Source organism: Pelecanus crispus, chromosome 6 (assembly GCF_030463565.1).
Source record: "Pelecanus crispus isolate bPelCri1 chromosome 6, bPelCri1.pri, whole genome shotgun sequence".
Classification (NCBI taxonomy): domain Eukaryota; kingdom Metazoa; phylum Chordata; class Aves; order Pelecaniformes; family Pelecanidae; genus Pelecanus; species Pelecanus crispus.
Window position 1 is genome coordinate 61,783,629 of NC_134648.1, and position 138,026 is coordinate 61,921,654.

The 138,026-nt window shown below is 46.2% G+C and overlaps 1 protein-coding gene across 1 annotated transcript; it reads left to right on the forward strand.

Moving 5' to 3' along the window:
• The first annotated feature begins 10,362 nt into the window (after positions 1–10,362).
• RCOR1 (REST corepressor 1) lies at positions 10,363–93,259 on the forward strand. Its single transcript, XM_075712220.1, has 12 exons — positions 10,363–10,549; positions 10,680–10,739; positions 53,825–53,908; positions 73,095–73,147; positions 77,230–77,391; positions 80,079–80,197; positions 83,877–83,955; positions 87,416–87,610; positions 88,608–88,685; positions 89,403–89,460; positions 90,002–90,231; positions 92,867–93,259. Exons 1-12 carry the CDS (start codon positions 10,363–10,365, stop codon positions 92,906–92,908), a joined length of 1,347 nt encoding a protein of 448 aa, XP_075568335.1. The 3' UTR covers positions 92,909–93,259.
• Positions 93,260–138,026: the final 44,767 nt, after the last annotated feature.

Consider the following 138,026-nt stretch of genomic DNA (forward strand, 5'->3'; position numbering starts at 1 on the left):
ATTCACGGTGGAGCCTCCTCCGGCCCCTTCAAGCCTCTTGGGGTGGGAGTTTGCAAGCAAGCAAGCAGCTGCGCATCACTTTGAGCAGCCTTATGCTGTGCTGGCACTGGAGTGATCCTCCCCATCTCCAGCCTGCGTATTTCCAGCGCTGGTTCTCAGTAGGCAGCTTTTCTGTCCCTCGATAGCTCAGCTCTGTGCTCTCCCATGTTGTCCTCGGCTCGGTTCCCCTAGGCACAAGCGGCCAGCCCTCGATGGGAGAGCGCCGAGCGTCAGACCCTCCGTAGGGCTGAAAAAAATGGCTGGCACACTGGAAGAAAGAGACTCTGAGACGTTTGACACTGTAATACACAATAAACAGGACAGTAATTTTTCATAGCTATGCTGCATATCAGGATAGGGAAAGTAATCCAACTTTTATAAACAAGCCTTTATTCTGCAAAACCCAGACACTCTCTCATGCACAAGAAAATGCTCTGAATTATGAATGCCTGTCATTTTACAATAACTATTCCTTGCTTTTTTTTTTTTTGAAAATGCAAACAATGAAAAACATTTTTTTTTACAGTGAGAAAAATCCCCATTTTCAGTTGGTGGAAAGTATTTGACTACATCAATGATTAATAGGTTTAATGTAATAGCTGCAACTGAAATTTAAAAAGCAAACAAGCCAAACAGAGCCAAATGGATTTGTTATAATGATTTCATTAGGGATTTTTAAAAGTTTGCTTTATACTTGCAGTTTGTTGTCAGAAAGAATTGGCTGAATTCAGTCAAAATGGTTTGTTCTTTGTCTGGCCGTGGTCACCATAGCTACCATTTCAATCTGTTAACATATGTGGTATTATTTTGTTCCTTTCTCTTAAACTCTATTCACAGATGCTGTCAAGATTTTCCTTTGTACATATCGGATCGGTTCGTGCCAGGTTTGGCTCCATGTCCTTTCAGACGAGAGCCTCTGATGAGGACAAGGTGGTTAGGCACTCGGTGCAGCAATGGAGCCAGGAGGAGAAGCTGGGGTGGGGATGGCTCCTATTCCACTACGGCATGGGATCTGTGAGAAATACCTTGGGAAGACACTGTCAGAGGTGTATCTATTTTCTAGAGAGGTAGGTATTCCCAGGGTGTGCTGTGCCAGATCCTCAGCTGCTGTAAATCAGTACAAGTGCATTCATTTTAGCGGAGCTGTCGTGCCTGATGATGGTCGGGTCCTGTCATGTTGCTCATTACACAGGTTTTGGGTAAGGAGCCAAGAGATGAAGGGAGGCACAGCTACAACGTTTTAAGTAAATAAGTAATAAGATTGTATAGCCTCTGTTCTCTTGCTTTTTCCGGTCTTAGGAAAGGTTCAGGTTGCCACTTCATGTGGAGGTGTATCCACTCTGGATAATGTAGGTGACTGGAATATTTAGTGGAGATCAGATTACCCACATTTCACATTTTAATTGGCGCTGAATGGGGAAAGAGTCAGTTTTCTCTATTGCTGAATGTGAAGATGATTGAGATGGCTTCATTTTCTTTCCAGCTGTGAAGCAGGCAGATAAATGTACTGATGTGAGCATGTATGCAGTACAGCTTATAGTGGGGAAGCCGTAAAAGAAATCAGATAATCTGGAAAATATACAGTTTTGTTTCACAACAAAGCTCTCACGGTAAAAAGTAAAGTTAAGGCGAGTCTCTCTTTTTTTTTTTTTTTTTTAAAAAAAAATCATATAAAAGCCTTTGTTTAAGGGTCTGTGGGTCTGATTTTCAGAGCTGCTGAGCACCCTGCTCTCTGGTTTCTTTTAACTGGAGATGTAGGTGTTCAGCATTTCTGGCAGCCGGGGCCCCTCCACTAATGCCTGCAGAGAGTAGCTGGAGAAAGTGTGAGAAACATTATTGTAATGAGCGGCTAATTCTGCCTCTCCTTCCTGCCTCTCAGTGCAGATGAAAGAGTGCCTGGGAGTCATGTTATGTGCACGGAGAAAGGGAATTCTGATTTACTGGCTCTGGCTCCCCAGGGGCAGGGATGCTCTCCTAGCACAACTCACAGTAACTCACATCTGCATTTCCAGTATAAGGCCCATTTTTAAGGACTCCTAGTTCGGCTATAAAAATTCACTTAGCATGCATGAATAGAAACCAAATTGACAAGATAGACCATAACTGCTCTGAAAGGGCCATTAGTTCCTGTCGTATGAAAAATGCACGTTTTAAAAAAGCAAGTATTGTTCACATTTGCACAACAGGCTGTAACTGTTCCTTCTAAGTCATTATAGCCTGTACGGAAGTAATCATTTTCAAAGTCTCTATTGATACCACAGGCACAGAAACAGCAGGAGGCCGATGCCTGTGCTTGGTATTAATCCAGAGCCTTCCAGTGCCTCTGAGCAGGTTCGGATCAGTGTAAATTCTAGATTTACACCGATGTAACTGAGAAGAGGAAGACCACGGTATAAAGATTTTGTCTGATGAGTGAAGAGTTTGGTGCAAGGTTTCTGCTGTCCTCAGGTGAATCCCAGTGGTGCAGTGGCTGTGAGAGGGTACCAACAAGTTGTCCATTGAGAAACACCATCCATCCCCTGTGCTCAGTGCTGGTGGAGAGGGGAGGGGAAATGCATTTGTATTTGGTGCTTTTGGTGTTTAACAAGGGAAAAGCCCAGGGCAGATAGGAATGTAGCTCTTTTTTTAATCATGCTTTGAAGAGATACTAGGTCATGGCATTTTATGAAATTGTTTCTTTTAGTTGGCGATTAATCCCTCACTTGATGCCAAATTGAGGTTTTGTTGATTTTTTCCTTTTCCGGGTTTTCATGTGTTGCAGGTTTTCTTTAGACAAATAGCAGTGGGGAACTAACTTTGCTTGCTCTCTCCTCCCCCCTGAGATCTCTAGCATTTGAGATTTCCAGGTTATATTTGGAATAAATGGAAGAGAGAGTGTAAAATCAAAGGTTGGCACTAGAGTCCTGACGAGCTGTGCTACGCCTTAGGGGTGTGTTCACGGAAGCACCGGGCCTGAGCCTTCTTGTACTGGTTTGACAACAAAGGGAATTTCCAGGGATTTCAGCAGAGTGATCCCATGTACCTCAGAAGGATGTGAATAAGACAATTTTCTCCACTTCCACATGTGTGTACGGACATACCAACCTATACATTTTTACTCTCTTACAAAAGTTTGCTTAAACCTACGACTGCACGTTTTGAGGACAATTTCAGATGAATTTCTAACAGTTCCCTTTCTCATGGGAATGCCAGGGGTCAGAGGCCTTGTAGGATACCCCTGCCTGCATTTCCCTAAGATCATCCTATGTCATGGGAAGAGATTGGGCTGAATGGTGGAGTAGAGGGGGCTGGGTTGGCAGAAAGTCAAAGCGGGGATTTTGCGGTAGGATTTCAGGAGCAAGCAGCTGCCTCTCAGCTGGACCTCCCTTCCCCATTGCTGGGATGACCACCGTAGCAGCAAGGCGAGTGAAGAGGACCCCCAGGGAGTCGGGAGACCGCCTGCCTGGCTGAGGGACTTTGCTGCAGGGTTTCCCTTGGAGCCCTGGACACCGGCGTGCCTCCGTGGGAGGGTGCAGGCAGGGGGCTGCCTGCCAGGTTGCAAAGGTGGGACACCTCTCTCCGGGCTGCCTTTTCTGCTCCCACCGGTGGATCCCGGTGACACGGGCCCCTGGAAAGCTGCCACCGTGGAGGGGCTCACATGGAGGAGTTGTCCCGCTGGATCTGGCCGGTGCTGCTTTCAGTCCATTAGCCTTGCCGCTAGCAGCGTTCTTCAAAGGTAATGCCGCAGCACTGCGTGAGTAGAGCTGCTCCTGGGGAAAGCTTCTTCCCTCACTCGAAAGAAAAAGAGATTGATTTAAACGCTGAAGTGCACGGGAGTGTATTCCTTGCAAAGCTCTAAAAATTAATATCTACTGTTAAACCCCTGGATCTCTTGATGTACAGCATCCAATGTTTGTCCCATTAGGCCTTGTGACAAAAAGCTCGCCAAAGGGATTGTGTGCATTTCTGTTTGAAATCTCCTGTGAGAAAAATTAAGTTATTGGACTCCCAGTCACCCTGAGAACGATGACAGCAGTCCCCTGCAACTCCGTCTCCCCTCACAGATTTTAGCATTGTGCGCTGGCTGCCCTGCCGCCACGATGGAGATGATGGAGTGAAGTGATATGAAAGAAGTTTATGAGAAGAGAGTGGTATCTTCCCAGGTAAGCGCTGCGCTAGCTGCAATCATCCCTACGATGAAGTGGCTCCCGAAAAGGAAATCTTTTTTCCCCATTTATTTTTTTAAGGAGTGATGAATCTCTTTGCGCCTTGTGTTTCTCTTCCGATACGGAGATTTTCTACTTCAACACAGAACTGAGAGGAGCAAACTGATCAGCTATCTGAGGCTTTCTACTCTGGTTTTGCTATGTGCCTCTTCCTAATCCTCAGGAAAGGAAAGGTGCCTGTCGCACCTCATAGGGGGCTTGGTTTCTGTGAGAAGGCACCAGCTACGGAGGGGTTAATAACACCAGAGCCTAGCTCCTGTCTCACCGCCTCTCACTGCTGTCCCTTCCCACTTTCTCCTCCTGAGCTCTTCTTCAGGGCTGCCCAGGGGTGCGGGGTGGGGGCAGAGAGGGGTGTGCAGATGGGTGGCTTCTGTTGCCCTCAGCTTCACAAGCTGCGAAACAGCTCCTAGCGCGGATGCTGAAGCAAACCCGCTGGGGTCTGCGTTCACGCTTCGCTGGCGTAGACGGGGCGTTCTCTGCAACTCTGCCCGCGCCGAGGCGTCGTGAGTTTGTCCCACTGCTCTCCCTGGCACCGCCAGCCTCTGCCTGTGCAGGATTTCAGTCCCATCCTCTCCTCCTCCCAAGGCCAGCTCTTGGTGCCTCCCCTCGGGGCCAGCCAGGAGCCCCTGCGCCAGCCCAAGATGGGGTTTCCACTGCTGCTGCAGCTCCCCCGGCTCCGCCAGCCGTGCTCGCCCCGCAGCCGCCAGCAGCCCTTCTCCTGCCTCCCCCCGCTGATCCAAGCCCAGCTGCCTCTCTGCACCCTCGTACTCCCACCACGGCCCTCCCCACACTTTTTCCACTGGCCTCCCACTCGCTACAGGATATGAGCCATTCTCTCCAGTGGGAAATAAAAGTTTGGATTAAAATTTGCCATATTATTCCTTCTCTAAAAGCAGCTTTCAGGCTGAAAACTCCAAGGACAAATTTGCAAAGGAATGCAGGAGATTTAGGGACAGATTTTTAAGGTCTTTTAGTTACATTAAAATGAAATTAGATGCCCCTTGGGATTTTTTCAGCAGAAGGAGGTGTTTTTGAAATTTGCATATGATGTCTGTTTACGTCTTTAGGCACTGAAATGCTTCCAGAGATTTGGGGTTTGAACACCTAAGCCCCCTTGAAACCAAAGAGAGCCAGGCATCAACTCCCGTACATTCCTTCCAAATTCCAGCCAAAATTGTTGTCGAACTTGGAGCACGAAGTTCTAATGTAAGAGATTATAAACCCGATTTCCGCTCTGCTTTTGCAGGCAGCTTAGCACCAGGGAAAAAAAACCAACCCATAGTGTTGACTGTATAAACATCTTGTTCAAAGGGTAACATTTTCCTGATTAATAGCCTTTCAGTATGAAAAACAATCAGTCTAGAGCGTGATTAATTGTCCCTTCTACTACTAGGAACCAAGTATATGTGTGTGTATATACATGCATACATATATACACACACACTGGTGTAAACACACAGGCACATTCTCACTGGGGTAAGCATTTTTAGTGTGTCTGTTTTCAAGGAAAATACAATATGCAGGAGGTGAGAGCTGCTTTTTACAGCTCGGGCAAACAGGAAGGGCTTTAGCTCCTGTAACCCTTTGTGGCAAGAACTGGCAGCCCCAGGGGTGCACGGCGAGCGCTGCTGTCCAGGTGAAAGGCATGACACACTCACCTGGGCAGGGAGGAGACCAAGAAGGAGGCAAAAGACGCTTTGCTTTTCGTCCAGGGAATGAAGGCTGCTCAGTTGTTGGGCATCCCAGCTGTGTTTCTACTTCATTTGTGTTTTACTTACAGGACTGACAGGGTTAATGACAATAAAAAGTTTTCATTTAAAAGTTGGCAGGCAGAGGTGCTTTTCCCTTGACACAGATAACCAAATTTCAAGAAATTATTTAAAAAGACAGTCCTGCCTGGTCCAACCTGTTAGGCTACAGCAAACACACAACAGTGACATGGCCTTTGTAAGGAAAAGACTCCCCCCCGCCTTTTGCTCTGATATCTAAACAGCTGAACAGGTTAACCATTACGTTACACTAATGCCCAGAAGTTGCAGTCAAGCTCAGGGGCTAAGAAAAACATCCTTGCTTTATGTGACTCAGTCTGCTACGGGTCGTGTACGAAACTCCTGATCCTACACACAGCTCGATGAGCCTCGGCAGGACATGCGGGTGCATGCAGTCACGTGTAGGATTGCAGCCTAATGTGTCCAAATGAAATATTGATCCAGGTAAACAAGACCCCGTACCCACCAGAGTCGCTCTTAGTGCTCACGGGGTTTCGTCCTCATCTGTCCCACCTTGCAGAACTTAAAAATAACAAAGTTTTAACATTGGGTTTCTCCAGAGCAAGTGGCGTGAGCCGGAGGAGTAGAATTTGTTGCTCTTTTGGCATTTGCAGTAGTCAGAGGCTGCAAAAAGTGCATTCACTGTTGCTGCTGAAAAATAAAATTCTGTATTTTGTGTACAGTCTCTGTGTACACACTCGCCTACACTCTGTGAAGAGTTTTCTTTATGGCCAGAAAAGAATTTTTCAAAAGTTTCCTTCAAGAACACCACCAAAATCTGTAGCGCTGTGTTGGGACGCTCTCAAAACTTCAGGCTTTTCAGCCTAAGCAGAAAGAAACCCAGGGCCACTGTTACGGAAGCAAAAACAAACATGAAGAATTTTCTCAATGGTTAGGAACAAAGAGCTCCATCAGCATCAGAGATGTTATGTTGAGGGCTCATGAGTTTCTGCAGAAAGGTTTGAAAAGAAAAGCAGCCCTGGCAGGGGTGAAGGGGGTGGTGTCGGCCTGGGACAAGAGCTGTGGCAGGTGCAAACTGGCTGCGATGGTGACAGCCCCGAGACTTCCTGCTCTGGGGACACCCACACGTGCAGAGTGCACAGGCACGCACCCCTCGGCACCCAAGGGAGAAGGCACCCATCCGCTCCCCTTCCTGGGCATCTCCTCATCTTCTGCCGGGGATAAGGAGCGGCCCGGTGGGTGGGCGGGAGCGGCAGAGCGTGCCCGGCCGTCCCAGGCGACGGCTTTGGCACGGGTGGACCTGTCGCGGTGCTGCCAAGCAGCGGTGGGCACGGATGGCATCTGTCACCGCGCTGGCAAGCAGCGGTGGGGCCGCAGGGGATGCGCGGCTCCTCCAGCCCGCTCCTGCGGGACGGTGCTGAGCAGCCCCGCTCCCGGGGGGGCCACGGCTTTAGGGAAGGCAAACAGTTGTGAAGTGCCGGCAGTAAATGTCGTTTCAACAGCTTCAAAGAGTGCGATTGGGTTATAGGTCAGATGGGCGACTTCGATTTTAATCCTGGGGCCTAAGCGGGTAACAGCTATGAAGAGAGGAGGAGGGAGAGAGGAAGTGAAGGAAGACCAAAATTAGGCCCCGATTTGCAAAGCTGTACACACGTGTCTTGGTGTAAGCACGTCTGTGGTCTCAGGTTCAAGTTCAAGTTGAATACTCAGGTGTGCTTCAGCCTAATTCTTAGGTGAGGTGTCCCATCACCCCCCCCCCCCCCCCCGGCTGGGACCTGCAAAGCAGACAGAAAAACCTTTCAAATTTCACTCAAGCTCATTTTTAAATGAAAAATCAGGTGTTCCCTTCCTGCCCTTGCGTTTCTGGAGTAGAAACACCGGAGTACAGAGAAGGATAATGAACACTCTGCCATGTTTGCATTCCTGTCTATCATGAAAATGCATTCTGCGCTAACGAACTAATACACTTCGCGCTGGGAAATACTTGTGGCTGTCAGCGCTGGGGTTTAAGAGCATCGCTAATTATTCCCCTATTTTAGAACTGAGATTTTTAAAGAGTGTGGGATCAAGAGTCACCATCATAAAATTTAGTTTTGTGAGCCAGTAAAAGTTAGTTTTATGTAGTGTAAATAAACTTATTTTTTGTGCTGTAAATAAATAACCGTGGTGAAGAAATATTGACAGGTACATGCATGTGTACGTGAAGGAAACTGATTATGCATCTGTCTGTATAGACACACAACACATATACTGAGCGTAGAGGGGAAAGTAAATATTGAAGAGGTCACTAGGCTGAAAGAAACTAACGTGCATTTCAAAAAGGTATTTCCTTCCCTAATTTTAATAGAGCAAGTAGTGCATGAAAATTAAGGAGGACCCTTTCCCAACTACCTGGAAGTTAAATAATTGTGATAATCTGAAGCACAGTATAGAAAAGGAACGGTAAGCGCAGGACCAGAAACCGTGGCTCTCCCTCAGCAGCTCTTTCCCCCTCCCCCTGTGCAAATTCTCTTGGATTAAAATGGCAGAGGGAGGAGGGGAGTGGCTGGGGACAGTTTGTCTGATACGAGATAACCGCTGCTAGTCAAATTGCACTTTTAATTGCACGGGCCAATAAAAAAAAAACTTGCTACAGAAGTTAATTTGAATGAAAATAGAAGACACACCCCACAAGCTGCTTTCCACGATTCTGTATTGTTTACCCTCACCCTGCCGCACAGTTCGAGTCCCAAATAAAAGCCAGCACTTCGTATACTTTTGTCGCCCATTTTTGTCAGGACGGGCCTGGACCCCGTCGTCCCCCCCCCCCCCCCCCAGCAATTCCTCCCCTGAAGCATACAGGGGTCGCGACAGGAGCCTCGTGCGACGGGGGGAAGCAAAAGCGGTCTCGCTTCCCCTTTTGTTTCCACCCCTCGCCCCGGCTCCCTCCCAGTTTTTGGGAGCGCTGCCGCCGGCGGCTGGCGGCGGGGCAGCGCGCACGGCCCGGGGGCTCGGGGCAGGCACGACCGCGCCGGCTGATGCCGTCCCCGACGCCCGCAGCCTGCTCCGACGACGGCGGCCATGCGGGGAGGGCGGCCGCGCCGCGCCAGGCCTCCGCAGGCCGAAGGGGCTCCGCCGCGGCCCGAGCCCCGCCGAGGTGGCGGGGGGAGCCGGGCGCCTCGCCGGCAAGGCGTGAGCCGTCGAAATTTGGGGCGCGGGGCCGCCGGCTCAGGCCGGGCCCAAGGGGCGGACCTGGGCTTGGCCGAAGAGCCCCTCCAGGGGAGCGGGGGGGCTCGGGAGTTACTCGGGAGGACCTCGGGGCGACCGCGGCCGCAGCCTGGGGCAAGGGCTTCGGCGGCCCCTGCGACCCCCGGGGGGAGGCCGGCAGCAGCCGGCTGACGGGGCCCGATCCTGCTCTGGGGTGCGGCCCGGGGGCCCCGTCCGTCCGGTGCCGGTTTCCCGGCTGGCCGCTCTCATCCCCTCAGGGCTCCGCTGCCGGGAAGGGGGAACCTCCCCCGCCCCCGGCGCTGTCCCGTAGCCTCAGCGCCGCTCCCGGCCGCCCCCCCGGCTCTGCCCAGGGCACTGCCGGCCGCCGGGCTCCCCGAGCCCTCGGCGGCTCCTTCCCCCCGCGGAGCGGCCGCCCCTGCCGGCGGGGCCGTCCCGACCGGGTGGGGCCCAGAACCCCGGCGCCAGCCGCCGCCGCCCGCCTCAGCGTCCCCCGGCCCCCGGGTAACGGGGGCTTTGTATGGAATCCCATTCAAACCACGCCGTAACCTTCCGCCGCGGGGGGGGAGGCAAAGTAGTCCCTCGCCACCCTCCTCCCGGGGGTGAGCTCACAGAGGGGCGGCGAACCCCGCTGCCGCCCCCTCCGCGGGCCGGGCCGGGCCGGGGAGCGCCGCTCCGGCGGGGGCGTGCGAACCCGCCTCTCTCCCCCTCCGCTCCGGCGCAGCCCTCGGAGGAGAGGTATCGCTGGGCGGAGAGATCGCGGAGCCCTCACACGTATGGCCCGGCGATACGCCTCCACCTAACCCAGCAAACGGAAGCGCCGGGCCGCCACGATGGACAGGAAACGCCGTCCAATGGGCAGGCGGGCTGGCCTCCCAAAATGTAGGTTTAGCCAATGGAAAGGGGCGGGAGCGGGGGAAGGCGGGGCCGGTGGCAGGCAGCAGCGCAGGTTGAACGGAGTCCCAGCGCAGGGCTGGGATGAGCCTCAAAGTTCGGGGCGATCGTGGTGGGGGATGTAGCAGCGCCGCCGCCGCCGCGCACCGGCCCGCCCCGGCTCCCGCCCGCCCTCGGCGCCTCCCCCAGCCCCCCCCCCCCGCAGTTTTTAAACTCTGATTCCCCCCCCCTTTCCCTTCTACACACTCCCTCCCCCCCCCCCCCTCCCCTCTTCTACCTTCCTCCCCTAAATGCCAGCCATGATCGAGAAGGGCCCGGAGGTCTCGGGGAAACGGCGGGGCAGGAACCACAACGCCGCCGGCGCCAATAATAACAACAACGGCGGTAGCAAAAGTTTATCCGCCGCCCCCAACGGCAACAGCAGCGGCAACTCCTGGGAGGAGGGTAGCTCGGGGTCCTCCAGCGATGAGGAGCACGGTGAGAAGCGATAGGGGTGGGGGGGGGGGGGTGGTGTGTGGTAATTTTTTTTTGGGGGGGGGGGGGGGGGGGGGGGTGTAGGGGCCGGGCGGGCCCACGCGGGTAACGCTTCTCCCTCTGCCTCCCTCAGCTGGCGGCGGAATGAGGGTCGGGCCGCAGTACCAGGCGGTGGTCCCCGATTTCGACCCCGGTAAGTCTTTATTATTTTTTTTGGGGGGGGGGGGGGGGTGACTGCCCCCCCCATCCATTGCTTTGGACCCCGGCGATGAGCGGAGCCCGGGGGGGGGGGGTACCCCCCCCCCCCGGGCTCCGCTCATCGCCGGGGTCCAAAAATAATCCCCTCTCATTCCAGTCCCAAACACCCAGAGTAAGAACAAGGACCCCCCCTTCTCCCCCCCCAGCACACACGGTTGATAAAAGAAGTCTCGATGCTTTCCAGAGGGCGCTTTGCAGGCAGGGAAGGAACAGGGAAGCTGGCAGGGCTAGAGGAGGCAGGAGATGGCAGTTGGGTGGTTTTCCCCCCCCCCCCTTTTTTTTATCGCCCCCCCCCCCCTTTTTTTTTTTTTAGTACCCCCTCCCGGACTTGTGTGCCCCTGGGCTCGGTGGTAGGGGTGGAAATAGAAGGCATCAAGTTGTAAATATAATTTTTTTCGAAGGTATTTAGGAGCGACTTGGGTCTGTATTTTAATTTTCTCTCCTCCTAAGAAGCAGCTCGCCTCCCCCCTCCAAAAAAAAAAAAAAAAAAAAAAAAAAATGTTTCACATTCCAGCTATTCTGCTGCGGTTCTTTGTAAGCTAATTTAAAGTGGTATGGAAGCAAATTTTGAGCAAACAAAGGAATTGGGGCTGTGCTGAAAGGCAGGTGCTGGAAGCACGTTAGTACTGGTGTATCTCCGTGTATAGAAAGACAGGCTGTTGACCTGCTTAGTTTGAAATCTAAGCAAAATTTTTTTTTTTTTTGTATTGTTCTTTTGTAAGTGGAGGTTGAGGCTAGCGAAAACCCTCCTCCCATCTGGAGATCCTAGCGTTTGGAGTTGTCCCTTTGCCCAGCCCAAACTTAATTGAATCCTCCGCACCTCTTGCCTTAAAACAAAAAGAATGGTGTGGGAAGCCACGGTGTCTCCTTATCAAATAATTCTGAGAGTTACTATTGTGTGGATTCAGGAAAAAGGTTTCTCGTGGATCATCCTCAGACTGTGCACTAATATGTTGGATGCCTTTTTTGTTATTAAAGATACATGTTTGTTCTTAACTGTTAAGGTCTCGGTAGGGGGAGGGGGTGAAGTGGATTTTTTTCTTAAGTTCGGTATTACTTGTATTTACTTACAGAACCATTTTTCCCTACTCCTTCCCCCCTTCATTTTCTTGACAAAATAAGATACAAGGTCTTGGCACATGGGAACTCCATTTCTTGGTTGACCAGGAGGAGGAAGGTGGGGGGGGGCGGGTGGAGGGGGGGAAGAGGAGGAGAAAAAGTGGGGGGGAGGGAGGGGGAGCTGTTAGTTAGGCAGCAGTTGACACTGTTTTTCAATCTGTAGGTCAAACACAACGTTTCTGTAACACACAACGTGCATCACCCTGGCTATTAGCCAGGTATCGCAACAATACTTGGGCTTTTCGGGCACCCCCGTGAATTACACTCTTTTGTGCAATTCATTTCTCTAACATAATAGATGGAGGGGAAAAAAATACTGTGTGCCCCTTCCTCACTATTATGTGCTCAATTATACATTGTTCTGGTTTTAACTTATAGACGTACAGTGACCTATACAAAGGTTACTGCTTTCTGTGCTGTGTGGAGTGGAAGGGAGGGGGAAGTGTGTGATATCGAGAAACAAATTTTTTTCTGAGTAATATATACCCTAACACAGCATCAGCAGGCACTCTTGTCTGAGTACACAGTGTAATATAGCTCTTAGTAGATTCAGCCGAAGTAAGTGATCAGGCTTCTGATGACCTGAATGGGCATCGGATCCTTCCTTACTGGTCTCTCTCTTTTCTTCCCACCCCCCCACCCCCCCCCCCCCCCCCCTTAAAAGTATACTTTTTGGTTAACAAGTTTGAGGTGAACTTTTGTCTGCTTGTGTATTGAAGAGTTGGTTTCCTGGCCTGTGGAATTACCCAGGAATAATTTTGCAGTGCAATGTTGTTCCCTGAATTTTGTGATCTATTCTCAGTCCTAAAGGCTAAATAGCCATGTTGTGTTTATTTGTTATGCCTCTTTTGTTTCTGTGTTTAAGAAAGAACACCCTAAATAAGCCTAACACACTGCACTAAGACCTTTTAACTGAAACTGTTGAATTGTCCTGTCTCGCTGGTAATTTCAAAGTTAAATCAATGGGATAGTGTTATCAGAGCACACAGATGCTGTGTCTGTTTCTCACTAGAAATTTTAGGGACTGTTTGACGAAAGGATCCTAAAGCTTGGGGGTTGCTTGGTGTCGTGTTGCGGAGGCTTTCACCTTCAGATTAGCTGGCTGGTAAAATGCAGAGGGCTCATGCTGCTCTAGCTGTGTCTGAGGGGAAAATGGCACAGACTAGGCCTTGTGTGTATTATTTTTTTTAACTTAATGTTCAGTTATACCTCGGGTTTGGCTGAGGTATATCTGTAACTGCTGATTCTTACATCAGCACTCTTACGTGGGTGTTCCTCTGTCCCCATGCATAGGGGCAGAGAAAGCGTTTAATTTTGTTTCACTTCTCAGCCACATGCGAGCTGTAGCAAAGAGCAATAAAATCAGGAAAGCTTTTCTGAAATCCTTATCTGTGAGACTATGGGAGAAAAGAGAGGTAGAGCAAGGCAGTGGTGGGATGTTGGTCTGGGTTTCATGAATTAAATAGCCAGAGAAGAGCAAAAAAATACCAAATGGTATGGCCTGAAAGTGAAGAGAGTGTCTCCTCCATGATTGCCTAGGTCTGGGGAGGGAAGGGACCTCAGCACCTTTCAGTTAGCATGGAGGAGGATAGAGGGTGCTTGTCTCGCCCTTGTTTAAGCAGAGTATGAGGGAAATGGTTAAGGGTTGTGCTTCTTTGTTTTTGCTTAAGCCTTGGAACCAGAAAATAACAAGTTCTCATTCTGGATTACAGTGTCTTGGTGCAAGTTTTTAATTCTCCTTGTGGCTAAAACTTGCTGTGGCAGAGGCCAAGGAAGGGCCTGATGTGATTCTTTGACTGTGAAAGTGCTCGTGGCTGGAATCCTCTGTGGGGGGTGGTCCTTACTCGCAGCTCCTTTAGTAAATCCTCTCTGTGGTGGCAAGGCCTATTCCATGTGCTGGCAGAGCCTGTAGGTTCTTTGCCAAAATTGATGTTGCTATCTTTCCTACCTATCCCAATCTCCCTTTACTTTGGGAAAGTAAGTTCTCACTGCTTCTTTTATTCTCTCAGAAACTTACATCTGACATTACTGGTATAGTACTTACACCTCTATTGTTATTTGTATAATAAGAATAGTTGTACAGTGATGGCAAGGCTTTTGGAGAGGCAACGTGTTTATTAAACAAGCCAATTCAACTAGGGAGAAGAACATGCAAAACTTCTTGGGCTGAAAATCCCATGCCAGAGCTCACTAGAATCAGTAAAACTTGCACCTCAGCTGTGTTTCACTGTTTGGCCATGATTTCATAGATGTGATGTGAAAAATTGCTATTGTCTCTCCTATTTCTTCTCTTATTAGAGCTCAGAGTCAAATATTCGCCAGTCAAAAATTCTGTGCGTTAAACAAAGACTGGTATCAGTAGGTTGGCATTTTTTGCGAGTTCTCGGTCTGAGACATTGAAGGTTTTGAAGAGGGAAAACTATTATGGTTCTTTTAATCCATACAAATGAAACCCACATGTCCTGTTAATGGAAAAGCTCAGTGGAAGGAAACATTGCATATCCTAAAGCTAAATGAAAATCTTTCGTATGGGGAAGCACTGGTATTGTACTTGACCATTTTACTTGGTACTTACTAATTTATGCTATTGGAACATTGAAAATAGGAAGAAAACATTAGTAAGCACTTTAACACAACCAGTGAATTTAAGTAAAGATTAAAGCTTCCATAATTTTGAGGAGTGTTAAATAACTCCCTGAAGAGAATGGTCTCTCCTGAATTTTGACACATTGAAGGCAGATGAGCTTTTCTTTCTCCTTCATAGCACTACAACTTCAGATTCCCTCATTCGTTGTGATGGCAGTAAAAATACAAGCCACATCTTGTGCTTTTGGACATCAGTTGTGTTGGTCATCTTTGGAAAGCAGCTTCCACTGGAAGCTTTCCAGTGGAAACAGATGAGCAAGAGCTGGTTTGACTCAGTGTCTTGTAGAGGTCCAAAGTTGGGATGTGTTTCAGTTGGGAGACTTCAATCCCTTGTTTGCCATGCTGCTCTCTTCCCAATTTTTTGTGGTACTGTAACAGTTAAAGTAAAAATGGTGGAAGGAAATACTCTGTAGTGCTCTCACCTCTAGGTGCAGAAAAGCTTACTGGAAGGTGCTTATTGCCAGAAAGTCACTAATCCTTGAGGAGCTCCTTCTCTGGTCCGCACGGTTAGCTGTGCGCTGCGTACTCCTGCACAAACACTTGATATTCCCTGGCCTTCTTTCATGGCAGAGACTGTGTTGTTTCAGTGTTACCAAAAATGAAGGGGGGAGAAACCAACAACCCTTTTCAATGTAGTCAGAAACTCTGTCAGTGTAGTTGTGTCTAAGAAGGGTAAAAAAAAAAAAAAAAAAAAGTCTGCTGTCTCAGATCTGGAATGCCTGATAGGGAAGTGGTGGCATGGCCGTGTCCTAGGGGAGGAAGCTGGTGCATCCATCCATCCATCCAACTCTGGCTGTTAAAATGCGCCCACCCTCTGTCTATTTAGGATCAAAGGTGAAAGTGTAATAATGGGACAGCCCCTGGGTGGCTGATTCCCCTAGAATAGCTGTATTTCTCTGGTGGTTGTAAAGGCCAGATTTCATTAGGTTGTGTCTTCTGCAACTTCACGGGGTTCTCAGCAGAAGCACCTATTGGCCTACACAATAGGGACTGTAACCCTTTAACAAGAGGTTGTTAAAAGCCCCCTTATGACTTGCACTTGGCAAGTCCAACTCCCAGCCAGCTTGTTCAGTTTCTTTGTTTGCAAATAGTCCTGCTCCTAACAGTTCTAATAGTTTGCAAATAGTCTGAGCACCCAATGACTGTAAGAGAAAATGGTGTTTAGATGAACGGACTCATCAGAAAGGGAGTGGGGAAAAAAGTGTGCTCTTCAGGTGACACTTTGGGATCTCCATCTAAGCAAGTGGAAAAGTCACAACCAAGCTCCTGAAACTGGAAATACTGGTATCCTGGAAAGCTATCTCATCTCTTGAAATGACTTTGCATTAAACGAAACAGGCGGGAACTCCCTTAGTGCAACAGTCTCTTTGAAAAGAAGGGAGAGTTATGAGGATGTTTGATCTAATCAGAAACACCAAACCATAATGTACTAATGCCCAATGTGTTTGGGCTGACAGAGGCTGCCTTGTATCTTGATAAACTAGGCGCGCCTTGGTCCCTTCACTCTTGTCTGAGGAAACGTGCATTGTCCCCAATAAGAGTGTGTTTTCCTAATTAGGTGGTGGAAAATTTAAGTACTGTGGGTTTTCTCTTAAACTTTCTGGTGGGGGAAGAAGAGGTTTTCCCCCTAGTTGTAGTCTGCTCAGCCCCTTACTCCCTCATGGGCTGGATTTGTGTTGCCCTCCTCCTTCCACCAGTCACAGCCTCTCTGTATGTGCTGTACTGCAGAGCAGATGAGAAGTTCCTCAACAGATGCTCCACCAAAAAGCTGTTGCCGAAACCTTGTTTCTGCGGATGTCTCAACCCATAGGCATTTAGGTACAAGTGAAGGGGGTTCTCAAGATCAGGCTGGTCCCAAGCAGCCATGGGGAAGGGGGAGATGAATCCTGCTGCCTCCTTACTGTGCTGGCAGCTCTGCTGATGTGTGGGTGAGTCTCAGTCTTGTCTTGTGCCGTCACTGGTACGTACTGCTGGTCCAGTCACCGTGGCAGGAGAGGGTGCAGTCCCACTACACCTGAATTAGGGGAATGAAGCTGACTTGTAGATGCTGATACTTCGGCCTATCCTCTGTTTTTTAAATCCATCTTGGAGGAAAAGGAGACTAGTGGTCAAGTTGGAGACTTTTATTATCCATATCTCCGGCACCTCAGCAGGACCACAGCTGTTGATTTGGCACCATACCTTTCTTACCTCTGGGCTGCTCACCCGAGGGAGACCATTTTTAAGCCTGCGTGGCTCAGTGGTTAGCTTTCACCCAGTCTGTTCGCTCGCCCTGCGAAGGGGTGCAGAGCCTGCTGGTGGTGAGCAGAGATCCCGCTCCCCCTTATTCCAAGGCATGGCTTTGGAGCTTTCTCGTTGTTCAAATAATACCGAGAACATCCTTCTCAAACCTGAATGCTGTAGTAAACAAACAAGTCTCCGTGCAGCCAAAGCCTGTGGCTTCCTTCCCTGCCTGGCACTTGCAGTGTTTGTATGTGGAGGTAATAGCTGTCTCATGTACTGACAAATGTATTAATGGCTGGACTGGAATTAATACTAGGTAGAGTGAATGCTTTGTTCTTCATAGCTGGTTCCTGCTGCTTAATGAGTTGCTCTTAAAACTCTTGTTTTCAGCCCTGGTTAGGTCTGTGACTTGGCCAAGTGAAGGCTTAGAGCTCCCTGTGATTAGTCATTATAATTAGCTCGGAAATCTTTGCCTCTGATCAAGGTGCACTGTATAATGCGGCTTATAGTGGGCTCTAGCCCTGTCACATACCTTCAGAGTAGTATAAATGACAGTGTTCTGTTGGACATCCGTATGTATTTTTTTAACTGTGTTGTAACTTCAATATAATTTTTTTTTTTTTTTTTAATACGTGCCAGGCAGGTAAATCTGAAGTAACTGGCTCCTCAGAAACTTGTGGTTGATGCTAGTCCCTACTTCCCTCAGGTATAACAATTTCTGGTCGTGGCCAAGGCTTGCCTTACCCATTCCAAGTGTAAGGTAAGATTGAGACATGGTTACTAGTGGCTGATTGAGTCTAGAGACCAAATGAAAAAGAAAACTTTGGGGTAGTTAGAAAGCGCGTGCTCCCTTCCTAGGAAGTCTGTACCTCTTTCTGCACTGGGTAACCTTGTCTTTTGAGGCTTTGACTTGATGGTATAACAAGATGAGCATTCCCGTATTCTTAAGTGTTAAAACTTGAAAGAACAGTTTGAAATTCAGTTCTTGAAAACACAAAGTTGATTTGTAAACTAAACTTGGTCTTAAAAAATACTTTTGTAAGGAATGTTAAATTAGGGGTGTCTTTCTTTAAACTTTACAAGCTTTTAATTTATAGTTCCATATGAAAGTTTTGACTTCTTTGTGCTTTTCGAAACTGCAAGAGGATGTGCTCAGCCTTAGTGAAGGCAGTGAAAGTTTCTCCAGCATATTCTAGAATTGGGCTGCTTTTGTGCTCCTCTCACTGTTTGTTTTGAAATGCAACAGATTGTGATGTGACTGCCTTTAAGTATTGTAGGTCAAACTCAATAAATTTGCTTCACTTCTCATGTAAGGTTTTGAGACTGAATAAGTGAGTTTAACTTACCTTTCCAAGTATGTTCAAAAATTGAGCTGTATGCAGCAGCTTGCTCTTTGAACTTCATAAAGGAAGTATTGGTAAATGTTGCCTCTCTGGGGGGGAGGAGGCTGCAGCAGTGTGATAAAATTGCAAAAATCCCCTCTCGGGAGGAAATTCTAGTCTATGCTTCCCCCTTTAGCCCCGTCCTCCTATTGTGCAGGTACCTCTAGGGGACATCAGCAGGGTCTCTTATGTACTCCACGTGTGTGTAACTAGTTAGATCTCTAGAAAAATATTCCCCTGCCCTGTTAGGAACAGGAGGATAAAGCTGTAAGTTACTGTCCTTAAAGTTATTTCATCTTTTTTGCCACCTCCCTTATCTCTGTGCTCTTCACCTGGATGGATTTCACAAATAATAATCTGAGAGCACCTACGGCTTGTTTTTGTAGTGTAGTTGTCTAATTAGAGGAGTCTAACCATGTGGCTGTCTATTGCAGCTTTTCAGTTCTGCTGTCTGTAGGTACCTATGATAACCTGTAATGATAGCATGCGCACGTACTTCTAGATGACTAGATGTCTTATCAGGTTGGGGTTTAGTTCGTATAGAGACTTTGATTTGAAAGTTGGGTATTGAAAATAATTATTAGTGTACGTGACCTTGAATTGGTGTCCTTCTAGACTTTATAACCGTAGCATGAAAGCACAATGTAACAAATGTGTAATCATAGTTGTGGCTTTTGGGTTCAGAAATCCCTAAGAAATACGTATAAACAAGGCTTGCACGCAGGAGCACGATGCCAGCCCTCCCCTCTTAAGTGTTCCCTGGTGAGAGTCACTGGAGAGGGCATAGAGAGGTGCTAGTTCTGCAGGGGGACTGGGGGTGGATAAGGGCTAAGAAACACCTCTCCTGAGTAGGAGACGGCCTCCCCTCTTGAGGAACTGAAGCAGCAGGACTGGGAAAGTCTGGTTTACATAACAGCATGGCTTTTGAAGCAACTCTTTACTTGCAGCTTGCATTGGAATACGGAGTTTTTTCTCTTCCCTCTGACTTCCCACCTTCTTTGGGGGTCTAGACTCATCCCTCTGTTCTCATCAATAACATCGTTTTGAGTCTTGGCCACATGTGAATGGGGATGGGGGAGGATTTTTCACCTACTCCTCTCTTTACGTTGACAGCTAGCTGCCCCACGTAGCAGGCGCCGTTGGCTGGAGTTGTATGTAGTTCTGCGTTTAGGTTGCTAACAGCTGTGTGAGAAGCTAAAAGTGCCGCATCTGTAATCCAAGCTTTTTTTGTGCTGAACAGTGCAAATGATCTGTAGATACCAGCGTGCATGTCTATTCACCCGGCTGACATCTCTCCATCCCTAGGAGGAGGCTTCTCTGGGTGCTTTTGTGGGGGGGGTAAAGGGCTGTAAAGGCAGGCAGGCATACCAGGTGTAGTGTTCATACTTTCTCGGTATTGTTTTCTGTCTGGGAATCTTAAAGATGTCCCTCCTGGGACCCTTGTGCTGATTTGTGCAGCTGCCACCGCACTGTTCATGACAGTAGCCATGGGAACACAAGTAGGATGATACAAGTTTAAAACTCCAACTTGTTGCTAGGCAGACCCAGCTCAATCTGTGGATTAAGTAGTTTTAACAACAACAAAAAAACCCCCATTCTGATGTCCTGCCTCTTTTGTGGGGGAAGACAGCTCGGCTCACCCCAAATTCTGGGTCTTTGTCTTTAGGCTGGCAGAATGAAACCAGCCCCCAAAGGGTCCCCTGACACCAGCCAACCTTGGGGGAAACCCCTCTTGTACATCTGAATAATAAGTGCGTGGTGGCTGGGTGAGCGGGAGTTTCAGCAGGTAGGTTTTGACGCAACCTTTTCTTAAAGCGCTGTGAAGTAAAGCGATGTGCCATCTAATGCAAAACCATTGCGCTGCTCGTATAGTCTGAAAGTTGTAGCCTGCGTTAAAATAGATACTGCTGAAAGTGACATACGCTCTAAACAAAGGTCACTGGCTTAAAATATCACAAGATCACTTCTAAACTCTGGCTGTAAAAACTTAAAATTATGACTAAGGCAAGGTAAACACCTTCAAAACTTACAATGCTTTTGCACAGTTAGCATAGATGTTGGTGTGTGCCAGATGAGCTGGCGTAGACCTTTTAACTTGGCCAATCTCTTGCTGATCGCTTCCTTCATCCCAAGCTTGCGTTTTGGCACTTCTTGTTCAAGAAACAAGGGCAGCCCGTTCCCTCATGCTATTTTTGTCATCGATGCCTGACAAAGGATGTATGGCAAGTTGTAGGGGCCTGAAGGGAACTGGAGACCCAAACCCTAAGGGAAAGATGGGCCTCATGTGCTTCTGGAGGGCTGAGCTCCAGCATGCCTTTGTCTCTGCAGCTGTTGGCTTCCTGTATCACAGCAGTAATTGGTTATGCTCTGGCCGCTGGTTTAGAGGGATCTTTTTTATTTTATAAACATTTGCTGTGCAGTAACTGTCATTCCTGTTGGAATAAGGCCATTTATAGAGATGCTCCCAATTACCACCTGCTCTTTTTCTTTCTTAGCAAAGTACACTCTTACCTAATTTAACCTCCCACAGCAACTGCTTTGAAGTAGTTTTCTCTCCGCACCTTGGCTCACTGCTATCCCTTTCCCCTCTGACCACCCTAACAAACTGCAGTTGTCCTTGCTTGTCCTTCCAGAAATTACCTACTTCTGGGGGGAAAAACCTGCTTGCTTGCTTTGCCCCAAATGTTTTTGTACTCAACTCTTAGAAGAAAACATTGCTTTCCTTTAATACGCCTCAGCCCCCTTTTTTTTTTTTTTTTCGTTTCCTAAGTTGCTATTTGTGGTTCTCCCACTTTCATTATAATTTGTGTACAGCTTCTAGATCCTATCTGTCCACCCTCTTACTAACCCAGCCCTGCTCGGATTTCTCTGCCCTTGTCTATGCTCCTGAGCCCTCTTTTACCATGCTTTCTCCCTGCAGGAGAGACCTTCTCTGTGCCTGAGCTACATTGTAGTTGTTCTCTCAAGTTCTCTCTCAGGCTTGAAGAAAGTGGTCATGATTTTTACTTTGTTACAATATTGCTCTAAAAGAGGGGAAAACGTAGCAGAACTCTGCCCCTTAACAACCTATTTTAAAACTTGCACGCCTCTCTGGATACGGCATCTGCCTGCTTTTCAAGCATTTAAATAGCAGTGATATTTTCGCCTTTTCAGGCTCCTTTCTCAAGGCTTTTTTGCATCACTGAAGAATTTGTGCCTCAACTTCTCCTGTGGAAGCCTCAAGGTGCTGCTTGCTCTTGTTGGAGCAAATGCTTCCCCCCACTTCAGCCTGGTAGAGCATCCATTTCTTTGGATGGATGTAGTCTCTCTTATCCTGAACTGTTGCTGCTGTGAGCAAACAGGTGTGTGAGAAAGCTGATCTCTCCTGCAGCCAGGGCCGAGCGCTTGGCAGGAGCCTCCAGTCGGTCCCTGCCTGCTGGGCACTGAGGCTGGGTTGCCGTGAGTAGCTCTGAAGCCTATCCGATGAGTTTGGAGAGGGGAGGAGGTCTCCCCTCCTGTGAATGAAGCAAACCTCGGGGTTGCTGGCTGACTCAAATCTGCAAGCAGCAAGTTGTGATGCAGTGAGGGTGGGCAAGTGCTCTGAAGAGCTTTTCCTCTTCTCGTTTTGCTGTAGACTCAGCCTCAGGCTCATCATTGGGTGTGCTGAGCTGGGTAGTGCTGAGGGGAGCTGGGAGGGTACAGCTGGATCTCATCTGAAGTTCTCATCGCCTCTCTTCTCCTGTTAGGCTTTGTACAAGTATTGAATAACTTGGGGGAGAGGCTTGCTGGTGGGAACTTGGTGGCAGAGGGAAGATTTTTCAGAGCTGTCCTCTGGCTTTCAGCCCAAGATCTGAGTTGCTTGGCAAATTGTTTCCTCCTGCATGTACTGGCTCTGAGAAGTGGGTCTGCTCTCTGGGAAACTGCTGCATTGTGTGCTCTAGCTCCTTCTGTATTTTGGGTGGGTTTTTAGTCCTTTTGATTTGGTTCTGAACATGGGTGTCCCCCCCCAGATTCACTTGGGAGTGTGGGTGCATGGGATCAGTTTCTTTTGTTTCTTTTCTTGGGCAATTTCAGGTGAAACAGCAAGCTGTCCTCCATGTGCAGGTCAGATGCTGTCCTTGTGGTGCAAACAGGGCAGGCACAAATCCAGCCATCCCACCAACAGTCTGAAAATTGGCAAGGGTCTAGGGATATATTTGTGGATTTGGGTGAAAAATGACTTCTACTGGAGCAGAAGCAAAGGTGGTGGAGCTGGGAGGTGTTGCAGTTTGCTCTGGTGCGGCTAGTGACTGAAGAACATCTGTGTGCTGGTCCAGGAGCAGAGATGAGCAGCACTCATTTTGCCTAACATGCCAAGACTGGCTGCTACTGGTTTGAAAGGATGGATGTATATGGACAGGATCTTTCTAAATGTTTAAGGTATTCAAAGCGTGTGTGAGAGTGGTTACATTAGGCAAATTGATGTCTTCTATTGTACCTGTCTTGCTGAAGTTATTTTGGAGGATGGGGGAGAAATAAAGACAGAACTTCTTAAACCCCTAATAAGAATATTTTTAGAGGTCATAAAAACAAATGAGGTGTCAGGGTAATTAGGCTTGGAAGCAGTCCTCATGGCTCTGAAGCTTGCTGGGAAGGGGACTGTTTTCATGTCCTCTTACCTGAGCCCGTGTGAAGTGGCTCTGGGAGCCAACACTGGTCTCCTCTTGAAACCAACCATCTCCAGCTCAGTTTGGTGGAATGCTGCCCTGTCTGGTTATCACTCACTCCACAGCCACTCCAAGCAGTGCCTCCTGAAGCAGCAGTGTGTCCTTTTGTTTCAGCTCAAGAGAAGGAAACTACTGGGTGCAGTAGTGCTGCTTGCAAAATGATTTCAGTGTTTGCTGGGGGAATGGGTAGGAGGAGATGGGGTCTCTGAAAGAGATGGGTAGGAGAAACCTTTCCAGTGACTATATAGTGCCTGTGTAAATAAAGTCAGTGGATTTAATTCATGCTGCTAGAGCTGGGCCAAAGCTTGGAGCAGGTGCACACCCAGAGCTTGCTTAAGTTGGATAGATGCCTGCTGAAATGTTTATCAAACATGAGAATAAAAGGAAAAGGGTTGTATTTAACCTTTTTTTTGATGATGCATTTTAAAAATAACTTACACTTCTAAAGTGAGCAGCAGTTAACAACCAGGGTTTGAAAAATTGACTTGGCGCTTGCAAGCCACAGTGGGAAACACCTGTGCTGCAATACGCCCTGCAGCACGAAGGGATAAAATGGTTGGGTGCTGCTCGCTTACTGTGGTGTTCGTTGGCTGTTGCAGCAGGGTTCTCCTTGTGTGCTAGGGTTGCCTTTGCACTCTTATTGCTACTTGCTTCTTGCTCTTTCATCCACAGACATAATTTGGCTTGATATCTGTATTTCACTGCTGTTCAAGTGATTCTGAGCCTCTGGAGTAGGAAAGAATGAATCTAGTTAGTCTCAGCTTTACCCCTGTAAAACCATGGCACACGGTTGAGGCACTGAAGCTGTCTTCAGACTAAGGAAGACACTACTGCACTAATGTGCTAATTTTATACTCTCACTTGGCAGGTTGCCTTTGTAATCAAAGGGCTGGAAATTTTTCAGTTTGAACAAAATGTTCTAAGTAGCTGCTCTCTAGGTGGAAATGGATTTGATATGGGTTACTGCCTTCAAAAGAAATCCATCTTTCCATATCTTTCTGGGCATAATCATTCTAACTAAAATTCTCTTTCCTGACTAAGCGAAGCTATAGTCAAGACCTTGTTAAGGCTTACCTGTGAAGTTTCCTTAGCAATAGTGTATCTCATCAATCTCTATGCATCTGATAGGAAGGGAGAGGGGGGATGTTTTCAAAAAGTACCTGGAAGCTTTAGGAATGACAGGTGTAATGAATTTCAAGAGAATGCTTCTATTATGTGTCATTTTCTCTCTGTTTGGTTAATAAGTATTGGCTTGGTAGACAGCATGGTCAAAATACAGAAGCTTGTTTTAAGCAAGTTTGGAAGAGAATGTCCTGCTGAGTTGTACAGTACCTGGCACATGGGGATTATGTGGGAGGGAGTAAGTATCTGCTTCTCATCCATAGTGTAAAATTAATTAGAAACATCTTTTGGTGCCCTTGGGTTTTCTGCCCTTTGTTTCAGGGCATCAGTGAGCACTGATTAGAGAACATACATATCCTGACTTTACTTTTTCCAATGAAAATGTCCATGGAAGCAGAACAATCACAGAGCAGTCATATATTTTTAAAGTGGTTTGAAATGAAATGTTAACTCAAAGGCCATGTTATGTTACTAGAAAGCTTAAAACAAATGGCAGAATTGCTTCCAGGCTGTATGAAACTTGTGTTTTTTTGTTGCATTTGATTTTTTTTTTTAAAGTAGCTTCCAGTGTTCTTGAATGTATACAGAATTTTAAATGCACTATTTTTTAATGAGCCTATAATTTCAACTTCTGTAATACTATAATGAAAGCTGGCTGCTAAACTTTGTTGCTTTGAGTTTAAGATAAAACAAAACTCTGTGTGCCGTATGTTAAAAGGACAAGCCGACTTGACAACAAGAATGTGTTTTATCTTCTGCATTTTGGCAAGACTCTGTCGTCTTGGAGGGCAACTTTAAGGAGAGAGAAATCAGTGAAGATGCAAGAATGATGTGAGAAGGACTTGCAAGGTCAGCAGAGCTGGCAGCTAACTGTCTTCGATGGGGGGGAGGAATAGGAAGAGAACCAACCAAGAAGGGCTGAAAAGTGGCGGTGTGGAAAATATTAATTAAAAAAAAAATTCTCATGCTGTTAAGTATCCTCTTCTAAAGATATTTGGCTATTGTTTCTGTTGTTTTATCATTTGATAGGTTAAACTTATAGTTGCCAGTTCAGGTGAGTACAGATCTAGCCTTCCTACGCTTTGGAGAATATGGTCTTGAATTGAATTCCTGAGATCAGGTGACAGCCACGCTGGTGGGGTGGTGGTGGAAGGGGGAAGCTACATTCATGACAGTATCTTACAGCAGCCTTTGGCTAGTATCTGAAGGGCTGACACATCCACATTGAGCTGAGCTACTGCTTCTGCCTACAGCAGCTGTTCTTGTTTGTGTTGGGCTTATGTACATGGCTGGGTACTGCTCTGGCAACCTGGGCAAATGGTGATGAGAGAGCCAGAGCAGGCCTGTCCTTCCTTTCTCTCCTCCCAGGGAAGGAGAGCTGTGGCTTTCTCTGTTCATGTGCCCTCTGCCAGCCCCGCAGCTGCTCAGGCCATTCAGCAGAAACTCTTCTTTGCTGTGACTTTTGTTCTGCCTTACCCAAAAGCAGTTTGCTCAGAAGTTGAGGACCTACATAGTGAGGATGCAAGCTGTGTTTGGCACCTGCTGTTGCTGCTCTGTCATTTGTGATTTCCTGTGACCATCAGCAAAGTGTGATGTCCCCACAGCGTACTGTTTACTTGGCCCCGCTGTGCTGGGCTTGGTGAAGCTTGGTCACCATGGAGCTAATGACTTGCTTGCCATAACCTGTGATAAAGGTGCAGGGGGGATTGCAAGGGAGCGTTTCAGCCACCCTGTCAGTATATTTTACTCTCCTGTTGCTTGTCCTGCCTGTCCTTTGAAGCGAGGCAGCATCCCTTTGTACTGCCATCAGGGCACAGGGACCTCGTGTGTGATTACCTTTTGCTGGACTGTAGCAGGCTGCTGGAAACGTGAGTGAGCCAAATGAACTGCTGGCTCTGGGGAGTGTGCCCGAGCCAGATGCAGGAAGAGCCAAACGCTATAAGTCACTGCAGGCTGGCTCCTGGCACAATATTCAGCTGACTACAATTGCAAGACGTGCTTTGTGGGGTCTAGAGTCTGAATTCACCTCAGAGTGGATCTTCTCAAGTCTTGTTACTTCTGTTCAGGCTTGAGTTTTACAGTACAGGTCTTGTTCCTCCATCCCTGTGTTTTACTCCATATAAGTTTTTGGCTAAATATTTGTTTGGGTTAAGGGGCCCTTGTGGCTTTCTCTCTTTCTACCTCTAACCTCCCTTCTTTCCAGACTCCTTGTTTCATCCCTGAGCTGCACAAAGCACCATATCTCTTTCAGAGGTGGAAATACTGTTACTATCTGCATTCCTAGACCTCTCTGAGGCTGCGACAGGCCTTGCCTAACTCAGATCTACTGTGTCATGCCAATTCCTGTTCCTGTGCTCAACCTCCCCCCCTCTGAAAAACAGGCAATATTGCAGTCACTTGTGCACTGTTCCTGTGCCGTGCATTCAGAACAGGACCCCCCTCTGCTGTTGAGGTGTCCTTGCTGCAGCAGGTGGTTACTCTGGCGTTGAATTTGGCCAGGCATGCCCAGGACCCTGTTCAGTAAGAGCAGGCACTTCGTGCAAGTGCTGCTGTTAGACAGGCGTGAGATCCCCGTCGTACTTGGATCACAGTACAGTTGCACCCTGTTGTTTCACAGCTGTGTCTGTGTCACACAACTGTAGGGTGACAAAGATCTTCTTGTCAAAGCAGATGTTTAAGTGGCTATTTAACTTGCATTGTAGTGAACTATGTCCATGAAACTAAGTTGAGTGAGTAGGAGTGTGGGCTAGCATTGAAGGAGGTGGTGGGAATAAATAAGTAGTCTTTGGTTGTGGCCAAGCACAGCTAGAGCATAATGAAGTGAGCGAGGGAATGAAGTAATGATCGTGGACAGACCCTGGAATGAATTGGATGGGGGAGGCTGTCAGCACACCAAAAACAGCCCTTCTGTGTAGATGTCTGACTAATTGACAGCAATGGGGGAAAGAGCACGTACGATGCTGGGATTTGACACAAACCTCTGAAGGGCGCTCTGGGGCATATCTGACTGCTGGAGGTGGCTTGTGAAGCTGGCTGATAGGTTCTTTCCACACTTTAGATGTGTAGTAACAAGAGAAGGTGGGCAGTGTCAGGGGAGGAAAAATAACTTGTTCCCCTCCTTCAGTCATTTGGACTGTAAGGGTACAAGTTTGTGCTGGGACTGGGGGAAAATGAATGCTATCGTCTGCAGTGTTCATGGCTCTTGGTACTTACTTCCCTCCGTATAGAGGCATGTGGGGCATTTGTGTGCCACAGGGAAACTAGCCACTGTTCCTGTGTTACTCCACATGAGTAATTAGCACCTCTGCTCTGCATGTCTGTCCTCCATAGTTAAGCCTTCATCAAGTTCCTGTGTTTCTTATTCTGTTAGCCCCCAGCTGGGTCACCTCTCTTTGCACAATGGAGGCTGGACTTGAATGAATGAGAAACCAGTTGGGAGGTGTGCCAGGTTGGTATGCAGATAATGCGGTGATATTTCTTCCCTTTCCTCCCCCTTTTTGCCCAGTGGCTTAAACCCATGTTCTGAAAAAGCATCCTCCGGTTGATTTTTTCAAATAGGGAAACAGGCAAGACTTCTTCTAATAAGGAAAGGTAAGCTTGGTTTAGGTTACTTTGCCCTGCAGCGAAGAACACTGACATCTGAGGGTAAGAGGTAGTGGAGGGGAGAAGACTCTAAAAAGAGCTTGGTTTCGTTAAGCAAAGTCACCTAAAATCTTGACATGTGCGAATCATTTCCCCTTGGCATAGACTGTGACAGGTGTTTCACCATAGGAAACTCATTGCTTGACTTCCAGTGTGACCTTGGGCAGAAAGCTGAACCTTATAGCTTTCTCTGTTTTACGTTAAATCTACCTGTGTTCAGTATGGGGATGAGAGTGGAGTGGACAAGCATGTGTGTATCTAGAGACATTAGAGAAGAAACCAGCAGCCTGAGCAGAGCTAGTGCTTTGCGGCAGGGCTGGAATCTCCCCTGTCTGATTTGGTGACAACTAAGATGGGGAGAGGAGGTGTCAGTGTTTGTGGTCTGTCTTATTAACAGAGTTGATGCATCTGAAGTCTGGTCTGACCACAGCAGACAAATTCATGTTCTGAAGGTAAAACAGGAAGAAATTTTCCTTTGTAATCTGTCTTCCAAAAGTCAAAAGTGTTTTTGGCTGCAGGGTAACTAAGGTGCATTAACTATTCCACTGTGAATTCCTTGTGGAGACAGTGTGCTTGCTCTAGCTTTACTGCAAAGTAAAGCAGGTGCAGCCAGCGCTCAGCTTGCCTGTCCATCTCAGGGAGGAGTCTGCATTTGTGCACTGCAGGGGGAGGGAGAGATGTCTCTAGCAGGGAAGGCAGAAGCTAAATTTACACATTTCCCTTTCAGGCTGCTTGGAAGGAAGAGAAATATATAGCAAATAAATGTGTGTTGGGGTTAGACTCTGTTGTGCCAGACCTGTGCTGTGCCTTATGAGCAGTGTTGACGTGTTTCAAAGTTTAATTCCTTCCTTCTGCCTATAATGGAGTGATGAGGGACTGGAAGGTTTTCTAGACTGTCCAGTGCTGCTCATGTAAGGGCATATTTCTCTGGGTTACCTTAACTTCTACTTCATAATGCTGCCTCTATTGCTTGCTCATGCAAGAAAAGCCAGGGACTGCTTGGAGTTGGGGAGTTGTCTGCTCTGACCGCTTTGGCATTGTCCCTGTTTCTGGAATGTCACTTCTGTGGGTGAAGCCTGGCATGGTGGAACAGCCACAGCCCTGGAGCAGCGGGATTTCACTGGCTTAGGAGAAACCCCCTTGGCCCTTAAACAAAGGGTTTGGAGGGTGTTTCTTGGCAGTTTCTCTTCCATGCTTTTTCTGTGACTATTTCACCGGAGGGTTTCTGAGAATCTGGAGGCCTGTCCCCTGAAAACCTGGGAGGGGAATACAAGATATTGGAGAAGGTAGGGAAACTCTTGAGGCAGTGTGTTCTGGCATGCTGGATTCAAGCAAGTGCCTGAAGCCCAGAATTTCCCACACTCAAAACCTCACCTTCTGCAAAAGCTGGAGAAGTGAATGCCAAGTGATGCTAATAGAAGTATGTTCAGTTATCCCGGACTCCTCTAGCTGCCTGCCTAAATAAACATCCTCTGCATCAGCCGCACCGTTGTCTCATGCCTCTGAGCTAAGCTTATTTTCCCCACAATGGTGTAAAACAGGAAATTAATTCCAAATCTTTATTAAATGACAACTCTAGCACTATCCCCTGCTAAGCGATGAGAGGACAGCTAGCTGGTCTACGGAGACACCACAGCATTTGTCACTCGGTCACGTGCAGGATAGCCAGGGGGTGCTGAGTGCCTGCTGCATGCCTCGGAAGTTCTTGGTAGTGGAGCTCAGGTTTGTTCCAGCCTGCTCTGTGCAAGGTGCGTCTGTACAATGTGCGAGTGCTGGTTGTTTGGAAATCTTAACAGAACTCGTGTTCGGTCAGCTCTTGGAAGGGAGAGATTAAAAGCAGGTCCTAAATGTGTCTGCTGTGGTCTGTGAAAACCACGGTCTATTGGATGGTGAAATTATCTTCCTAGCCTCAGTTATAACAGAGCCTTAGGGCATCCTGAGGGGAATAGGCTCGATGTGGATGGAGACATAATTTAAGGAGGCCCCTCTCAGGGTTCAAGGCCTCCTGGTGACCTGTTTTACTGTGAAGAGATGCTATGACATGGACAAGCAGAAGCTGGTCCAGGGCTATGACCACATATGCCTTGCTGTAGTTTGACATGTGTGTTACGACAGATGAGTGCGCAGGTGAGCAGAGAAGAGGGTAAGAGGTCAGAGTAGCTAGCAGAGCTTCTCCTGGATCTAGCAGCCAAACAGCCATTGTCCTAATCAGCACTTTGTGGCAGTGGCTTGCGGAGAGAAGAATGAAACAAACACTGGCTCAGCAACCTGCTTGCTAGTGTGCACCCAGGTGTATTGAAAATGTATTTCTTTAAGGTGTATTACCAGCTATGCAGAGCATTTCGTGTCTCAGACTAATTGGTCTGTAGCTGTACCTTGGTTATCGCAAGACTTCTTGCAGGATAGGTCTATCCTGCTAATATAAATCGTCCATCCATCTAGTGACAAAATCCCATCTAATTACTCCTGGAAACTTGCTTTTGAATTGTCAGAGTGTGAACTCTGGTGGGCTAAGCAGTAAGTCTGAAGTGCATGGTGCTGGCTTGGTCCCTGCTCAGTGCAGTATGTGCAAGGGAGCCCAGATGGAGCTCCCGGGCTCAGGAGCAGTTGCTGGAAGCCTGGCTGCCTGCTGCTTGTGTCTTCTCAGCTCTGTGAAGTTTTATGCTTTTAAGCGAATGATCTTTCTCAGTAATTGGTCCAGGGGCTTGGAAGAAAGAGGGGTGCAGCACCATGTTCTGCTGCAGAGCTGCTTGCAAGGGACCGGAGAGTGATGTTGCTGGTATTTTGAGAGGCAGTCCTTGAGGCCCCTCGTTCTTGAGTACACTGTGACTGGCTCTGATCGAGGGCTTGCAGGGTGCCTCTGTCACTAGTTTGCAAAGCACTTTTCTTGTGGCTTTATCAATCACAGCTTTAAAAATAAACTTGGAATTACTGGCTGTGTGCAGGCTTGCGATGGCAGGATATGCTGTTAGTTCATCTTTAAGATAGAGGTGTGGGTCAGCTGCTGGCAGGCAGAAATCCCTAATGCAGGTGCTGTGTGGCCAGCAAACCCCACCCTTCTACCAGAACTTGCTGGGAGGTGGTTCCCTGTAGTTGTACGTACAAAGCACAGCTCTACCAATATAGCAGGATGCACACTGGGAACGCTCCGGGGATGGTTTCGTACTTAACTGCTATGGAGTGAATCCGTGAACTTCAGAGCATAAACGCCATGAACCAGAGCCCAGCTAGGTCAGTGGAACAAGTCCCTTTGGGTAGGCTGGGCCTCGTATTGCCATTTCTCTTCTCTTTCCTAGTTTATGATGTGAAAGATTTGTGGTTTGTTTTTTTTTTTTTTTCCCCTCTCCCTTTTATTTATGTAGCTAGTGTTAATCCACAGTATTGCCTTATCCTATCACCTGTGATTCTCCAAAATTGTAAATTGGCAAGAGACTTGATTAAAGCTTAGCAATATATTAAAATCTTTTTTACTATTCTAGGAACAAGAAGTTTTCTAGAACCTAAATGTCTTGTCCTCATTTGTTTAGCTTTTTGTTTCAATAGCTGTCTCCAGTGATGTTTTTTAGGCAGTTCACCTGGTGTGGAGGTAAGACTTGCTGTTCTGAGCTTTTCAGAATCACTTCTGCCTGCCTGCCTCCTAAAGGCTCTGTACTTGGTACCCGCTGTTGCAGCACCTGGTTAGAATAAACTGATGTGGCACATGAGGAAGGATGGACTGGGGAAGTAGGGGAGAAGACTTGTATCTGAAACTGCAAAGGCATAGATAGCCTCCTTTCTTATAGCTAGTAGCTTGCTTTTATTCCTAGTTCACTCATTTATTCCTTCATTTTCCTGTGCATTAGTCTTTGAAATACTGCTAGAAAAGGATAGATGCAGTTTCCTCTGTTCTGAAGTCTAACAGAGATAGATCATTAGCTTCTCTGTAACTAACTTATCCTCCTTAACTACTGCTTTTTGTTCCTGGGTTTTCCAGAAGATCTTGCTGACTTGCATCAAAACAGGAAGTCTGCAGTGCTGTAAATAACTGGGTGGTTCAGTCTGATTCTTTTTCATCCAATGTTTTACCAGCGAGAATTAAAATTCCCTTTTATTGGCATCAGTCATCCTGAGCTAGGGCTAGACTTTCTCTCGGCACATAACCTATCAAGTTTCATTATGGAGAAACGTGGGATTTGAGGAAGATTGGGGTTGGTCCTGCCTTGCCCTTCTGTTTGGCAATAAACCCTACAAAGGTACTGTATGTGAAGACACTGCAGAATGTCAGAGCATCCTTGGACTCAGCCTGAAGATTGCTGTCTGTCTTAACCTGACTGTAGGAGAAGAAGGCTTAGTTCAGCAGGCTCTGAGGAGGAGCACACCAGATAGACACAGAGGATTTCAGTTTCCCGGTGAAGTTCTGCTGCAGAATTGACTCAATCATACCAGTATAACCACAGAGCAGCCTCCTTCCACTGCAAGAGTGGATGTAGTGTGGTGCGACTACTTTTTCACTGATAATAACTGCTCAGTTTAACTGGCTTTCGTCTTCCATATCTGTACAAAGATCTGGGTTATGTCATGACTGTCCCTGCTTGGGGTAGCAGCTTATAGGTAGGACTGTACTCTGCAGTGAGATTCCTGGATATAAGGACTTCAGGAACTCCTTTTGATAGCTCAGGTATATAGGTATTATCCTCCTGCTATGTTCTTTTAGTAGTTTGTTTTAGGTAAAGCTTAAGCTGTGTAGCACAACTCTGGCTACAGATCTGCAGAGACATAGGGTTCTGACTTTGTCTATACTAAAAAGCTTTTTCTGTATGAGCTGAGCTAGGGTGTGAACTTAATCTGCTGTAGTTAAGGCTGTATAACCCTTATGGAGGAGCTCCAGTCAGTTGTAAATAGCTGCTTTCCCCTTCATTTCTTCTTCTTCCCAATGGGGTCTCCTATTTAGGAAGGAGTTTTGTGAAACCTTAAATGATATTTGGGAAGCTGCAGACTTTCCTACGTAGGCCAAGGCATCTCATATCCTACTAGCCACCATTCTATGGCTGTGAGCCCAAGGACACCTTCCTTTTGTCCTGCTGGAGGGAATGGTTTCTGCTCTTGCTTTGCCCCCTCAGGCCAGGAACCATTTTCTGGAGATCTCTGATATCTAGGTCCCTGGAAATGCCTGTGTCTCAAGCAAAAGGGACAAAGCTGCCAAGAGACTTGCCCAGCTAACTGGCCTGACACTGGTGTCTGCTCCCATTAGCACTAGAACCGGATGTGCAAGTGATATTGGTGTCTACACTAGAAAAGTTACGAAATAATTGAGGGTGTGACTGCAAAGCACAGTAGCTCTCCTGCAGAACTCCACTTCTTGCCCCCCCCCCCCCCCCCCCCCGCCCCCTCCTCAGAAGGGGCATTTTTGTAGTTCAGTCTGCTGTGGAAGTTGTTCTTCAGCAAGCATGGTGATCTGCCTGTGTTGATAAGCTATTAATACTGGGAGATTCACTCTTTGGATGTGATGGATGGAAGCCTCCTATGGCCACCGTTACGTCCAGGAGATAATTCGAATTGACTTGCTGTGGTGTTCTCACTTTGAAGTGCACTGTGGTAAAAATTCCCCCAAGGTCTGTCTTTGCCTGGCTTGTGCGTGTTCTGCACGGTGCCTGGAATGCTGTCCTGATAATGGCCTTTAGACTTTCTAGCCCTCTGCATGTATGTCTGCCAAGTGCTGAGTATTGCTGCAAGTTGAAGGCAGGAGGAAATTGAGGCACTGAGGTAAAATGACTTGCTTCTGCTCCAGGGAACAAAACATGGTTTCCCACATAGCATCCCTGTTCCACGTTCAGTCACTTTCTCTGGCAGTCAGAAATAAATCCATTTTCATACGGCTTTTTCTTCAGAACTGCAGTGCATAAGCATTCTAGCAGACGATCTAACCTTTTGTTGTAACAGTACTTGAGAAGAGAAAGCATGGGGCTTCTGACTGCAAAGCAACTTAGCAGGATAAGGTCTTCATGAATCAGTAATGAAATGCAGGGAGTCCCATTCGAAGGAACAAATATTTTAGGTCTATGAGAAGAAAATAATTCCCTTGGTTTTTTTGTTTGTTTTAAAAAATGAATGAAGTGGTTTTATGGGTGTCTTGTGAACTCTGTGTTCAAAGTCAGAAGGTCAGACTAACACAGATCCTTATAACCAGAAGTACATGATACATGGGACTGGTTCATGGATGACAGCATTGTGTTTCATGAAGGCCAGGTAGTTCTCTAGGGCAAGATTCAGTACATGAAAAAACACTTAATCTCTATGGAAAGGTCATGGATGCGATGTACTATATGCGAGGACTCGATAGGGAAAAAGACTAAGTCATTAGCTCTCGGAATCCACTTTCCCCTCCCCAAGTACAGCATGGGAAAATCAGAAGGGATGTTCTTGAGGTATATTTAGGATTAAAAGTGAAAAGCTTTAAATGGACATGACTGCTGCATGTAAGTTATTCAGAATGTTTTCTGTCATGAATGAATTAAAATGTTTGCTTCTTTTAAAAAAAACCAAAAAACACACAACCAGTATATACGAACTTAATTAGTGATAACATGGGATCAGATTTACTTTTTGTCCTTGCTATTTCCATGTCACAATGAAGGACACTTTTATGTAGACTGGGATTTGTACTTGTTTCTTTACATTTGCATTATGACAGTAGGTCTTTATTTATGTACCATTTCAGAGCCCCCAGGATATATAACCTTCTGTTTGAGTTAAAAATACTGATACTTTCTATTTCTGACACTTTTCCTCCCTCCTTTGTCTCATTTCTGAGATACACTTGTAGTGTGCTACGACATTCTAGTCTCACTTCTGAATGGTAATAAATGTACCTTGTGTTAGAAAAGCTTTATTTGGAAGCATACCTGATGGAAATTTATGTGCTAACTCAATTAGGCATGACGTGTTTCTCATTCCTAGATGAGCAAATGAAGTTTGAAGTTTCTATAGCTGACTTCTCCGAAAACATCTGGGAAAGGCCAGGTAGAAACAAAAGAGAACTAGTTTTCACTCCCTGTGTTTCAAAACTTCAGGAAACTTTACATCTCTGGGTGGTGGTGCATGAGGTGAACAAGACTGATCATCTTTACATTAGGATGTAATGAGACAGGACAGTGTCTAACCTGTGAGAACATGGAGCATGGCACGGACCTTTCCCTCTGTCCTCTGCATGTGTGCCTTGTTCTACCAGGATTTAGGTGGCTGGGGAAGTTCCCTTTTTAATTCACAAGTGTTATTTTTAGTGGCAGTGCTGAGAATGATGCTATTGTAGATGGTCTTGAAGTCACTGGAACAAAGAAATGGGAGGAACAAGGGAAACTCATGTTTTTTGAACAACAGCAGAAGCAGTAGGTTTGTGTGATGGTTTCAAGTGAGTTTTCTACAGAAGAGCCAAGGGAGCCAGGGAGGAGATTGTTAATATAGCTAAATGGCAAACCCAGGGATGATAATTGATGCTTCTCTTTAAAAAAAAAAAAATTTTTTTTTTTCCCCTTGTGGCATGGTTTCTGGTGGCCAAAATTGATGGTTCTGTAGGAACAGCAGAGGAAGGGCTTCTTGAAAGCAGAAAAATCCACTTTCCTAGCAGTGTTGGTAGCATGTCCTTGGCCTATACATTTGAATTGAAACCTCTGTTCAGGAAGGTTGCCAGCATCACAGGGTAAAGTTGGAGATGACCAATCCTAAACTTGACGAGGGAACAACAACTGACCATGTAGTGACTATGCATACAGCTTGTGGGGGGATCTGCTCTGCAGTATCCTTCTGTCAGGAGATGGCTGTAAGAGACAAATGCTTACATTTTGTTTCTGCATACCATAGCCTGGTGCATTCCCTGTCCCTTTTGTCTCTTCCCTGCTCCTACAGGGGAAATTCTTGCAGGTGGTGTGGTAGAGCAAAGGCATGGGTGCCCTTGCCCTACATGAAGCATTACTGGAGGGCACAAGCTGAGCCTGCTGGCATGTGACCTTCAGTTTTAGGAATTGAGAATTGAGAAGCTCATTGTGAAAGCTTTAGCTTTCCAGCAGCATCACCGCGGCCATGTGGGGCTTGGAAGAAAAAGGTGTAGTTATTCTGTTCCTGTAGACCACTGGGTGGGATCTTCAGAAAGGCTTTGTTCTCGGTTAGGATGTGGGGGAGGGAGGTTGCATCACTAACCAGCATCAGATGGAAAGAAGTTTTCCAGCCTTAATGACTGCACAAAAAGAACTATCCAAGGGCAGTAAGCCAGAGATGTGGAAACTGTGGTGCTCTGGTGTCATCTTTCCTAGAAATTGCTGCAGAGTTCTCTACTGGAGATAGCACAGATCCTGCATAGAGGGAATGCTGGTTTCTTGGTGTACTGCTATAGTCAAGGGTGCAAGGATTCTCAGACAGATAGAGCCCAGTCATCTTATTAGTAATTGCTTAATTATTACTCCTTTTTCTTGTGCAGGAATAACTTAAAACCTGCTCTCCCAGCATCTGTGCTGGTCTCGTGTGACTCTTCTACGTACTGACTGGGCAGTTGCACAAGGAGGTGCTGAGGTTGTGGGGGGACATGCCAGGGCTCTGGGACTCTTTGTTGGATTGATAATGTGTTTTGATGAACCTGTTCATACTTGTGGCTGAATGTTGTGTTCTGTCAGAGGCGGGAAATGGAGGTTTTTGGAAGGGACTCTACAAGTTTAGACCGAACTCAGCAGCAACAGGCATCTAAACTCTCCTGCATATAAATTGGTGCTTCTGGTTCAGGACAGCACCAGATGTAATGGCATCGTCTTGTTCTGCAAGCCTGGAACAGCTGGCAGTGGATCTGGAACACTGCTATGAGAAAGCGGTCTTTTAAGGAGTTTTGTAAGCAGCTTTCTTCCTTGCTCTGTGGAGGCACAGAAACAAGTAAGGCTGTGCAGTCAGCAGCTTGGCAGTCTGAAGTACTGTGCAAAATGTGGCTACAGGTCTAAGACTGATGTTGTTAGGACCGTGTTGCTGGAGGCCATATGAGTTGATCTAGCATGTGGTTTACCAGCCTGGACACAATGCTGGTACCTGTGATAATCTTGACCTTGAGGAAATGAACATCCCAAACTTCTTGGGGCTTGTCAGGGATGTTTCTGTCTCCTTGCCTTGTGCCAAGGTCTTGCAAGCATTGCTGGTGTTCAGGCCTTGCTGGAGCAGAAGAGCTGGTGTTTGTAGCTTATGCTGGATATACCAGAAAAAATACCTGGGTGCGAAGATCTAGCATCCAGCTGTTGAGAAAGCCTGGGCCATATTCCTGCTGAATGACAGTTTTTAAAGATGGGGTTTGCCTGGGTCTTCAGGGAGTCCCACTTCCCTGCTGCTTCTGTGTCTTGTGCAGCGGCACATATTGTGACTGCTCCTGCAGGAAGCCCCCACAGCTGTTGCAGGATAGTGGAGAGCTGTCTGCGGAGGTGTGGGAGGGTGAGCCTGTCAGTGCTGCAGCTGGATGCCCTCACGCAGGTCTCTGCAAGTGGAGATGTAGGAAGTGTTGACAAGAGTGAGCTTGGAGTCTTGCTTGCATTTGGGCCCAGTACAGACAGCCGGCACCTTCTGTGGGCATCGCTCAGGCGGGATCTTAGAACAAGTAGAATAAGATGTTCTTGTTACTCTACACAGTAAATGCATGCTGAAGAAATCTGCCACAGCAAAAGAGCTTCAGTCGTCTTGTTCAGTGAAGCTGGTTTACTCTTGAGTTTGTGTTGCTTTATCTTTTTTTTTTAACTGGAGCTTGGTATCTTTCACAGGCTCTGGACTCTTCCTCCTTTGCTGTTGTACATTCAGGCTAGGTATTAATGAACAGAATTATACCAAGAATCAACTGCCAGCATCATGACTGTCTGCCTACAGTTTTCTCATTAGAAAGTTGGACCAATTGGAGTATGTCTTAAAGGGAGCTGAGACTCTCAGCAGTGTCCCTGGCCACGCTAACAAGTATTGGTTTAATGTGTGCAAAGCTTTTGCTGAGGGGCTGTGTGCATGCAAGGAGGGGGAGGTGAGGCTGAGGGATTTTCTGGGGTAGGAGGAGGAGCAGAAGAGGCAAGTCTGTGGAGTTGACTTACCCTGAATTATTTTGACACTTGTTCTTTCCCTTCAACATAGATCTAACTGGACTCGTAGCAATTTGTATTTGAGTGGTGGCACAGAACAGAAGACTCAAGACTTTCAAATGCGCAGGGTGAAATCGGTGTTGTGGCACTACCTACAGCTCCTAGTTGCGGATCAGAGCTCAGTTGCACTAAGAATGGTGGTTGTTAGTCCCTGTTTCCCCCTGTCTTGTAGTCTGTCCTTTGAGGTAGTGAACTTTTATTGAAATAGCAGCCTATGAAAATCCAGATGTCAGGGAAAATGGTCGTCTTTCAGTAAATGCAGTGACTTGTGCTGGGAAAGTTATGGAGAAAGTGCAGACCACGATAGAAATGAAGAGGACATGCAGCTTTTCTGCTGAGGAAGATGCTAGTGTCTCAAAATGATTGGCAGAGCCCCTTGCTACAGGTAAATAGTGTGGATTCCCTGGCCTGCTGTGCCTTGTAGTTTTCTTTGACAGTCTGCTTTCCTCTCTGGTGCCAGTGTGTCTCAGCATTTCTCTGCTCCAGCCCACGTAGGCACCTGTAAGGCTGTTGTGTTCTCCAAGATGCTCTGCACAGACTTTTTCCTTTGAAGGCCCAGCAGCCTTAGCATGGTTTAGCTTCTCAATCTCTAATTGCTTGGCTCTTCTGAATACTGTCCCTCCCCTGAGGCTCTCTGTCCTCTTTATGTCCCTGTGTGTTTTGTTTCCTTTGCTGCCTTGTTCTTGTTGCTGCTCTTCCCCTGTCCCCCCCCCCCCTTCTTTTTTTTTTTTTTCCTCCTGTACAGATGTGTGTAAGCTCCCTTAAGCACTTTTCTACAAGCTGGGGAGCTGAGGTTTGGATTTGAAGTGACCTGGTGGCAGAATAAGAGGCTGCATTGGATCACTGGTACTCAGAAGGTGATAATGTGGAAACGGTGCTCCAGCGTGGCCAGGGTGGTAGCACTGGATGTAGGAGGACAGGGACGGTTACTTAATGCCTCCTTATGTGGCTGGGGTGCAATATGGTGCCCTGCGGAGAGCCGCTGTTGCTTTTAAGGAGTTATCCAGTGATTGCTGGGTAAGGAAAATGAGCTTGGCAGCCACATTTTGAATTTGTGCAGTGCAGTGCGGGGCAGCAGAATTGATGTGTGAGGAGGCACAGCTGTATTGCTATCAAACAGCTGCTGGGGGCTGGCCACTGCGTTTTTTTCCATTATGTAATTTGTGGGAAGGGAAGAAGAGACCTCTGGGCTCTTAACACAGGCAGGGATGCTCTGGCTGCTTTCACTATGATGATGGGTTTTGCAAGGAAGGGAGAGAGGGGATATTTTGCCCTGAGCACGAATTATGTCTAAAAGGATTTTTTTTTTTTTCTTCTTTTTAAATTGGAGAAAACGGAAGAATTTTCAGCCTCAATAAAGAGGCATTTAAGTGCTGAATAGGATCTCGGTCCTCAGATTGGAAAGACTAATGGCCCTGAACACAGTAAAATTAAGTTAATTTTGTAGCTGTGTATCTGTGTGTGAGAGAAGGACCGTGCCGCAGCATGTGCGGTACGAGGGACGTGCTACAGGGCAGGTAAGTGCTGTGCAAAACGCCTTCCTCTGCCTTGCCGGGAAGTGTCTCCTCCTTCCCCTCCCGGGGCAGCGCCAAGCCGGGTTCCTCCCTCAGCTCTCTACCAAACCACACTCTTCTTCCAGCAGCGTCTTGGCTCCTCGTTTATCTACGCTGCCAGGCTGGCATTCGGCTGGCTTCTCCTTATCTGCTTAGCCTCACTGTCCCCTTTGTGCTCGCTTCCTTTTGGCGATGGCTGGAGAATAAGGCTTGGTCTCCCGTTCCCCCATCTCCTGGCTGCCGAGGCTTTCCCAGCCCTCTCCCCTCCATCTCCTGCTGCCTCTCGGCTCTTTGTGTGAGCTCTGCTCCTGACGCTCGCCACGTGGTGGTTGTGTTTTAGAGAGCTTGTAAGGCCTTGCGCCTGCAAACTTCTCTCCTCTTTGCTAAAGAAGGTGGGGAAAGGGATTGTGCTTTAAGTGTGGATAGGTTGTAACTGGTTTGCTTTTCCCTGAAGCATCTAAGCAGAGCAGAAAGCCCTGTGCTTTTCTGCGGGGTGCCCTAAGCACTACGGGCCTCTTCTCTGTGTTCACCTTTGTGCTTGTGTCCTGATTGATTTCTTTGTAAATATGCTGTGGTATGCAAGTGCCAACACTGCAGAAGGAGCGTTCATAATCCCAAAGCGGAGGCAGCTCAGGAAAATCCAACGTCTTTGCAGGGCTGCGCCCCTGTTCTGTTCCTCTGGGCTGCAAGTGTACTTGCGGCTGCTTATTGCTGAGAGCCTCTCTCCAGGGTTTGGTTCGCTGTTACTTGGCACCTTTTAGGATCAGTTATGTTCAGCATAAAGTGGGAATACAGGCAGACCGGCAGTGCAGAATGAGTGCAAGGTGGTGCTTGGTGCGTGGCAATGATGAGTTAGGTGTTTAGCCTCTCTTGTAGTTATACTGCTTTCTTGCTCTGAAATTATTAATGTAGATACAAGACAAACTAGTTCTGAGACTCTTTGAAGGCAGGAGAAGGAACCAGATAAGTTGTTTTGGATAGTCTTTTACTAAAAGTTGAATGTTAAAAAGAAAATTTTAAGATTTGCCATGATTGTTAGCTACATTTTAAATATAGTCCTTGCTGTGCCTCCGAGTTTGGCAAAAATGGGAAAAAACAAACTGACTTGTGAAATCTGTTGGAAAAATGTGATCCAGGAGCTGCCTGCATTTCAAGGGCATGTTAAATCTGACTTTGTGTCTTTGGGTGTGAATATTATCCTTACAGCACCCTGTTGAGCCAGGCCCCATGCAGACAGAAGGAGAGGGACTATCTGTGCTGTGGGGAGCTTGTGAGCTAATGAATACAACAGGCAGCTCCAAGGAGAGCTGGAAGCAGACTGAGTTTTCAAGATCTGATTTGAAATATTACAAATGTGTTATTTGTGGGCTCCTATTTGACTTCAGCATTTCTGAGAGTGGGATGATGAGGAAGGATGACCCACAGTTGGGACACAGGGCCCGGGAAACCTGGCTCAACTCCTGCGAGCCTGGCACTCGGCGCTTTGCGTGTGTGTGTGTGTGTGTGTTGATAAAAGCTCTCATCTGCTGATAGGGGTGCTGTGAGGATAAGGACCTGGAAGACTGTCATGGATGGGGGTGAGAGGAGGATATGCAACTGTCACAGACATTTAAAAGTCGGATTTGTGTGGGTTAAACTGGGCATGCTCGCAGCCTGTTGATTGCAGTTGCACACCACATCGGTGCATGACTCAGTGCTGGGTGGGATTTGCTGTATAAGCTTCTCATACGCTTGTGTTGGCCTGAGGACAGGTGTCTGCTTCTGGAGATGGCTGCATCAGGAGAGGAAGCTGTGCCCCCTTTTCAGGTTGCTATCTCTGCTGCTCTGTCAGCCAGGCCACTCGCATAACCTCTACAAAACCAGCTTCAGGTAGAAGTGGCTGGGTGATTTTAGGTGACTTTGGCACAGAGGCGAGGCCTCTCCTGGGCGTGCTGGCAGGGCCTGATTCTGCTGCTCTTGGGGGAGGGCACTACCTCCAGCAGGGAGGTGCAGTGGTGGTACCTTCCTGGATGTCCAGCCCCTCCACAGCACCCAGCTGGGTTTGGAAGATGTGTGTCTGCCACTGTATGTGACAGGCTTGTCTGCTTATGGCCTTGAGAAGCATGGGTGTTTGACCCCGGTTTTAAAGAAGAATAAGAATAATAATGTGGGAAATCTTTACTGTCTTTGAGAGCTGAGCGTGCTTAGCTGTTACTGATTGATTCATTCTACTGTGTAAAATGATTTGGTATTGCAACAGGAGAGTAACATGGAGTTTCTCTCTCATTTGACCTTTTGAATGGACTGTTGTCTGGATGGAGACACCAGTGTGTCCTATCTGCATGCCCTTCACAGTACTGTCTTGCCAAGCAGTAACACGTTCACCTAGCATTCTTAGTTCGTAAGCCATCCAGCATAGCTGCTTGTGAACCTCCCCCCACCCCTCTCCCCCGAACTCCTGCGATGCAGGGTGAGGAGGAGGAGGAGAAGTGCCCACATCCCATACTCTTTGGAGACCAGGTTCTAGTTAGTCAGATCTGTTCCTGACTCTCTCTTGGCAAGGGTTTTTGAAGCGTGGTGGAAAAAATAAACCAGTTGCTTTATGTTAACCAAGAATCTACATTTTATATCACTGGCGCTTTATAGGCACTCGTTACTTCCACTAATCAGTATAAGCTATCTCAAAAGGATGCTGTCATGTGAACTTTGGAGGGGTGGGAAGGGAAGAGGTGTTGCTAAAAATATCAAAAAGTAATCTCTCTGCTTTGCAAACATGTGAGACTGAGGGTTTGGGTTTTTTTTTTTTTTCCCTTTTCTTCTTGCATCGGGCAATAGAAACAGGCCAGCTGGTCCTTAGTGTGTGGGAAAGATGAGTAAAATGCTGCTTGTTTGGGTTGTCAGTGCTTGTGCGGGCCTATGAAGGCCAAATTTGAAGCTTTGCAAGGGAAACCAGGTCTGCTCTATGAGTAAGGAGGTTCAGTGCTTTCTAAAGCCAGGGTGGCGGGAGTGTCTTCTGAGCAGAGGCAAAAGGCCTGGTCCCTCTCCCCTGTTTTCTGTTCCTCTCCTCATTCTCCAAAGGGTGCTGGGGAATGGGAAAGGGTGGCTGGAGCTGGGGAGTGGGGAGTACTTGGGTCGGTGGTCTGAACAGCATTGCCATTTAACTGGAAAGGGAATGGGGGGAGCCGCAAGGTCTGAGAAAACCTTCTGTGGGCTTCTTGCTCCTTATGTCATGTCTCCTGGGGGAAGAAGCCTTGGGAAGCCAGAGGCGTCCCGGTTGGAGAGGAGCCACCATGCACTTCTCACTCTCTGAATAAATTGACACTTGTGTATTCTCCATTGTCAAATTACATATCTTGTTATTTTTGTTGCTTGCTTTTTATTTTTACTACTAACAGCTGGATTGTCCTTTTGTCAGTGAGTAAAGACAGTATGTGAATGGGAAGAGGGGGTGGCAGGGGGAGCGTGGATATCTGCTGAATGGGGGAAATGGGCAACCTGTTCAGTCTTGTGACAGCACGGCTGTAAAAATGACAGGTGACACTTGTTGTTATGTGCCAAGTAATATTTGGGGAGGGGGGTAGGGTAGGGTGGAACAACCCTTAACTGTATGTGTATGGTAGTGGTCTCTAAATTAGCTGTTGCTGTTCCAGATAAAGATCTTGGGAGTCATAGTGGTTTTTTAATCAACTCAATGGTAATAGTGAAAAGGCAAGTGTATTGTTAAAAGCTGTTATGAAAGCATCTGAGAACAAAACAGAACCTCATTATGGCGTGTTTTATAAATCCTGTGGTGTACCCTCTTCTTGAACACTGCGTACAGTTCTGGTTGTGCCCAGTTTCCATCCCTCCCCCATGCATACATGCTTCTCAGAGCTGTAAGATAACTAGATAAAGTACAGGAATTGTTCTTGCTTCCCATCTCTGTACGAGGGAGAAGCAGAAAAGCCCAGACTGTCTAGCTTGGAAAACAGACGGCCAAGACGAGCATGGTAGAGGGTCTGTAAAACAGCAAGAGACATGGAGGAGGTGAACAGGGCACAGTTATTCTCTGCTTCTCATAAAGCAGGAAATGGGGCCACCAAATGAAATGACAGGGTAGCAGCTTCAGAGCCGAGAAGGGAGTGTGTGCATGGGCTTTCTTTGTTCTCCTTCAGACAACAAACATACAATTAAATTGTAGCACTCTGCTACAGGATGTTGTAGATGCCGAAATTACAAATGGGTTCAAAAAGGATTAGATGATTTGATGGACTTTCCCCCCCCCCCCCCCCCCCTCCCCCCGAAGGGCCATTAAATCCAATGATGCAGATACAGTGCCAGGCTCAGGAAGTCTCGCTGCTGGTCCTGGTCTCATTATTCCTGAGTGCTGCCTGTGAATAATGGGCAGGACTGGGCCCAAACAGCTGCTCTTGCTGGGGGTGAGGGAGCACAACAGAGGACCCCATTCAGTGGGTAGGAAGAGCTGAGGGCTGGCTTAGTAAAGAAATGGGAGACCATGTGAACGTGGAGCTGTGCATGTAGGAGTTGCTGATTGTCAAGGAACAGGGGAGGGAGCAGAATCAAGATCTGTGATGGAAAGAGAGGAAGATGTGCTTGCCTTATCTTTGCTTCCTCATCAGTAGACTGTTTGGCTTCAAATAGATTTGGCAGTGCCTAGGTATTTGTCGGCAGCACGAGACCTGGCACTTGAGGGAGCTGTGCTATGTTATTATTGTTCCTTTTCTGTATATTAAATTCTATATGTGGATCTTACTTGCATACATGTAGGCGTGCCTGTGTGACTTCTTGGTCACCTAAATGAAAGTGGAAGGGAAATAGCGTGGAGGGAAGGAAGGAAGGAAATCTCTTCTTGTTGGGGCAATGTTCAGGCAGATTGAACAGAAACCAACAGTAGTTGGCTCATTGTAGCTTGGCTCAGCTTGTAGCTTGGCTCTCAGAACTAATTGTGTCTATGCAGTTACCTATTTTTAACAAACTTTAAAATGGTTCACTGCGTGGCTCTGTGGAGGTCCTGTATTGATGGTTTTTTTTGTAGGGTTGTGAGCGTGCAGGGGTTCCCAGGGTTGGTGGCAGGACGTGAGGCCCAGCGTGGCAGCCACTGGTTGTGGGGTGGTAGCCATAGGGTGTGTGGGGCCCACGAGGCCCCACGTGTGGTGCTTGCTTTTGTCGCTGACTGGCAGGGGCATGGGTCCAGTCCCATCCCAGTCCTCCCAGTGGAGCTTTGGAGCTGCTGCGGCTCTGAACTGCAGCCTGAGGAGGCTGGGGATGCTGTGTTGAGGCGGGAAAAGTGCGCTTGGGAGGGCAGGTGGGCCTTGTAGGTCCAACCCGACGCGTGTGCTGCAGGCTTTTGATTTGTTCTGGTTGCCTGCTTTTTTGGTTGCACATTCAGGATCGCTGTAGTACAGTTACTAGACATCCTCCCTTTTTTTTTTTAAAAAAAGGGGGGGGGGGGTGGCACAAATTTTTACATTCTTAAAAAGGCTTTTAAGAGATCTATGGTAAAATCTTAATCAAATGTGCATTTTCTCCTCTTAATTTTATGCATAACTCTCTCTTTAAACGAACTCCAACCCTTTCACATTTCAGTACAAAACCCCGTCCATGTCTAGACAAAAGCCCGTTGTGATTAGCAGAGGTGTGCTTCTCAATATTGAGTGTGTGTGGGGGTATATTCATGCTTCTGATGTTATGTTAATGTATTTCCTGCTCCTGTATGGGTTGCAGGGCTTGTGTATACAGAACTCGTTGCAGAGCTCCGGTTGGAATTGCATAGAAAAATTGTAGAAAAAATAATTTTACACACTTAGAGTGTATCTTGGAAGGCTGTTTGCTTGTATAGTTATTCAGACCTCATCTATGGCTGCACATTGGTGCCACCTGCTTGCAGGAAAGAATGAGTGGACTCCTATTATTCAGGGGGAAAAAAAAAAACCAAACAAGGCGAGGCCTCAACATCTGTTCTGGCTTCATTGTTCGGTCTGGCCTGGACTGTGGGCAAAATGTAGGCCACAGCTTTTTCTTTACTACTAGCTCTTAAACTGGAAAGGCATCTTAGATCAGATATGTTCTTAAAAAGTTTAAAATAAAATCAAAACATACAAAGGTGTGAAGTTCAGACTTAGTATGGGTTGAACTTGATTAAAGAAAAGGAAACTGTATTGCTATCCATGCTTTTTCTCATTTTCTCTTCCAGTTCTTCCAATGGTAATACTTTTTATCACTGTAAAGTGACCTTTGTAATCATTGCTGCATGATTAATCTTTAACTGGGTGATTTTTAAAGCAATATTTTTCACACTGTTGTAATGTGTGATACCATGGGTTTTTGTAGCACAGCACCTACAGTTATTCTGAGGCAATAAGGCTCTTCAGCCTGCGTTTCCAGTGCTGCTGCTCTGTATAGAAACCCAAATAGTCACCTTTGTTTCCCTAGGCAGATACAAAAATGCCCTCAGAACTTTATTTGCATGTAGATTATAGTGCCAGCCGGGTGTAGTCATGTATAGGAAGAGCTAACCGCTGCTTAATTTATAAGTTTTTAATTAAAAAACGTTCCTCAACTTGCAGGATTCCAGTCTAAAATGTTCTGCTGCATTTCATGCTGCTATAGTGTGTACAAAGATGGTATTTCTGTGAGGTATGAGCTGCGATATCTAGGCAGTCCTCAGAAAACACGAGTGAAAGGGGATCACAAGCATTATCTGCTGACTCGGGAAGAAGTCACATGCAGAAGGAAGTGGAGATGGGCAGCAAAGTTCTTCAAACGTCTTTGAGTTGCTGCTGAGACACCAGTGCCAGCAGCGGGGAAGGAAGGCGGAAAAAGCTTTTCTTCTGACTCTGTTTTGTTTGAATTCTCTTGTGCGACATAGGCATTTTGTTGTTGCATCGCAGTTGTGCATTTACAATTACATTGTGAGCCTGAGTAATATCAATGAACCAGTGAGAGTGAGTTTTTTAAACTGTGGGAGCCAGTTCCTCCCTTGTCTTATTTTGTTTAACAGTCATCATGGGTACTGTGAACAGGGGATTTTACCCTATGCAATAAATACAAGGTCTGCATTGATAAAGAAAATGCAGGGTTGGGAATGGAAGCACTTGTTTAATCCTCACTTCATTAGAAGTGAATACATTTAGACATGGTCCAAAACTGCTTTAAGCAGCACTCAACAGCTAAGTTATTATATGTCAGCTCCAGCTCTTCCCCAAACAATAAAAACATCTATTCACCTTTGGGTATTATACAATGCATGTTTTATATATAATGCTGAGGGTTACATATTAAAAGGAAGAGGTGTTTCTTAGTCTTTCTTTTTAAACCTGCAATATGTGATTTTAAAAATGAGTTACTACCAGTTATGGGGGCATCAATAAGTGCTGTTAGTAATGCAGTAGCCTTTGTAGGCAGGAATCTCACCACCCTGTGCCTTGGAGATTTGTTGTTCTGTAAACTTTAATGAAATACATTGTTTAGATCTGGAAATTTTTTCTTACCTGTTGCCTTGCAAAAGATCAGTACCTGAAGAATTCCCGTACTTCTATGGCAAGTGCGTTTTAAACTTTGATTTGCTCAGGTTTGCCTTCCAGAGAAGGTACAGAAGTGTGTATCTGTATCAAGCACCTGACAGTGGATGTGCTGAGTTACTCTTTGCTGTTTCTAAATAATGGAGGAACTGACTAGCAGCAGATTCCCCCTCTTCGTGGTGTGTGTTGCAGTGCTCTCACATAGTCATGTGTTAGTGTGTTTTGCTTTGAAACTCAGACGGCTTCAATAGCTCTGAAATGCCTTGTGCAAACAGCAACAGCAAAAACTAACATCAGAGACTATTGAAAGGGTTATGGAGAAGGATGAATGCTGGAGGCCTCCTGGCAGAGCTTCACCCCGACTTGGGCAGGATGGAGCTGGGAGCAAAGTGAGTCTTGGCATCTGTGGGAGATGAGGATCATTTCTCAGAGGGGTCAGCACAGGTGCCAAAAGCAAAGCACTCTTGAATGGCTCACAGCTGCAGCTGGAACATGCAGCATCCTTGGGGAGAGCTGCAAGACAGAGCAGCTCCCTCAAGTGCAGGAACTCAAGTGGGAGCTGGCACCGCTGCCTTGCACAGAAGCAAAATAATAGGCGACAGAGTGATTGGTGGCTCTTTGAGAGGCCTCGGCTCCCACTGAGTTTATTCTGGCATGTTTCTTCTCTAACTTGGAGAAGAAAAATAAAATGGGATGCGTCAGGCTGGAGTCGTGCAGCGCTGGGCTCCTGCTCACTGGCAGGCTCCATTGCCTTCCTGCCTGCTCTTCGTGTATGCTGTCATTCCACCAGCGGTCCTTAAGACAGCCTAAACTGGTATTGTGGTTGAGGGAGGTGTCCTGCCTTTCCCTGCTTCCTTATTCCCTTTGTCTCTTAGAATATGTGGTGGAAAACTAGGAATTGGTATGAGTTAAAGCTAACTGCTTTTTTGTTGTTTTTTTTTTTTTTTTTTAAGCTCAGGTAGACTCCCTGCTTTGGTTTGTCGAGTAGGTCAACGTTGGTGTTGGTGGAAGGGGAAACTGCCTCCCTCCCTCTCTCTTGCAGTGGTGCTGCTGAACCATCGCAGTGGGGTGAAGCTCTGTGGGGTGAAGGCAGAGAGGGCCCTGTCCACGTGGGCCTGCTGCTCCCTGTGCACCCACTTGGCTGTTTGTCTCATCTTGCAGCCAGCTGATTTGATTTAATAACTGGGGAAAATGCTGTTTGCATTCTATTTTGCCAGCTTACTTTTAGCAAATGTGCTTGACTTGGAGCGATAAATGCCAGAGTCAACACAGGATGGGGGGAGAGGCAGGGAGCATGTGTCAGGAGAGCAGAGCAATGCTGGCTGAGCGGGACCTCCTCTCCCTTCAGAGGTGGTGAGGTGTTGGGTGGATTAAAGCTGTGAAGTGCAAGCTTCACCCTTTGGCCTTTTGACACAGCTCTTCAGAGGCTGTTAGTTCATCTCACCAAAAGTAGATTCAGGTGGGATGAAGGGAGTGGTATTACTGCCAGGCACAGCATTCCTTCTGTACTGATGCCAGCTGCTCCAAGGCTAACCTGAAATTGGGGAGGGGACAAAAGGATGGGGAAGGTACTCTGACATGTTGCATGGACTTCATGTGTGCAGTACAGTGGCCTTTGGTAGTTTCTGTTTGGAGACGTGCCCATTTCCCTTTCCCTGTCAGGTGCCCTGACTTCACAGCACGCTGGTAGAGGGGGGCAGGGAAGCACACTTGTTGCGTTCAGCCCCGCTCCGTTGTCCGTTTGCAGCAACTCTGCCGAGCATGGTGGCTGAGGAGCCTGCAGGGCACGTGCGCGTGTCTTGGCACTCTCGCAGCATTCTGGAGAGAGCCTGAACAAAGATCTGTGGTTTCATGTCAACACAAATGTATTTATGATGACAAACTCTGCAGCACGTTCAACACTGAGCTTATTCATACAGTCCTGATTCCAGCACTGGTACGACTTTGGTTTGCCTAAGATATGAAGTTACAGTATCTGCAGATCCCTTCAGATGTGAGATACTTGTGTATTTCTTGGTGTAGGGAGGGGGTCCAGACCCAGGGTTTAAGGTAATAGACACATCAGAGGACTCACAGGAGTATTTAGGGCTTCATGTCCTTTAAGAAGTTCCTTGCAAGGAACTTGCAAGTTCCACCTTTCTCCTCTGTTTCTGCAGAGTGTCCCAGCGGGGTTGACCCTCTGCTCTCTGACTTGGAGTAAATGCAGTAGAGGAGTGTGGCTGTGGGAGGAAGGGAGTGTGTTTTAAAAGTTTTGGTTTATTTTTTTCGTTGTTTTGGGGTTTTTTTGTATTGACAAAAAAAAAAATCTTTGATCTCATTTTACTTGCTGTTCTTCTCCTGCATGAGCTGGGATCACTCAGGTATGGGATCTAAGGTGGATTTACCCCTGAGGCTTTAAACTTTGTGGCTGGTAGTGGGAGAGCAGGACTGACGTCTTTCTATATGCAAGTGAAAATTGGACGGACAGATGCTTGGGAGTGAGGCTGTCCCATGTGGTAACCTTCACAGCAGGGGAAAGACAGGCTTTAAAGACTCAGTCAAGATTTTTTTTTTTTTTTTTTTTTTAAATCAGCCTAATGCCTCTTGGAATCTGAACTGACTACTGCTGCTGGTTGAAACCTCTCTCTTGTGGGTCAGTCTTGCAACAGCTTTCCAAAAGTTGGGGAAGAGCCGTAGCTGCTGCGGGTCTGGGTTTTGCATCCTTGCAATGCGCTGCTCTTGTGTGTGCCAGGCTGGTACCTTAGCATGGGTAGCCCAGGGCCCTGGGGGATGGAAAGCCTCAGCCCCAGTGATGGGAACTCCAATGGCGGTGTTGTCTCTCTGCTGTGCAAATCAATATATTCCTACACACAGTGTGGTCAGCTGCATGTTGGTGTTGAGATGTGTCCTCATAGCTCCAGGGAAAAAAAAAAAACCCTCTTTTTAGAATACTGTTGATATATGGGTATTCTGCCCTGCCTCATCTCCTCTCTTGTACAGTTGAACTGTTTGGGCTTATGCAGTGAACCACATCTGTAAATGGGAGCAACTTTAAAAACAACACTTTCTTCACAAAGTGAGTTTTAACCTGGATTGGTTCCCTCCTGTGTTTCAGCGTATGGTCCATGGAGTAGGGGTATGTTGTGGGGACAAGGGAAGAGAGAGGGATGGGAGGTGCTGTGGATAAAGCAGCATGATCCTGTGCCTAGTTTGGGCTGTACATCTCTGCTTGGGTAAAGGCAATGGGAGCTTGCATCCCCTGTGAATTCTGGCAGAGGAACAAAATTTAGGGGGTGCTGCTTGTAGTAGAAGGTCTTCCCCTTGGGGATGGAGGAAGCATCCATGACTCCTCCCAGACTTGGGACAAATGGGAAAGTCAGCAGTGGGAAAGTGATGAGAGTGTTTGCTCCCACAACAGCTGTGATAGGGAGCTAATGGCTATGGCATAGACTTTACAAATACCTGGTGGGTAGCCTAGATGAAAGTGCAGGATTAAGAGAAATGTCAGATGATCTTGTCTGCCAATATACAGCTTCTCTAAACACAGGTTGTTGCACTGGTTTAACTGCAGTTGCTTAAACAAGCAAACCCCATTGATCCCAAATTGATCTGTTCCCCTAAAAAAGGGTAACCCTTGCCCTCCTTACGTGCCTATTTTTATATGAAATATGTAATGGATTAAATTGAATTAGCTTTTTAGCTTTGTCACTGAAGTGTAGAGGTTTGAATTCACCCTGGTGTCCTTTGTCCAGAAGCAGGGGACAGGGGAAGGAATTTCCCCGTGTTGGTGAGCCTTGCAGCTGTGCTTGGAAAGATACAGGAAAGGGATGTGATAACTGCTCTGCTCTAAGCCCCGTCTTCTCCTCTCATGGCCGTTGCTCTGAAATAACCATTTCAACATGCTTCCAAATTCTGAGCAAGCTCTTAAGCTTTTCCTTGCTATGTTGTGTAGCAAGAGTACTTGTGCTGCATGTATTTATGATGGGGTCAACACTGGACTCGGAAGAATGCCTGTCATGTCTGCCTTGTGTGTGGGGGACGGTAAATGTGGGGGCTGTGGGCTTGAGAAGGGGTGACAGGGAAGATGTGGTGCTGGAAGGTGAAGGAGCCGGGTGGCAGGCTAAGTCACCTCTGGTACTAGGGAGGGAGTCTCAGCCTCTGTGGATGTTTGAGGAACACACACAGCCCCCACCCCCCCTTCTATGTGTGTTGGCCTTTAGGTGCTTCTGTCCTTTGCAGAGAAGTGTGAGTTTTAACTTAACCCTACTGCGTGCCTTGCACTGGCCTCTACCCCTGTTGAGGAACGAGGGCTGAGAGTGGAGAGCTGTGGGCTTGGGTGGAGAGGCACGAGGGGACAGATGTTGCGGGAGGTGCTGCTTCACACCCATTTACAAGTGCAGTGTAACTTGGCTGGCTGTTGCTATGGAGAGGCTGGAGAGAGACAGTGGGGAAGAAGCTGGGCTGGGCTGCGGGAACTGGGCAGTAGGGGGTCCTGAGGATTGCAAGAAGCCCGGCGTCTGCAGAGGGTTCTTGTTCTGGGTGTGAGGCCCTGGGAGTGGGATGTGAGGGTGGAAGGAGGTAGCTTCTAACCCAAGGCACTCCCTTTGCAAAGGGAGGTCCTGGGTGCCTGCAGGGGAGCTGTGATGGAAGATGAGGAACACATTTCACCAACCCTGCTTGGGTGCCATGAGGTCCTGCAGTACCTCCTGCACTGGGTGTCACCTCCCAGGGCTGGCTGCAGTTCACAGCCAGGAAGGCTGTGGGCGCTCCCTCTGCAATGCCCCAAAGCCTAATTTGGGGTTTTAACTGTGGGAGGTGGAACTTCATCCACCGTGCTGTGGGTGAGCTGAGCTAGTGGACCTAGCGAGCTCTGCTCCTGAAAGGGACAGCTGGGCTGGGACGTGCGCCTGATGTGTCAGGGAGGAGTTCAGCCTGATGTTCAGCCTGCTAAACTAGGAGAAAACTTGCCCTTTTCCTGGGTTAGGTGGGTTTTGCCAGTTCAGTGAGGGAGACTGTGGTAAAGCCAGGCTGACAATTTGCCTACTGTTAAGCCTTGCTGGCAGAATTTGGGCATCGGGCTCCTGAACTGTGGTGCGTTACTGGGGGTGCGTTGGGATTTGGGTGGAAAGTGTTTAACTTCCTGGAGACCTGACTGATGATTTCTGTCTTTGGGTATTTTTATGGGATGAGAATGTGCTTTTCAGTGGAATGCAAAGTGATGAGAGACACTTTTTTTTCTTTCCACGTTTTGAAACCTGTGCTAGACTTAAGTAGGACAGACCGTCCTGGATAAGGAGAGTGAGGAGCAAAATTTGATAAAGGGGAAGGTTTAAGGTTGCCTCTTTCTTTGCATTCCAGACCTAGACTTGAAATGAGGGAGAAAGTAAAATTTAATCCCCAACTTTTTTTTTTTTGTGTGTGAAATTGTAATTTTAAATTCAGTATTGTAACTTTAAATTCAGACACCCTTTGTCTTCTGTGTATAGACCCGGTCTCCACCCCCCATCTCTTGCCACCAGTGGCTTTTGTCTCTTCTCACTCCTGTTTTTCTGCCTTGTGCAAAAAGTAACAAACATGCATAGTGCACAAAATATCCTGTATGTGCAGTTGGTAACCTAATTAAAAAAAAAACAAACAGTGTGAAAGATAATCATGGTGTTTGTCATGAAAAAATCTGTTAGTTCAATGTAAAAGTTGCTGGCAATTGGTTATTTTTAATACATGCTATTTATGCTTTAAATTTAATGTTAAAATATTTTTGTCATCTAAACCCTGACTGTTCTTAGCTGAGCAGATTTCAGGTTAAAAACAGTAGTCAAACCATGAGTGTTCATAGCATTGTAATTACTAAACTTTCTGATGTGTTCAGATGAGCAGGAGCTAGATGCTGGCAGGCCTCTTTCTGCTGCAGCAGAGACATGTGAGCAGATAATGTTCTGATTTCATACCCCGTGCCATGAGACAGCATCCTGGCATTGTATCTTTCGTGTTACTAGATCTTTTCTGACCTGGTTGTTTAATACATCGTGAAGTAGTGGTTATATGTCTAATTGCACAGCACAGAGAAAATAGCATTGTGTTGAAATATTACATAAAACTTGAGCGTTATGTGATGTTTTGCAGTGGAAGTAGTACCGTAGGCACTCGTTCCTAACAAGACCTGCAAGTTTCTCTCGGCCAGGGTGGGTAGTTGAGCTGGCTGTATGTCTGCTGACTCAACGGAGCAAGTTTCTTTCTGTTCGTGTCCTCCCCCTCTTTCGATTGCTTGTGACCAAACGGCAGCAGATTCACAAGAACTCACTGTTGAAATGTACCTTCGCTTGAGGTTGCTCTTTCCAAACTACGTGCAGCTGTGGTTCTTCACTTGAGACTTTCAGAGCTCTCCTGCCAGCCAGGTGTTAAGTTGGTTAAAAACGGAGTTGCTTTCTGAGCGTGGGTGTGTGTACGCAGCGTGGGTGCGAATGCACAAGAATTTCTCTGGAGTGGCTGAGCAGAGGACCTGATTCTGACCTGGGGGACCCAGTGTCATCTTGATGGGCATTCCTGTCTGTATAGGGGGTGGAGGCATAGAAGGGCTGCTGAGGCAAGGGAGAAAGAAGGTGCTCAGAAGTGAACTCCGGGAGGTTCATGCATGTGCCTAACCCTGAAGTGTTAATCTAGCTGCACAGTATGGTCTCATGATGTCAAGGGCTTGGAGCCTGCTGCCTGAGCTTAGCTCCTCCCTTTTTCATTTAATGATGGCTGGAAGAAAAATAATCAAGTATGCTGGAAGAGAAACATTAATTAACTTTTAATTTAGATCTAACGTATGCTTCTTAGTGTACTGCATGGAAGAGTGAGTGTGCGGTACTGTCATGTTATATAGGGGGTGATGCATTGAAGAAACAAGGAAAAGCCTCAGGTCTGAATGGGAAGATGGGGTTTTAACTCTGCGGATGGGTTTTGTATCCTGATTAAAAGCTGCAGATGTGTGATAAGTCACTTTTGTATCTGTTTTGCATCTGAAATGACTTTCTCTGTAACTTGGTTTGTATCTGTTTTCTCTTAAGCCAAACTCGCAAGGCGAAGTCAGGAGAGAGAGAATCTTGGCATGCTGGTCTGGTCACCTAACCAGAATCTGTCTGAAGCAAAATGTAAGTCTTTTCAAATACTTTTATTCCCCCTGTCCCTTACATGTATCACTTCAAGAATGCAAAGTTGCCACTTTCAGTAGAGAGGTTATGTCTGTGACTTTTCCATTATGATTTTAAATTAATTTGAAAAAAGAAAAGCCTACAAAGCAAACCCCCAGAAGAGCTTCGTTCCCCACTGGGCAGCTGCTCAGAGCATCAAATCCACGGAGGCAGGGAAAGCAGGAGAAATGTGACACACTTTCTTCCTCGGTATGAATTCTTTGAGATACTTATCCACAGGCCTACATGATCTCCTTTTTTGCTGCTGGTGCTGTAGAAGATGACAGAAATAACTGGGGAGAGCAAAATGAAAGGTATTGGGGGGGAGTGAAATGTGGTAATTAGTACTACCTTTTTCCCAAAAAGACACAAATAAAATCCACATCTGGAGCCCATGGAGGTTTAAATGCCAGAACAATTGCAGTGCCTTGGAATTCCACGTGAGGGCAATTACCAGTGCTCTCTGTGTGTCTGGGAACCAGTCTCAGTGCTGCTGCCAGATGGCAGAATTAGTGTTTGAAAGGTTTGTCTAGCTACAGTTCTCCTCATGAATAAGTAGGACTCCTTGATTAAAGGGCTGCTGTTTGAATGCAGTAACTAAACCTAAGTGCTTTTGCAGGAGGGAGCTGAAAGGAGCTATTTTTGACTTTGTGCTCGTACCTTTTTTTCTCCTTTCTGATTCTGGGACCAAGAATAAGAATCTTGCATTCCTGTTCCTCTGCAGTTGTTTGTGGTGGCACTATTGAGTTGATACCTAGTTTTCACCTAGACCCAAGGGCTAAGGTGCATCACAACACGCTTGTGAGTTGTGGCATTTGCATGTAGTGGCATTTGCAAACTCAGGCAGCAGAGATTGTGCACAAACTGGCTCTGTCATGAAAGGGCTGGGCTCTGTCCTGGGGCATTTGTTCCACTGAGTAAGTTGTCCCTTAAATTACAGAAGGATGATGGTACTGTGATCTACAGATAAAAAGGGCTTTGCAAGGATCATGTCTGCCTTCTCTCCTACCAGTGGTGTCTTGTCTGCTCCCTGCTGGCTATTGGATGCTGACCTAAATAAGACTGATGAGGAGAGGGATATATTTGACAGTTATCTACAGCTAGAAACCTCTAAAAAGGTCTAAGAGCAAGAAACTGTTGCCTCCACCAAAAGGAATGACTGTTCATGGGTAGTCTGTGACACAGAGGATTCCTGTAGCTGCCTCTCAAGACTGAGAGTCTTTTAAATCTCAGCTCAGCTTTGGAACATTTAACTCCTGCCTGATAGGAAACAGGTTTCTTGTAGAGGGAAGAGAGAATGGAGGAGGAAAAGGAGTGAGGAGTGAAGATATGTGGAACTGAGTAAAATAATCTGCGACTGAATATTCTGTGGCAATTGGCACAAAAACATGCAAGGATATTGTAGAGCATTAAAAGGGTATAATATCTGCTAAGAAAATGTCACAAAACTAAGAGGTAATTAAAAACATATGATAAATAAAAGCTAGGTGGCGGTTGACTTGCTGGTACAATAAAAAAAGTTGGGGAAAACAGTATGAATATAAGAAAAGGGCAAGAAGAAACTTCTCAGAACCCTCAAAATTTTAGTAAGAATGTAGGCTCATCAGTGATTTCACCTTCCAAAAAAAATACAGGAAAAATAAATATAAATATTTCATATGGTGTTTGGGGGAGAGAAGTATGATGCTCTTGCACCATACATGGCACACATAGTATCTCCCAGGTGCCTAATTGATATAGAGGGATGGAGTGTGATGAATTGTGAGATTCAGCATATAGTAGTTGTAAAAAAACCAAAGGAGCATTGGGAGAGGTGGCTGAGGGGACCTTGGGGTGGCAGGAAAACATCAGCAGATGGGGAGAGGGCAGCTCTGCAGGGAATGAGAGAACAGGGTAAGAGTGGGCTGGTTGGTCATTGCTTTGTCTTGTGTCAATTTGAGCTGACCCTACTGAAGGGTATCAGTTATTCCTGTCTCTACCTGGCATGACTTAAAAATGAACTGTGAAAAACAAATCCTGCTGAAGGTAGCTGCTGAAGGTAGTTCTTTTTAAGACTAGAAATGGATTGATCAGTAGAAATAACTTTATAGCTCTAATGTATTCAGCCAGCTGTTACGCATTGATTTACTACTGCATGACAGTCTGATTCAATCTCCCTTCATTTCAAAAGATGGGAACCTCCTCCAAAGCACCAGTGCTCCGCAGTGGCTGTAGAGCACTTACTAAATGTATTACAAGCGGAGTTCTCTAATCTGTTTTATGGCTTATGAAGAAAGAACACCAGGGGACAGGAAGTCTCTTCAGCTACTCTGGAGTTCACTGACAAGTCTTGGCATTGTTGATAGTGAATCCTAATTAAATGGGGTCCGTGGGGATGTGTAAGAGGACTGATGATGATCAACATTTCTATATCAGTGATGTGGGAATTGATACAGAATTGCTGTGGAGAGAAATTGAGGATGAGCCATAGACTGACAGGATGGTAAATAAAATGAATGCTACTGAAAGTCTTGTAGAGTGCTTTGGGTCTTTTCCTAACTTGAACTGATGCCAACACAACGGGCTCTTAATGACCCAACTGCAGGGTTATGAATCTCAGTACTGAAAGCTCTGGCCTTATCTTCTGCATCAAGGCTGATGTTTGGAAAGAAGTGTCTTGGAAAGCAATATTGGGGACACAGTGGCAGGTAATTTGACAAAGCTTCCCGGTGTCCTGCTTGACCCAATGGATGATGTGGGTGTAAAGAGAGTGAGGTAGTCACTGGAACGATTTGCTGTCTCTGCACCCAGTAGCATTCAGGAAAATGAATCTCAGAATAGTGGCTTTAGTGTTGAAAAACTGAGAAAAGATGGAGATGGGAGCTACTGAAATGTTTTGGAAACTGAAGATGAAGCAAACTCCATCTGTTTCGCTTAGTGAAAAGAGACTGAAAGGGGACTATTGTCAATTATTTTCTCAAAGCGAAATTTTGACATAGTAAGACATGCATAATACAAATAGGTGGCTATAAAATAAGTCCACATGGACTGGAATGAAATGCTTGCGTGTTTGTGGGGGGTTTCTGATCGACTATTGGAAGTTATCCAGGGAAGCGATGGATTCTCTATTTCTTGATGCCTTTTTTTAAACCATGGATTTCTGTGACGTGTGTGTTATCCTTGGTGGGAGGAATCATTGGCAGTGTGAAATAGCAAGTGGAAGGAGCTGTGGTCTCCAGGAGGTTGGTGTAGCCCCTATGAATAGTAGCTAGCACATCCATTCTTAATATTGCTGTTCAGGTTGAAGTGTGGGTGAACAAAACCTTCCAGTCAGCAGCATGTTGGTACCCATGTGTAATTACTTTCATTTGTACTCCAAAGCCTTTAATCCATCCTGTGCCTGTTCTTGTGGTGAACTCTTTAAAAGTCATAGGACTTTTCTCTGTTCCTGGAGCTGGGGCTCAACATGAAGACGGAAGTTAGTGCAGCACATGTTAGCTGTCAGCTTGGAGTGACCTGGTAGCTCTTGTGAGCAGGACAGTTCTGTGCAATCAGTGAAACTCTTGGAAGCCACGTCCCTTAAAAGTGAATTTGTCCTACAAAACACTGTAAGCAAATCTATGACAATGCTCAGAGCAACACAGGCTGGTGGGTTTGGCCAAACTGGGAGCGTCCTCTGTGAGCTGCTGAAATGAATCCTGGAAAGACCAGTGTGTCAGCCAAGACCTGGTGGGACATCTGCATACCTGATGCTCCGTGCTCATACAATTAGTTAAAGCTCGTTTGGGTCCCATGCACCCTATATGCTGGAGCAATGTTTTAAATTTTGTTGGAGAAACCTTTTGCCTGGATGCCATGAAATGATGGATGTAGTAGAGAAGATTAAAACAAACAAAAGTATGTGTTGGCACATTGATCATTTTTTTTATCCTATGCCTTGTTAACCATTAATCCTGGGTACAAACCACTTACTGCCTTGCCCACATTAATACCAAAGTGGAATGCTGCCAGCATGGTCCATATCTACTGCCAGACTTCTGCCTTTGAGGGGTCACTTGCATAGCAGTTGCCACCATTAGCAAGTAATTCACAAAGTTAGCCCAAAGCTAGAAGTTTGTCCTGTCTCTTTTTGAAGAAGAAAGAAAGAATTGTCATTATGCAGTAACTGAACATTTGGACTTAAAATAACTGTGCTCCCCTTCCAGCTCTGCTCCAATACCCTGTGTGCCGTGGCTGGTGTCGCACCTCTTACAAAGAGCTTGCTCTCAAATGAGACTCCCAAGAGTCTCATTTCTGAGTCCTTTCTGAGGACTTGGTGCTGCAGAGGGCAACTGTTCTGGCTGTGCTGGGACGCTGTCATGGAGGGCGGGGAAGGAGACGGGGAGAGAGGAGGAGTGAGGTCTTGAGCAAGGTGACACTGAGGAGCAGGGACAGCTAGGTGGAAGACAGGCATCTGCTCTCCTTGAGTGGCACATGGGGAATGGGGAAGGATGGGGGAAATAGTGAAAAATGCATTGTAATGATGTTGTGGAAATCCTGCACAGGATAGAGCTGGGCCAGCGTGAAGCTATTAATAAAACAGCAGTGTCTCTGTGCCAAGTACGCCAATGGGTGGAACCATAAAAATGACATTGGGTTGGTTTAGAAATGAGCAAGTGCTGGCATGCTGCAGCTGCCCAGGAGCGAGGGATGGAAACCAGGCGGGAGGATAGGATGTGATGATTGCTGTTATGTGTCTGCAGTTCAAAGGTGAACTACAAGAGGAGAAAGATGTATTGTTTTGCAAGTGATAAGCTCTGTTTTGAAAGTAATTTTTCTGCTATCTTCCTGACAGAATACGTGTGCCACTAGATGGGAGTTTTGGTTTCTCACTGATGTCTTGGTGGGTGTCTCCAGTGGATTTATGGAGTGTCACTGAAGAGGCAGGCAGTGTCCCTAATACCCGTGGGACAGTGGGTTGGGGATGGCAGCTGGGTCCCCTGGTCTTGCAGTGCTGGTTCTGTTTGATGTGATGGTTGATCGGCATGCCTACTTGGGACACTCGCCAGTCCCCTCCGTTACCCTGTGGCCTCTCTTCCTGCGAGGCTGCAGCTGCCTCCCTGCTTTACGTTATGCCTGCCTTGGTGCACTTGGGGAGAATTTAGACAGCCTCCCTGCCCCTGGGGAGGGGAGGTAGAAGTGCCCAGGGGACTTGGGGACAGGGGAATACCAGAGTTGGGTGAAGCAGGGAGTGCTCCAAAATCATTGTGATACGATGTGCTTGGCCAAACCCTGTGGCTGGGGGCAAAGGGAGGGGTCCCTAAATGTGCTGCAAAACCTGGAAGGCAGCAATGTGCCAGCTGAGGCTCTGATGGAGGAAGAAGTGCTGGTTGCTATGGTTACCAAGGATATTAACCCTGTGGTCTCTGGATGGGCAAGGTTTAGTTAACTGTGCCACAGGCTGGATAACGGTTTGGGAGCGTGGAGCCGCAGTGCTCCACCCTAAGAAGCTATGAGGTGGCATTCAGGATCTCCAAAGCCTATGTCCCAACCAAGTCTGTGTGTGTGTCCTGGTCATTCGTGTGTCAGCAGCTTTCTTTGGGTGAGAGTGAGTTTTGGTAGCTGTCCTCTGTTGTGAAGGTGAGGTGAATCCCAAAATTTCTGAGGGCAGGCTGCAGATTTAAGTGGTCAGAGTCTGTCTCCAGTGGTGGTTCAAGGGGTAATCTTTGCATAGAACAGACTGTGATTATTCTTCAGTTTCTCTTTTAAAGGGGATGTTAAACAAGCTTGGAAATCACCTTTGTCTGAATTTTCTAACCTAAAATGACTGCCAGAGTAGAGGACAGGAAAATGTTTGTCTTCTCAGGTTGCTGAGTGTGTCTGATCAAGGTTGCTGAGTATGTCTGATCATGCTTTGTGTGGCAAGTCTTCATTTTCAGAGTGTAGCTGAGCCATAGCTGTTTTAAGGTGGTCTTCTGCTTGGACATATCCTTTCCCCCTTGGCTCACGTATTTTGGCCTGTGAATTCTGGGGACATATGACTCCATCAACTATTGTCATCAGTTATCATTTGCCTTGGGGTGTAGGGTGCCCTAGCAATAAATAACTGTGAGTGGAAAACCACAAATGGGACAGAGTAGACTGGGGAAAGTGTTGATCTTAAAATCTCCCTTTTAAAAAATGAAACCCCTATTTAACAGGATGCATTTAAAATGGAAGGGATTAATACTTCAGAGGTACCCAAGAGCCACCCCCTCCCTGGCACACAGGCACACCTGCCCTGGGCAGTAGCAGTGAGGGAGAAGATGTAGTTGGGTGTGTATGCAGCATCAGCAAAGCTGCTTTTCAAGTCCCTCCTCTCCATCACACTGTGAACAGTATCCTTGAAACAGTTGGAATTGTAGTGTTGTTTTTGGTCCCTTCTCCCCTCCAACCCCTGTAGTTTCTGTGACCTGGATTATAACACAACCCCACAAAAGGTTGTGTTGGCGCTCAGTGAGAGTGCAGCCACCTTGGTCAGGGATTGGGAGAGTGGGAGCTGCTTAGGCTTTGCCACCAGAGAGAAAAGTATTGTTGAACTCTTAACTAAGTGTATACTTTTTTGTTTTGTGGCTGGGTAAGTCCTGTGGGAGGTTTTAAAGGAGGAGTGTATGTATTGTGCTTTTCTTGTTTGGGGCTTTTCTGCTTGTTTGTGTCTGAGGTTTTTGTTTTGTTTTGTTGAGGTGGGGTTTTTTGGTAGTACGAAAAGCATTAGCCTTAAAAAATAGATGCCAGGTGGAGCCAAGATTTCCAGATCTCTGAGGGGTAGACTTCAGGGATTATAATTCTTGCCTGAAGCTAGGTGCTTACCTTTTGTCACTCAAGTGAAGATAGCAAAAAACCCGAACTTATGATCTTGCTGTTTGCATGCGCTCCTTCCTTAGAAATACCAGTTTGTTGGCTGTCCCAGTGACAGCAAAAAGGATTAATGGAAAAGCAAGATTGGGTTTATGTTTATCCCTAATTCAAATTTCATATTATGCAGTGAACCTGGCAGCTGTGAAGCTTGGATGCAAATAGAGTAGCTGAAGAATACAACTCCATGAATTCAGAAATGAGACAACTGGTGTTTAATTTAAGATTCTGCTTGAGTTTAGCTGTACAGATAATACAGTCATGGCCACTTCTCCCAGCAGCTGCAGTTGCTGCACTTCAGAAAATGCTCAGAAGATGAAGGTGAAGGGATGCAGTTTTTCATTTTAGCTGAGGCAACTTTTAATGCTTATAGTAGCAGTATTGCAAACGGCAAAAAGAAGATACTAGGCTTCAAAGGCTATGGGTGTATCCCAGAAATGGCTGAGTTGCCTCAAACTTAGCTGCAGTTTCCCCTTTGTTTGTCATCTGCTGTGCTAGTTGCTGTTGCAATGCTGTGTGGAAATCTCGGAGCAGCTCTTTCATCCTTATTGCTGCAGGTTGATATTTCTGGATCCTGAATGCATATTTAAATGAAGATGAGGTTTTAACCCTTTCACAGCAGTGGTTTGATTCGGAGCCAGGAAAGCAATTTAGTTTGAAAGGACTAGGTTGTGTGTTTGGGATGGATTTCACCCAAGGTACAGTGGATTGTGTTCTTTTTTAAAACAAACAAGCAAACAAACAAACCCCCAAAAACCAACCAAACAAAAAAATTCAAACAAAAGACCCCAAACAAAACAAAACAACCCACAAACAAAAAAACCTGAAGGAGAGAGTGTGTTGGAGAGTATCCAGGAAAAGGATGTCTTATCTAAGGTATCTGTGTTATCCTGGAGGAATTTTTGCTGCTGTGCTGGGGGGTGGGGGGGGCAGTCACCAGTTTCTTCATGTGCCTTGTGCTCTCCTGCCACCTGTTTGTTCCTCCTTTTTACTGCAGTGTGAAACGGGCTTCTGAACGTGTGGAGATGACCCAGTTTGAAAATGCCGGCTGCCACTGCTGTTGCTGCTGTGGGGATTGAACTAGTGCTGGCGCTAGGAAGAAGCTTTTTTCCGAAGAGAAGTTTAGAGGCAAGATGACGTGGATGTAATGGAGTGACGATAGCCATGTTAAAAGTTAGCCTGGCAGCGAGCCTTGATCTGAAATATGTTTGGGAGCAGTCCTAGCCAGCCTAATAGGCTCTGTGTGAGTTGTAGGACCAGTATGACGAGAACTAGCAGGCTGCAGCTACGTCGTGCTGCTTGGACCCAGCCCTGGGATGGGCTGAGTGCACTCCAGTCTTGCTGGTCTTGGTGGGAATGGCAGGCTCAGAGCACTTCAGAGCACTAGGTCTTTTTTCCTTACCTCTTCTTACTGTAGCTGTGAGGGAAGAATAAGAAGGGTCAGGGAACTGGACGGTAACTATAATTCTACCCCCTCCCCCCCCCCCCCCCCCCCCCTCCGGTTAGTCAGCAAACGCACCAAGTGCATGTTTATAGGGATGTGATGGGAGCTGTGTGCAGGCAGGGAGGAGCTCTTGTGGGCTATGTCCTCCACTGAGGAATGCTTGAAGAGGTCATGGTCATAACAGCTTGCTGTGACGAGTTCATGTGCTGCTGACTGTGACCTTTACAGAGGTGCTAGTGCAGGAGGCAGAGCAGCTAGGCTTTCTCAGACATGTGCCAGAGCTTCCCTCACCATAATGTGTTTGCTGTGGCATTATTTGCTCTAATTAGGCACCACTCCCACTAGTTATTTTTCCTGTACTCATATTATTTTTGCACTCCACATTAAGTTACTTTCCTGATCATGTGCTTCTTATGCAGATTCATATTATGGTAGGGTAGTAGTGAATTTTCTAGCACTGCAAGGATTAGTAGTAATACATAATAACTTCTCAGTAAGGACTGGGATTCTAAATCCTGGCTAAAAGCTGTGACCATCTACCACTGATATGCCAGGATCTAGTTAGTGACATTGGTTTATTGTAGGATTTTCCACTTAGTCTCTTAGGATCAGCCTTGAAGGCTGAGGGCCTGTATGCAATCCATGTTTCATTCAGCATGTGCTATGTGGTCTGTAACTTGACTTTTTCTAAATTGACTTTAATTTTATGTGTTTTTGAATACCTTAGTATCTGTCAACATAACACTAATACTTTGGTTTAGAGGCTACTATAAAGATTGTTTGTCCGAGATCTGACTGTTTAAGCTTGCTGTCTTTCTGCATGGACTTCTTGGAGGGGTCAAAAAAATTTCTTTGCATCTCTGGTTTCAGACCTGTAGGAAGTAAACAAGTGCAAGAATGGTTGTACTGAGTGTTAGTGTCTTCGGAAAGCTGTCTGGCCTACAGTAGGGCAAGCCATATGAGTTTGTCCATAGGTAGCTTCTGATGTCTGGTGGAGAACAGGCTCTTCACCTAAACCTGTGTTTATTGCCCAGGTTCTCATGTTGTGTGGGGTAAGGTACCAGGAATTTCATGAACCGCTGCGCCTTAACTTGCAGTAGGTGCTTCTTTATGTTGCCTTAATTCATGGTCTGCCTTAAGTATTAAGCAGCTGCTTAATCAAGCAGCCAAACTGTTCTTGCAGGAATAGGAACTTTCAGGAGATGGATGGGGCATACAGCTGGGGGGCAGAGCCACAACTGCCCTCGAGATAAGCTGTTCTCTTTAGGTTGTGCAGCCCTCCGTGCGTTGGAAGTATTTGTCTTGTCTCCGTTGTTCTGCTTCCTGCTAACTTGCTCACATCCAGCTGATGTGAAAGTGAGGAAAATGGAGTCTTTCAAAGCAGGTTTGAGACCTAACTTTCATTTTTAACATGCAGGTATAGTAGTGCAATAAGTGGACTTGTGGGAAGGCCCTTGCCTTCTCAGAAGGGGCCAGCCCCAAACATCTGAAAATAGATTTTTAACTGTAGATGTAGAAGGAACAAAAGCATCTCAGCAATACCTCAGAAAATACAACTGAAGGATTAATTCCCCTCCAACATCAAGCTGCCTTCACTTAGGTCCTATCATTCTTCATCTAATTTTGCTGGAAGCAAATTTCATGCAACTTGTTCATGAGTGCAGCAGCCTCCTGAGTTGCTGAGACTATTAATGTTACTCATATAGCTGAGCTTGGAAGTGAGGGGGCCAGCTGCAAAAAGTAATTTAAACAGGAAGTGGTGCTTTTGTGACTTGACCACTTGCCATACAGGATCATGGGGTTCTCCTGTTCCAGCTGCTGAGGAGCTGGATGTGGGCAATTACAGCTGGAGGCTCTTTCCCCTCTGTGAGCAGCTCCTGGCTCTCAGCATGTCTGTCTGTGTGACTGACTCGTTGCCTTCCTTTTGCTGCCTGCTGGCTTGCCTGGTACTTCCTTTCCATCCAAGTGACATCCTTCAAGGAGGTAGCTAGGGGACAAATTGATCATTTCTTTTGCTTTTGTATCCATTATAAAGGGGGTCAGCACGGCTTCTACTCTCTTGTCATAGGCTTTATTATCGGTAACAATAATAATGAGCTGTAATTTACCCTGATGGCTCTTCTGCTCCCACACACCCGTTGTGTGTGTGCCCTCATGCTGCACAAAGACCCTGTGTCATGGGGTAGTGGAGTTCCCCATGCTGCTTAGGAAGCCTGACTCTGATACAGTGCTTTTATTAGTTCACATTCGTGCTACAATGGGGGATATAACAGTTCTGGTTTTAGACAGGAGCTTTCAAAATCTCGTGGAGGGTGGAAAATGGACCTTGTGGAAGGTTTCACCCTCTTTAGAGGGCTTTGAGTCTGGATATTCCTTGGTGGGTTCTGAAGCTGGTTGACAGCAGGTTGCTTGACCAAGTGTTATGGTAGTCTGCGCTGACTGTTTTGCAGACCAAGAATTTCAGCATATATAGCATGATGTGGATGAAGAGCTGAGGATGTTTCTAGGTAGAGTACTGAAGCCTTGTATCAGACTGCTAGTAGTCTGAATCTATGGTTTCCCATACTGACTCTGTCATCAGTGTATGTCAAACTGTATTTTTTTGAATTAGTGAATCTGGCTTTTGGAAAGGATGCACCGGATCAGGCATTCTCAAGAAGTGCAAAAAATAATTTCCATAAGAAAATCTGCATGAGGGAGGTTTCTTCTAATCCAAGTTACCATTTCCTGCAATGGCCCATCTGATCAAATTTTTTTTTTACTATTCTACCCCTTGTCACAACTGTATTGGTAATGTTGCTACTTGCATTGCTTGGGCATGTTGCTGCTTGTAGTTGAAGTATATAATCCGAGGCTATAACCACTCAGTAGAGGTAACTCAAGACATGGTTTGACAGCAGAATAAATCTGGCTTTAGGGCTCCTCGGACTGAATTGAGAGTACTGTGCTGAATAATGCAAAGAACTGTTCTGCTATAAACTCACTTTGTTTGGGCGTGTGCTCTGTGCATTTATTCTGTCTGTAACTTCCTGTCTTATGTCTTGGAAGGTTATGCGTGGGAATGAGTATTCCCTCCCTGTCAGAAGCTACTGTGTGCTGGTTTTTGTACATGGGCTTCAAACCCAGTATCAAGTGCTCTGGCTAATTACATTTAATACAGCCCAGTGCCTGTGTCCGATTTAGGATCTGGTTTGCACTGCTGAGTGATCCAGCCATGCTCAGATCCCGTATGGTCACAGATTAGGTCCCCGGGTGATCTGATGTGGCTCCGCCTGTTCTGTGCTGGGTCCCAGAGGTAGTGTTTCCTCTTTGCTACTACCCTGTCAGATCTCCCTTGCCCCCTTCTCTTCTGTGGTACATATGGAGACATCTGAACTCGTGGTACCCAGGGCTCTGTAGATACCGAAAGCTGTGCCACTCCGCCGGTAAAGTGGCACTCAGTGCTATGGTGGAGCAAATTTCTGGCTGAAGGTTAAATGTCATGGACGTGTAAGAAGCAGTCTTTCTTCCCAGAGTGTCCTCCATTGGATGCCCTTACAGTGGGCATCCACATGGCCTGAGGGAGAGTAGCAGCAGCATCAGAGAGCAAGAGAGGGGCAAGAGAACATCAGCTGTCTGGCTTGCTTTATAGTAATCCTCATTAATACACCACCCTACGCATATACACACTGTTAGCCTTTTCTTGATGGGATAGTGTCAGCTGAAGGTGCAGCTTCAGGAATGAGCATATGTTGGTAAAAGCTTTAAAAATAACACGTGTCTATTAACAAAAGGCCTTTCCTAGTAAACAGTTTAAAATAGTTTTGGCAAGCTACAAAAACTGTGCTAGATTTGTCAGTACACCTGTGTCTGCAGTACAGCCTTCTTGCTAGTATAGCAAAATCTAAAGGCGGATGAGTCAGGTCTCTAACCATCGCTGGAGTTTCAACTTTAGACTTGCCCTTAGATGCAGGCCATGCGAAGAGCAGTATTAAAAATCATAAAAAAAAGGAGGGGGGGAAATTGGCTGTTTCTTTTCTAGCTTGCGTGCACTGCTTGGGTGGGGACTTGTTGCCTTTGTGTCAGAAAGGAAGCTTTTGGTAGGTATTGGGGCTTTTAAAGGGATAAATATCCCAGCAGGGGGGCACTCCATTTTATTCCTTGTTTTCTGCTCTCTGAGGCTGCAGTTTCCAGGCTCCAGGTGTGGTTCCATGAGCAACTCTTTCCTCACCAGTGCTAGTTCACGTAGCCATGCCTGTTCCTGCCCACCTGCTCATCCCTGCCACTGTGCTGTGCCAGGGCAAGGAATAAGTTGTCATTTTGGCTGAGCCAGTCTCATCCCTTGCTGGAACTAGGAGGGCTTGTCTCTTCTCAGGCTTGCGTAACCTCCCAGCAAAGCGATTTTTATATGGTATACAACCATATAAAAAGTGTAAACCTGTTTGGTTTATGCATAGCATGCTGCTTTGGTGGTGGTCAGCTGTTCAGTGCCTTGAGTGGCTCCAGAGCTAGTGCAGGAGAAGGGGGCAGCCTGCATAGCTAGGGCTGGTGATGGGAGAGTCTGGGACCACCCCGCCTGGTACGGGAGAGGATCTCCATACTTTCAACCACCACCACTCAGTGCTTGTATGACTTCACTGCAACTTGGGTGAGGCAGCTAACGCAGCAGGAGAGGGTTGGTTGTTTTTCAGGTGGAACAGTTTCCCAGTCTGGTTCCCTGGGGGTCCAGGCAAATGTTTGTGCTCCCAGGTGGGAAGAGGTGGCTGGAGGCTAGGAGTGCTTAACCTGGCCCTGCTGCCAAAGGAGACTTCTAATGCAGTGGCACCCTACGGTCCTTGGTATGTGGCTAAGAGATGATGTACAAGTAAAATCTGAGCTACAGGGAGGTAAGTGGGGGGTGAGGTTGAGATATACTGTGGAGTCCTGTGACTCAAGGTACCCTGCCCTGCTGCAGGGTATTTTCTCTTGCTCCTATTCGAGTAAGCTTCTCCAGGTAAGGTTGGTTTTCCTTTGTCTTGCAGTTGCATCCAGACTTTTCCCTCACCTGCTGCAGATGCAAAGGAACTGAGGCCTAAATCCTCTTGTGCCTTCAGTTGTGTGAAGTGATTTTTAAGTAGCCTTTGTGTCTGTGTAACTAGCACTCTCTGTTCCTACAAACAGTGTTAAAGGAGGCTCTATGCCTGCCCAGATGGGTGCAGCATGAGGCACAAAACATGGGTGTGCTCTGGCTCTCCACTCCTCTCCTGCCTGTGACACACATCACATCTTGCCAAGAAGAGGAAATAGCTTCTCCAAGGCAGAAGACCCTTTTAAATAGGCAGGGTTTATTTTCTTTTGAGTGGTTCTGCCCAGAAAAGGTGGTCAAGCCACCTCACTTTGGTCTCTGCCTGCTCCCCCCTGCCTCCTGTTGCAGCTGGCTTTAGTGAGACACTTGTCCAAACTCTTGTGCTTTTTGCAGCTTCCTCTCCTGTGCTGGGACCACGAGGTGGCAGGATTGTTCCACTGATGCTGCAAGGGTGGCGGGACGGCAATGCAGCTGCTCATTTTTATAGCCAAGGCAAAAACTGGGCTTAATTGTTTGTGTACCATCATAATTGTGTTTTGAAATTTGAAAGAATTTCACATGTATGTGTCTAATCTATGCTCCTTATTTTCTTTATATAACATTGATTTGTTCTGGGTCTTGACATCCCTCCCCACGCCACCCCCTGCTGCCCCATTCTCAAGGGGGATGAAGGGGAGGGGGAGATGTACAGCAACATCCAGAATTCCTCACAGGTTCCAGCATTGATCAAACCCTGTGAAGCATATTACTGAGGCTGCGAAGGCTGCTGCTTTTGTCCTCATTTCACCCTGTTCTGTCAGGGTATTGCATCACGTAATATGCAAAGTGTTCAGAGCTCCTGCAGTACCCCAGTAATAGGGGTGAACTGAGGTTGCAGCAACAGCTCTACCTCTGCATTCCTGTTGCTTTCTATAGGCTTTAGCACATTCCCTTCTGCTGCAAACTCTTCTTGGGGTCACTGAGTCCACTAAACAGGTTGCGATGCTTGTGGGGTCATTAAGAAGCAATTTGGGTAGGGGGGAGAAATTCTCCCAAAAGACCCACTCAGAGAGATGGTTTGATCAGATGGTGATGTGGGGTGTCATTGCTTTCAGGCATTTCTCTTTTCAGAGTTCTCTCACCTCTCTGAAATTAATGCTCCTGTTTTACATCTCTCAATTCACTGTTTTAGGATGCGGGACTGAAAATCAGCAATGCAGTTGTTTGCTCTTGTCTCTCCTTCCCTCTGTCAGCCAAGAATGTCCCCTTTCTTTTGCCTCTAGTGAGGAATTCTTGCAGGAAGATGGTCAGCATAAGAAAAGGGTGTATGAGAAAGCTGGAAACAAGACCACAAAATTCAGGGGGTTGATGGCACCATTTTGGTCAGAAACTTCCCTCTCGAGGTGGCGGGGGGGAAGCATCTTTCTTTGCTTCCTTTCCCTCTCCCTTCCATTTCCCTTGTCTCTTTGGCTGTGTTAGTGCTACACCCAGGGTCCTTTAGTCATCTCATTGTAGATCTCACTTCTTGTATAATGGAGAGGTGGTTTTTAGCATGTGCTCCTCTTTGCTGGTGACAATGTGTATGTGGGGCTCTGTTCCCTTCGCATCCCCACCTTTTGTGCTACTTCTGCCTTCCTGAGCATGACTGGCTGTAGGAAGGGGCTCTTTGGGCCAGTGCTTGCTCCATTTTGGGTGTGGGGCCTGCTCACCCCCACACGGCTAAAATGCATGGAGGAGAAGAAATGTAGCCTGATAGGTAAAGAAATACCAGTTCGATTCTCTTCTCCATCCCTCCCCCCATCTGGTTTCTAGTAGCAACAAGAGCCTTCACAGGAGCAATGCATCTCCTGTGTCACACGACTGTCTCTACTCAAATATTGTTGTCTTTTTGGCCTAGTCTGTGCCGAAATATATTTCCAGCATAGAGAAATGAGTTGGATGGGAGAGGAGTATGCTCTTGTCTACCTTGTTTGGGGAAAAGTTATGCAGTAGAAAGAGTGCATGGTGATGTAGTTTTATGCTGGGGGAAATACGATGGGATTGCTTTGCTGCTCTTGCTTATTCTCTTCTGGAAAGAGGCTAAAAGCTGTGCTGGCAAACTGTCTCTTCTGGTGTAAGCCAGGCTCTGCCCCAGGCTCCTCTGGCTCTGAACTCTGATGTCTAAACACATTGCTGGGTTACATGCTGAGCGTGACTGAATGTCACTGAAACGCAGCGGAGCAGAAGTTCATGTGCCCGCTGCCCTGGGCTTGCTAGAGGTGCATGGCAAAGGCAGACATGCAAGAGGGCACTTATTTATCTGGTGTGGCATGTGAAGCATTAAGCTTGTGGCGATTCCCAGCTCTACTGGTATGGGAGACTAAAGGGATCCTGTGACTCAGCGGGTGCCATGCTCTTTCTTGCTCACTATGTATGGAGGGGGATGGTAAAGAAAGAGCAATCGGAAGGATTGCTCAAGGGACTGTCATACCTCTCAGATGGTGCAAGCATCAAAGCTAGTGAGCCCACAATTAGCCAAGAACTGATAAGCAGAATGGGCTAGACTGTCAGTAAGCAGGCAGGAAACAAGCCAACAGCAGAGTATGATGGTGTACTTGTCCTTCCTTCATCCACACTCTTAGTGTATAGAAAGAGCATTGCTGTGTGCTCATGGTCCGTTTACTGCCTTATTGCCTTTTTCTTATTTTTCTTTTCTCTTCCTCCACTGTAACAATGAGGTGTAACACTGAGGTGTTACAGACCCCACCGTGACAAGAAAAGCATCCTACCTCCTTTCATGGTGTCCAATCACTCACAGTCTACTGTTTGGCTCTGTAGCGTATTGACTCGATTCAAGAGAAATCCTGTTAATATTGATATGGGGAGGACCTTGCTAGTGTTCTTGCTCAGTTAGGAGAGAAAATGCTGCAATGATTTTTTTTGTGGGGTGGGGAGCAAGGGGGAGGAAGTATGTTTTCATTGCTTATAGCATCTGGCACAAGAAAGGTAATATGCTGGAAAGGAGAACGACCTCATCTCTTCTCTGTATATATTAAAGGATAAGATGCTGAAGTCAAATCAGGAACTGTAGATCTTTCCACAGTGAAAGCGAGCTAGTTAATGCAGCAGTACTTAGCATTCAAGAGCTTAATTCAGCCTTGGACTTCAGAGAATTCAACTCCTTTCCTTCCCTCTTCCTTCACCCCCCCCTTAGACAAAATATATAACACTGTATGTGCAATACCTGTCCTAAGGAAGCCGAGAGCATTTAGCTGAAGTACAGGGAAATGCGGCACTTAGCATTTCCTGGCAGCATTTGGTTTTGGTGTGATTATAAAGTCTGGAAGCATCTGAAGTCGCTCTTCTGCCCACATCTTACTGATGTTCCCTGCCCTGTTTGGCATGTGGAGGGAAGAGATGGTGTGTACGGAGGCGTCAGTTCCTTTCTCTGTCCCCATTCCCCCTGTGTGGTCTTCCTGGATCATGTTCTTCCCTTGGGGTGTGGTTTTGCAAGTTTCTCTATGACAAAACTGATTTCCGAGGTTCCTACCCTTTGGTAACCCTCAGGATGTTCTATGAGGCAATGCAGCTGTTTCAGCCTAAGAAATTTGTATCACTGTCCCCATCACCTCTACTGTCTGTGCAACTATTTTATTATGTTTGCCTTGTGCAAGAAAAGGTTGTTTGCAAGAAGGGATAGTTTTCATGTCATTTCAGCATGGTCCTTAGAAACAATTTGTTGACTTGGAGAGGCAGATGCATTTGTGCTGCAGGGGTGCAGATGAATGGTTGTGGCTACACCTTTCTCCAAAGGGCTAATAAAACTTTTACTGAATGTATCCAGAACATGGTCCAACAAACAGGTTCATCAGCCCCTTGGGAGTCCCCACTGTGTGTGCATGTGGGAGCAAGAACCTCATGGAGTGTCTGTGCTAACATGAGACTGTGCCTGTGTTTAATGCATGCTCTTCTCCTGCCACAACATGTGACTATATTAATATTCTCATGGACTTTTCCATGGCACTTAAAGCCCTTTTCTGCAACACCTTTTTTGTGAAAATAACTAACACATCTCCTTTCCAAATGAAGGGCCAGCACTGATATCACGTCATATTGTCTAGTAGGATGGGATGTCTACTTTAAGTACCTAAATTTAATTTCTTTGATGACAAGCTGAAAATAAGAGGCTGGTGCTCTCCTGCTGTGCATTTTCTGATTGATTCCCTCTGTTTTCCCAATACCTTTTGAGTTCATTGCTTAGATTGCTCAGCTGAAGGAAGAATTGAGGAGTGTCCCAACTTGAAGGAAAGACTTTAAGAAATGCTGTGCTATTAGACACCGGAGGCTCCATATGAGAGTCCATAAAGGCAGAAGATGTGGGAGAAGCACATTTGAGAGCTGAAGTTAATCATGAGGCCCAAACCATGGGAAATGTGGCTTCCTTAGCTGGAGTGTGCACAGAACCATTTCCTTCCAGAGGTGCTGCGCATGCTCTCCATGAATTGGGTGCTCAGCACAGGATTTGCTTGCATCCTTCCCTGGGTATCTGCAGAGAAGGAAGGAGGAATGATTTTTGAGTGCATTGCTAAGTGAATTGTCTTGAAGTCCAAAATTGGTAGAAGAATGAGAATTCTGGCTGTCTGTACCAGTTCTGAGTCTTTCAGGGTACTAGCACGTTGGGGATCCTACAGACAACCAATGTTTCCAGCATCTTCCACTCCATTAGGTGAAGTAGGAGTCTCACCTTTTAGCTTGTATTTTGTTTTCAAGGGGGGTGTTATCATTACAGTGTGTTTAATAATGACCAAGCACAAGGGCACAGACTTCAGAACACCACCACTGGTACTGACTTTAATCCAGTCCTCTCAAATGGGTGCTGTTGGATATAATCATAGAATCAGAGTCGTTCGGGTTGGAAAAGACCTTTAAGATCATCCAGTCCAACCATTAACCTAACACTACCAAGTCCACCACTAAACCAATTAAGGGTAGACTAATAACTTCATGTTTCCTGGCTTGGTGGCTGGGTTATTTTTTGATGAAAGTAAAAACTAGGAATCATTAAGGTTGGAAAGGATCTCTGACATCATCAGTCCAACCATCAACCCAACACCACCATGCCCACTAAACCATGTCCCAAAGTGCCACGGCTACCCGTTTTTTGAACACTGACCGACAGCTCAGTCATACTGAAAGACACATTTGGGTTTTAGTCCCATCTGTACAAAATAGAACTCCTCAGGGCATCTTCACATGGTAAAGGTTAAAAGCTTGTGAAGGCCTAATAAATACATAGAGGTGGGGTTTGGTCCAAGATGAAAATTGCTGAGGCATAAGGGTTGAAAAATTTGCCAAGATATCTGCGGTGGTTGTGCAACACTAGGCATCTGGCAGTAATGGAACGTATGGATAGTGTCTGGGGATTTTTGTGCTTAAGAAAACAACTGCTTTGGGGGATTTAAAAAACAAAACAAAAACAAGCCAAAAAAACCCCCACAAAAAAAAAACCAACACAAAAAGTAGCTGAGAGAGTTGTGTCTATAGTTTTGGTGAACAAGTTCCGAAATATTATATGCTAAGTTTCAGAAGTGCTGGAACCAGATTGGATATCATGCATCATGTAGGTTTGTTAAGGAAAATATGTAGTAGTTTGTTTGGTGACTTGTTTGTTTCCTTCCTTTCCTGAATTGTTGGAAACAGCAGCTATTCATGAGAGTTCTCTGTGGAGGATGCAATGACCATGACTGAAGTCAGAGCTGCAGGACCTGGGTTTTAGACTGGAAAGGGGGAAGGAAGAGGAGATGAGATCATTCTATGAAATGCTCTTATGCCTTCTCTTTGTTTTTCAGTGGACGAATATATTGCCATTGCTAAAGAGAAGCATGGATACAATATGGAGCAGGTAACAACCCTTTGAATACTTACTTTATTTTAAAATCTTTTTCAGCAGGTATTAAAACATGACTTAAAGTCACTGCCTAGAACTGCTTCTTCTCTTCTGTACTGTCTGTGTTTTCCTCCTCTCCTACTTCTCCCAAAACTGACTGTTCCTCATAGTAACCTGTGCTCTGGGGATATGGAGTTCATCCCTAGATTTACAGCAAGAGTCAAAAGAAGGAAAACAAAACCACTGTAATTTCTAATGGCGTTTGGCCAGCAGTATTATGCTTCCTATGGTGACTACCTCTTGAACACTTTCAGAACCCCTAAACAATGTTAAAAAGATTGGCTTGTCTTTGGACAGCTGCCTGATTGCATTGCAGTTTCCAGCTGACTGCTTCATCTCTGCTTCATGGATGTCTTGGCAGTTATTAATGGGCTATTGAACCATCATACGCTTTTGAGGCAAACCAATATCCATGGTTATTTACCTTAAAACTGTGCTGAAAATCATTTTGCCTTTCATAGATGAGCACCTCAGATGTCGGTGCAGTAGCAGTGGACGACTGCACCAGCTGTCCCTGAGGTTAGCCGGTGCCTTTAGCCTAGGGATGGAAATCCTGGTCTGAGGAGCAGACCTCTCCTTTACTCCATGTGGTCTAGGATTGTGTACTAATCTTCCATGTGTTGACACCATCGATTTCAACACTCATCTGGGGAGATGAGTAGACCTGTGCCTGGGAAGCTTTTCTGAATTCTGTGGAGTTTCCTTATGCACTAATACTTGCCCGGAAAGGGAAGGTGGGGGAATCTCATGACTTACTGTACTGTCTCTACAAAGGGATTCTATGAAAACTTGAAAGTTTATGAAATTGTTCAGGCAAAGGCCATGAGCATAGAAACTAATGCTTTGGATGGGCAAGGGTTTCTATTTAAATGACTCTACTGTCATCTTTGAGTCAGACTTTCAGTGGTTGATACTCATGCTCAGAAAGACTTCTTGTGGAACAAGAACAATGAAGTTGAGATAGCCAGCAAAATTTCCATCAAAACCAGGAATGATCAGACTTCATACTTATAGTTTCTAAGAGCAGAAAACAGCAAAAAAAAAGGAATATAAAGGCACCAAAAAGACTGCAAACTTGAATCAAAATAAGGATGGTAGTTCACTTCAGTTCAGATGGGTATATCCTAGTATTGGATATTGTGGGTAATATTGGCCAAAAGAGATTGTCTCAGGGTAATAAAAACGGGTTTCATTATTTTAGTGGAGAAGTGTTGTTTAGAGAGAGTAGACTGATCTGGAAGACTGATCAGAATGAAGCTTGTGATTTTTAAAAAAAACCCTGAATTCTTGTGTTTTGAAAAACTTAGATTTGGCTAAAGATTTGCATTCATTTTAACGTTGGAGTTGCAGACTTCCCACTTGTTCTTGAAGACTTCCTCCCCGTTTTTCTTGCCTCCGCTGTGTACAGAAGTAGAAGGTATGGGACTCACCACACCAGGATGTAAAGTGGCCGAGCAACTTGTAAAAATGTCCCTCCTTCTAAAAATTTTTTAATTCCTTCCCTAGCACTCTTGCATAATACTCTGCAGTTAAACATGTTTCCCAGATCCTTTGAGATTATTCCTAGACAGCTAAGCTAGGCACTTCCAGGAAATAATTGGAGAGGATCTATCTTGTATCGCTCTGGAAAGCACGTACTCATTTTGTATTATAGGGACAAGCGTCAGGGCTTTCAAATCAGGATGATTTGTTGTGTCACCAAGGGACACTGTCTCTTCAGCAGGTATCATCAGAGTTGCTGTTGGCTGGGTAACTGTGGACAAGCTGATATGGACTCCCTGGAAGCCAGTCAGAGCTCACTTTAGCATTTGGCCACTGTCTCTGGGCTTTGCTGGCCAAGGCAGCCCTTGCCCATGCGTGCATCCCTCTGACAGCCGGTCTCTTTGGACCCCTGTGCAGGTGGCTTGGCTGACAGTCATTGCACAGAGATTCCCCTTCTTCCATCTGTGCCCCCTGCCCAAAACAGTCCTTTGCTGACTAAGATGTGCCAGTTTGTTGAAGGGAGCAGTGAGCTGTCTGGCAGGGCAGCTGGGGCACGTGCTGGTGCTCCTCTGCCCAGCGGCTTTCCCATCCAACTGGCCGCATCTGTGCCGGGCGCAGCTCCCATATCTCTGTCCTTTCTCTCCCCTTGTCTGTGGCCGAGTGCCCCATTGTTGGCTCTGCTGCTGTGGGATGATGGCTGGAGGCTCGGGGCTGCGCTGGTGGGAGTCCCTGCAGCCTTGCCAGCTCGAGGGCAGGTAAAGGGCAGGCTCTGGCAGGTGAGTGAGCTCCGTCAGGGCAAGCCCACTTTGGCTGGTGCTGGCAGACTGTGGTGGATGGTTGTGCGGAGCCGTGGCAGTCATGGGTTCTGGGAGCACTGCAGCAGACCTGGCTGTGAGCTGTGCTCTCCTGCCAGCCTGTGTCGACGCCCTGGGACAAAGGGGGCTGTGCACTTGCCTGTGGGTGAGCGCTAGAGCTCTCCTAGGGCAGCGTGGGGGGGAGGAGGAATGCTGCTCTCCTGTTAAACAAGGCTATAAGGAAAACCTTTTTGTTTACCTTTTGCTTTGTGTAAGCAGCTGTCCACTCAGCCCTCGCTAGCACCTTAGTGGTATTTAACGCTACCGTGCCCTCCCAAAATGTCTCCATCCTTGTTTTTCCCTTGCTTTCTCACAGGCATATTTAGTACAGTTCATATCTGAAGCTCAAAGGGGTGGCAGGGGAGAGAAAACTCAGTCCTTTGTGACCGCAAAATAGTTTCTTTGTCCCCATGGTTGCCAGAGTGGATGGAGAGAAGTGGCTATGTGGCTCCTGTGACATCTCGAGTGGCTGCTGCAACCAAGATGGCTGCTTGTTCTGCATGGTGGCAAAAGGGAGGAGAGGGTACCTGGGCCACACTGAGAGGCCAGTAGGGTCAGGACAAGATCTTGGATAACACTAATACTTATACGCATACCCTCAGCAGAATCTCAGGGGAGCAGTATCCCATAAAGGAACTGCCTTTTGCATAGCAAAGCATAATGGGGAAACCCCGAATTTGGAGGGATTTTGTAGCTCTGAGCGGCGAGGGCGAAACTACTAGATGAGTGTTAACTGTGGCTGTGAAACCCAAGCTGAGTTTGCATATGAGGAGCAGGTTACTGTGATGTTTTACTCGGCATGTTAGGGACTGTTTTTGCTTTACAGCCGTTGTGAAAGGCTGGTTTCTAGCTCTGCCGAGTCAGGCCTTCCCAAAATGACTTGTGGTGGTCGCTGGCATGCCAGATGTAGTGATGTGTCATAATGCACAGGGGCTGTGCACCCCTGGGAGAGGGGTGGCTGTGAGTGAGCGTCTCAGATGGCGGGAGGAGGACGGTTTGCAGGTGGTGAAGCGCAGCGCATGCACTTCGTCTGTGGAACCGAGAATCGGAGACTGCAACAGTGAAACGAGGCGTCTCGGAAGGGAACAAATGAGCAGCCCCCAAAATGAGTGAGGTTTATTCCTTCTTTGGGCCACGGACATCTTAGCAGCAAGTCAAGATTGTGCATGCTCTCTGCCTTTCCTTCTTCCAGTTCTTCCCTCATTCTCTCCCCCTTTTCCCCCCTCCCCATCAGAAAGAGCCCCCTAAACAACTATAAAAACCCCCAGTCAACTAAACGGTCCTCCTAATTGCACAGGAAATGAAGGGAGCTTAGCCCTGGCAAGAAGCTTCCTTTTAGTCCAGCCTATTTCTTAGGTAGGCTTCCCAAGTCTTTGCTTAGCTTTCCTGTGCATACCATGATCAGTAAAGCTGGAGTAATTTCTTCAATTTTCTTCTCTCCCCGCCTCCCCCTTTCTGTTGCTACTCTCTTATTACATTACTAGCTGTGTGATTTGGATAAATTTCAGGTTGGTCTTCACAGCATAGCAGGGTGGGGGTCAGATTCCAGGTTTCTTGTGCTCAGACAAGTGTCTGAGGTAGCTGAAAATTAAAATTGTCTAACGTGTTGCCTGAGATAAATGCTGTAGCTGTCTTTTTGTATGCATGTAATAATGTTTCTTGTGATTACAATTGTCCCCTTGGTGTTCTTGTTATTTCTAGGCCCTTGGGATGCTGTTTTGGCACAAGCACAACATCGAGAAGTCTTTGGCAGATCTGCCAAACTTTACTCCATTTCCAGATGAGTGGACAGTGGAAGACAAGGTCTTGTTTGAACAGGCCTTCAGTTTCCATGGGAAAACCTTTCACAGGATCCAGCAGATGGTAAGCGGTGTTAGAGGAATGGAAAAGCGGAACAGGCAGTTGGACTGTCGTCTTCAGTGCTGATTGTGCTGAACTCCTGTCTAATGCTCTTGGGAGAGAACAGGTCAAAGGGGATGTTAGAGGAAGAATATTACTGTGAATAGAAAGAAACAACATTGTGTCCAGAGTCTCTGTAGAAGTGTTTCCCTGAAGTGCTTTACTGGTTCAGGATAAACTTTGACTGTGCAGATTTTTGGGTGGAAATTACAGTTTTCAGTCCCCTGCGTGCTATGGTAGCATTTATGTCTCAGCTGGAGTTCAGGCATGGTCTGTACACACGTGCCCACCCACACACAAAGTAAAGATAATCTCTGTGCAAAGTTGATTTCCTTTCTTACAGCCTGCTTTTTAGGAATTCATTTTATTTGACTATGAAGTCTGTGCTTAATGTGATTTGGGACGGTGAGTGGATGCTGTGGTGGAGGTTTATACATCATTGCAAGCAAGCATTCAGGCCTTTGCTTTTGGTTGGTAGTGATACTTTTTTTAAACTGTGATTGCAAACTTCAAGAGTAGGTTTCTGCCTGAAGGGGAACTGCTGGGGTGTGTGCAATTTTCTTTCAAAAGAAGGAGAGGATGGGATGTAAAAATTTTTTATTAATTATATCTTGAGAGTTTCTTCAAGTGGTTCATCACCTGGGTGGGAACCAGACTTTGTTCTTTGCTCTCCTTCAGTAAAGTGCCTCTTGAGTGTTCCAGCAGGACCTGGTTATGTTGGTTGTGACCCTTTGAAGTGAGCTGAGGCTGTTGCAGTCTGCTCAGCCTCTTTAAAGCACACATGAAGGTCTGTGTGGCTGATCCTGCTGAAAAGCGAAAGGTGACTTGCTTCCCAAGTATGAAGGAAAACTGACAGGGCCCTTTTCAAAAGGGTGTCAGGAAGAGGCTTGTTCTCCTCACATCCTCCTTGAATATTCCTTCACTGGCGTTCGTTTCCAAATGTTCTTGGAGTCCTAGGGTCTCCCACTCCCTTGGGTCAGATGATGGGGCTTGCACATACTATGGACAGCTGATACAGACAGTCTGGAGAGTTGTGGACTCCTGAAGGGTGACGCTGTTTTCTTCTTTTATTCCTCTGTTCTTACATAGTGGGGGGAAAAAAGGGGGAGGGTAATGTCCTGGGGAAAAAAGAGAACGTAAAGCCCATCCTGTTGCTTGGTTAAATGCCAAAACAAGAAATTCTCAATGCGGTTTATGTGCAGAAGCATGACTCTGTCCCTGAGTGAAGTGCCTTCCAATACAGGGATGCCAAGCTCATGCACTGTTCCCTAGGTAATGATATTTTTTTACTGTTGCTCCCAGAAAAGCCATCCTGCATGAAAGGAATTAAATGGCATGAAGCTTTGTGTTTAGCAGGGGACAGGAATCAATGGCTCGGGAGCAAGTTAGTTGTTAGTTTATATATGCTGCCCCATTAGCACCAGTGCAGCTTGGAACTGAGGGGAAAAATCATCGAAGCCAGAGAATGAAAAGTGAGGTATGTTATTTACCGGAGCTGGGTCTGATGTTTTGGCACTCTTAGCATGTGTTTGTAGCCAAGTGGATGTTTGTCACGAACAGCCTTGTCCCCGAGTTTGTTCTGTGGAACTCTTTTAATTCCAGTGTACCAGCCTGCTGCATGGCTATTGGCAAGACAACGTCGACGTATCACCTGTGCTTTGCAAGTGCAGATGGATTCATGCCTATGTGCAGCTGTGAGCCAGGGTGGTAGTTCTGGTGAGATCCATTATTAGGACCTAAAGTCAACCTGCAGTCTGAGAACCAGGCTTATCTCAAGTGAAGACTTAAACTGCAGTATCTGAATGAGAGATCTGGCTCTTGCTCACAGTTTGTGTTGTGGTTTTTTTTGTTTGGTGGTTTTTTGTTGTTTTTTTTTTTTTTCTTCCTGACCCATCCTGCCCTCCAAGCTGAATCGGACACTTACCAAAAACATGTTTTATTCAGCAAGAAAGGCTGGACTTTTACCTTGTAGAAGTCCTGTGTAAGAACATCCATGCAGAGTACCTCAGAAGTAGAGAATTAGTCTTAATGTAGTTTTACGCTTTTTGGAGGCGGACTTTTCATTCATTGCTACAGGGCAATGACATTAGTGTAAGAGGACAAAAAAAAAAAAAAAATTGAGACTCATGTTTTCCTATATCCTCAGTTCAGCATACAGTAACGTTTCACCTTTTGAAAACATCTTTTGTTGAGACCTTTGAATAGACTTCATCATGTGAATGGTGTGAATAAGCCTTTTTAACCAAACATCAAAGATATGCTTGGGATGTAGCCTGCAATTCAGCAGTTCCTGCGATTGCTTACACATGCCTATGCTGGCTTTTAAAACTGTTATCTCAGTTTCAAGGCCTCATTTTGGATTTGCTCTTGCTATGTTCCTCTATTCTGAAGGGAACCAGCTACCTGGCTGGTGAGTGGAGGCTTGCTGAGATGCTCTTTAGGGATTTTGATGTCCTAAATAGTAGGCACTAACCTGAAACACTCCCCATGGATCATTTTTGGAAAGGCTGCAGAACCGCCTTCCTTGAGCCTTTGAGAGAATCCAGCCTAGAGAGATCAGATGTTCCTTGACAAAACCAGACCGGTTGTATGTGAACTCCTGGGGATACTTTACATATAAACATATAAAAGGATACATGTTTAATTTACAGCTTCCTGACAAATCAATAGCCAGCCTGGTGAAATTTTACTACTCCTGGAAGAAGACAAGGACTAAAACTAGCGTGATGGACCGTCATGCTCGTAAACAAAAAAGGGAACGTGAGGAAAGGTAGGTTTGCAAGCAGAAAGGCTGTGTATTGACGCACGCTGATTTCTTTAGACTATCTCAGAGATTCCTGTTAGCTTGTAAGACACTAGATGTAGGATTTTCCCCAAAATGTTTCCTGGTACCACACCTTCTTACCCCACCCCTCTTCCGCGCTGTGCATGTTTTGCTTTGCTTAAAGCCAAAAGAAATCTGTCGGCAATTAGGTGTGCTCCTTTTTCAACACTGTGCAATTCCTGATTGCCCTCTCGTGCAGTGGTCATCGTCCTATCACTCTAGAAGCTTTTACTCTGATACTGCTTGAGGGTGGAGAAAAAGAAATTAAAACTGTTCACAAGCTGATTATTATTGTTGTCAGCAGAGCCAGAAAAGCTGATAAGTAGGACAGTAAAAGGAAGTCATGAAAGAGCTAGAAATGTGCCTTTATTTCCTGCATGTGATGCTCAGTGGAGTGAGAACACGCACCTGATGGGGAACAGCCTCCAGTGCAGCACCCCTCAGCCTGTGCGTATGCACACACAGACCTTTCCCCTGCCTTTTACTTAGAAAACTGTGACCAATTTAAGGCTGTTGGGCCAAGCTCTATTCCCTGAGAAAGATGGAGTTAAGGCTGTGTTTTTGAGTGACTGAGAAGAGGAGGGTAGCAGTGGGGAACTTAGGATGAGTTCTCTGGCAGAGGTGTCCCGAGGAGTGCTGGGTGCATTAAGATTTGGGTGAGGGTGGTGGTGTTTGGGAGGTCACTAGCCACTGAGCTTCAGCAGATGAGCTTGACTCCTGCTTGTGCAGCTTTGTCTGCAAGTTCACCCTCCTGGATACCCATGCAAGCCCTTGAAGGTAGGTCAGCCAGTGCCCTTGTGTGTATGGCTAGAAGTATCTGTACAGTTAGAACTGCCACTCTGTGACTTTGCCTAGTTCTGGCGCTGGCAGGGCCCGAGAAATGTGGTGGTGTCAGGTGTATGTGGGGAAGAAAACCCCCTCCAACAGCACCAACTCCATCTGCTTGATGCAGGTGCCTTCTCAGCCTGCTCTAAAATGCAGTTAATGTCTTTGCAGACCAAGCTTGGGGTGCGCCTGGCTTCGGAAGACTCCTAACGTAATTGGGCAAAATTCTGCAAAAGCTTTTCCCTCAAAGGAGTTGCTGCTCTAGCACTTCCCAGGGAGCTGTTTGCTGGCTCCAGTGCATATGAGCGAGTCCCGTTTGGGAACGGGGAAGAAATGTGTTTCCAGGGCTGAGCTTTACTACACCAATAACTCACTCAACCTCTCCCATCTAGATCAGCAATGCTTGCTTAACAGGCGGGGCCAGGGAGAATACAGCCAGCCAACTTGTCCAGTATTTGGTTGGCTTTCTCGGACCTGAGTCTCTTTTTCCATTCTGTTCTTTTCCCTTCTCTGCAAAGGCTGTCTTAGTTTTTCTTCTTTCCATCCTGCTTTTTTTTTTTTTTTTTAAATTTTTCTACTAATTTATGAGGGGGGGAAAAAATCTCATATAAGAAGTATGTGTTTGTCTCGTACTATGTCGCTTAGGATCTTTTAATACTACCTCTCTTTTTTTTTGTTCTGTGCTCATAAATGAAATTACTGCAATTTGGAAATACTCTTCTCTGGTACCTATGCCTGTTTACTGGGAAAAGCAGCACCTCAGATTGGTCATGGGGAAGGAACTGTAAGGTGCTGCCATATGCTGTAATTTTGTAACCTTTGACAAAGGCAGCTGGATGGGAAATGTGTAATTTGGTTTAAATCTGCAGCAAGCTAAGCACCAGGCCATCAGCTTGATGTTTGATTTCCCTTCTTCCCCTCCATTATGTAAAACAGTCAAACCCCTACACCCCCAAAGGATTTGTCAGTGCAGCCATGCGGGGCGTGGAAGCAAAGCTGGGTGAGTTTGGGGTGCCCGGATTTTGAGGTTGTACTGTGCCATTGGGTGTTGGCAAAACTTCAGAAATGTTCTTCAGTTAAGTGATCAATGTCTAAAATTGCAGAAATGAGTGGGTGGGTTTTGATCTAGCTCATGTCTAGGGAACTTGCTGGAATAGAAGAGCAAACTACGAGCACAGTGAAGCCCATGGGGGTTTGGCTTTTGCAGAAAGGCTGAAATCTAAACCTAGGTGAGAACAGAAGGAAGCTCTTTTGGAGGTGGGGTTAAGAGAAGAGGCAGTCTGAGGTATCTCACTTGAAGACTGCTACATCTCTTCTGTGGCTAGGCAGGGAAATTCCCCAACCCCTCAGATTGTCACTAAAATAGCTCACAGTGCATTTGGGACCAGGTTTTCAGTAGCTGTTCTTAGTTGTATGCAAGGGGCTTTGTGTATGCAGCTCTAGGGGGGGCGGGGGTGCTTGTGAGTCTATTCCCTGGAATTGTGATTACACAAACTAAATATCTTGTGAATCAACTGGTGAGCCAGGCAGCTTGGGAGAGCAGAAATAGCTTGTAAAAGTGACTGCTCTTGTGGAGATGGATGCTAGCTCAAGCCACCCAGCAGTATGTTCCTTAGGCTATGTCTGCACAGGATGTCACTGCAGCGGGAAGACAGCCGTGAGCGAGTGCCCGTACCGCAGCCATGCTCAGCAGCACCCGCCGTGCCTGCTGTCCCCTACTCCTGTATGAACGCACCCCGGTTGGCTCCAGCACCCCAGCAGTGTAGCACAGCTTCTGCTGGGGTTTCTCTGCACAGCCCTGCCTTGTGCTGGCACTGTGACATACCTGTACCCGCTGAAGTTCCTCGTCCCAGGCTATAAAGTTTGACATGGCAAAATAGGTTTATTTTTTGATTTAAAAAAAAAAGAAAAAAGAAAAAAAAACTTTGATTAGGTCAGCTTATTTCTTCTGTTTCTGGGCATCATCCCAAATGGTGCAATTAACTTCAGTTGTGTACGGTACAAAAATTCTAAATGGTGAAAATATATTTGATTTAATGTCTGATTAAAATTCCAATGAAGCCAAACTGGCCAGGTGTGCCAAGGTCACTTTCAATATGGCCCCAATTTCATGCCTATTACTATTTTGTAACTGATAACCTCTTTTTCTTTTCCAGGGGAGAATGAAATGTGGGGCTGTCTCTCACACACACACACACACACACACACACACAAACCCCCAAAACAACAAAAAAAACCCCTCCAAAAACAAACCAAAACAAAAAACCCCACCAACCCCCCCAAAAAACCCAAACCCAAAAACCCCCCAAAACATTTCTTATGCTTGTTCTTGAGGGAGTTCGTCTTGTGCATGTCTATTTTGCTAAATGTTAAGGAGTTGTATGAAATCTGTGTTTTAGCTACTTGCTGTAATTCTAAGTCTTTGTTTTTGTCTCAGTTTGCCTGAAGTTAAATGCTCAATGTTCTATGTTCTTTAAAAGATAACTTGTGTAATCAGTTTCATGTATCTTGCCTTCATCTGAGCAGGCTTATTTTGGCTAAGTATGCTACTAAGAAGTCTTTCTTTACAAGACATCGTTCCTAGTATTTTTGCAATTAAGAATTTCTTGACTTAAAACAAATAAACAAAAAACCCAAAACAAAAATCCCCACCTCAACCCCCTACAAAAAACACCCTGGGATTAAAACTAAGGAAAGCTATTGGACTTGCTATTGCATCCATGCATTTCTTTTAGCATGCTGTTTATAGAATGAGAGAGCCTCACAAACTAATACAATACTGTTTGCTTTTGTCTTCCAGTGAGGATGAAATGGAGGAAGCGAATGGAAATAACCCTATTGATATTGAAGTTGAACAAAACAAGGAGAGCAAAAAGGAGGTATAATTGTTTTCTTACTACTGTACAAATGAAAGTGTTTACTTACTAGCTACTTCATGTAGAAGCTGACAGTATCTAATTTTCTTTATTTGTGCTTTGTATAGTTGTCATATGAGAAAAGAAGAATTGTCTTCAGAATTATTCTTACATCAAGACAAGTATAGACAAATAAGTTAGTATGGATGGAACTGGGAAAATTTAAGACTTCACCATCCTGTGACAATGTACTATCTGAATGTTTCTAGTCTCTTTGAATCAAGGTTGGCTGTGTTAGCTTGAACCACCTTCAGTGATGGTTTAAATCAACCTAACTGCGTGGAGATGGAGTAGAAGCACTTATGTCCCCACTGAGGTGGCTTGGTGGAGGGGAAATATGTCCTTTAATCTGGTCTAGGTAGACCAGCAAGAGCATCTTTATCTGCACCTTAGATTCTAAGGTAAATTCCTGATGTACCGAACTCCTCAGCAATAGTTCTGAGGATTTCAGTGACACCAGGATTACAACTACAGTGGTGAACAGGAGAGGAGAAAGCTTTTGTGTGGCCAGTTCATTTTGTCTGGTAGAGGGGCATTTCAAGTTTAGATTTCTTCATAAACTCTTTGAAAACTGGCATCTGTAAGAGAGCTCCCTTCCTTCACTACCATGCGGCATGCTCTGAACTTGCTGCAGAAGAGGGAAGGGTAGTTCTTTGCCAACTTGGCTGCCTCTGTTGTAAGGCCAGAACAGAGCAGATGGCTGATAGCTACCATCAAGACATCTTTGTAGAAAGTCTTGTACAGGAGGAGGCGGTCTGCCCTCCCTGTCGCACTAATACAGGCTGCAGTGCACTTATTACTGGTCTGAAAGAGATCACTGGAACTCATGGAGCATATGCAGTCCGGCTGCGTATGCAATGGTGGGCATCCTTGTGGGGGCTTTTCTGGACAGGGAAAGTACTGGTGGGTAAAATGAAGTTGACAACCTGCACAGCCTGTTCAGAGTTAATTTGATTTGATTTTGCAGTACCTGAGCGTGGGGCTGATTGAAAATGCCTTGAGAAAGAGCAGGTATCCAGGAGGGGGATATGTTCTTTCTTGATCGTTATGTTTCTTTTAATGACGTGGTCAGACATGCAGGGGTGGTGATGTACCACTAGCCCAGGACTCTTACCGTAAAGAACCTCCCTGTCCCAACTCCGGAGAGATGGTTTTTCCAGCTCTGAGACATGTCGGTTACTGTATGACTTGCCGAGTAATACTGGGATTTCTCAGAGTATCTGAAATCTCTCATCTGTTTCCTCTTTTGGGGGTCATTGGAGGGGGAATCTTCCCTTTTTAAAGTACTTTCAGTGTTAGTGCAACTGTTCAGGTTTCCTCGGATAATGACTGCATAATACTGAGGTCATGCACTAGAGCTGCTTTCTCCACATCTTCCCTGTTCCTGGAAATGCCTCCCATATCATCCTCTGCTTTTACATGGCTGGAGATAGCTTGGTCTTTTTTTTTTTTTTTTTTACACAATGAAATCTGAGGAAGGGAACCTTGTTTGTATTAAGGGGTTTGTAAGACTGAAGTACACTGGATAGCAGTGGCAATATCTAAATAAACAGAGAAGCACTGCTAAATCCCTGCATTTTAATTCCCTCTGGCTTTCATTAATTGATTTAATTCTACAGAGAGATGTGTGTGGCCAGGAAAGCAAGAGTTTCCAAGATGGGGTAGACGTTCAAATTTTCAGAGCCTGCGCAATATCACCGGGGCCTAGAGGCATTTGGAGCTGTCAAAAAACTTTCTGCTGGAGCTCTGGCTTCTTGTCCACAATGCAAGAGCTTCACATTCTTTGAACTGTGTAAAAACAATGATTTGAAATGGTGTTCATTTTACCTTAATGTTGAGGCTTCTGGGATATTTGCACTGCATTTTGTGTTGGTCAGCCTACAGCGTGTTGTGAGGCATTACTGCATGATCCTGTGAAATTCTGTATGTAGATGAAATACGAATAAATCCAAAATGTCTATCCATGTTGAATAATTTACCCAGCTCAGTTATCAAAGTGCTCGCTTCTGAAGTGGAGTGCAGAGCTTACCTCACTTGTGCATAGCTAAACCAGTCTGGTTTCTCGTGCTCCTCTTTCCTTTCTGCAAAAAGAAATAGGGTATCCGTCCTGCAACAGCAATAGTTATCTCTTGCTCCTGGGCTTGCCTTGGGCATTGCCTCTTATGGAGTCCTTTGCACTAAAGGACGGAAGAAAAAAGTTGAGAACAGGCAGTTGTCCACATTACTGCTCCTGTGTGGCTCTGGCTGTTGAGCCCATGAAGAGGGTGCAAGCTTTTATCTGCCGGCAGCTGTGCTGGGGTCCTCCAGGCTTTGGGAGGCAGAGCCTCATGCTTAGGTGGGGTTTTGCTCAGCCTCATGTGGGTCCGAATGCGAGTGTTTTAATGCTCACTAATGAGCAAATGCTGCAAACTGTGTAGAAACTACATGTAGCTGCAAATTAGGAGAGAAACAATAGCGCTAAGTGAGGCCAATGTGTTTAAAGCTGGCAGCGAACAAGCAGAGGATTTCAGATGTGTGGCCTCCACTCTCTGCTTTTTCTCTCCCCGCCACCCTTCTTCTGTTCTGTGTTCTTGGCTAGGCTCCAGCCACTGGGTAATAAATCTTGGGTATGAGTTGTTTGTTGAAAATAACTTCTGGAAGAAATGGTTTTGGTATTAGAGAATCAGATGTGCTCTTGAAGGATCTGTAATATAGTGTCCTAGCTAATCTACCTGTTAGAGGTGTGCGCCTAATTCTTTGCTTTAGACAGAAGGCATAAAAATAATTAGTGGTGTGTGAAATACTTGCTTTTCCAAGAGACTTAAATTTTATTTGTGGGCAAAACTGCATCAGTTTAATGGAACGGTTGATATATCAGTGCTATGCAAGAAAACTTGGCTTCCAAGAAACAGTGTAACAATCTAAGAATTACTTTGTAGTCACCTCGCTCCTTTATCCTTAGCCTTTAAATAAATTTGGTTTATTCCTTCTCCTGTCTGACACGTAGAAAAACAAGTCTCTGTAAACTCTTCTAATTGTGTTCTTCCCCTGTCTCCAAACTCCACTTTATTTTCTTCTGGTGTTCAGTTAAACTGGTGTGTTCAGGCCTGGTGACAAAAGCAAGCAGATTTCAGAGTGTTTGAAAAAAACCAGAATATTTAACTGCTGGAAAATTGGGTATCTGTCTCCCAAAATGAGAATGGGCAGAGAAGACGACCAGTATCTCTGTAAACATTGAAAGCTGCCTAGAAGAAAGGAAAGATTTGTATAAGACAGGGTTTGTATGACATGCCACTTAAAACAAAAATGTCTTCCTGTCTGCATGCTGCTACTCTCATTCTCCAACCTTTGACCATGGCTAAAAGTCACAGGATCACAAAATGGTTTGAGTTGGAAGGGACCTTTAAAGATCATCTAGTTTTGTAAAATGACTGCTATTTGCCAGGTGCCGCCTGCTGAAACCATTCCTCAGGTGAAGAAGGAGAAGCACAGTACACAGGCCAAGAACAGAGCGAAGAGGAAACCTCCCAAAGGAATGTTCCTTTCCCAAGAAGATGTGGAGGCTGTTTCTGCCAATGCGACAGCTGCTACCACTGTACTCAGACAACTGGACATGGAATTAGTCTCAATCAAACGACAGGTATGGATGGGATGGTTCAAGAATAACTGCTATTTTTGGTGGTAGTGCCTGTCACAGTCTGCAAAAATCTCAGGAATTTGTAGTTTGACAGTGATGATGCACATCATTATGTGGCTTAATTGACAAGCTGCTAGCGTTGTGCTATAAACTAATGCAGCCCTGTGTTTTACATCTCTTATGTTTTAGTTCTATGGGCAAGCCTACTTTAGGTATAAAGTAAAGCAAGGAAAAGTCCATAGCGCTGACTTGAAGGAACATTTGTCGGCACTTAGTGTTTCTTGCAGTTCAGAGTTCCTTATGTTTCAACTATGAACTTCCCTCAGATGACATTGGTTTCAGCAGTATCTGATTTCCATATGCAGCAGTGACTTTCCTTTGACTTTTCATATGGTACTTTTGGAACAGGCAGTTTTGGGGTTTTTTTATTTTTTTCTTAGATAGGCATCATACAAACTTTCCTACGTACTTTTTGCTTCCCTGATGGATCTGCCTTTTAAACAAATATTTTTCAAATATCTGTTAGTAAAGACAGGTTTACTACACGAGTCTGTTTCTTCGTTCTGAACATTTTCACTGTTTTTTAAAGCAGAGATCTGGCTAGCTCTTTATTAAACTTAATAGAACTGGTATTTTGGCCTGAAGCCTTTTTCTTGGCACTCTGGGAGAAGCGGAGCTCTCTAGCAGTCTTTGATTCATTACTTGCTGTGAACAGGGCCTTTCTTCTTATGCTGGGCTTTATACGGACGTGGAAGTTGGGGCAGTTCTTGCAGACAGGATAGAACAAATTAAATGGGATCTCCTGATGTGCCAGCTGCTCCTGCATTCCTTTATTCCAGTATAACAAACCTTCCTTTTGGGAAAGGGAGGTTGTGAGAAAAACTGGAATGCTGAGTTTGTGGGGTTCCTGCCGGGGCTGCTGGAAGAAAGCTTGTCCAAAGTTTTCTTTGTTTTGTTTTGACTTTTAATCCTTGTTAAAGGGATGAAACTTTCTTTTCAGATTCAGAATATCAAACAGACAAACAGCGCGCTCAAAGAAAAGCTTGAAGGTGGTATAGAACAATACAGACTTCCAGAGGTAGGATCATTTTCTGACCTGTGTTTGTTGTGGAGATAAATGCTAATCTGTGTTTACATACCAGTGCTATTTACGTTGCCAGTAAATTAGGACCAATGCCCTATTAGTTGTCAGTGTGAATCAAGACCATTACCATATTCGCTGTTGTTGTGTAATGGAAATGGGAGATGAAAGTAAGAGCACTGTTTAACATGTGAAAGTGGTTTCTATACAGAAGTACAGGTATCCCAGATATACCATGTTTTGTCAGTGTTGTAGCCATATGCCCTTGTGAGAGAGGTAGTTGCTTTGCTCAAAATACTGAGAAATGTAGGAGAAGGATGCTAATGGCCCATCTTTCTCTTGGCACTTGGTGCTTTTGCTGTTTTCCTTCCAACTTGGGTACCTCATGCTGGAAATAATTTGACCAAGATTACAGAGGGTGTCTGTGATAAAAACAAGTAGGTGCTTTGGAAGAGTGTGGCTCTTGGTTATCTGCTCAGACCATTCCCTATCTTTTTGTATTACTATGACTTACAGGCGCAGTGTATGTCAGAGTTAACTGAATGGATGCCATAGACAGTTCTTTATGTTGAAAACATTGTTGCTACTGAAAGGAATTATATAGTTTGGCTAACAGTTAATTTGTTGTGTTTTTGTGAGGTTTTTATGGGCTCAGATAGAAGTGAAAGTTGTTGCTTATATAAATGAAGTCACCTAATTTTTTTTTATGTCTAGGTCGTTCAGAAATTTAATGCACGTTGGACCACGGATGAGCAGCTTCTTGCTGTGCAAGGTATGGCACTACAAGTCTATTTGTACTTCAGCTGGTGATAATCAAAACTCTGCTGCATTTCGGAGCTGTGTTTCCCTTCAGCAGCTAATGAAGGATTTTGACATTGCTATGTACTAATGCCCAAAGAACAGAATTGAACAAGGAAACAATATCCCCCCTTCCCCTCCCTGGGCAGTATAAATTGCACCATATGAATATTTGCAAATAATCTCTGCTTGTCCAAGCTTTCAGAAAGTGAAACTGTGCTGGAGTCACTACTATGCTCTTTGCCTGCATAACTTCAAGTAATACAGGCAGATTTATACAGGTCTTCTAGATTTGGCTCTGCCCACCTTTACTACACCTCTATTTTCTTCTCTTCTCCAGGGCTAGTCTTAATTGCGTCTCTTGCCTGATTTACTTTTTTTTTTTTTCCTGGATTAATCTGAGAAAGGCTTGAAACCTTGACAGAAGTTCACCTTCGGATCTTTATGCTGTGACTTGAGCCTGTTTTGTGGTCTTTGTGGAAATAACACATTGCTTTTGTTTTTGTTGCTTTCAGCAATCAGGAAATATGGCCGAGACTTTCAAGCAATCTCTGATGTGATTGGAAACAAATCTGTGGTGCAAGTGAAAAACTTTTTTGTAAATTATCGACGTCGTTTCAACATAGATGAAGTTCTACAGGAGTGGGAGGCAGAGCACGGCAAAGAGGAGACAAATGGAACCAATAGCCAGAAGCCTGTAAAATCCCCTGATAATTCCACTAAAATGTCTGAAGAGGAAGATGAGGTAAATCCAATTTAAAAATCACATAAAATTCCTAATCTGAGCTCAGTTCAGATAGATGTGTGTGTATATATTTACACTTTTTGCAAAAGCCATTTTTGACAATCTTCAATCTGAGCATATTTCACTTCCTCTGGATATACAGATTCCAGTACTGATTTTGGGAACTGGGAATTCCAGACATATGTGAAAGTGGAAAGAGAACAGTTAATTTGCAGTCCTCTGACAGTATCTGTATCTCACCAGCACATGGACATTTTAATGCCTCTTGCTGCTGACACCCCATACATCTTTATCTCACTTGGATGTTTTCCCTGCACTCAGTTCTCCAAGCTGTTCTAGGTTTGGCTTTTTGGGACTGTACAGTCTTCTGAGGCAAAGCTCGGTCTTTCATTTTTTGACGATGGAGTGGTTTCACTCGGGGGAAGGGAAGAAAGCTATAAACAAGGCGAGTGTCTGAAACTGTTCACTCTGGAATTGCCTAGAGGCAAAGTTTCCTTGATTTTACAGCAGTTTCTGTGAAGACAGAAATTCTAGAAACAGCCTCTCCTTGATGGACCCTCACGGAGTTAACACTTCTCCAAAGACAATATGTGTTTAAAGTTAACTAAATGACTGTAGAGTGTTTAAATATGAAAGTTAGTTACAGAAATGTAATACTAACACAGTCTTGCAAAAGAAAACCCCGCTAGAGGTTTGCATGTTAAAAATGTCTGATCTAGGACTCCCTTTGGCCTAATTTTATAAGACAGCTTGGCACAAAAGCTGTAAGCAGAGTAAATGTAAGCAGAGTCAACAGCATAAGGTGAATTTTGGTCTCACATGGACTAAAGACTTCTCAGTATACTGTATATTTTTGTTGCCCTGATTATGGTTGTCTCGCTTGTATGTTGCTGTTCAGACATTCACAGAGTAGAACTTCATTGCTTCACAAATCCTAATAGTGTGTTATTCAAAGATGCTTGTATTTGGGGGCTAAGTCCAAACGTATGACAGATGAACAAAACCGAACTCAAAAAACTTGCCTTCTCAGAATGGTGTGAGTGAAATTGTCCCATTCTTCCAGAATTGAGAGGTGGAGCAAAGAAGCAATGGTACTAGTATGTAGCCACCTGTTTGAAAGACAGTGCTTTTTCCTTTGACCAGTACAGTTGTATCCGTTGGCAGTGCAGAGCTTTTCTTCTCTGAGCCCTCTGAGATTCTTCCTGGCTTCAAACGCACCCTTGCTCCTGAAAGTTACAGTCAAAAAAGGGGAGTCTCACTTGAGATAGGAAGAAAATGGTTGCAGCAGGAACTGGAGTCTGCTGATGTGACCAAGTGTGTGGATACTGGAGCAGTGAGGATCCCAGACAAGTTTAGCAGAGGAGGAGGGAGAGTGGAGGCATGACAGCAAGGTCTGGTGAAACGACTGGTGGAGCAGCAGCAGTCGTGATCCCCAAAGTAGTGATGGAAAGCGCCCGGGCTGGAGCCAAGCAAGTGCTGAGTGGTGGAAGGGGGACCAAAACAATATGCTGGTGGGAATAGTTGCAAAGCCTAGAGAAAAGGCAGCTATTGCGAGAGTCAGGCGGTTCACTGTGCCCTACAGTACAGTAAGGGAGGAGGGCAGAGCCTGCCTGCACCAGGCTGACACAGGCAGGAGCCAGGCAGGGTGGCAGTGAGCTGCCAGCTGTGACATACCATGTATGCCTTACACTAGCACCATGTGGCTTGTGGTACTTGAAGACGACTATTCTGGACAGTAGGAACTGATGTGTCACGGCTGGGAGGAGGAAGGTGCTGGCAGCATGTAGGGGATTTTAACTACCAAGCCTGCAGCTTTTTTGTAAAAATTCACAAGGAAGGGACACAAGGGTGTCACACAGCGGACATCTAATGGCCATCATGCTCTCTGAGCACATCAGACATTGCCTTTCAGGCTGGCTATAAATGTGGTGCTCCTGCCTTCAGAGCTAACATAAGCACAGTTATGCTGACTGGGTGCCTGTCTGAGCAGTTCTGGGGGAAAAGAGAAATGTCATTGGGATTATCACATATGTGATCTATACAGGCTAGGAGGGGGGTTCCTGGTCCCTCCTGAGCTGTGCAGTACTGTGTGACTGGTGCCTGCTCTTGAGAGCACTTGCACAGGTGACTGGTCAAGTCAGGTGGACTCAGTCAGCAATAGCCAGGAGAAGACTTTGGCCTAACACTGAAGTCCCTCGGGTGCTTTCTCCCCTTGCATGCCTTGTCTGCATGGCCATCAGCCTAGTAAAAGCTTCGTCAGCCCTCTGACTGCTCTGGGCTTTCCCCTTCAGCATGTTTTCTTAGCAAGTGGCCACAGTTCCTTGTTTTGGGTTTGGTTTTTGTGTGGTTTTTTTTTTGTTTTGTTTTTTTTTTTTTGAAGGAGGGAGGTGAAATTGCTGATTATAAAGCAGCCTCAACTCCAGTCTTAATTCTTGTATGTTTACACTCCCAACAAATCCCAGTGTGGCTCAGATTAGGGAAAGCTGCTGCAATTCCTCCCATGTGCCAGGGCTGTCCGTTTTGTTGCTTTCAATACCGTGGATCTGGGGTGAAGCTTGGAGATGCAAGAAAGCCTATGTGTGTTCATTTTTAAACTAAACGTCTCCTTTTTCTCCCCTCTCCCCCTTCCCTCCAGGCTACTTCTGTTCTTGATGTCAGATATGCATCTGCTTCGTGAGAAGGTGCTGTAGCCTAGAACAATTTGTGTTGACTACTGTGTTATCCAGGATATCAGGTATTAGCAAACCTCAGACAGCCATCTGCATCATATCTGTGGACAAGCAGCTATTACCAAAAAAAGGCAAACGCTTCCAGTCCTGTGCTACATCTGCCTTAATCTTCCCTCATTCCTCCATACTGCCTCCACTTTCTTTCAAAAGCACCCTGGTAGCCCAGCTCTTCATTTCATCAACGTCCTGCTTAAGCATGGGGATTTCTAGAACCAGTAACACCTGTCTGTAAATTTTGACCAACCTGCAAAACAAGGAGCTCCTTAGCAGCCCCACAGTAACTCTACACATTAGGAGTTCTTATAATACTTGGTCCGTAGGGTATAAGTACATATTGCTGCATGGCCTTGTGGTCTTCGCTTCCTGTGTATTCTTATGATGACACTATTATTAGCGAGCTTTCTATAAAGGAGAGGCCTGTGCACATGCCAGTGGTGTCAGGTTTGTTCTGAAATGACAGGGCATGTTAACAAGCAATCTTGAGTAATGCAAAGTGATAGGAAATGTTATTTCTAAGGTTTGGTCAGTCCAAGGTTGTAAACGTAACTCATTACACTTCTGGTTTGTGCAATTCTTTCCACTGTATTTGTGTGTTCTTGCTTCATAGAAAGCTCCCTAATTGAGCATTTTTTTCCTGTATATTTTAATGGCTTTTATTTAGTGCAAAAGGGAATACGTAACCTGAAACTGTTTGATACGCTATTTAACCCCTGGCATTCAGCATTTGCATTGTAACTTGTTAAATGAGTGCTACACAACTTTCTTTTTCCTGATCCTCTGCGGGATTAAGTCAAAACAACTTTCTCTGGTGCCTCTCCTGTTAGAATATGTGCCTTTTTACATTTGGCTACCATAGGTCACTTTCTGTCCCAGTGTCTCATTCCTCTTCAGAGCTCTGTTTGCCAAAGACATCAAACTGCTTCTCCCACTGGAAGTCAGGACGAGGGTTGGAGCACAAAATTCAACCTTTGGGTAGTTTTTGGTGTCTCGGAAGTTTAATGGAGAAAAACTGGGTTAATTTCATTGGCCATTTTAACCCTTCTGAAGCATACATCGCTTTCATGTTCTGAACCAAAATATGCAATTTAAAATCTAAGAGGTGCTTTTCCAAATACTTGGTGCATGCAGCTTTCAAATCCCCAGCCCTCTGCTTGGATGACCTGTGCTGTGGCCTATCTAGCTGGCTTGAACTGGAGCTGTTCTTGAAAGTCCTGCATGAGGACTTTGCACCTTGAACAAGGCAGTTGCTGACTGCCAAGCAGACAGTGTTCAGAGAAGCTAGAAGCAGCAGTATTACTTCTTGTCCAGTGGAAAGCTGCAAAATAACACTAGTCACAAAGCATTTAAAAATGGTTAATTTAATGATGTTGGAAGAAACCACCAGGTGTCTTTGTAGGTGGAAAAAAAGGACCTTCTTTGCCTCTCTTCCTCCACAGAGGGTTCCGGCCAAGATGGCACACAGCAATGTATGGCACCAGCCTCTCTTAACACAACCTGAAATGAGCTAGTCCATGTCCTGGCCTGCAGCTGAGGTGCTGCAGCTCGGAGTCTACCCCCAAACTTGGTGCTGATGTTTGAGCTGCTGGGCTGTGCCATGTTGTGTGCTGTGACGGCTCTGTTCTCTGTACCTAAATGAGGAAGGCTAATGCCAGGTGGCTAACAGCCAGCTGTGGCTGCACCGCCTGCAGTGTAGACACAACCCAAGGAAAGGCAGGGGAGGTAGCCCCATGTACCGCTGTGGTGGCCTCCTCCTTGGGCCTTGTGTGAGGAAAGTAATTGAACATCGGAAATCGAGCAACAACACGCAGGTGAAGGAGCAGATAGGCATTTCTTAGGGCAAGCTAGACTGTGGAGCCCCAAAAGGGCCTGTTTCAGCCACTTTGCAGCTGTTTCTGAACAGTTTCATTCTGATAGCTCCAGAGACATCCTCTGAGGCGATGGGAGGATGGAAGGGAGCTATTCCCTATCCTCTGCACTGGTAACCTGTAATCCCAAGTTTGTGGCAGTGTCTCTACAGCTGTTGATGTGAACTGGCAGCTCTGAGGGTGGCCCTGCAGATGTTCCTTCAGTCCCGCGCCAGTCAGAGTTGGGAGTCTCTTGTGGGAAAGGACACTAGTTGTTAGCCAGTGTGAATTAGGATTAAAGATGGACAAATAGCACTGTGAATTCAGCTGACAGACCTGGTGTAAAGCAATGTTGCCCATTAGAAGTACTCTACTATTAAACCTCCTGCTGGTACCAATGCACGGAGACAGGTCCTCGCCAGTGTGAGAGGGTTGTGTGAGCTTCATCCCAGCTGGTGAAACTCATCAGGAGAGGCTTCTGCTGGCGAGTTAAGTTACCTGTGAGGACTTTTCATTGGTTTTTGCCCTCACATCAGTCCATCTTATCAGAAAAGTTGTGTTTTGGCTTCATCCTCAAGGGGTAGGGGGAAACATGTATAATTCATGATATTAGGAAGAAAAAAGTTGTTTAATTACTTTTCAGTTGACTGCTATCTTATTGTAGTTGATACGTACAATATAGTAGCACTGTATTTTAAACGTTTAGTTCTTTACATTCTCTTTAACTATGTTTTTAAATGCGATAAAATCATTTTAGCTTTTGAACGTTTAAATGGATTGGTCTTGTTTAGGTGAAGACCCTCTTTTTCTTTCTTAAATGGGTCAAGCATTAGATACATCAACTGGTTGCATTCTGATTAGAAGGGTCCACAAAGATAACTGCATAAGATAGAATATTCACTTAAATTTTGTTTCTTAAACTATCAATGTGAATGTCATAATTATATATATTTTGTGGAAAATGGGAAATTATTTCTCCTAAGTATAAGTTATTGTGCAAAATATGGTATCGTTAAAGAAAATGATAGTTTAAGTTTTAGTTTTAGAAATCTTAAAGATATAAAAGTGTATTGCATATGCATAAACAAATTTCATTTGTTCTATTTAATTTTTATGTAGTTGTGTAAAGTGCTAGGTAACTTCTTTTTTCGCTTATCCATTAAAACAACCTTGTTACTTGAATATTCGTGTTTAACTGGTTTGGAACAGTGATCAATTTTTGTAATATAATCTTATAACCAAGGGAAAAAAATACATGCCTCAGTTGTGCTTAACAGTATAGCAACAATGTACAATCAGATTCTTAAGACCATAGTAGCCATAACTGGTAGTGCAACCACAGTGGTTGTGTCTTGATATATTTAACACCAATGGGGATAATGAATTCTTAATATATTTTTACGAGTTTGCAACCAGGAAGACCCCATAAATATTCACTAGAACACTTTTTAAATAGTTAATATAAGAGCAAAACTCTTACTCTTTTAAAGCAATGTCCTGACAAACATTTTTCTTTCCTGTACAAATACATCTGAAACATTATGTATTAAAATATGCTCATTGTCACTTTAAATTTCAGTTTTTAGTCTCTAAATCGCTAATATGCTGTTGGTATTCTTGCACACCAAATGAGCCAAACAGTGCATTACACTAACTTGATCACTGGATTTGTGAACATAAATCTCCAAGTCAATGAAGCGCAAAAATAGCGTAGGAGATTTTTCTGATAATGCATTTTTTCAAATCTGTATAAAATTATGCATACCCCATTCAGTGATGAGTGGCCTGATACTTACTCTTTAAAAAAAGAAAAAAAAAAAAAATTTTTATTAGCTCCAGCTTGTCTTCAGCAAGTCAAAATCTAGTGATCTTGTGCAATGCCCCTAAAGCAAATACTTTCTGCCACTCCCTGGATTAATGCAGCTTTTCCTGTTGATAGTAAAGCACAATTGCAGTGAAAGTTACAGTTCAAAAGATGGAAGGTCAGTATAGTCTATGCATGTTGTATAATAATGAGTGTTTACATTCATATTCTCCTAAAATAAAATTTATACTGGAGTGTATAGTATTCCATTATGTAGATTTTATCAATTTTGTTAACTGCTTATAGATTGCTTAAAAGAAGTTTTTTCAAGATTTTAAAAGATGTATAAGGTTAAGTTTGCAAATATAATGGAAATGCTGTATAGCTTTTGAAGTGATAAAATACTCGTTGGGATTTTAAAGAAAGTATGTTGTAATAACGCTGTTGTAAGTAATATTTCAAATGTCTTTTTTGCCTGTTTTCTATTATTCAGCACACTTACTGTGATGAATGTTCATAGCATTATAAAATTGCTTAGCCACTGAAAAGTAACATTTGGTTTTGAATTATTTTACTGTATGAGGAATTATAGTGGGGTAAATTCCTTTGTGAAATTCTACGTAATTAATTTTTCTATAATTTCCAATGTTTGCTGACATCAAATAAAATTTTTTCAAGCCATTGATGTAATAAAATGTGTAGTAAAACGTTATTGATGTAAAATGTGGTTCTGAAATGTAATTGATCCCCTACCTTTCAGATTTTGGTCAGGAGAAGCGACCGGGGCTTGCCCCTTCCTGTATTGCACTGTCTGCGTGTGGGTGTCGTTGGAACGCAGGTTAGCCGCCGCTGGAGTCAGCGGGCAGAGCCCCAGTCTCTTGGGGAACTCCAGCAGCCTGTAGTACGGTGCTGCCAGCTGGAGCTGCCTGGTGCAATTCCTGCCAGTGGTCCTGGAGAGACCGCTGCTCCTTCTTGGTGGTGTGGTGTACTCCTGCCCCTGGCCGCGCAGCCACGCTCTCTGCAGCCCTGCTGGCACGGGCAGCGCTGTCGCGAGACAGCTCTGGGACTGGGATGCTGGCTGGTCTTGAGGGGCTAGAGCCGGAGTCTAGCTCGTAGGGTGTGGGTGGAGACTAGCCGACAGTGTCATCAAACTGGAACGAGGGCCTGAAGAATAAACTGCTCTCTGCTTCATGCAAAGGGCTAGCGCTTGGCTGTACAACTTAGCAAGATCATCATCTTTGTCCTGCAATGGAAGAAATGCATTTAAAATACATGGGACAAGGCGACTCTTACCTTGAAGCTTAGCGGTCTGTAGATGTTGCTATCACAGATGCTCAAAATGGCAGGAAATTTTGCACTGGGGTTGAACCTTGGGATTTTCAGGAAGCTAATATTGTCTGTCTTCACACGTTGGGCACAGCTAAGCACTAAATGCAAGAGCCCAGGTAAGATGTTACAGGGCAGTTAGGGGAAAACTGCTTTGTGTTGTCTTGTTATGCTGAACAGGTGGGGTGCCAGCACTGCTTTGTGAGTCTGGGGGCTGGCACAGGACTAATGACAAGGAGTTTTCTGCTTTGCTCGCATGTGTTAAATGCAGCAGAACTGACACAGCAGCATGCTATGGTGGTTTCCAGTGCTGTAGTGTACGGAGGGGAGGAATTAGTCGCGCCTTTCTATATTTTAAAGCAAGGGGGGTCGGGAGGGAGACAGGCTTGGGGTTTTGGAAGCACAGACAGTGTTTTTAAGAGTTGAGGGTGTTTCCTTACTCAAAAGCGTCTGTAATTTTCCTGGTGGTGGAGAACATGGTACCAGTATTGTAAGGTAATGATCCGCTTTTTTAGCAGTCGTTTGAGATTTTTCAGCCCTTAACCTTCAACGCAAACCAGCCCTTCCTGCACATGTGCCCCCACAACCCCAAAGTAAAACAAGGAGAAACAAGTTAAAAAAGAAGGCACTTCCCCTCCTTACAATCCGGGAGCATAAGCAGGTGAGGAAACTGGGACTTCCTCTGCCCAAACACACCTGAGGAATCTTCTGAGAAGTCCACAAGCAAAGGTAAGGTAGTGGTAATGCTACTGTTTTTAAGAACACAGGTGCTACGTTTCTAGCTAGTAACGGTATGTATTTGTAAATAGATTGCAGTGTTGAATTAATGCTGAAGTTAAAATGCTGTATTGAGTATTCCTGACAGCCTGTTTCCTACATTAACAAATTGGTATCTGATAACTTCCAGTGTTGAAGTCTTAAGGCATTGGCACTCCAGCAACTACTGTGGGTTTAGACTTCAAGGTCTGAACTTAATTAAGCTTTGGACCTTAACTAAGAATGGGAATATATGTGTATGGGGAAACCTTAGTTTCCAGAGCACATGCATGTGTCTTCCAGGCCTTTCCCATCTCTGCAAGCTGCGGGGTACGAACAGCACAGCAGCAGCGAGCACTTCTCCCTTAGGATAGGAGCTGCCTTGCAGGATGCGATAGGAGCTGCAGTTCAGGTTGACGGAGAAGAATTCAGTGCTGGTGCTGTTTGTGTGCTGAGATCTTAATCTAATCCCCATGTATCAGCTTTATGAAGTAACAGTATCAGCGTGGATTTTATTTCATAAACCAACTTCCAGCCTGAAAGATACAGTGTGATGTTTGAGAGAACTGGGTATCAAACCTATTATCTCATTCTCCTCTAAACCATGCTCTGGCTTATCCACCCAAATTGTCTTTGAACTAATAAGAGCAAATGTAATTTCTGGTCTTGCTTTTAATAAACAGTAAACAAAATATGCATGTGTGTATGTAAAAACAAAACACCCACCCCCAACCAAATAAAACCAAAACAAAAACCACTCCCAAAAGCTCAGCAAAGGGCCTGCTGACAGTGGTAGAGGAATTGTTTGCTTTTGCTGCAGGAGGGCTAGGGAGACAATTACTGTAAAATATTAAGGGAACTAGTTTCTGAAGTCATCAAGAAGGGAAATCTTGAGGACAGTAGCATACGGGTGGTCTGAACTTTTATCAAAGATGGAGAAATCACCTGGAAGTTTCCCCTACTGAAAGGGGAGAAGTTTGCATGGAAGAAGGCCTAGCCTAACAATGGCAGCAAAGGGCAGGGATTTGTAAGATGGGGAAAAGCATTGATCAGCCAAGTTTACACCAGGGAGATTAGGAAATGGGAGGAAGAGAAGCACTGATGCATGTCATGCTGACTTTTGTTTGTTTTCAGCCAGAGATGATGGTGAGGGAGAGGTCGAGATGTTTGTTCTGATTCTGGACAGACACTTAGTAAAAACTAAGGTAGTTTGGAACAGGAGGTGTGTGGGATGATGGAAGTAAAATGTGCACACGTGAACTGGGAGGAGCTTTTCCCTATCTGCACACTTTGGGGAAGCAGATATAATGTCTGACACCTAGCATATGAAGCTGTATGGCTTAGCAGGACCTGAATAAGCTTTTAAAATGGGAGATGATACTATGTGACTGACAAAACTGAACTGATTTTTAGAAGAAAAAAATTAATAAGAGATCTAGGCAGCTGTAGACTTCTTGATGCTGCTTTGTGTATTCAAGGTTTAGAATAAGTCATGATGGAAAGAAGAATTAGGTAAATTAATAAAATAGAAGAATGGGTGCAATGGGTTTGCCAGAGAAAGACTTGTGCCTGACTCGTCAATCACAAGGTGCAGGATTCATCAGTGGATGTTGATATTGCTGCCTGAGCTCGCTGTCCAGAATCCCTTAGAGAGAAATAAGCTTTTCTAGGGTGTAATTAATTTAATGTGAAATTAGATGTTGAAAACTGATCTACTGCATTACATCCTGAAAGTGCTTATTTCTCTCCTTATTATAGACTCTAGGCAGAACCTAGGGCTCTGTCTCAGATGTGGAAGCTGGGCATTAGCCACGGTAGTGCCATGGCTGCCTGGGCTTAACCCCAGGATGGGGCAAGGACTTAGACCCCCACTGCAGCGCTGGGCCATTGTACTTCCAGCTGGACGAGGAAACGTTGATGCCATGGTACCAATCCTCTGAAAAGCTCCTCTGGTCTATTGTGTACAATCCTGGTTCACCCTCCAGAAGGTAGGTCTGCCTGAGCAGATGGAAATGAAAGGAGGGCACCCAGTGAGCTTGGCGTGCCCAGGCAGATGGAAGAAGGGCTGGAGGTGGTGCCTGTTCTCTGTAAGTGGCACCCAGGGGGTCACAGGTTAAGATACAGGCAGGGTTGATGGGAGAAAAACTAGGCTGGATTTTAGTGTGTCCATAACCTTAGTGAGGTGATTCTTCCAGGTTTGGGGTCAAATCTCTTCAATAATCCGAAACTCTGAAAGCATGCAAAGGAGGTGCCATGGTTACTGAGCTGAACTCCATACGGCAGAAGATTGTTCCCAGCTCCCTGCTTCTTGGTACAGAAGGGTATCGGGCAAGCTCTGGTTTGCCAGCTGGGTCCGCCCTTACTGCCAGTTGGTTTTCTTCCTCCAGGAGAGTAGCAGTGTTGAATCACAGGGATGGTACTGTTGGCAGGGCCACAGCGTCTGGTGGAAGGGTGCTCCAGGAGACATACCTACCCCTGACTGTATCTGTAGTCTTCCCCTGTTGTGGGTGCCTGGCTGCCTGCAGCTGGCCAGCGCGTTGCAGAGGCCAACAGCCCTCTGGTATGAAAGATGATGAGGTGCTGCGAGCATGTCCGAGTGTGCTGGCTGTGGATTTCGAGTCTGAGCTTGCACCAGGATGAAGCCTGCTGGCTGACAGCTGTGTGGCTGAGACCTGGGAATGGAGTGCTGCCTGGAGCTGTCGGGTCCATGGCTGTGCTCTGTGTGCTCCCAAAGGGGTGGGATAAATGGCTTTGGGATAGGGGGAGACAGAGAGATACCTTGGCCAAGTTAACAGTTGTGCGGCAGCACTCTGGTGTGGATTTTGCACATGCTATTCTGGGTATAGGAGCTGATTTGAAGAAGCCTTGACTCGCTCCAGTCACCTTGCCTGCCTTGGGCCACAGCCCGCGGCAGCCGGGCCACTTGCCACTGGGATGCAGTAACTGCTTGTTCTCCCAGTGCCAGGTCCGGGATCTCGCTGCTGGTGCAGCAAGTCTTGGGAAGGGCACTCATGGGAGCACTAGCAGATTCCCTGAGATTCCTGCTCTGTTGGCTTGGGGATTTTGTATTGGCTTATATTTTCTTTTTCCTCAATGTAAGATGAATTGGGTTCCCTACAGGAAAGATTGGCTTGAAGGATTCTGTTTATTTTAATTTCAGTAGCTATTGGATGTTGAGTTTCCCCAAGCTGCAGCATGGCATGTCCTGTAGGCTTGTCTCCATCATTGATAACTGAATTGCTTGTCCTGCTTTCCTGTAGGAAGGGTCCCTGCTCCTGTCCTGTGCTCTTTCCTCATGAAGGAGGATTAAACCTGCTTCCTGCCATGAGATATAGTGGGAAATCTGGGACAGAGCGGGAAAATTCTGGAGCTTCTAAACAAGCATGTCCTCCTGAAGGTTCTAAAATTAGCTGCTTGTTGAAGCATGCCTCATAACAGAACTCGCTCCCCTGTGGCTTGGTAGCTTTTCAGTACGCTAGAAATGTACCTGTATTGGGGGGGGCCTCACTGGACCCAATTTCTGTTCTTTTGTGCCCTGTGTCCCCACCTCTCTTGAAGAGACAGCTCCGGGTAGAACTGCCATCATTCAGTAAAGCCAAAAATGTTATTCCTATGTATTTCATACCATTTTTGGCCTTTCCAATACAACTTTAGGGACAGCTTTTCTGATGCTAAAAGTAACCTTGCATCTCTGATCAGTATCTTAGTGCTGTTAATGTTCTCCCTTAAAAAAAAAAAAAATTCAAAATAACTATTAAAAAAAACAAAACCAAAAAGCAGTTAACTGGATGTTCTATTTAAGCCAATTCCCTTTTGCTGCATAGCTGGTTCTCTTTTCCTTGCACAATCAAGTCTCACTGGTGCAAATATTCTGAGAAGATAACTTTTAAGCTTAATCAAATTCTCATTTAAAAGTATTTGTATAAAGATGCCAGTTTCTGCAATTAATCACAGGAGGCCCTGGATTCAGCGCCATGCCGTACTCTGGAAGCAAACAATACCCTGTGTCTGTGCTCCATCACAGGCAGCCTCTCGGTTTGACTTTCAATGAGTGACCCAGAACCACAGTGGGATTTAGCAGCAGAAAAATAATTTAAGAGAATTGTGCTATGCACACAAGGAAGATAAGCTAGTCAAGCAATTTGTTAGGAACAATGCCTTTAGCCCTAGGCATGGATGGATAACTTCTCTTCCTCCTGGTTTTATTTTTGTGCATTGTTAGCAGCGAGTACTGGGATCTGCCCAGGGCTCCAGATTTGCGGTTCAGAATCCAGTGTCAAGAAAAAAGATCCATAATAACTGTGAACTGACTTGCATCTTCACTGCCCTCAAATGTGCGCTGCCTAGTGCCTCCATAATGTGAAATACACTCGGTCTTCTTCTGCCAGCCTGTCTCTCGAGGTGCAGAGAAAATCTCTTACAATAAGAGGATAAAACTTAATTTTTATATATATGTCTATATATAAAAAAATTAAAATGACTTATGACTCCCTAACTTCTGCTGGATTTCCCAAAATATTTTTGTATTGAGGCTTTAAACTGCAAGTCCCCCACATGAGGATGCCCCTGCTATAAGCATTAAATGAAGAGTAGGGAGCCTAATCCAAGCCTTGTTAGGTGCTTCTACAATAGTCTGCAGTAAGAGTTGGACCAGGTGGATAGTAAATAACTTGATAATGTTAGAGCAAATGCAGTTTTAAATGATTACCCATCAGCCTCTCATTAGTGTCTGGGACCAAGCAGAAACTTGACAAGGAAAGATGTGCCTTGCTAATGAAGGAAAGCGTCAGCATGCTGTGAGAAGCAGCAAGATTTCAGCAATGCTTTATCGACTCGAGAGAGCATCTAGCACCTCTGAATTGCTTCCTTGTTGGTCAGTGAACCTGTTTTGAGGACTTGGAGGAGGGAATTACGTTGCATTCAGGAAACTCTTTGCTTTTTACCTTGTCCACTGGAGATGGTTGTTTCCTGGATCAAGCTGGTTAATCTCAAGGATTTCATTAGTAATATGTGTTAACAAGGGGGCAGTGTCTTCAAACCTGGATGTGGTCCAGTCTTCTGTCCTTCTGCACTGTTTTGCTTTTGCTCTGGTATGAAAAGAAAAAGTAATCTGTAAAATGAAGCAAAGAGGGTTTATATCATTTTTGTTGCTGTTCTTGCATTTGAAGGTTGCTAAAAAGCAGTGGAGTCATTTTTGTTTTTCTTGTAAAGGTGCATTTTTTCATTTAGTAACTCAATCTTGTTTCTACAGCCTCCTGGGATGGAGAGGTCACAGTGCTGTATAAATGAAAGCTGAGTAATTGAGATGGTTTTCAATGTTTTTACATTTTACTAAAAAGTTTAATGTTTACTTAATGCCCTGTAAACACTCAGGAGAATACATCTTTGTTTAAAAATTCAGAACCTACTAAGGGCTTCAAACAACTGCTGGTCACTTGGGGGGACTCTCAGCACTGCTGAGAGTTGTTAACGTGCTCATAGAGGAGGAGCAAAACTATAACTTCTGCTAATTTCTCCTAAAACTAAGTCAACATTAATTCACCTGTGAGCTCAGGGTAGAGAGTAGTAATGTCGGTGTGAAAGCATTGATGTCTGCAGATGAGAAGTGTTAGGATGTAATCATAATGGATAAGTAAGTCCTAGAATAATGCCCAGCTAGGGCTTGGATTGTCCACCTGTGGGTGTTTGGGAGGTAAAACCCTTAGTTAATGTAGTTGTAGAGGAGCAATTACGTACCTAAGGAAGAAGGCATTTCCTGATCTTTGCAGTACATAGCTACCAAAGGCCCCAGAATGTCATTTTAGGCAGTGCACTCAAATAAGGTGGTGTACAAGAGATTTGTGGTAGATGTTGCCTAGTAGCAAAGGGTAATTTTTGACCTGTATAAAACAAGCCCTAAGAAAAGTCAATGCTGTTGGGAAAGGGGGCTGACTTGAGGAGCTGCATGTGGGTGTGAGCATGGCCCTGTTGGAGGAACATTGCAGAGGCTGAGGTCGTGTATTTGAGTAGCAGACTGGAGGGATGGGTCCTTGGTTGGATGCAAGAAGCTTCTGGAGGGAGATGTCAGTGTGGACTTGCTTTCTGAAGGTCGAAGCTCTCTGATGCTAGAAGGGTATTACCCTTGGTGTGGGCTTGCTCCTTGGCAATGATGGTATTTATAGCAGGTCTTTCTGGAAACTCCTAACCAGGGATAATCAAAGCACAGAGGAAAGTTGGAGAGCACAAGAAGAATGTCTTGATATTTTACACATCAACAAGATTGCTGGGCTGTGCTCCAGCTACAGACTAGTGTGGGCGTCTAGAAATCAACAAAAGGTACCTTGAACCTACGTTGGGAGTAGTGGAAGCACCGTCGCAGTCTGTGGGGGAGGTGGGGCTTGGGACCTCTGCCATGGTCCCACCTCTAAGACCATTCCTGAGTAATGGATGAACAGTTTGGTCTGTTTTCCATGCTGGGTCTGGCTGCACATCACAAGATCCATTTTTCACGATGGCCTTTTACAGCAGGTTGTTTTCCTACAATAGCTGGAGCTTTGGAGAATGCTGTCCGAATGTCTTCAGCGTGTGACTATTTTGGTTCTAAATGAGTTGTTTTGTAGGCAGACCCCAAGGGCCACTTGCCTGGGTGACTCTAGCTCAGCTTGGTTTATTTTTCGTATACTAATTATTCCTTTGAGATTCAGTTTGTGATTTCTGTTCAGCTGTTTAGGTGTCTCGGTTGTGAAGACAAAGTAACATGTCATTTAAGTAAATTAGTAGGTGAAAACTGTGTGTCCTGAAGTGTTTGATTAATGCTTGCAGAAGCCTTTGGAAGCCATGTGTTTATGGCTGAAAGCTGGGCAGTGCTTGCGTGCTGCTGTCTTAAATATTGCCTACAGCAGAAGCTTGGGAACAATCTGTAGACCCTACAGGAGGAAGGGGCTTGGATGTGTCCTCGCCTTTCTTCTTCGCTCCCTCCTACCCACCTTGTAAGAAAAAAGGTCTTTTGTGTTGGAAGCTTAGCGTAAGTCTGAATTGCTCAAACCATTCAAAGATACTGAAATCTACTGTTAAAAAATCCACCTCTTGTCCAGTGGTGAAGCTGAGGCTGCAGAAGATGGCAGGAACGGCGAGGGGCTGGAGGGAAGTGGTGCAAGTCCTTGGTGCATGGAAAGGAGGCACTGGGTGTAGGCTATGTCGTGGGTGCAGGGAGCAGCTCAGAGCCCTGAGCTGACAGGATTTATTTCTGCAGGAGTTGGTGGACAGGAGGATGCTTCAGCCCAGGCTGCGTGGTAGGGCTAGAAATTAGCTCTTGATGAAGTCCTGGAAACGAGGCGGCAAAGGGAATTAATCATTAGCAGAGCTGAGTGACAGATGTGCCGCATTCTTTATTTCTGTGAAACTTTGAGTTTGGTTGTCTTTCTACACAAACTCTTTCTCGACAGCCTGTGTTCAATGCAGGAGTGCCAGGTGGCACCTCCAGCCTGCACTTTGCCAGAGCCGGTAAAACTCTGAGGATGAGAGGACAAGGAAGGTGTTCCCAGTGGCTCCAAAAAGCGGTTAATCTTGTCAGATGACAACCCAAGCAATACCTAGTCCAAAGGATTGGGAACTGCTTGAATAAATTATGAATCACAAATGATTTATTTGGGGGTTTTCTCTGAAGAGAAGTCTAGATGAGTATAATTTGAGGGGGAGGCACAAGCTGTGCTGGAAGGCATGAAGGACCTACGCGTCTAGTGATAAATGATCAAGTGGGATGAATTCTTGTAGGTTTTGAAGGCCAGAAAGGCCCACAGCCATGTTTTGTGTGGCTTATCCCACCACTCAGATTTTAACAGCCCTAAAACATCTCAGAACCTGCCTGATGACCTCCGCACTGAGACCCCATTCAGACGCCCAGGCTGCCCATACTTGCAGCAATTCTGCAGCTCCTCAGGGACTTCTCTAGGTCTTCTGGTATCTCTGTCCCACACTCATGTCTCTCCAGGGATGGGTTTTAAACCTGCAGGTGCCTTCTGATGTACCGTGGCGGTTTCCATGCGTTGGACGTCAGCTTGACGTCCCCAGCTCTGCTGGGGGCAGTAGCATTGCAGAGGCTCCCACAAAGCGAGTCCACATTTGCTCAGGTTAGCAGGATGGCAGTGGGAGCAGACGGTGCGTGTGGGACACATGTTCAGCATTTTGTACCGGAGTGAGACGGTTCCTCCGAGTCTGGCAGTGTTGGTATTTAGCTCAAGGGCCCCATCCAGCCTCCTGAGCCAAGCAGTGCTGTTTTCTTTGGGAGGTGATGTCTCAAGAGGACAAGCCATCTAGGTAGGTAATTGTGGGAGCCTGGCCTAATTATCCCTTTCTCCCCTTTCCTCTCCCACACACTTCAGCAGTTCCCATTGGGTAAGGAATACAAATTTATTCATAATGACTTCTGCTTGATGTGACTGTTTCCACGGCCTTTATCATATCTCTGTGCTTCCAGAACATCAGCTCTGTCACACCTGTAATTTATTCTTGAGCTGTAACGTAGCTCTTGGAAAGATGCCCAGGTTTGACTTCAAGCAACGATGAATTCACAAGGTTCCTAAGCAAGTTGCTTCAATAGTAAGTTGCCTTTGCTGCCTTAATTTGCCCAGCATCACTCCTCCCCGCCCCCCCAGTATATCTGATTTCATCTCCTTCTGCTAGGTTAAAGACTGTTACCAGATACTTCTTCCCAACTTGGTACTTGTAGATGAGGAGTCACCTACACTGTAGTCTCATTTTGGAAAAACTGAGTAGTGTGAGTTTTCTGCTGTCCTCTTGAAAAGGCAAACTTTACAGAACTGAAATCGTTCCTGTTGCCCTCCTCGCAAAACCATGGTGTTTGACACTGGTAACATGTGGAAGTGAATCTCCCTTCCCCTATGTTTCCTGGCATAGATTGTCTGCTAAGTACCATATCGGATAGTTTCCTGTTTCACAGTTGCATTGAAGTCAGGGAACCTGTTTAACCTGATCCTATTTACAAGGTTTCTCTTTGTGTCTACCCCTGTGCATTGGCTACAACTGGCCTGGGAAATAAATGTACACGCGTGGCTGCTTTGCCTGTTTGAGGAACCTGGCAAGAGCCCATCTCCCAGCATGGCGGAGGATGCTGAGCGCAGAAAGTGATTAAATGTTTGTCTAGCAAGCAGAGCACTGTGTTTAGCTGCCTGGAGGAAAAGCAGGCTTCTGGGACTCGAGCTAAGCTCATTCATTTTCTGATTCCTCAACTAATCTAACTGAAAAAATGAAATACAAAATTAGAGCAATTCTGCAGTCTCTGCAACTCTGTCTCTAATTGGCAAAGTCCAGGCAAGAGGCCCCAGGTGTTAAAAGAAGTCCCTGAGGAAAAAAAAATGTGGTTTCCTATTGAGGCCCAGGGGGCATCAAGATCTTGAGGCAAAAAAAAATTTGGGAGGTGGGGAGCTGGGTTTTTAGGCTCCTCTGGGAAGGGTGTGGGGGAGGCTCCAGTCCCCGTATCCCTTCCCAAGGATACCGAGGGGCACAGCGGGCCAGGTGTGCTGCCTGCCTCCTGCAGCGAGGAGCTTTCTAGATGTTGCCTTTAACTAAGAGGCACCGCTAACAGGTTGGCATTCTCTACAGTGCTCTTCTGCGCTGCCGTTCTACTGCTGCAGGGAGAGATGGGGAAATGGTTTGCTGCTGGCTAGCGTGGCAGTGGACCGAGTAGCCTCATTAGTATGCTGGGCAGGTTGGCTTTGGTGTCATCTTCCTCCTCCTCCCCTGTTCATCTCTGCCACTCGCCTGCTGCAAGTTTGATCAAAAACAAAAAAGGGGAAGATGAGGTTCCCCGTGCCCAGGAAAAGGCAGCATGGATCCCTGGTCAGGGCTCCCATCAGGAAATATTAAGCATGGACAGAGATGATTAATTAATAAGACCCTCTAGGTAGACTTCTTGGGCAGGAAAGGCCTAGTGTCATGTTAAGGACACTTGTCAGTGTGCAATAACTGCAGTAACCAACTGCACAAAAATAAACATGTTGCTAAATTGCTCATAAATCTTATCCTGACCATGGGTTCTGCTGGGTTCCAGCTCAAGCCAAGTGCCATCGGTGGGAATGGGAAAAGGGCAGCAGGATGCTCGCTTCCCCTCAGGAGCAGGTGATGGTTCTGGGTTGAGCCTTCCTAAAGGTGGCTTTCTACCCAGAGGTGATGGCACTCAAATCTCATCTCCTCCTGGAGAGGATTGCTTTGCACCTAAGTTGAGGAAAGCATCTCCAGCATCTGAAATAATGGGAAAGCTCTGGGACCTGTGGAAGAAGCTAAAGAAAGGATAAATGCAACGGCTGAAATTGCCTCCCATTAATGCAGTGCCGGCAGTGTTTCAGCCAGTTGGTTAGGAGGAATGATTATGCAGATACTCGATTCTGACCAAGTGGGATTTATCGGAGTCAGCCTGGTGCCATCCGTCAGCAATGGAGAAAAATTATGTTCTGCGCTGGGAGAGGAATTTGCAAACCCCGGTACGAAATGAGTAATAAGGGTAAATCAATTGGAGATGCACCGCGCTTATTCTGGGAACAGCAGAGCGAGCAGCACAGCGTTTAGTTCAATTGGTAGTGTTAGATAAAATGCTGCATTTCATATGTGGGCATTTACTGGTATTCCCTTTATTTTTAGAAATACTCTTGGCTTTTATAATCATGCTTCGTTTTGGTGTTGCAACAGTATTACCGGGAAGAGAAATAGCAGTATGGATGCTGGGTTTATTCTAAAGCACTGTCCCCGTGGTTCTTCAGGTCTTGGTGGTAATTAAGGCCCAAAGACCTGCCCAGTTTACTGCAGCCTGGTTGTGTTACTCAAAGGTGAGGTATCTGCACATGGTGTTCCTTGCCACTGCTGCAGCCACGTCAGGAGCATCCTGCATGTGGTTTTGAGCTGTCCCTTCGGGGACATGCCCCTCTTACCATGCGAGCCTCCAGGCCTCTGCTTTCTGCAGGGAAAGCTCGGATTCACCTTTTTCTCACGCCTGTCTCTTCACCTTCAGCGTCTCGTTTCTCCCTGTGGCTCCTGAAACAAGCCTAGAGGTGCTGGAGCCCCCTTACAGACAGACTGCCCTTGGAGCTGTGCAACCAGCAGCTGCCTGCGGGGAGCTTTCTCAAAGCAGGACAACGTCTCTGCGTGCTGTATTATAAGTGCTTTCCTACTGGGTTGGAAAAGTCAAGCCTCCCACTTTGCTTCTCCAGGAGCTGCTGTCAGCCTGTGGGCTGGCATCCTTTCCCACCGCGCCTCCACTTCGGCCGCCAGCGGTACAGAAAGGAGACTTAAGTGGCGTGGGGATGATGCTCCTCCTTTTCCACACTTGTAGGAGACGGATTAAAATGGTCGTTGCTTCCCCCCCCCCCCCCCAACAGAGAACTGTAATTAAATGTCCCTTTCCTTAATGTCTCCCGTGGTAATTAGAGACAACTTATTAAAGGCTCAATGACTGTTGCTGCTGCATAGCACTGCCTCCTCGTGCCCAGCACCCCAGGCAAGGTCAGGGGCCTGTTGTTTGAGATGCTGCACTAATATACAGCAAGATGTGGCTCTTGCTTGAATGACCTCCTCAGTAGATAGCTGAGACCTGTGCACCCCCAAAGGAGTTTGGGGGGTTTTTTCCCCCAGAGATGTTCCCTGAAAAATAGGAAGAATACCATATGTCTCTGTGATTGCTTTTAAAGAGGAATGGTAAGCTGTTGAAAATATTACACATGCCTTTGCCAATCCACGCTCGGGCATGTTGATGTGATGGACCAAAAGAGAGGCAGCTTTGTTCAGTGAAACAGTGCTGCTCAGTAGGAAATTTCCGATACGAACATCTCCCCAAGTAAGGGCAGCAGCACAGAGATGAAGTGTCAACATGAAGCTTCAGCTGTGGAAAGGAAAATATATTACAGCTCTGAGGAGAAAAGGAAAAGAAATTCAGCATGCTTTAACACGCATACTTTGCTAGGACTTCCACCACTCAGACAGACTTCCTCTCCTTTGAAAAAATAAAAAATTCCAGTCATTCAAAAAGCAAACTGTCCCATGTGTATGAGTTCAAGTGACTGGGCTGGTTTTTTTTAATGTTTACTCCATGCACTTACACTAATTGAAATGCTAGTTATATTGAATGAGTCTTTAAAAGTGCCCTGGCCTCAATATATCCCAGCAAATGTCATGGGAAAAGGACATTTAATTATAGCCTGCTTCAGGGAAAAAAAAAAAAAATCAAGATTAAATTAATACTAATGTCTGTTTGAAAAAATATAATAAATGTTAGACTAGGTGAGGAAGCATGAGCAATCATCTGCAGCTTTGCAGGATACTGCTTTTGCAAAATCATGGAAAATTAAGACCCATTAGCATCTTGAGTACTTTGCAGAGGAGTTTTAGCAGAAGTTGTAGCTGTTCCCCTGCCCTGCTGGAAGCACCCTGTGGCTCAGCCCGTGCCGTGAGCTCCAGGCGATGCCTGCCCTGGGCTTGGTTAGCCGGAGCCTTCCTCCTAACAGAGCCCCTGGTAGGGGCAAAAGGTAGGTTGGCTGCGTGGTGTTGACCTCTGCGGGGAGCAGGGGCTTGGTGGAGCTGCTGTGAAGGTGGGTGCTGGGCTGGGGGCCTGGGGCAGCATCAGCGGGACAGCTGGGGATGCGGGGGTCTTAAACCCTGTGAGAGGCCAGGCTGCAGGTTACACATGGCTCTTAGCCACTGGGCACACAAATTCATTCCCTTTGCAAGCACTGAAGCAATAAAATGTACTGAAACAGCCGACCCAGGATGCCTGTCAGCCTTCGGATGAGTTTATACAGGAGCTGATATGTAGCCAAAGTGGGAGGACTTTTACTGCCATTAGCAGATGTTGGTGGCTGCCACTCTAGAAAGGAGCTCGGCTGTAAGTCAGCTTCTCTACCTCTGCAGGATTATTTTTTCTTTCTCTAGTTTTCACTGCGTTCAGAACAGCATCAAATTCTTCTCAGTCCCCCTCTCCCTCCTCCATCCCGTCTTGTGCCTCTGCTAAGGGCTAAAAATTCCCAGTTTCCAAACGTGAACTTCAAGCTTGCAGCAAACCCTGGATGTTGCAGTGCTCCCGATGCAGAGGAGCCGCTGGTGACCCAGACAGGGCTGCAGCTCCCGCAGCGACTGCTGGGCCCCTGGGCAGCGCTGGCCCCCACGGGAGCAGCCTGCTCCCCCTGGGTGGCTGGGTCAGGGAGGTAGAGCCGCAGCGTTGGCTGGAGACGTCCAGGTGTTGGTAACAGCTTCTTCACACGGGCAGTACGTGCAGGTGGTGGTGGTTGCGGGGGCAGTTGCCTGGCTGGGTTAATGACTTGGATGCATCTTAGTGTAAGAGAGAAATTAAGAAAATATTCCTGCCAGCTGAAGAAAGGCATTGTCTCCTTGACTCTGGCTGCAAACTCTTACTGTTCCCAAAAGTGCTCTGACTGGGTTGCTCTGGGACGCTGTGGTTCAGCCCCACTGTCTTGAAGGAAGGACGGACTTGCACAGCGTTGCAAAAGCAGTTCAAGGGGGCTTGGTTGTGCTTGGCACTGGCCTTCTCGCCCTTGTGCACCCCAAGTGTCCCTGTGCTGACCCCCTCAGTCCCCTCCCTGGTGCAATGAGCCCAGCCGGCCTCACCCTGCAGCTTGGAGATGAGATCTGCCATCTCCCCTTTTTCTAGAGGCACCTGATGAAGGGTTTCCCATCTCTCTTATAGGTCTGGTCCCCTCTAACAATCCCTTTGGAGGCATGAGGAGGGCGGAATTGCCCCCCAGCACCCAGAATAATACCTTGTTATACATTTGTATGCTGGGCTGGGACTGTAGGCACCACTTCCCACGAGGTAAATAAGCTGGAGATCCCAGACCGAGCCAAATCGCTTTGGGCTCAGAGGAGTTTCTTCACGATAATTTTTTTTCCCCCTGAAACACTTAAACTCGTAACACTCAAGCTGTGGTTTGTTATCAGTTGTTTCCATAGTTGTTATGCTATGACTGGCAGATAGACTTTTAGACAGGAGACCACATGGTTAGTGGTTTGTAATCTTTAATAATGCTATTTTTGGATTTTAAGAACAACGATCCAAAATCAATATATATTTTACCAGCATAAGCAGGCCTGTGCCAGCCTTGGCCTGTGAATCTGGCTTCCTTCAGTATGTTCAGAAACATTAGCTTAGGGGGGCGGTTATTCTGTCTCTTTTTCATTTTACTTTAGAGATACCACTTTCTGCATTGCCTTCACCTCCTACTGAGAACTGGGCTTTTATTTTGGTTGTGTCCCCCCCCCCCCCCCCCCCCCCCCGCCCCTTCTTTAGTTCTGCTTCGCTTTATTTCTTTTTTTTTTTTTTTTCCTGCAAACTCCTGTCCTATAATACCAATTTTCTTTCAGTAAGGTAAGATGTATCCTACCCTGGTTTCAGATGATGGTGACCAACCAGGTCATGTGTAGATACTTGTGCTGTAAAGCCTCCCTTTTTATCCGATGGAGAAAAATACTCCTAGAATACGACTCATCCCCTCCCAAGCTAGATCTAAGCTAGTTCTCTAAACCAGCTGAGATGAACTGCATCCCAGAGGTGCCCGTTCTCCTCCTTTAACCCATGAGGGACCCTGGACAGGCAGTGCAGATGCAGGTTGCCACACTGGACATCCTGAAAGTTGATGGAGATGAACCCAAATGCTGAACCTTAAGGTGTTTTCAGCCCTGGAATAGGAACTCACTACTTGAAACAAACTTGTCAATATTTTGTTTTCCTCTGACATCTAGCTTTCTTCTATCTATGGTAGAAATTATTTTCCTACTGTGATAGCCAAGTTCAACAATGAGCACGATTAAGTTTTCTTTGCAACCGTTTTATTGAAACTCTACCTACACACTCACAGAAGCATTCAATTTATAAGGGAGCTTCACGCTCACGCTGACGTTTCACCTGCTGGGTGCCTTGGCTTCTTGAGAAATCCCCGCGAGCCATTCCCCTCTCACCTTTGTACCGAGGCCATCTGCTCCCTGCAGGGATGGGCCTTTGGGGTTTCTTTCAAGGTATGTTTCTGTGGGTCCTCACCATGTTCTTGTAAATGCAGCAGAGTTGCAGAAGCCCACATGTACATCCACACTGGATGGAAAACCCTTTGTGAAAATATGCCAGGCTTTGCAAATCTTTTCCTGGGTCTTGCAATTCTGGCTCGGCATCCCTCGTCCCTGGGGCTGGGATTTGCTTGCCCGGTCCACTGTGGTTTTCTGGCCAGGATTTGCAGTCGTGATCTACAGCAATGGTGAACCCTTACTGGGCTCTTTTAGCAGGTTCTTTTCCAGCTTTGTGTCTCTGACAGCTCTTACAATCTAGCCTTAAACTAGGCATTTCACTGGGCTGTGGGTTTGATGTAAATCTCCCATGTCAGACCTCAGAAGCTTCTGTCTTTATGTGAAACTGATATCCCCCCAATTTTTTTGTAAGACAGCAGTGTTCTATTTCTTTTCTAGTGCCACCTAATAACTAGCTCTTCCCACTTAGCTGTAGATTATTGAGCAAGACTAATCTTTTTGACTGTGAAAAATTATATTTGTTTTAGAGTCATGCTTTGCTTGTCTTCCTTTTGAGCATGTCTTCATAAAAATAAAATCTTGCATGAGCCTTTTTTGATGGTATTTCTGGTGCTAGGCACCTTCCTGTCTCTTATTTTCCAAATTCTCACAGGCAAGAGACAAGTGTTGTAATCCATTATGTAATTTCATATCTCATTTCTCCTTTACCCCTGTCTGTTTTATCCACTTGATGCTCTGTGCTCTCAAAGCTCCATGTGTCAGTGGGTAACTTTCCTGTAAAAAAGGCAGGTGATTACTTTCTTTGAGGAAAAGCAGTGATTTTAGGAAGTCCCATTGCCTTGGTCTTGCCTAGAGCATTGAGCTTTGCAGCCATAATACATCAGTGATGCAAATCCTGCCTGCAAATCTAGTGTGGCTTTCCTGTGTCTGGTCCCAAACTGCAGCACGGGACTAAGACAGCACTGCCTCTGGGAAGGTAAATGGGCCGGTAGCATCCTGAGATACTTAGGTGCTTGAGAAGACCAGAAGACTGCTCTTGACTCAAGAACCTCAGATCTGATTCTGTTGTTCTGAAATGCCCCTTTTTCAGCAAACCCATTCTTACCTGGCCTACTGAAAAAAAATATACCTTGCAAAGCTGGTACATGATTTACCTCCTAGACGATTTCTGTGAGCTGCCCTGATGGGAATACAATGATTCAAGCCTGCAGCTGGATCCTCTGGTATACAAAATCCTGAAATGACAAATTAAGCTTTCAGAAACAGGCACGGTGTAATTCCAGAGCCACTGCGGAGCCTTTTGTGTACATGCTGTTCCCCTGCCTGATCGCCCATCGTGGTTTATGATGCTTTTTCTTCCCCTCCCCTATTATGTGCAGTGAAAAAATTGATTATTCTGAGCATTTGAACAGATAGTTGCAGCCCTCCTAATCCACAGGAAAGAGGTGCTGTAATATTTATTAGTCTGTCAATAAGGATGCCTGGAGAGGAAAAAACAGGTCTGAAATACAAACATAGAAACCAACCAAACATATCTATATATCTCTGATACATACTCCTCACAAACTAGCAAAGATGAAGCAAACTGGTGTGTCCATGGTCTAGAAATGGGCTGCCACAGTGAAAGCAAGAGGAGCATTATCATCTAAACCCTCACAAAAACTGCAAATCAACATTTTCTGAGCTGAGCCACTCCAGAAGAGGCACCTCTGCATTCCATTTCTAAATTAATTTATATAAAAGCAAAAAAACCCAACCAACCCCAACCCACATGTGCCAAAACCCTGACAAATATCCAGCCAGCTCCAGTTCGTGTTGCAGTGGAGATCATTGCTAATTTTTCTGTAGAATGACTTGGTGCCAGACTGTCACCCCGATGCTTTTTCCTTGGGCCGGAAATGCCCTGCAGCTCCTTTCTTCCCCAATCCGGGAGCGAGTAGGAGTACTTTCCCCACCTTTCCATGATTGTTTCACATCCTGGAAAATGGAAGAGAAGGCAGCAGGTAAGGGGAAAACAGTAATTCCTTGTGACGCTGGAGACAAGGTCACGGATGCATCAGTGGCCAAGCATTTCCTCACCTTTGTTAGCAACAAATCTGAGTTTGTTGGTGGCTGCATGCTGGATTAATGCCAAGTCTTGCGCTGCATTAGCAGCGTGGATAACATGAGGGGTTTCTGGCAAATGAAAGAAATTCTTGCGATAAACTGAATCTGAAGGGTATCTGCTTGCTGTTGCACAGTGAAACACTAGGAAAGAAGGATATAGGTACCTCCCACCGAATCACTGTGAATACCCTCTGATTCTGAGTTACGGGCGAGTGCTGGAGGTAGAGCACACGGTGACAACGTGAGTAGAGATGCCGGCTTGGGAGGGGAGAGCTGCAGGTCCAGACACAGCTGGACAGAGGGACGTGCCGTGCCCACAGGTGACACGTGGATTTGGCATTGAAGCTCAGGTGTCCACAGTGCTCTGCTCCAGCAACCCAGCAAAAGGCTTTCCTCTGCCACTGCAGGCATCTCCTTGCAGTTTCCAAAGCCAGCCTCACCCAGACAGCTCATGCCCTTTGGGACAGGTAGGGAAAAAGCTGTGGAGGGAAATAGAGGTGCAGAGATTTGGGACCAATCTTGGTAGAGGACTGATGCTCCTTCCCTGAGAAAAAGCATGGCTTAATTCAGTGCTGGGGGCTGCAAACGTCAGAGGCTGGACCCACATGGCTTTGGTGGGAACCAAGGGAGGGTTCATGACCAAGGAGAGAGGAGGAGGAAAACAGCAGAAAAAAGTAAAGCAGGAATGAAAGTGCTAAAAGGAGAAAAGACAGAACAGAGAGCAAAGTAGAAGGAAGATCCTCTCTCCCACCTCTCCTGTGGTCCCTCTGGTGCAGCTCTTCCTCCCGGCTGCGTGGCCGTGCTCTCCAGCTGGGTTCGTGCCGTGGATGCCAGGTTGGACGTGGCTGCTGAGCTGCCTTTGCTTGGCAAAGCACAGTTTGACGGCTGAGCACAGTTGGCTGCTTGAGCAAACACAGAGTTTCAGAGTGGTAAAACAGAAAATGAGAGCGTCACATGGGTTTTGGGGTTTTTTCAGAGTCCAGTTGCAGCCCCAACCTGGAGACCTTGGGGCTGGCAGGCGGCCAGCTCCTGGTGGCAGTGTGGTGCTCGAAAGAGCATCTCGGGCCTCGGCAAGCACAGAGCTCCGGGTCTAGCTCAGTAAATTGATTTATTACTTGGAATTTTAACATTCCAAGTTAAGATTCCCCCAGGGCAGATAACCTTCCACTGCTACTAGCAGAAACGCTAGCCGGGGCAGGCAGGACGCAGCCAGCTGACCGGCAGCATTAGCCTCCACCCTGCCTGGCCACCCTTTGCAAAGGGGACTGCACAGAACAAGCCCAGCCAAGAGGCTTTCAGCTGTGACTTGAGATACAGCCAGATGCATCGGCCACTGTTGCCAATGAGAGTGACTTCATGACCTGGATCGAGCGGTGCTTGCTTCACGGGGGAGAGTGGTGCACAGTGGTCCACAGGTCCCGAGCATGTCAGGCTTAGCCAGAGGCAGCGAGGTCTCCTGTTACTAGCTCCTGGACAGCCTGGCAGTCTGCGGGTAAGTCTTCTGCCAAACGATGATCTACAGCTTATTGCAATGCATGTGGTACAGAGTGCTATTGGCTGGATCTGGCCTTTGCAGGGAATGCAAAATGGGTATTTTAAAGGAACTTCTCCCCTTGTTTATCCAGCACATCCTTTATGTACAGAGAATGAGTGCACCTATCCTACCTATAGAATAGGTAGAGTTCTATAGGTACACCTATAGTAGGTGTACTTACTCTAGTGAAGGAGTATGGGATAGGGTCTCTGGCTTGTTTTATAAGAGCATGATGTCAGTCTTACACAGTAAAGACAATTCTGTGCAAATAGTAAGTGCTACCACTGCATCTGCAGTGGCACATCGTTAGGTACTGTTTGCTTACTTGGGTTCTCCAAACATTGCTTGCAGTGGAAGAGAATGCAGATAGTAGGTAGGAAAGGAAAATCAGATTCTTATTATCTGTGAGCTTGAAATACATAAGAGAGACTGGTTTTTCCCACCCTGTTTATTTTTGTGCATCTGTAGAGTATCTGTAACTTCTGGAGTGCTCTTTCCCTCTGCATGTGTAACAGAAGTTGTAAGTGATTTTTAAGCAAGGCAGCCCATTAGTGAAATGCTAAAGCAGTGCTCGAGCTGACTACATTTCATTTGGGTGTCTTTCGCTTCTCAGTTCTGGACCACCAGCCAACTGTGACTTGGGTTCCAGATAGGCAGCTACAGACAACAAGCTATTGCAGGCAGCTTCCCCTGCCCTCACGCTGCAGCTCTTGGAGCAGATGGTCCCAATAAATGCATTTAATAACTTTGCATGTTAGGGTGCAGTGATCCAAGGAGCTCTGCTCTTCGGGCTGGGCAGGAACCCCTTGTCTGCCATTACCGTCCGCTACCCTGGAAGTGATTGCGCGCTTTTTTTAACCTGCATGGCTGTGTCACTGCACTGCGTGCGATCCTGTATAACTCACCAGTAAGAATCAACCCGAGCAGCCTAATTCATAGGCTTCATTAGCTGAGGTCGTTAAAGTTTCCTTGGTTTTGAAGCTACTATGCTGTGAGCTTTTAGAGGGAAGTTTCAGTTCTGCCCTACGCTCAGTTTGGTTGGGTTGGAGGATGATTTTGTTTTCTTTCATATAAACTTTATCTTCTTATTTTCAGAGGTAGTAAATGAAAATAAAAAATGAGCATAGCAAAAGGTGGCAGACCTGTTTTGCGCTGAGATTTGGGTAGTGCTGGGAACTGGTGAGGGACAGAGATGCCGAGAAAGGCAGGGGTAGAGGGCTCTTACAACGGCAGGGACAAAGTGGAGGAGGCCATGGAGTGGTGGGACAGAGTTGGAAAGTGGTCTGAGTGGGAGGAGATGGCAAAGCAGGGCTGTGACATCTCCTAGACGTCCCCATGTGATATTTACAAAGCAAAGGATGTACTGAAGCGGCTCCCAGGCCAGAGAGGAGGCAGGTAAAGCTGCCTGAGGACAGAGAAATGGTCATCCTACTCCCCTACTTTTGATGAAGGCGAACAATGCATGTGCTGAAGCCTTGCAGGCTGGAAGGCGACATGTTATGTTTAAGACCAGGGGTAACTTCATTAGAGCTGTTATATTTAGCCTCTCCTATAAAGACTCTTATTTCTATGGAATATTACATAGAAACTGTTACTATGTACAACACACTAGAAAAATGTTGTTTCTGTCCCACAGAGCTCACAATCTGCCTCTGCAAATTAACTTTGCTGACAAAGGTTAAATGGCAAAAGGTGGAATATTTGAATCTGTGAATTATCAAATACATGGACGGTAAACTCAGAGCAGGGAGTAGGTCTAGCTGGGAGACTGACTCTCCTGTGCTGCTGTGATCATACTTCTGGGGCGGTGAAGGCTCCCATGGGCATCAAGAAGCAGGGCTGGAGCAGGGGCCCTGCAGAGGATAGCAGTTTTACGCAGAAAAGGAGGAGACCTGGAGTAAGGGTCACCAGCTCTGTCCAAGCTTTGATGACATTTTCAGTTGTGGACTGAGATTAAATCCCAGCCTGCCTGGATGTTACCAGTGGTCAAATACGGGAACAGGTCACCCAGAGAGGATATAGCATCTCCACCCATGGAGATACACAAAGCTTGACCGAGTAACCTGCTCTCGCTGACCTTGCCCTGGGCAGGGGGTGGACAGACGGTCTCCAGAGGTCCCTGCCAGCCTCAGCCATCCTGATACAGCAGATCACATGGTCCCATTGCTCCGCTTGCTCCCTCCTCCTGCTTCAAGACACAGCTAGTGCATTGTAGCCCTGTTGCAAAGCTCGAGGAGGATGCCCTGAGCCCCTGAAACACCAAGGAGAGTGGCAACAGGCTGGCCCAGCATGTGCTGGGAGGTCAGAGAGTTAATTGTGAGAAGCGTGTGCCTTTGAAACTGGCACTGAAACTCGTCTCTCGCTCTCTCTGCTCCCCAGGGAGGGCGCGCAGCTGCTGCTTCCCCTCACACCCCAGCCCTGTGCCCCGGGGATGCCCCAGAGCACCCTCGCACCTGCCTGGCCTCCACCCAAACCTCAGGCCCTGTCTCCCCGAAGATGGACTGAAAGTGTTGGAGGGACCCATGGGATGAGCACCAGGGTCAGGCTGGGGCAGAGCTAGCCCTCAGTGTCCTGCCGCACAGGAGCTGTGTATCCTTGAGGAGGTGGAGCATCCATCCATCCATCCATCCAAACAGGTGCGAAACCCATGCTCTGGGGCAGAGGGAAGAGCCTGATGAAGGGAACTGCTCTCCGGGCTCTTCCCACCCCAGGGTAAGGAGTTTGCTGGGAGAAACCACAAGCCCTTTGGAGGCCTCCTGCAGGGAGGATGCTCTGGGGAAGGTCCATGTCCAGGGCTCAAGTAGCTGCTTTCCACCCACTGGTGCTTTTGGACCACGATGTGCCTCCAGGCTTTCTGCAGAAAGCAAGGGCTGGGAGACCACCTTCGTCGAGGGCTCGGCAGACGCTGTCGCACATCACACCTCACTAGGAAGAGGGCCGTGGGTGGCTTGCTTTTAAAAAGCAGGCAAGCATCGCCTGGAGAAGTGCCAGACAGCTGCAAGCTGAAGCAGCACCCCAGTCTGCTCACCGGAGGAAGGCTAGGTGGGTTGGCAGTCTTCCTCACATCCCGTGGGAGCCGCGCCGGGGTCCCACCAGCCTCAGTGCAGAGGGGCTGCAGGCTGCCCTGGTGTCTCTGAGGGGGGGGGTTGGGAAGCCTTCAGCATTGATGGGGTGTAGGAGAGAGATTTGTGACTCAAAGACTGATTTCTGGGAGCAGGGGGCCATGCTTTAGCTAGGCAGAAGTAGCTCCCATCGCTCAGCCGAGGCAGGAGCACACTGAAGGAGGTATTGCTGCCATTTCCGCAGCATGTCACTGCTCAGTCCAGGCAGTGGGTGGGGAGGAGCCATTCAGGGTGTCAAATGATAGCAAGGAGCTAAGAACAACTGCAGGGAAATTATTAACCTCAGCTATAAATACTCTGTTAAATTGCCATAAACTGCATGCAGTCGTAGCTTAAGACGCTGCAAACAAATGGTCATTCATTCAACTACTGAGCACGGCTCCTACACCACAATTAACATAAAAATGCTCTACCTCAAGAAGCCAGAGTTTTATCCTATCGCTTTTCTATTCAGAGCAATATTACGATGCTGGAATGCGCCTCAGCAGCTTTTTAGCCCATGCTTATAATAAAGAGCAGGCGTTTTCAGCCTATGTTAGAAAGAGCCGCTGCCTGGTTGTGTCCCCAGCAGAATCTCAATACTGGGAGGGAAACTCCTCCACCAGCAGCCTACCTATAAGTGAGGTGGTTTCAGATTTTACTTGCTGAAAGGAAGAGGTCTGGTTGCACTTTGTTTTCCACCTGGGCCCTCATGGTACTGCAACCCCTAATGAAAGATGAGCCAGAGGAGGAAAGCCTGGTTAGGAGAGGCTCAGGGCTTTATTCCTTGTGGAAGTGGAGCCGTACACCTGGCAGCAGAGCAGCAGCACATTAAGCTGTCGCTAGTGATATGTGTATCCAGCAGCGGGAGATGCCAGGGATTTCTTAGCTGGTAACCTGAAGTCTGGATAACTGATTTTGTTACCCCTCTCAAAAATCTGTCTTTTTTTCAAGTCTCCCCTAAAATCAGTCAGGTTTTGGTTGTTGTTACCTGGAACATGGTGCAGACCAGTACAATTCTCTGCTTGCTTTAGCTTAATACTTCGAGTTTTCTATTTCCCTGCTGTAGACTGTGGTCACCTACCTAGTAATTAGAAGGTGTATCTTCAAATCATGGACATTAAACAGAAGCCTCCTCAGATTCAGTTTCCTCCTGTATATTTATCCAGTCTAGATTTGCACAATGAGTGGGATGCTCGCTTGGCATATTTTATACTGAGAAGCACCTTTTCTGAGAGGAACCTTCTTCAATTGATTTCCAGCAAGTACCCGAACGCACCGAGATTTGAGGAGGTCTTGATTTATGTGCGTCGACACTTGGTTAGCTGGCAGCTCCGGGCTTTGCGTGGAGAAGCGCCTCATCCTGAAAATGATTGTTTTAATTTCATTCTCACGCTAAAGGTAAAGGATATTAGAAACCGAAGTCTTAATGGCTTACGATAAAATATGGAATAGCAGCTACCCACTACATTTGTTATTGTCTCTTTCTTCTGTAAATCAATATAATTGAATTTCTCCTAACTTCTCCAGTATCGCATGCAGCCACGTGCAATCACAGGGGACATTGCTCAAAGATGAATAAGCACAACGCCGTTTTAAATGAGCAAAACACCCAGTAACCTCTCCATGAGATTTGTTTTGCAGCACACTCACGTTCTCCTGAGCCAGCCTGGCTCTGTCCTAGGGGGAGGACTCCTTTCCCTGTAGCAGCTAGGACCCTCTGCAATATTTAGAAGTAGCAGATGGACTTCTCACTCCCAGGATTGTCCCAGTCTCAGGAGTGAAGGAGACCCTCTGCCGAAGAGGCTTTTCAGTGTCAGTGAACTGATTCCCAGCTGAAGCTTGTCTCTGCCTCAGTTTCCCTAGCTGTGTGACTTCACCAGCTACCTGGCTTCTCACCTGACTATTAATTTCTTTTCCTTTACCCAGGATTTGTGTTTTTTAAACTGAGAAAAACGAGGTGCTAAGGCCCCTCCTGCTGTTCCTGCTACACAGCTGGCACATCTACCTGTCCCCTTTCCCTTTCCCTCTCCCCAGGGCAGTGCCTGTGTGATAGCACTCACAGCGCTTCCCCTCCCTACCTGTCACTCAAAAGCTTATCAGAAGGGTGACTGCAAGCCCATTTTACAGAGAGAAACTGAGGCACGGAGCCAGGCGTCTTGTACAGGATTGTCGGGAGGTGAAGGTGGTGCTGGAAGTAGAGACTATGTTTCCTGAGCTGTAGGTCTGTGCTCTCACCTCTGTTGCTTCTTGCTCGGGTGCCTTTTACCCACGTTAGAGCTGGCTGGAGGCAGGGGAGGTGCAGAGGCTCACGGTGAGCACGGCTCCTCCAGGCTGCTGGAAGCCCTTGGTGCAGGACCAGGCTGCCTCATCTATCTCAGGGAGAAGCCAAGTTTTGCGCTCTACCGCATGCATCTGTAATTGCTCAAAAGCTCCTGAGGGACCCCAGGAGAAAGCAAACAGTGTCTTGCATGCTAGGAATTCCCCAAACGGGGTCCAAAGCTATGAGCTAAAATGCTAGTGTTTCACTTTCCTCACCGTCTTCACAGCAAGGCTGCTGGTCCTTGCCTGTCCCTGCTGCTCCTGCCCGCAAAGGCTGCCAGCAGCCAGCTCATTTCTTCCTATCAGGACAGTGCAAATCTCCCTTAAATAATAGCAGTTAGAGACTGAAACAGCTTTCGACCCTGAGCTAGTCTTTACTGAGGCGCAGGGCAAATCCGTTTGGATTTGGAGCACCGGTCTGCGCTCAAGCACTGTAAACCGTTCAGACCAGCTCTGACGTGCAGCCTGCGGCTGAGCCTCGTCTTTAATCACAGCAGTGACAGAGACGGGACCTTTGCACTTGGCAAACACAGCTGGGGCCCACAGGAATCTACCGCGGGCACGGGGCAGAGCTGCTCCTGTGAGGTCCAGCTCCCCTCCGCTGCCCGCTGCAGGGTCAGCCTTGCGGGGACGTCAGGGGCGTTTCACTGCAGGAGAGGCGTGTGGCAGCTAAAGTTCAGCTTTGCAGAGCATCGGCGGAGAATCTGGCCCTGCGTTTCGCTGGGCTGCAGTCACGCTAGCTTTTTTTGGGGGGGTTAGCCATGCTCCTAGGGCGCGCCCCTGAGCAAACCTCGTGCATTTGTGGCTGGTGACACCGTTGCCTCCAGATACCATTTTGTATTGAAACAGGCACTTCCTCCATGGAGAGGGCTTCCTGGGGAACCGATCCCCACCAGTGCAGAAAGGCATTACTCGGTGCACCCAGGGCGAGGGCACGGACTTTTCTCCTGGCTGGCTGCGGAGCAGGCTAGCACACTTATCAGTCGTTAACCTCCTCCCCCACTGCCAAGAAACCCCCTAAAAATCCCAAATGACCATAAAAATGTGTTGGCAGAATAGGAGCGAGTCATGCCGTGATATTTGGAAAACACGATCTTGTTTTCGAAATAGATTAATGATGGGTTTGGTGCCGGGGAGTCTGCCCTCCCCCCCTTAGAAAAGCATTACATGCAGGTCTGCAGTCCAGCAGTATAACTTCCTAAAAAATAAATAAAAGACTAGCTAATAATAACAGCACCACTACTATTACTACTAATAGCACACTTCTAGCTGGCAACCTCTGCGCTTTTATGAGCCTGCTCTGAATGAGAGGAGCAGGAACGGGGAGGTCACAAGCCCCATTAACTGGGCTCCACCCTGGCAGGGGCAGTGGCATTGCCTGATGAAGACTTAATGGCGAGGTTAAATGGCTGCCCCACTGGATCCTAATGCAGTCCACGTTGCTCTGAGCAGGAGCTAATTTGCCAAATCTGAGGCTTTTCCCTCGCATCTTGCTGGGGACCAGGATCTGGTCTTGCCCTGCAGTGCTGCACCAGCTAGAGGTGTGACGAGATGCAGTAGGTGCTTGAGAGAATCATGTTGGAAAAAGCCCCTTGGATATGCCTCCATCAGCTTTTTCTCTGCTAGGGCTTGTCTGGGGTAAGGAGAGCAGAGGAGAGGTTGGGTACATTTATCTGGCAGAAATTCAGTTTTGCAGATGACCGGTGCCCGCACCCAGACCGCTTTGCCAGGGGATAGTCTCTGGTCTAGTTATCCTGGTAAAACCCCACCAGTGCAGCTCCAGCCCCTACCCAAAACGTTCCTGGCTGCCCCAGCAACGTCTTATTCTGCGGCACAGTCTGACCGGACCAAGCACAAGCGCTGCTTGGAGGGATTGATACTGTGTCTTGCCGTGAAGGATTTTAGTGGTGGTTCCTGGGGACGCAGGGCAGAGCGGGGCTGTCGGCGGCAGCCCAGGGGCCAGGGGATTGCAGTCACATGCTGCTACTGCAGGGCTGGAGGAGAATTAGTAAAATTTGCTGCAGGATTCCCACACCCTTGCAGCAGAGACTGGCACTGCATCCCAGGGGCCTCTGATTCAGCTCTTTCTCCCCTTGGTCTCAATTGCCAGCACTGTGTTTTTATCAGATACTATGGACTATGAAGTGATTTTCCTAAAAGCCGCTATTCAGAGCAATTTCCCCCCACCCAATGCTATTATTTAATGAAATCAATACACAGTGTTGTTACATGTTATGTTGTTTGTAAGCTATAAGCTTTCAAGCTAGGAATTGGATCAACATTATTCAAAGCCTTTTCAATTTGCCGTGCCTGCCAACTTATATGTTGATTGTGGTATTTTGCCCAAATAGCATCGACTTGCTAAACCATAGGAAGAAATTTAGGTATGTTAACAAGAAGAATTAGAGTCTGTCATCAGGATCTACCTGCATGTCAGCAGAGATGTGGCTGCATATACTTTGTTTTTCCTATCTGTTGCTCAGTTTGCTTGCATGCATGTGTAGCTACGGCACAGCCTCCTTCCAGGCACTGTCAGACTGCACCACGCGCTGTTTGCTAAAATGAAAGCCAAGGTACGAGCCTGCAGAGGCACTGGAACTTGCATCCAGGCTGTGCCAAGTCTCCCTGCGCTCTCTGCTGTGCCAAAGTATCAGGATCGAAGCTGTAACAGCCAGCACGCGCTCGCCCAGGGAAGCCCACCTGGGTCACTGCAGCAAGGCTGGACTACGGCTGCTGCTAAAAGAGCCCCCCCCAGCTTCCCCTTTTTGAGCAATTCTTTAAACTGTAATTTTGCAGTTGCATTAGCGCAGAGTTCCATATTGAACTCCTCTCCTTTTTTCACAGGCAGAAGGTGGGAGGGCAAATGAGCTTGGCTTAATAACGCTATTGATGAAACAGTCCCAACTCAGCCATGAAGTTCACCGCTCATTAAAGCGAACAGGCTGCAGCTACGCTTTTGGCTGTTTGCTTCCTTCAGCAGTGCCCCACAGACCAAACGGCAGCACTGCAGCTCTCATTGCCAACACGGTATCTTTTTTTTGCACAAAGATCATTCAAAGCGTTTTCCTTTGAAACAAAAGCTTTGTAGTTAGCAAGGACATCTGAGGAGATGCTGTCAGGTTAGGGGCTCAATGAGGTGATGAGTGACAGTGAATGAATTGACTTGCAGCATACGGTTCGCATCTCCCACAGGTCCTTTGGGCTTGTTTACATGAGATATTTTGGCTTTATCCGCATGAGGAGATAGCAGCACATCCCTTCCCTTCCTGGGCAGACCTGAAACTGTGTGTGTAAGTGGTGGTGGGAGAAAGTGGGGCTGGAGAGGGGGGACAGAGGAGACAGACGCTATTAGAGATGCAACGGCCTGTGCTTCTGTTTTGCCAGCTTCGTTATGTTGGTCAGAGCAGTGGCTTTTTACCCTTCTCTTGCCAAAGAATAGCTGTGCTGGCAAATGTCCCAGTGCTGATGCAGTCGTATCACTTGAAAAGGACTTTGCTGGCATTATTTGCTTTCTCTCAAGAGCCAGCCTGAGATATTCCAGCCGAAGGATGTTGCAATAAGCTGCATTTCCGTAAGGGTGTTTGCTGGGAGATGTGACCTGTAGCTGGGGAAGGTGGGGATGCTCAGGAAGGAAAAGATATCCTTTGAAAAAACATGACTCGACCGCTTGCAAAGTTATATGCATTTCCATTACCAAAAAAAAAAAAAAAAAAAAAGAAAAAAAAAAGAAAAAAAAAAGAAAAAAAAGAAATAAACCCCAGGCTTTTGGAGTGCTCCCCTGCATGGTTTTTGAACCTCTGCAGTTACCGAGAGAGCCAGACAAGCACAAGCAGGAGGAAGGGAGTAGTTTTATCTTCATGAGAACAGCTAAGCCACAGAGACCAAGGGCTTTGTCAGAGGAGCTCCAGGAGGTCCCGTGGTGGTGGTTTAAAGCCTGATTGTCTCTATCTGACCACCCCAGCCTTTGCTGGATGTTACTGCTTGTGTAGCCCTCCCTTTCTCAGTTGTGAACGGTCCCCCTGGCATTAGTGGGCCAGCAGGGTGAAAACAGGAATGGTTACGTGCCCACGTAGAGGTGTCCCATTCAAGGTGTGTGACACACACGTTTTGCTGTGTTGTGCTCTTGTTCAGCACACAGGAAAAGTTCCCATGGTAAGAAGGTCCAGGTGGCTCATGTCCTGCTGTCCTGCCCTCAGTTCCCACAGAGGCCGGGGAGCTGCAGGGAAGTGGGGTGTGTCTTGGGCTAAATGGTTACTATGCAAGTGAGATTACCTGCTCATATTATCACTCTGTCCTCTTCTGACTTTGAACTCATTTGACCAAATTACACAATTTTGGGGACCTTGGAAGTATCAAGATCCTTCAATTCCATGAATACATAGACCTGTCACTACTCCTAGGACGGGGAAGGGGCAGCAACTCATCTTTCCCTGGGTATCTGGAAAGAATCCAGCCTCACCTTTAAGATGTTGTTTGTAGAAAACACAACTTTATTTTGCTGTGCACAGTATTACTTGTTTCTTTGATTGATTGCACTTGTCTGTTTTACTGTATGAAGATCCCAGGTAGGGCTCCATGATGCTGAGACTCAGGGTTTGTTTAAAGCCCAAGGGCAGGACAGCCTCTCCGACACCTGTGTGGGACCTTGTCACGGCATGGCGCCTTGGGAGATGAGGGGTGAACAGCGGAGCAGCTGCTCTTCAGATGTCCCCTATGGGCAAGTCTTTCAAGACAGCCCCTGGTGTAGCCTGAAGATGCTGACCAGCGCTGATGGCCTGCAGCATGAACAATCAGGTGATACAGATGAAGATGCCCCTGGCACTCATCAGGGTCGGTTTGGCTGCCTAGGCCAAAATCCAGCAAGTTTCAGGGAGACCCCTGCCTGGACCTGGACCTGCTAGTTTGCTCAGTGGGTAATTCTGTCGAGCAGAAAGGTAACAACAGCCTGGATATGCCCGGGGAAGGACCCTAACGAAGTCAAATTTGGAAGATGATGGGTTGGTAGAAATGGGGTTGATGACAGACTATAATTTGCTTCTTGCATTTCAGAAGGAGGATGGGTGTGGGAGCTTGAGACGTGGTTCATGCCAAGGTACTAAGATACCTCAGGATTGTGCACAAAGCCTGAGTTTATGTGCTGCTGGTGCAAACCGGTCTCGTCACTGACACAGTTTCGCTGGTGCTGATGGTGCTCAGCAGGTATTTCAGGGCTGTGATACGAGAGTGAAGCAAGCAGCGCAGACTGAGTCTCACGTAGACACATGTACTTCTGGCACCGAGTGGACGTGCCTCTGAGGCTTACAGGGCTGGCACGGGTACTGCAGGATCAGCTGGTTACTGAATCACGGAGACAAGGCACGGGAAGGGATTTTTGAAATCCATCTGCCTGCCATCAGTGATACCAACAGTGCTATCACTGGCAGCAGTAGCATAGGATGGATAGTCCTTTCTTCATGGCGAGATGATCACAGGACGTTCCAAGCCCCTCTGTTACTGGTATCATGAAAAAAACCTATGCCAAACTCTCTGGATTCTGAGCTCTCTACAGACTTTAGATCCTATTTCTGATCTGGTTCAGCCATCAATGTGTAGCACCAGGGAAGTGCTTCTACTTGGAGCAAAATCTGATCTCCATGAGCTGGAATGGTCCAGAGCATGCATGCACTACATGGCTGGAACATAACCATATTTACCTGAGTGCACTTCCGCAGGCTCTGAAGATATAACTCATTTCTCTCCTTGCTTCAGGATATAGACAAAGGAGAGAGGGGGCAAGTCCATGTCCTCTGGATCCTGTGGGAATTGCTTGGCAGATGAGCAATGGGTGATCTGCTCACATGGGAGCACCACCTCTGAGCTCCTGGCAAGAGAGAGAAGGTGAGGGAGGAGTGGGAACCTCTTCCCCCATGGTCTCAGGGAACCAAAGGGAAGGGCTCACCCTGAGGATGCTGGCATGGGCAGTCCCCCAGGCATGGGCTCTTACCCTGCCACAGGGCTTCACCCAGGGAAAAGAGCTGAATACCTTTTTAGATGCTGAACTTAAGAAAGAAAACCCTCAAAAACTAAAGGTCTTTTTTCTAGGAACTTTAAAGTAAGGAAAAAAAAAAACGTCATTCAAAAAGCAAACCCAGACACAAGCCCCAAGGTGGGAGTTACAATAGAAACTATTTTCCTTTAGTAACATTCATGGCAGAATTCACTTCACTGCAGTGTAGCATCACAGCACACAGTACATTGGCACAAATTACATATTTTAGATAGAAATAAAACTTGTAGTTCGAATGTCTTTTAAATTCATCCTTTATTTTTGTGCCAGGCATTTTCTAATATTTTATGTCATCTCCTGCTTTCCTTAACAGAAGTAGGAAAAAAACCCAGCTCGATGGCAGAGGGAGGTGTATGTACCTTCATTAAATGAGAAAACCCCATTATGCAGAGATAAAGAATGCTCTGACCCTCAGTGCAAACTGTCAGCCTTTGCTAATGCTGAAAGGATGCTACCAACTTCAGCATCGTACTACTTTTACCCCAAATAATTAAAATGTCTCTATTTTTCTAGTGTGTTCCCTGGGTAAATTTGAGGCTATGCTTTGTATAATCAGTTTTGCTGCTACTTTCATGTAAAAGCAGCTGGTTTGTTTCCCTTATAGTTCTGGGTGGCTCTTTTCTAGAGTAAGAAGGAAGCTCTAAAAGAAACTGCAATTATATATCCAGAAAAGCATTCAGCAGAAAGAAAAGGGTCAGGTGTAGCACATGAAATTGTCTGCATTTTCTAACAGTTTCCCAACATCAGGCTGAAAATGTCCCATGAAATTCACACACATCTTAAAATAAAAGGGGAAAAAAACCCACAACATGAAGATTTTCTTGCCTTTGTTCAGACTCCGGTCAGGTCAGAGAACTGCCTATTTGCACTATTCATGCTAATTATTTTCCCTGAAACAAAACCCACACAAAACAATGTTGGGATTTTTTTTTTTTTTTTCCTTTTTTTGGGCTGGCTTTTGTGGTGAGTATTGTGTTTGCCTCTACAGCACATTTTTCCATTTGTTTTCATGTACTTTCATAACTCCTACAAAAAATAACTTTTGAAGGATAACTTAGAACAAAACCCTACTTACTTTAACAGTATTTTTCACGGTACAAGTAATATGCACAGCTCATCCACTGATGCAGTCCTGTGGCTCGAAAGATGTTTGTTGTATTATCTCACTTAGATAATTATGTAGGCACTGTTGAACATTGCTTTGAAATACTCGATAAAGTAAGGTGAAAACCTGAATTATCTTTGTTTCCACACATTTTGGAATGCCGATAGAAAACTCAAGTAGCGACGCCAAGAGAAGTATTGTACGTGTGCATTTAGCCTGAGAGAGTCATTGCAGTTCAGCTCCGTGGAGCCCACAGAAGCAGTTATGAGACCAGATGTTTTTCTCATTCATTAGACGGCACTGGCTGGCATAAATTTCTGTACAGAAAAATGTTGGGATTGATGTAGATACGAGACCTCTTCGAGGTCTGAGCTCTGATCTTACACCTGATGTTGGTGTGCGTGTGTGCTGCAGGGCTGCAGAGCAGACCCTCGGGGTGTGAGCTGTAAAGAAGCCACAAAGTCAACAGGCGCAGCGGCACATACCCATTAGCAACCTGGAGAAGGGTGAATTCCTGGTCCTACTGAAGCTGGTAGGAGTTTTCTCATCAACTTCAGTGCATTTTACTCTCACTGTCTGGTTCTTTGGCTCCAAAACACACATTTTTATCTCTTGAGCAAAAAGAGAGTTCCTGCAGCTGTCAGTAGTAATAAGTCTCTTCAAGTCAGTCACCGGGGAGCAACTTCACTCATTTGTACACACAAAGCCGGTGTAATGCTGGGATGGCAAAAAGCGACCGTGGCCAGCACCTGCAGACAGGCTGAAAAAGTCAATTCTCATTGACTTCGGAGCAGCAGTTCTGTATTGACTTCCAAAGAGTTTTCCCTGCATGAGAATGGTGGGGTTTAGCCTGGAAAATGCTAGAGCCAGCTAAAGGAAAGTGCAGTTATAGCTGCTGATTATAGATGAGGAGTGTCTGTTGGGATCCCCCTTCCTTCCCTCTCCGGCCCAGAGGAGTTGCTTGGACTGGAAAGCAATCAGCATGTGGACTATGACATGGGTTTAAACTTCAAGTGTCTTTTAAAGGTGGCCAGTTGTAACACTTCATAGAGAGATGCCACAAGATCTGTTCTTTATTTTGAACTTTATTTTTCTTGGAACAATTGAGTATGGTGGCTTTTTAAGGAAATTAAGCCCAGATTTTTTTTCCTGCATTTTTGAGTGATAACTAAACTAATGTTGCTGGCAGTGAGAGGGCTGCTACTGAGTCAAAGGACAGCAAAGATTCCTGTGCTTGCCAACAAAGCTCCCCCTAGGCTGAGTGTGGCTTGGCAAAAAGAGTTCCATATGGTCCCATATGTCTATGTGTGTGTGTATAGATATGTATGTTCTTGTGTGTGTGTATATACCTATATGTAGACAGGAGTTTTTAAAAACAAAAAAATAAACTCAAGGAAATAAACCACTTATCAGATCCCAAAGGGCTTTGCTCATTCAAAAATATTTTTATTTTGAAATTATTATGTTATTTAAAAAAAGATTTCCCATGAGGTCAAAATTCAGAAGTATCATCTCAACAGACTGTGTATTTTTTAGGAGTGTGGAGGTGATGGAGGGCGAGGTTACATTGCCAGAAATATCAACAACAGGCTACATGAGCATCGCAGCAAGTATCTGAAGAGCAGATTGAATTTTATGCTAGGTTCATGGTTTGGTGAAGGGTTTTTGCCAGTGCTATGATGAAAACCTTCCCCTCTGCCCATATTTTGAATGTGGGACAGAAAGAACTCTATGAGCGTTTCTTGTCAAAAGGGATGAATTCTGGTCTGAGAACCGGGAATTTATTCTAGCACATGATGTAAGAGGGAAGGGGGAGATTAGTTTACTAGCTTAGTGCACTTTGGCCCTTTTACGCATACTAATTAAAGTGGTTTGATGGTAGTTTGGGGATAGTATTAGGGTCATCTGTTAGTCAGACTTCAAGTTAATTAACCAGCCAACCCGCTCACACTGGAAGGGGCTCGTGTATGATTATGAGTCACTCGCTTGGGTAACTGATATTTGTTTATTTTTAGGCAGACTACAAGGCACCCAGACGCTATGGCAATGGGTTCCAGATCAGTACTTTAAATATATGAAATATACTGGTGATTTGGACCTTGTAGATGAGAGGAGTGTCTGCTTGCTCACAACCTCTCCCTTTGCAGATGATGAGGTCAGGCTCATCACATGAAGACAAATTCCTTATCCTAAGTATAGTTAAGGCTCATTCCTGAAATATACAGAAAGCATTATTTTGGGATGGATCAGTATGTGCTCTTGCAGCCTTTGATTGGCCCTATATTCCTAAGTGAAAAAGTTGGTCTTATCCATGTAAGAATATAAACATGTATGGCGCTACATAAATAGCTTCCAAATTTGTTTTGCGCCTTTGTCCTTTATTCTTGAAGTGTGGTGCTGCTGGGTCCAGGAAAGTATGAGAAGTTGGCAAAAGCAAGGCACAGAAAGCACAGTGGGATTTGGGAACAGAGGTGAGAGTCTTTGGGACTGTTGAAACAAGTTGCCTGTCTTCCCAGGTGATCGCACTATATAATCCCTTTAATGAATGCATCAAGCTCCGTTTCATACTGAATTAAGCTCCTGGCCTTTGCTGCCCCAGAGCCATGCTTCTTGCTGCCACCTTAAATGCATTCGTGGCCAGCTCAGACCCATTTGTTCTTCTGCCAATGCTGACTTTGCTTCAGTAGCTTTTGTTATAGGGCATGTCCTAATTTGTTTCATTAGGAGCAGGAGGAAAATTTTTCTTGTCCACATTTCTGTATAGGGAATTTGGGAACAGAAGGAGGGCTTTGTCTAACTGGGAGTCTTCCAGGGGCCAGTGCCTCCTCCTCAAGCGGAGTAAGTACTTTTCTTGGTTTCCCTTTCCTTTCCTCAATTTTTGCCTCCTCCATCCTTTCCTCTGTCACACATTTCTCCCACTGGCCTCCTGTTTTGTTCCCTGTGGCACCTGGCATGTGCGTTCCCTGTCACTTCCGTCCTTATCTTGCTCCCTTTCCTCTCTGCCATTGCTTTGACGCCCAGGCCTCCTGGACACTGGCTCCTTCGCCCGCGGTGGTTTGGGTTCCCTTTCTGGCTCAGGTCAGGCTCCCTCGCCTCCCATCCAGGCACCGCTCCATCAAGGGCCAGGCATAGCTTTACAGTGGTGGCTGAGGACTTCTAGTGCTGGTAGCTCAGGCCAGTGCTCAACCCTCAACAGGAGCGAGATGTCACCCATCGTGGCTCTTTAACACCATTTCAGTGAAACCGTGGTGCTTGGGGTCCTTGGCTCACCCCTTCTTACTTGCTTCTCTCTTCGGGGTCTCCCCTGGTGCTGTCATGGTGCACCTCCCATGGGTGGCCTCAAGCTTCACAGAGGGGCCAGAGCCCATGTGGCTTCCCAGCTCAGCCATGAGTCTTTGCTGTGGTTGGGCAATGAGGAGCACCTGGGAGAAGGGGCTGAGAGACAAATCCTGCTGCCCCCCGGGGTAAGGCAGCTGCCCATCTTCTCCATGTGGAAGGGCAGTAGCAGAGAGAAAGGTGACAGAGTTTCCATTGCTTGTTCTTCGCTTTTGGTTTTGGGGAAAGCATTTGCTTTGGTTTTGGGGAAAGCATTGGGTAGGGGGGCATAAATGTCACTGATTCCCCTGCAGAAGTGGCTTTGGACTGTGGAGGGTGACGGGAAGAGGGACAGCCGTAGTGAAATGCAGTCAGCATTTCAACATGAACGAGCACGGTAGCTTCTTCCTATTGCTGGATGCCTTGAGTCCAACACATTTATCAGTGAATGTGAGATATGGAGCATTACTTAAACTGTGTAAATAATCATTTATTCATTCTTACTCTATGGCCGGGTACACAGAAAAAAATATGCTGGAAATAAGGTATCTTTCTGGAAAAGTGTCATTTTTATAAGACTTGCATTAAGCAAAGAGTTGACAATTTAGAATTCCCCTTTTGTGGATTTATGACTTAATATTGTAATTTTAACATTGTTTTTTTTTAGTGTATTTTGTGTAAGCAGTCACTTTATTTGCAATGACTTTATTTCATTATTACAAAGCTGATTTCCATATTTCCTGGTATTTGTTTTAGCATTGCAACTACATAAGCACAGTCTTCCCTTTGGTTTCCAGATGGAAACCCCTGCATTTTCATTTTCCTGAAATGGGATCTTTTAAGATTTTTCCTCTAAATTATTTTGCTGTATACATTTCATGTTTGGCCACTTCTGGAATGAAATTTAATGAGCTTTCCTTATAATAGTTTCCAGTGCAATAGTACTGCAGCATGAGTCCTATGATTTTGGTAAACGCAGCAAGGAAAGAAGATTTTTGCATGAACTCTCTACATTGTGGTTACAATAGGATTTGGAAAATTTTTGACAATTAAGGTGAAATTAGAGAGTCGTCCTTTTTACATGAGTTCAGACTCTGAGACAACTTCTCTCAGCAGTTTCATCCCAGTTGTTGGTGGGAATCACATTAAGGAGGTTTAGTACTGGGTGATCAGAAAGGGATTTTCTGCAAGCCACGGAGGCCTGGCAACGGCAGCGTGATGGGGGAAGTTTTTCTGCATGCCTTCTGGCTCTTGGCTCAAGCCAATGGCACAGATCTCATGCTATTACAAACACTCAATTGAATCAGCACTGTATTTACTAAACAATTTTAAAATGTCAGATGTAGCAGAACAAACATGGAGATGACAGAATCAGTTTTGGTTTTGGAGGTGGCAGAGAACAGAACATCCTTTTCTTGGAAACACTACATGTCCAGGAGGAAAGCTGCTCCTTCACAGCGTGTGTCTCAACTTCTCCAGACACTGTTTGCAAAGTCTCAGGCGCCTAACACTGGCCCGTGGAAACCCGCATGACAATGTTTGTGGGAGCATGGGCTCCCCAGCTCTCCCGGGGATGTTCGTTCTATCTGTCACCTAAATAAAAATCACTCTCACAATTCTTGTATATGAGGGCTAAAAAGATTTGTTAAGAACCTAGGAAATAAGTAATTGGGATAGAGAAAAAGAAGTGCTTTTACTGACCTAGAAGCAGCTGTCCATTTTGAAAAACAGTGGCAAAAATCATGCCTGGGCTTTGTCTTGAAATGTGTTGTTTTAAGCTGATGACCAAGAAGTAGGTAGCTGTCATGCTTTCCACCTAGATGACTGCAGCTAAGGGCTGAGTTTGGCTGGCTGATGTGTGAGAAAGGAAGATCAACCTCCCACTTCAGGTCTCAGGTTGTGTTGGTGCTTGAGTAGTTTGAAAACACACCCCTTATTTAATAAAGGAACAGACCGAACCTCACTTCAACATCCCAAACATCCGCAATACAGCACAGTATTAAATCAGTTCTCCAAAGTAACCTTCCAAAGTTAAGCTGCAGATGAGTCCTCTTTTGTGTCAGTGTCCTAATATACCTGAAGTTCTCAAAGAGTTGCCTTATTTTTGCTCTCTTTGGGCTGACAGATGCATTTCTGAGCAGGCTTGGAGACTTTAATGCAGGTTGCCCCGTTGCCCGCATTTTGTGCTCATCTATTGGGTCTTAAGGAGCCACTGTGCTGCTGTCTGTCCCCATTTGTTGGTGTGCTGGTAGAAATGCTGGTGCAAGGTGAGAAGCTTACAACTGACATCCTGAGGGTTCATTTAGCATGCAGCATGGATGTAGCAACTCTGGAAAGCTGCCTTAACTTGCACGGGTGCTGTAGCCCCAATGGGTGTTGCAATGGCAGAGAAATTACAGGATGCCTCACTGCGTTTGGTTTTGCTCCTTATTCTTTCTACGTCTGGCTCTAGCAGCTCTCTTTGGGGTACAGATTTTCCCTGCTGGAGTCATCCTCCAGGGAGGCTTTACAATCCTCTCACCCTGGCTTAGCAACTAAACGCCTTGCAGTCTGGAGAGTCCTGAGGTTTTTATGTCTGTAAGGTAGAGCTGATCCTCCTAAATAGGAGGATCCTTCTGGACTAGATAACCAGATGGATTAGATGACCTCTCAAGTGACCTTCAATCCCTTTCTTCTGTCATCACACTCCTCAAAGAGACCCTCAGCCTGTCACACTGTGACAGAATGAACAAAATGCCACAAACATATGCACCGGGCATGGGCGGTGGGAGCTTTCTCAGGTGCTGCTACACCCACTGCGCAGAGAGAGCACACGGGCAGCAAGGGGCAGATCTGTACATGACTAAGTGGAAAACCATGGTCTTGAAAACCTCTCTGTAGCCAAAACCTAATCCAAAGGCTTTTGAAATGAAAATTCACTGGATATCTGAAGTTTATGTGCGTGTGTGGAGGCACTCCAGCCCTGAAGCCAAAAGCATGATGCTAAGACCATGCCCATGCATCTCCCCACAGGGATGGCAGATGCCAGGATCCAACCCACCTCCAACATATGAGTAGCTGTGCTCCCTTGCAAATTAAGGTGAGGGGACCCCCTCACTCTGCAGGTCTCTCCTGCCCCCCCTTGTGCTGGGCCAAGGCTCTGCCCTGGCACAGCCCCAACAGCCTTGCCAGCAGCCCCATGGCTCAGACCCTCTCCAGGGGCTGGGAGAGACAGGGCTGTTTTCTCTCCTGCGCTAGTGCCTGGACCACTGTGCTGCGGGACACAGAGGGGAGCTGCGCTGCAGAGGGGCCACGGCTGCCGTGCTCGCAGAGGAAGGGTCTGCCTGTCTGCTTTCTGTCCAGGGCAGCTGGCAGTAGCAGCCTGCTTTCTTCCCTGGGTTCCTGCAATCCCTTCCCCGGCATTTCAGGGGTAGACGTTTGCTCATGCACCGAGCATGGTGCTCATCCCTCCATTTATGGGGGAGAACAGTGGCTGGGGATGGCCGTGGTGCCAGCCAGAGCAATAACACTGCAGGGTCTCTGCCCGAGCCCCTGCGAAAGCGCAGAAGCAGGATATGTGTGGTGCTTGCTCCCTGCCCAGCACCGGCCATGGGGGCTCTGCTGCAGCCCTGCCTGGCACAAGGAGAGCTTGTCCTACAAGAGGTGACCACTCTCTGGGAGCTTGCATGCTGCAGTGGATTAGAGTGTGATGGCTGAATCAGCTTCCCAGCAGTGCTGTGCCCACCCTCCCCAGCATCCCTACAGCGGGGACAGGAGCTGAGGATGTGCAGGAGCTCCTGAACTGCGGCAGTTTTGACAGTCTGCTACCCTAAATTAAAGCAGGACTGATTTCGGTTTAATAAAGCAGGGTGAAAATGTGGAAATCAACACCTTGAAGGTATTTGGGGTTACACAGGGTTGAACTCAGTCCCTCACACAAGGTTTTTTAAAAATAGAAGTGATGAAACTATTAAAAATATATGTAATTGATTGGAGCAAAAGGCCTATTGTCACAGGCTCGGTGTTCTGTTAAATTCACATGGCAAACCAGAAGGTCCTTAATAAAGGATAAAATGGTGAGTGAGTGGGGTTTCTGCCCATTTGGGGTCTGCAGTGGGCACTAGGTGAGGAGGACAGACCTCTGGGGAAACTGTTACCATCAGGGCTGCCCGGCCCAGGCTCTTCTGAAATCCCAGAAATCACTAAGTTACTAAGATGGGTGTCTTCTACTTGATCTCGGAAAAATTATGTAGTCAGGGAAATTGAAGGAAAGGATCTGAAATCTTAATTTCCACCCAGCTGGGCTTCTACTTCTTATTTTCTTCCTTCCCTCTCCCTGTTTCCTCTTCTCTCCTCTGTCTGCTTGTGCCCCTATTTCAAAGTCTGGATTAGGCAGCCAAGATTGCATTTTTGTTAAAGTACTGTGAGGGTGCTCAGAAAGGCTGAGCAGTGCCCTGAACAGATGAATGTTGGTACAAATCATCTCAGAGGAAATGCTAAGAGCGTGTGCTGTGCCCTTTCTTTCACAATGAGATGGAGAGGAAGAGTCAGCGCCACAACAGCCGCCGTGTTTTCTGTCTCCGCAGCTCTTCCCTCTCGCTCTCCATTTGTGTGCTCTTGTCTTTTTTTCCTCTGGAGGAACAAAAGAAAACAACATCTGCTCAGGCCCATTTAAAATAACCTTTTCCCTTTTTGCAAAAATGGACAGTTGTTGTCACCTCCAGTACCTTACAAGAGCCAGCCAAAGAGTGGCGTTCCCTGATAGTAGGTCATTCTGTAAGCAGGAAAAAATAATGAAGCCTGTTTCTCTGCA

Excerpts from the sequence above, each read along its gene's own strand:
- RCOR1 (XM_075712220.1), top strand. The coding sequence starts at position 10,363 with ATGCCAGCCATGATCGAGAAGGGCCCGGAGGTCTCGGGGAAACGGCGG. Across the intron at positions 73,148-77,229 it reads ATGGATACAATATGGAGCAG|GCCCTTGGGATGCTGTTTTG; the intron begins GTAACAACCCTT and ends TGTTATTTCTAG. Across the intron at positions 77,392-80,078 it reads TTCACAGGATCCAGCAGATG|CTTCCTGACAAATCAATAGC; the intron begins GTAAGCGGTGTT and ends TTTAATTTACAG.